Genomic DNA, 144,179 nt, shown 5'->3' on the forward strand with positions numbered 1-144,179 from the left:
TGAATGGAAACAGTAGAATGTGTTAGAAGACGTCTGAGTAATCAGCATCATTTCATTTGATATCGACAAATAGAGGTAGAGATTTTTTTTTCTCCTTTTCCTCTTTCTCCTCCCTCTTTCATCCTCCTGCTCTCTCTTCTTCTTCTTGTAATGATTAATACTATTGACTCCTTTTGAGTTTACCATCAGCTAAAATCCTGAATGTTTCCACTCACATTATGCCTGAGCCATATCACCCTAGTCTTTCTGTGTGGGAATACTTTGTATTCTCAATCTTTTATGAGTTTATGTTGTGTGTATTTTACGTTTTGAAAAAGAGTTGAAGTAACTGAAGTAATTAGACCAGAGAAGAGAAAACTCCAGAAACGGATAAAAGTCGTCTCCTCACATTTGAAGATCCATCATGGGGAAGAGAGCTCTATTTTCTCTTTTTGTGGCTGATCTTACTAGTGGGTGGGACTTCAGGGATGTAGAGTTCAACTCCATGCCAAGAAAAGCCTCTGGAAGTTGATTTGAGAAAAGGCAAGCTGCATTTTTCAAAGCTGCATTTGGATCTCCAGGAATCTGTTGGAGAGATGGGGAAGTCTTGGGCAAAATACAGACTCCAGGGCCCCATCATGGACTTTGTGAGTAGGGGCAGGCATCTGTATTATAATAGGCTCCCAAAGAAATCCTGTGCATACTGAGAGTTTTAGGGAAAAGAGTTAATCATCTCTTCTTTGAGAGTCCTTTGCATCTTGGGAGCCTTTGTCCCTCGAAGGGGGAGTCAGAGAACATTCATTTTCTTTAAAGTGTGAGGAACCTGATGACTGTGGGTGTCATCATAGGGTGATCATAGTATTTACCACTCAAACCAGAACACTTTTGAGAAGGAAGAAAGTGCTGAAAGTAACCATGTGTTTTTTGAAATATTTATTTAATGACTGATAGTTTCATTATGTTGATGAACCCATAAAAGTTATATTCAAGAATTGTTTAAAAATAGTTTTTCCCAAAACGTGTAATAACATAACTGCGTACAATAAACTTTAATACTTTATATTGAAAAGTAAACATTAAAAAATATCAGAATCCTTATTCACCTCTTTAATCAGTTCCTTAAAACACATATATCTCGTATACCACGGTACTGTATTTGTTCTGAAGCAAGTGGGATTTTTTTTCTTATATGATCTTGTTATGTTGAACCAAAAGTTACCTGAATTTTTCTTCAAAATTACATTTTATGGCTAATAAATTTGAGATGAACCTTCAATTAACCTTTCTGTAGACCATATTGTGTTGCAGACTGTACTTTCTCTAGCATACTAATAGGATCGGAACACATTCTAAGTGGATGATATTCTCAATTCTAATGCAGTTTCAAGGGTATTCTTGCTTCCATTCCTTTCCTCAAAAAGTATTTTTACAAGGCAAAGCTTGTCAAATTAGTTGTCTCTACTGTGCCATGTTTATATTTTGCAAAAACTTATTTCTCAACTTTACCCTAGTCTGGTACAACGGAAGATAGGAAGGAACTCTATAAAAAAATTCTCTCGGGGCGCCTGGGTGGCGCAGTCGATTAAGCGTCCGACTTCAGCCAGGTCACGATCTCGCGGTCCGTGAGTTCGAGCCCCGCGTCAGGCTCTGGGCTGATGGCTCGGAGTCTGGAGCCTGTTTCCGATTCTGTGTCTCCCTCTCTCTCTGCCCCTCCCCCGTTCATGCTCTGTCTCTCTCTGTCCCAAAAATAAATAAAAAACGTTGAAAAAAAAGATTAAAAAAAAAATTCTCTCTACAGAGATACTCCAAAATGTAGTTCTAGAACTGCATATTTAAATCTTACACATCATTCGAGCTGCCATTATTTAATTTGTTCAGTTCTTCCCTTGCCCTTGTGGGTACAAATTTTAGCGTCTTGCTGTTTTTAAACCTCATTACCAATAATCCCAATTTGCTGAAATTCTAGAAAACTGAAGTTTGATCATCTGCTCACTGAAGATGTTGATAACAACTTCTCCAAAACGGATTTAGAAGGATATGGCCCAAATCTAGAAGGCTTATTTATAAAGAGTTCAACACCATCATAGGACACTTAGATTGATTTACAAATTATTTTCTCAAAGGCTCATATTTTTCTAAAATCCTACTTATGGCAGCCAGCAAAAAGAGAAACCACGCATTGCTTGGTATTCAAAATCAGACTTTTCACAAAAAGTGTGTGGTTCAGTTATTCCAAGTACTATATACGTTATGCTATTTATAAACTCCTTAGCCATTGCTTATTTTGACAACTTGAGTACCATGTTGCACCACACTTAATTCCAAGCACATTTCTACTCCATCAGTGTTTTTTCGCAAAAATGGGGTTTTACCATGGTACTGTGCTCCATCAAAATTTGTACTTATATCGGTATGCAAGGATAACTTTATCTGTCGTTTGAACTCTCTAGGAACTGAATTTACAGCAGCAGTGACTCATTTAGCGGAGTTTATCATGGCATCTCACCCTGGTAATGTCAGGTGTTTACCTTCAACAGAATGAAATCCCAAATGCTTTACTGGTACCGTGAATTAAAAAAAAAAAGAATTGGGGTGCCTGGGTCGGTTGAGCAAGTGACTTCAGCTCAGGTCATGATCTCACGGTCCGTGAGTTCGAGACCCGTGTCGGGCTCTGTGCTGACAGCTCAGAGCCTGGAGCCTGCTTCCGATTCTGTGTCTCCCTCTCTCTGCCCCTCCCCTGCTCATGCTCTGTCTGTCTCTATGTCAGAAATAAATAAACTTTAAAAAAAAAGGAATCATTATTGAAAATGACTGTTTTCCAGTTTGTAGCTTCTGATTACATTTCTGTAAAAGTGACGTCATTTAATTCACTTGAAACGCTCTTCTGCCAGGGGAGCCAGCACATTAACAGCTGTCTTTACTTTTTCTATGTGCCCAAGAACAATAGAATGAAATTGATACAGTAAGTTGATTAATAAATAGAATACAGAGACATTAATAAATTAATAATAAATAATTACTAGAATAAAACTGTAGAGCAACGTTTAATTGATCTAGATGAAAGTCTTGCTTTCCTGCATATTTTCCACAGCTGCGCGTGTCAGGTCATTGTGTTCCCGCACAGTCTTTGGGAGCTGACACCGACACTTGAGCAGATGTGCGTCTTCTGGTTTTTGTGGGATCAGCGATAGCATGTGACTCCTCTAGTAGAGGGTAAGTGTCGATCAACCTTTTGGAATTTACAGGTTTGTCACGGACTTTCTCATGAATAGAGTATTTGGTTTTCCATCAAACAGTCCTTTTCCTCTTTTTAACCCGTTAATGCCCAAACATTCGTTGCCAATTTTTTTTTTTTTAATTTTTTTTTAACGTTTTATTTTATTTTTGAGACAGAGAGAGACAGAGCATGAACAGGGGAGGGTCAGAGAGAGGGAGACACAGAATCTGAAACAGGCTCCAGGCTCTGAGCTGTCAGCACAGAGCCCGACGTGGGGCTCGAACTCACGGACCGTGAGATCATGACCTGAGCCGAAGTTGGCCGCTTAACCGACTGAGCCACCCAGGCGCCCCTCGTTGCCAATTTTTAAAGTGCCACCGCGTAACCACACAATTTAATAGTTGTAGATTCATCCTGCATGCCGTTAATGTTAAAACCACTGTAGGAAGAGTATTTGGATTTGTTTCCATATGCTATGTGATGGGACTGCTCAGTGCCCATTACCCATGTTTCATATACATCTAGACTAAGATTTCCCTGGTTTTCCACTGCACCCAATGGTGACCTGCTGACTTCGGGTAGCTCTCACGTTAAGACGGCAGAGGCAGCTGCACCAAATCTCCTCTCATCATTATCCCAGATGGATGAGAGCTCTTCCCAGCTGCTGGTGTTCTGTCACTTTCTTTGGTAAGTGAGCACCCCACAAGCCATCCTGGAAGGGGAGGTGTTACATTGGGTTGCGGGTTGAATTACTCAGAAGAAGATGCCGAGAGGAAGTTTGGGGTCTATTTTGGGGATCAAAAGGAAAGGGGAAGAGCGGGATTGGGTAGAGGAAGATGTCCAGATGTCATACAGGCTTGACAAAGCCTAGGCTAAACTAGCTGGGAACTCTGGAGTAAGGGTAACCCCTCGGAGGTGTTCGCGTTTGGCCAAAGAGCTGGACTTACACACACCCGCTTCTTACTCGGTCACCAGGTGTGGGCTGTCCTGGAAGGTGTGTGAACTTCGATGGGGCCACTCTCTGAAGCTGAGGCTGACCCTGAAGAGGCTGACAGAGGCCGTCTGTTCACTGTGCTGCCCACACCTGGCCAGCAAGTTCCACCTTAAAGAAGCACCTCGACATCAGATAGTCTGCCATACATCGTGTCTAGACAAGATTGGAAAAAATGAGATTGGTTACCTCCGGGCATCCTCTGATCTAACCAGAGTAAGAACTCCATTCACTACATAAGTGTCTCGTGTGCTACCAGACGTGTAGAAAGCCGGTCATTGCCGTGAGCTGCTTGGAAAGTCAACTCTGAGATGGAGATGAGCATCCAGGAGTTTGTTGGGGCGTGTTCTTGGGACCACCCACTCTGGGAGGGGAGCGAGGGAGGTGGCCTGGGCAGAAGGAGAAGCTGGCCTGTGAGGGGGGCCTCAACACAAGCCAACCCAAGCTGCCGTGGGGAGCCTCAAAGCCGGGCCAGGCCTTTCTACCTCTCCGTAAACAAGTCATTGAACCTGGGCACCCTGGGAAGAGGACATGACCATGTTGAGATGCCACTTTTCATCTGAAGCAAGTCTGAGGAGGGCTGGTGGCTGGGGCTTTCTCCGGAAGCCCTCCTGGAAGCTTCAGGAAAAATCCTGATGGGTCTCTGAGGGGTACCTCACAGCATCCCCACTGGAAGCGGACTGAGCCTGTCCCGGCTAACTTAGGCCACTGCTACCGTTGCCGCTGCTGCTGCCACCCCTGCTGTTACTTAAAAATTCCTGAACAAATGCTGAAAAGAGGTCACGCCTGAGACAGCAGCTATACACGCGGCTGTCCCTGAGCAAATCAGGAGGCAGCCACCCTGTCTGTAGCAGAGTTCAAGGCACGATTTCCAGGAGAAAGGACGACTTAACGTTTACCAGCCTTGAAAGGTAAGGTGCCAGTTCAGAAATCTTGAATTTGCACTTGTGTTTCACTTAAATGCAAAAGGATTTAAGTCGATTATTTCATGTTTGTCTAGAGCGTGATGGTGCTTTTTTTAATTTTGCAGCATTTGCTTCCATTTTCAGCAGCCCCCTTTCTGATCCTCGTGTCTACTGCCCTGTCCTGATCACTCAGTAGAACCCACCACTGGCCAGGGCTGCGTGGCTGCAGGTTCCAGCATGCCCAGTGCCTGCACTGTTGGCCCCCGCTCTGCCCGTGGCCTTGCTCTCCCTTAGGCTGTGAGCAGAGCATTTTTTCACAGCTGCCATAAGATGTAGACACTTATCCCCACCGATGCTTTCAAAGAGCCCAGGGACCCCAGGCCGCTCCAAATGAGATGCTTCTGCCAAAAGAACGCAGTGAGAGTGGCTCTGGCTACCAGAGGGAGGCTGGAGCATTTCCTTTCGTGATGAGCTCAAAGCAGGGTCGAGAGGAGGTTAAAATACCTTTTGTTAGCTCTCAGTCATTGTCATGGCTGCCACACAGTGTTGTGGAATCATGAGGGAGGAAGACAGAGCAGAAGGAGTTTGGGACTCAGATGTCAGCAGGCGTGGGTCCCAGCCCCTCTCAGCCCCTGATATTCTGGTTCTCCCTGGACGGATAAGGTCTTATTCACCCTACACGCGTTGCCTAGGAAAGTGTCAGGTTCACGGTGGGCGCTCTTAAGCGTGTGCCTTTGTTTTCAGGGTTTTCCACCCCCGGACACAGCTTGTGTAAAGAAAGAATAGGTGTGGGGAAAAAAAGCTAAGGAGTTCTGGATTTCCATTCATGATGCACATTCTCTACCCCCACCCAAAGCACAATACCTTCCCTTGACATTGCGTCTTGCAGCCCGCTGAAAAGATGTCTCCCAACCTCATACATCTGCCGGAGGGAAATGCTTCTTTGGAATTGCTGGACACACATGTGTTCCCCCTCAGAGCACACTTTATGTCCGGGAGAATAGAGTTCTGTGATTATTCAGACCGAAATACTGCTTCACCGTTCTCTCTTCTTGTTATCCTACTAGATACATGCCTACTAGATACATGCCCAGCCTTTCCTTCTGTTCTACATGTATTTGTGCTGCATTTTGTGTAATTTCTTCAAATATATTTGGAGTTTACTAATTTTCTCTCGAGCTGGTTCTCATCTACTATAACCTATTCATTGAGTTTTTTTTTAATTTTTTTTTAATGTTTATTTATTTTTGACACAGAGAGCATGAACAGGGGAGGGTCAGAGAGAGAGGGAGACACAGAATCTGAAGCAGTCTCCAGGCTCTGAGCTGTCAGCACAGAGCCCGACGCGGGGCTCGAACTCACGGACCGTGAGATCATGACCTGAGCCGAAGTCGGACACTTAACCGACTGAGCCACCCAGGTGCCCCTTCATTGAGTTTTTAAATTGTAATAAACACTTTTCTGAAATACAACAGCTTATTAAAATAGAGACTTGTCCCTAATACCTTTTATTGTGGTTAAAAAACACATGCCATGAATTCTATACTCTTAGCAAATTTTTAAGTGCATAGCACTATGTTGTCAGCTGTATGCACAGTGTTGTACAGAAAATGTCCAAGAACTTTTTCGTCTTGCGTGATTGAGACTCTATAGCCATTGAACAGCAGTTCCTCATTTCTCCCTCTTACAACCACTGGCAGCCATCATTCTACTCTGCTTGCATGAGTTTGACTACTTTTGATACCTCCGATAAATGGAATCATGTGGTATTTGTCCTTCTTTGCCAGGCTTATCTCACATTATGAGACAATTATGTCCTCAAAGTTGATCCATGCTGTAGCATATGACAGGATTTCTTTCTTTTTAAAAGCTGAATAATACTCCATTGTTTGTATATACCACATTTTCTTTATCCATTCATCTGTTTATGGACACCAAGGTTGTTTCCATTTCTGGTGAGTAATGCTTTATGAACATGGAAGTGCGCGTATCTCTTTGAGATCCTGACTTCAATTCTTTTGGATAAATATCCTGAACTAGGATTGCTGGGTCATACAGTAGTTCTATTTTTAATATTTTGCGGACCCTCCATACTGTTTTCTGTAGCAGCTGCACTATTTTATATTCCCTCTAACAGCACGTAGGCGTTCCAATTTCTCCACATCCTCACCAGTGCTTGTTATTTTTTGTCGTTTTGTTTTTTGAGAATTGCCATCTTAATAGGCGTGAAGTGCTCGCTCATTGTGGTTTTGACTTGTGCTTCCCTGATGAATCGTGATGTTGAGAATCTTTTCATGTATATGTTGACCCTCTGTATGTCTTTTGTAGAAAAAAGCCTATTCAGATACTTTGCCCATTTTTATAATTGGGTTATTGTCTTTTTTGCTAGAGTTGTAGGAGTTCCTTATGTATTTTGGATATTAACCCCTTACCGTATATATGGTTTGTAAATATTTTCTTCCATTCCATGGGTTGCCTTTTTACTCTGTTGGCGGTTTCCTTTGCTTGTTTGTGTAGTTTCACTTGTCTGTTTTTCCTTTTGTTGCCTTATCTAAGAAATCATTGCGGATCCCATGTTACAAAGCTTTCCTCTATGTTTTCACCCAGGAGTTTTATAGTTTCAGGTCTTACAGTTAAGTCTAATCCATTTTGAGTTGATTTTTGTGTATGGTGTGGGGTAAGAATCCAACTTTGCTCTTTTGTATATGGATATCCAGTTTTCCCAGCACCATTGGTTGAAGAGACTCTCCTTCCCCATCATATAGTAGCGACACCCTGTCAAAGATCATTTGGCCATATATGTGTGGGTTTATTTCTGGGCTCTTCTGGCCCCTTGGTCTCTATGTCTGTCTGGATGCCAGTACCACTCTGTTTCGATTTCCATAGCTTTGTAATATGTTTTGAAGTCAGGAAGTATGAGGCCTCTAGCTCTGTTTTGTAGATTGTTCTGGAATAACTATTTTTTTAAGGTTTAAAGATAATATGTGTTTTTGTCTTTAACTTGTCTCCTTTTTTCCTAGTTCTTGGCTCTTCCGTTTTAGTTTTAGTTCTTATTGTATAATCTTTTTCACACTGTCTTGTCAACTACCCTAGAACATGTGGTGTTAAATCCAGTGGTCATGTCTGATATTCTCTTTCCAGTAATTTCATTTCTTGTGTGTTTTGTAATTTTTTATTGCAAATTCCTTTTAAACTGGGGTTGTTTTTCCCATGTAAGGGACATACTCCCTTGTGGCTCAATTTTGCATTTACTTTTCTTGGACTTCTTGGGGTCCCTTGTACTAGAGTAGGTTTGGTAACATTCTCTTGGTTTGCATCTATTATATTCTTTGGGCATTGTAATTTCTGATACCATATCTGGTGTGGGGTTTTAATTTCATGGAAGATTTTATTTGTTTTCTACTTAGATTCCCAGCAATTTGTAAGGTTTTTCTTTCCGTTTCCTGAGCTGATGGGTAGGGTTTTTCTAAGCCTCTTTCTGAAGAGAAGGAAGTCCTTTCCAGAACTTTACTCTGTGCAGGATTCTTATTTTTTCAGCTTCCTGCCTCACACTGCCCCCGGGGCATTATCTCCTTTTCTCAGTGCAAGGTAAAGCCTCTGCCTTTAGCTTCCTGGTGGACTGTGCATACCTGTGCTCCTGTGGGCTCTTCTTTCATCAGTTGTCAGAATTACCAGTCTGGTTTCGGGTTCTTTTTCCTGGGTTTCCCTCTCCTCCTTGCTCTCTCCTTTCCTGTTCTCCCCACTTCCCTTCTTCATCTGAGTTGATAATGTATTCTATACAATTGCTCAATGCTTTTACGTAGCATTGCTGTGTTTTCAACAGGATCAGTAGTATGTGTTTGTGGTGGTAATGGTGATGGAAGGATGCAGATGACTTCAGTTTATGTTGCCCAAGGATCTTGGGTGATGTTTTGAAAATGAAATAAATCTTGTCTCTCTCCAGATTAAAGTCTGCTGATGACTTGCTATTGCATTTAGATAAATAAACTCCAAACTCCTGATTTTGGCTGAAAATATCCCATAGGAGTCGATTCCTATTTTTCTTTGCAACCAGAGCTCATGGTACATTCCTGCCCCCGCCCCCAAACCCCGACTCCCCTTAGTCAAAGCAGCCTTCCTTCTTGCCTTAGTGTCATTGTTCCTTCTACCTGGAATGGCTGGTCCCTAGGTCTTTGCATGGACATCTCCATCTCGACATCCAGATGGAAGAATTGCCACCTTCCTAAAAAGGCTTTCCTTGTTGCCTGTCAAAAGTAGGCTCTCACTCCCTCCTCTCATGTCCACTTATTTCATAGTCTTAATGACACTTATCACTTTGTTAATCCGTATCAGTTTATGTTTTTTGCTTAGTTACTGTTTATTTTGGAGGCCGGCTGTCAGGGATTGCTGATGGAGGAGGAAAGAAATAATCGAGGATGAATCCTGGATCTGGGGCTTGAGCAAGTGAGCAGACTTCTGTAAGAGAAATAGTGTGAAATGGAAATCAAGAGTTCTCTTTTCATGTTTGTGATTCCTTATATTTGTGATTCCTAGTCTTCATCCCTAATGGATAAATCAAGTGGGAAGTTAGATATAAAAGTCTGGAACTCAAGCAGAAGTCAGAGATGAAGATAAGCATTTGGGCATCATCAGGATATAGATAATATTTAAAGCCATATGGCTAAATGGTAGTACCCAGGGTAAGAGTGAAGTGTCCTCAGAAAAGAGAAGGTGGTCCGGTCAAAGCTTCAAGGTTATACCATTGAACCAATAAATGCAAACAAGGGAGGGTCTTTTGATAAAGTAAACAGCATGGTCAAAACTTTGTCTAATTAGCTTAACTCAGAAGTTTGATGCATGGAACCACCAATGATGGCCACTATAGATTTTCAGAGGAGGAGAAATAAACTTCATGGAGTCCCCGTCCAATGTGACTTAACCTCCTCAAACAAATGTGCATAAGGATTTCATGAATATGTTCTTTCACCCTTTTTCATAAGGATTGGTGTGTGTGGGGGGGGAGTCTGTCAGAGATGACACGTGGATATTGTCCAAAACAAAGTTGTGTTAGAAATCTCTGGGCAGCTTCATCTTCTCAGTATCCCCAAAGGCTGCTGAGAATGGACCAGAAGAGCATTTTCTTCCCTCATTTTGGGGAGACTAAGTTACGCATTTGAGCAACTTATTTGTACTTTAGAGGAACAGGACGATATTGCTGAATTCCTTCAGAAAATTTGGTCCAAGGTGGGAATAATGCTCTGATGTTTTGAGATGTGTGATAAGGTTGAAGAATCGCCAACCATAGTCCTGGTAATAGAATGAACAGTCTCTCTGTCTGTTCCGACTTCCTTGAGCTACAGATCACCGTCTCGCTTTTAAATCTAAGTTACTTACTGCTCTCATTGTCTTCTGGACTTATTTAGGCTATAAAAGGTTTGCCTAGAGATATGGATGGTTTATGCAGATGGTGTGGTTACCACTCTGCAATATATCCATGCCTTTGCTTTACGATTTCAGTCAAAACAAAATTAAAGGCTCATAATCACCCTTGTTCAGGAAGCACTGAGGAATATTTTAAAGTTCACATTTTCATTGATCTTTCATCAAGAATAGGAATAAAGTTCCAAATGAGATGCATTTTCTATAATGCATGTGGCGCCCTGTCCTGAAATAGCTATTGTTTTTGTCATTGTGATTTGCCGGCCACACAGTTGGATATTAAACAATAAAAAATAAGTTTTTGTACGTGACATTTCGCTTTTGGGTAACTAGCAACCTCAACTCCCAGGCATTAAGATTAGTATATTCATCTCCACAGGTGTCCAGAAATGAAATGAAAGGTCACCTAAAGCAGTAGACACACTTCATTGCTATTACACCCCAAACTTCCTCCAGTAAAATATTTTATTAAAATTAAATGAAAAACCAAAACCTGCACAGTGGTTGTTCAGACAGCTTTAATGGGCTTCAGGAGGGAGTGCACTCCCAACCATTCTGTGGTGGATATTTTATTATGTGCAAGAATATTATACTGTTCTTTCCTCATCTTTTTGGCTGTGTGTTGAATCAATTAAATTGCAGCTTATAAATTTCGGCTTAAAATCTCTGAGAAAATAGCTTTTGTTTCTATTTATAGATGCAGTATGTACTTCCTGAAGATGGTTTCTCTCGCGCTGAATCATTCTCTTCTTTCTCCTCATTTGGTTGTTCATTTAGCAAATACTCATTTATGTGCTGAGTTACTGTGTGTGTTCTGAAGGTGACAGTTGTGAGCAAGGTAATCAAAGTCCCTAGACCCTTATGGAGTTTATAATTTAGCCAAGTAGACAGGTGTAGCACCAAAAACAACGGTAACAGCTATAACTTGTTCTGCTTATTAAATGTTTACTATTTGCCAGATCCTGTCCTAGGTGAGTTCATGTATTACCTCATTTAGTTATGACAATACAGTGTGGGAAGACCTATGAGCTAGGTTCCATTATTATGCCCATGGTATGGAAGAGGAAGCAGAGACACGGGGAAATGTTAAGTAACTTGCCCAAGGCCACACAGCTCAAAGTGGCACTGACAATACAAGGTGACCAGTGTTGTGATGGGGGTACGTTCAGAATATTGTGAAAGCCTGGATTAGAGGCTCCTGACTTGATGTCTTAGACTTCTTCTTGGGCTGCCATAACTAAAGTACCATAGACTAGGGGGCTTAAACAACAGACCTCTATTTTCTTATAGTTCTGGAGTCTGGCAAGTCCAAGATCAAAGTTAGTCTGGGTTCCATTTCCAGCGAGGGCTTTCTTTCTGGCTTGCAGATGGCTGCTTTCTCATTGTGTCCTCACATAGCAGAGAGGAAATAGGTCAGCTCCCTGGCGTCTCATAAAGACACTGTTCCTATAATGAGGGCCCCCTCCTCATGACCTCATCTAAACCCAGTTACCTCCCAAAGGCTCTATCTCCAAATACAATCACATTGAAGGTTAAGGCTTCAACAGTAGAATTTTGAGGGTGGACATAATTTAGTCGACAGCAGCTGGTTTTAGAAATTTTTCAGGTCAAGGATTATAGATTCCTTTCCAGATCAGAAATAATATTTAATAGCTATTAATGAGACAACTTAATATATATATCTGCTAGATCCCAGTGGCATCATAATGGGTTACTGTATGACCTTTAGCTTTTTAACGCCATTAAGCCTTGGTTTTCCCATCTGAAAGTTGGGAGGAGAGTTATGTTGCTGTCACACTTATGTATATACAGCACTTATGTATATATGGTGTGCATTTCTATATGGCGTTGTTTATGTGAACGGTGAGGTGTGCACGTATGTGTGTGGCTGGGGCCAAGCAATCTTTTTTTTTTTTTTTTGGCACTTTCAAATGTACAGCACTTTTAAAAATAAAGTAGATGTATATTATCTCATGAGATCATCGCAGGTGAGCTGTTACTTTTATTCTCATTTTTCCATGTGTAGAAAGTAAGGCCAAGAGGCCCAGTTTCTTTTCCAAGGTCATGCAGTGTGTACGAACCAAGGTAAGGTGTCAACAATAGACCTCTGATGCCTGGGTCAGTGCTACCCCTCTGCCTCACGGCTTCCTGGTGCTGATGCACATTCTGACTGCCACTTGCTTTGAAAAAGATGTTCGTTCTCTTCTGTATGCTCAGCGGACATTTCCTTTTGGTTCCTTGCCATCCATGACTGTGTCACAGTGGTGAGTGTTTCAGTGCATTTTTGAAGCATTGATTTCCAGCCAGGCCCCATCCCAAACACCTGACCACACACCCACTTCTGTTTGCTTCACTTCACTTCACTGCGCGCTGCTATGGGAGCTCCTCGTTTGTTCTCGCCCAGTTTACATGCAGCTTTCAGAGTTTTATGGTGGCCATGAGGCCCCAGTGCGAGGACAACAGCTTCAGAAAGGTGAGCAGGTCGCGCTCTTTCATTTATATCATTTCATATAAATCTATACATTGGATCATAGCATCATGCCTTTTTTTAAGCGAAATATTTTTCTTTATCTGCCCTTTCCTACTCTTTCCCAACCCATATCAGCCTCTACACCCAGCTAGTCCATGTTTATAATCTAACTTGTGCTCAAATAATTCTCAGTGCTCATCTTATGAAGTCACATGTAAACGTACATATATGTGTGTTTATATATACACACATATGTTTATATACATGTATGTGTTTACATATGTGTTTGTTTATATATGTTTGTATTTATATAACATATATATGTATATATATATATTACAGAACAGGTCATCGTTTTGTAAATAACCCCAAAATGGGTTCTTTATTATGATTGTTATGTGTACTTTACTTCATCTCGCTCTTTTCACTCAACAAGAAAGCATGAAAATTGCTCCAGGTCAACTGTCAGAGTTCTAATTTGTTCTTTTATTCTTTATTTTAAAGATGGATTCTTTATTTTAAAGAATAAAAGATGGAGAAAATAACATGATGAATCCCCACTGCCCATCACCTGGCTTCAACAATTATTGGTGCTTTATTTTTATTTCATATATTCCACCTAACTTTAAAATATTTTCATTTTTTGCTGGAATATTTTTTTTTTAAATTTTTTTTTTTAACGTTTATTTATTTTTGAGACAGAGAGCATGAACAGGGGAGGGTCAGAGAAAGAGGGAGACACAGAATCTGAAACAGGCTCCAGGCTCTGAGCTGTCAGCACAGAACCCGACGCGGGGCTCAAACCCACGGACCGCGAGATCATGACCTGAGCCGAAGTCGGACGCTTAACCGACTGAGCCACCCAGGCGCCCCTACTGGAATATTTTTAAGCAAACCTAGGCTTTATGTTATTTTTATCAGATAAATACTTTAATATGAATCACTAATGGAGGTGTTTAAAAAAACATAACCATAATAACCATTATCACTTAAAGCCAAATTTATAATAGTTCTTTATGGTTAAATCCCCCTGATTTCCTCAAAAATGTCTTTTTTTTAATGGTCAGTTTGTTTGAGGATTCAGAGCCAGACATTGCATTTTCATGATACGGCTTATAAATCTCTTTTAAATTTACAACTTTTCCCTTCCTCTCTCCCTTTAATGCCTCTATTATTGAGGAAACCAGGTTAATTCCCTTGTAGCATTTCCCATCTTCTAGATTTGGCTTCCTGTATCCTTAAAATGTGATTTAATACCTTTTTCTACCCTGTGTTTCCTTTAGGTGCTTGAATATAAAGGATTGACTAGATCCATGTTCCATTTTTTTGGCAAGAACACTGAATAGCAGGTGTTGCATACTGCCTGCTGCATCACATTAGGAAAAACAGAAAGTGGCTGGGCCTAGTTTAAGTGAGGCTGAAATTGATCAGCTGTTTCAGGTGTGGTCAGCTTTATTTCTCCCATACAAACTTCCCGAGAACCCAATTTTGTGAGGACTAAAGGAAAATGACACTTCTTCAGGTGGATAGACATTTTCTCCTCTGCTTCCTGGAGTTGATTTTTAACCATTTGAGAGGCTGATACCCTTTCCTCCTTGCCTCTCGTGGTTGGAGAAGAGGCCGATCATCAGACAGTGGGCAATGGAGGAAACAAAATTTATTGAGAGCTCTCGGCTCTGTGAGTAGCAATACCATTCCTGGCTGGTTACAAAGTTCCCCAGATACGCTGTGCTATATAACCCTGATTTTCTAGTTCATTGTAAATTCACAACACTACCCTAACTCTGCCAACTGGCCCTCTTTTCAGTATCTACATAAAAAAGAAAGCTCCTGGTAACACTCTTAATGCTTTTGATAATACTTATTGACTTTACAGAAAAACTTTTATTATAGCATAATATACATTACAGAAAAGTACATATAAGTGTACAGCTTGATGCATTTCTACACACCGAACACACTCATATAACCAGCATTTGGATCAATAAATAATACATCATAAGCACCCCAGAAGCCTCTTTATGCTCCTTGGAGTATCTCCCCTTTTACCTGCAAGGATAACTATTATCCTGCTCCCTAAAAGCATAGATTAATTTTGCCTGGCTTTGCACTTACATAAATGGAATTGTAGAGTATATATACTTTTGCATCTGGGTTATTTCTGTCAACATTTGTGGCATTCAGCCGTTTGAATATATGCAATTGTAGATTGTTCATTCTCATTGTCATATGGGATTCTGTTGTGTGTTTCTACCTACCAGAGAGATTTTTGGTTATGGTGTATGCGGTATGTTCTTTATTAGATAACGCCAAGTAGTTGTCCAAAGCAGTTGTACCAAATCACACACCCACCGGCAGATGGGACACATTTGATAGTTTCTATCTTTTCTCATTTATAAGGACATAATTTTCAGTTGAAAGAAGATTCCCAGAGTAGAAAAGACTTTCTAATACCAGCCTCCAGGTTCTGTTTGAGTGTAGCGATACAAATGGGGCAGGTTAGACTGGGCCTCTAACAACATCCTCCTTTATTTCACTGATGATAGAGGATGAATGGGTCAGATGGATACACATAGCCCTTGCTTATCAGCAAGGAGAAGAAGCTTATGGGCTTAGTGATTTAAGAGCAGCCAACTTTATTATCATATAAGTTTTATGACAAAAATAAAGACAGTAAAAAAAATTCAACATTATGGAACTATAACACAGTAATATTTTTTGAGTTCCCTCATCCACAAACATATATGAATTTTATATGGTTACAGTCATAATCTAGATATAATTTTATATTATGCTTTTTTGAAAAGATACTATATTTGAATCACATTCTCCTGTTGTTTCAATGTTTATTCATTATATGTTTAGACCATTTCTGAAGTTTTGCTATTCTCTACAGGTCTGAAGAACATACCTTTATGAGCTTACCTCTTCTTCTTTTTTTTTTAATTGATTATTTTTTAACTTTATTTATTTTGAGAGAGAGAGAGAGAGAGAATATCTTAAGCAGGCTCTGTGCTGTCAGTGTGGAACCTGATACAGGGCTAGAACTCAGAAACTATGAGATCATGACCTGAGCCAAAATCAAGAGTTGGATGCTTAACCTGCTAAGCCACTCAGGCACCCATAGGCTAAGTTCTTAAGAGTAGGATTACTAAGTAGAAAATTGTGTTTTTTTGACTCTTGATTTATCATGCATTTTTCTTTGCAAGGCTTTCCACCGTCTATACCAGTGGAATCCAGCCTTCTTGGAAACCACAAAAGCTTAGTTTTATTTATAAGCAACAAAAACTTTGTTAGATTCATAAATAAATAAAATATATAGCATATTGTAAAAAAGGAAATTACTTGTATTTTGAAGATTTAAAACTCTTTTTCTTGGCATTATTTATGCCAAATGAATAAGCAATCCAACTTTCTACTATTAGGCCAATAGATAAACAAATGTGGTACATCCATATAATGGAATACTGTTTAACAATTAAAAGGAAGGAATCACCGATACGTGTGGCAGGATGGATGAATCACAAATAATTATGCTGAGTGAGAGAAGCCATACAAAAAAAGAGTACATACTTCATGAGTCTGTTATATAGAACTCTATAAAATGCAAACTAATGATGGTGACAAAAAGCGGATCAGTGGTTGCCTGGGGACATGAGGTGGGGTGGAGAAGGGCAAGAAGAAAAGGTTACACAGGAGCACATGGGAACTTTTGAGGGTGATGGGTATGTATATTATCTTGATTGTGGTTATAGTTTCATGGGAATATACATATGTCAAAACTTATTAAATTTGTACACTGTAAATATGTGTGGTTTATCGCATATCAATTATACCTCAGTTAAACTGTTTCTTGCCCAATATTTCCAGCTGTTTGAAGCTCAAAAGCTTGATTTATCCACGTTGCCATGAGGAGCATCAGTTGCAGTTAATTCATTATTATTATGCAGTAGTGTGGGTTTAAGGGACACAAACCCATTACACTACATGATGATGATAATTAATAGCGATTCATGCCCTGATTTTGGGTCCCCCCCCCAAAAGATATGTTCAGTCCTAACCCCCAGTACTTATGAATGTGATGTTATTTGGAAACAAGAACTTTGCTGATGTGGCTGAGTTTAGATGAGGTCCTACTGGACGAGGGTGAGCCCTAAATCTAATGATTGGTATTTTTATCAGAGGAGAGGTTACACAAACAGATACACAGAGAGAATGCGATGTGTAGATGGAAACGGGCAGAGATTAGAGTGATATAGCTCTGAGCCAAGCCCCCCTTGTTTCTGTCTGCTCTGTCCCGAAGGCAATTATGCTGCTGTCGTGTCTTTATATTAACATATGCACTCAGTGGACATCAGAGTATCGTCCATGGGTGCTTGGTTAATCCCGAGTCTCTTCCGTGGGGTCTGGGAGGTCAAACCGACCTTCAGTTTTGCTTCTTTCGCTGTGCTGACATTCGCAGTGATAGTACAAAAGCACGGGTAGGTGAAACTGCTGACGTCTTAGCACGGATCAAGGCCGTGCTGCACCAGGAGACACTGTGTTCTTCATCCACTTGCACTGGCAGAAAACAACAAAGAAAGAGTTTCATTTAAGAATGACCTTGGTGAAGCAGCCAAATTATTTATTTTGTTAAATCTTAATTCTTCACTGCATGTCTTTTCCCTGCATTGTGTGTGATGACATGGGAGTACAAAAAAGTCCTCCTGTTACATGCAAAAGTACAAAAAACAAACAAACCAACAACAAAACCAAAAAGCACTTTGCGTAGTTGAGTTGTGAGCCGAACCAGCAGCTTTTCCCAAGAACACCATTTTTATTTGATAGACGCTGGTTATTCAGAATGTCCAGACTTGGATTTTTGGCAGAAATGCCCTTCCATGCTCAGAGATTATTCCATCAGAGACAACAGTCTTAGAGATAATGCTTTCTTTACTGAGAATGGCATTTCCTGTAAAAGCCTAAGCACAGGTAAGGCCCAGGGAATGCTAGGGATTTGCTTAAGGACACGTAGCAAAAAGTAGCAGCAGGCTTAGAAACCAGCCTCCCTGACTTCCAGCCCACTTCCCTCCCCATTCCACTAAACGAGACAGGTGGCTTTCCATATTTCATGCACCCTCACCTTGAGACAGAGTTAATGCTGCAAAAGAAAGAAATGCCAGGTGGAAAAACTGACAAGTCAGATATTACACAGCCACTTAATTTTTATTTTGTAATCTTCACAATCGGAGCAACCAAGTAGAATACATAAAGAAGACACTAAAACGTGGCATAATAAAATTCATTTGACCAGGAATATGGGCTTCCATGTTTTTGTCTCCAGCTCATTTTTTTTTTCTCATTTTTAATGTCCGCTGTGTTTTGGGTCCAGTGCTCACTTTGGCAAAGGCTACATTTAGCTGCAAATTGAGACATGGTGTGTAGCTGCTATGATTAAGGAATTCAGAATCTTTATCCAATATTAGGCCTTGAGGGTAGAGAGAAATGCTGAGGAAAAAAAAAAAGATTTCAACCTTGCCATGGACAGATGAATGCCTGAAATAAATATTAACTGTTATTTCTGCAAACTTTCCCACTGTTTTATATACTTCATTTCCCCCCATTTGTGAGTCTACAACGTATTCTGGCAACATTATGGGTTTCTACTCATGATGAGTCTTCTCAGCATGGGCTGGGTCAGTGTTTGTAGCTCAGCTGGCCGGTGCCAGAGTGGAGAGCTTGTCTGATTTGATTCCACCCCAGGCACTGAAGGATTTTCAAGATTTTCCTCTTAATATTTGGCTTTACTTGATAATCCTAGGGCATGCTGGGAAGTCTCAGCAAGAGGAAAAAATTAGTAACCACAGGGAGGCCTGTTTGGAGGGTTGTGGGTAAGTATGAAAGCCTATGAGTGTGACTACTAATGACTCTTGAATGTTCTGCTTTTCACAAGATTTTCCTTCAACAAAAAGCGTGTAGGCTTGTGAGGACAGAGGGCTTTTAGAAAACTCAGCCATCCCTAGAACGACAAATGTATGATTGAGTCATTTCCCAAGAGAGAAGCCACTAGTCGGTAAGGTATGTAGAGCCATATGGTTTAGCATGCAATTTAGAATTTCAAAAGCAGGAGTTGGCAAAAGGTTGCACGAGATGTTAGCCTCACGTTTTTATCATTATTTTTCTTTTTTGTTGAGTGCTGACATTGCCCTTGGCATATGCAGGATAGAAGGCATGCTATCTGCCTCTGATCAACATTGGAGAAAGTGCCCAGTTCAGAAACAGGCTTTGCAGCTGAGAACGTGATCCCGAAGGCTTAAAGGTTGTGTGTGTGTGTGTGTGTGTGTGTGTGTGTGTGTGTGGTGGGGGTACACAAACCAGTTTCTCATGTGTTATCTTTAGTTTGTTTTTTCCTGTTTTTTGTTTTTGTTTTTGTTTTTATACAGCCACTAAGAATTTCTGTCTTGGAAATGCTTGATAGGCTAGAATCTCCTTTTGTCTGGATGCTCCAGATGTCAGGTGGCCCTATGGAGGAGGTGTGGTAGGGCTGACGGTTTTACACTGCGCAGTGGAGGAGGGAATATTACTGACTGGATGACAAGGCTCTGAGGGAGTCTGTATTTAGAACTAGATTTTTCTGATCAGACAGCAGTTGTGCGAGGCATCTGACAGTGGCTGATCTTGACACGGAGGGGATCCAATCAGAGGTGGTCTGTGCACAGCATGTCCCCTAGAAATACAAGCAGCCTTTCCCCATGACCTTGTACACACAGAGATAACATAGCACGCCAGCCAGGATGACTCGGTGGCACTCCATCTGCTGAAAATAACTTCACCTTAATTTAATCGAGTTCAGTTCACTTTATAAGGTTCCTACTAAAACACATGCACGAGGCTTAGACATAATTAATTCTTGTGACTTAGATATAATTAGCCTCATTTTAAGTTGTAGGAAACTGAGGATTAGAGAGGATAAGTGTCTTATCCAAGTTCATACAACTGGTTCTCACCACATATCTTCATTTTGATAAGACGCACGGCTTTCCTTTCTGTGACAAAAATTCAGTCTCATGCCCTGATTAGTGAGTCTATGACTTCTTTTTTTTAAAGACTTAATTTTTTCAGAGCACTTCTAAGTGCACAGCAAAATTGAGAAGAAAGTATAGAGATTTCCCATATATACCCTCCCTCCTATGCATGGTCTCCCCCGTTGTCAACACCCCCATCCAGAGTGGCACATTTGTTACCATCAGTGAAAGTATACGGACACATCATAATCACTTCAAGTCCATAGTTCACATTGGAGTTCACTCTTGGTGTTATGCATTCTGTGGGTTTGGACAAGTATATAATGAATAAGTATCCATCATTATAGTATCATATAGAGTATATTTCATATAGAGTATTGCCCTAAAAATCCTCTGTGCTCTGCCCATTCATCTCTGTCTACTCCTACTTCTGGCAACCACTGATCATTTTACTGTCTCCATAGTAAGACTTTCCCAGAATGTCATATAGTTGAAATCACACGGTATGTAGCCTTTTCAGATTAGCTACATTTGATTAGTAATCTGCATTTAAGACCCCTCCACATCTTTTTTATGTCAATGAACAAATATGTCTATAATTAAATATTAATACAATAATTTCATAGAGTCTTACATTGCATGAATGTTTCAAGGGTGAGTATCCCCAAATGGAGAGTCTGTTAGAAGCTGTATTGCTTTTTCTTTTTTTAAAGTTTGTATTTAAATTCCAGTTATTTAATATACAGTGTAATATTAGTTTCATGTGTGGAATGTAGTGATTCAACACTTCCATATAACACGTGGTGCATATCACAACAAGTTTACTTCTTTTTTTCTTTTTTAAAATAATTTATTTTTTAATTTACATCCTTTATTGTATGTATGTGTGTATATGTATATGTATGTGTATACATACATACATATACATATACATATACACACACACACACCACATCTTCCTTATCCATTCATCCATTGATGGACATTTGGGCTCTTTCCATACTTTAGCTATTGTTGATAGTGCTGCTATAAACATTGGGGTACATGTGCCCCAGGTACATGTAACCCAGGATACAGTATACCTGTATCCCTTAGATAAATACTTAGTAGTGCAATTTCTGGGTCATAGGATAGTTTAATTTTTTGAGGAACCTCCATACTGTTCTCCAGAGTGGCTTCACCAGTTTGCATTCCCACCCGCAGTGCCAAAGAGATCCTCTTTTTCTGCATCGTCGCCAACATCTGTCATTGCCTGAGAATGCTAGCCATTCTGACAGGTGTGAGGTGGTATCTCATTATGGTTTTGATTTGTATTTCCCTGATGATGAGTGATGTTGAGCATTTTCTCATATGTTGGTTGGCCATCTGGATGTCTTCTTTGGAGAAGTGTCTATTCATGTCTTTTGCCCATTTCTTCCCTGGATTATTTGTTTTTTTGGTGTTGAGTTTGATAAGTTTTTTATAGATTTTGGATACTAACCCTTTATCTCATACGTTGTTGGCAAATATCTTCTCCCATTCCGTCAGTTGCCTTTTAGTTTTGCTGATTGTTTCCTTCACTGTGCAGAGCTTTTTTTTTTGATGAGGTCCCAGTAGTTTCATTTTTGCTTTTGTTTCCCTTGCCTCTGGAGACGTGTTGAGTACGAAGTTGCTGAGGGAAAGATCAAAGAGGTTTTTGCCTGCTTTCTCCTCGAGGATTTTAATGGCTTCCTGTCTTACATTTAGGTCTTTCATCCATTTTGAGTTTATTTTTGTGTATGGTGTAAGAAAGTGGCCCAGGTTCATTTTTCTGCATGTTGCTGTCCAGTTTTCCCAGCACCACTTGCTGAAGAGACTGTCTTTATTCCATTGGATATTCTTTCCTGCTTTGTCAAAGATGAGTTGGCCATACATTTGTGGGTCTATTTCTGGGATCTCTATTCTGTTCCATTGATCTGTTTGTTTTTGTGCTAGTACCATACTGTCTTGATGATTACAGCTTTATAATATAGCTTGAAGTCTGGGATTGTGATGTCTCCAACTTTGGTTTGCTTTTTCAAGATTACTTTAGCTATTCAGGGTCTTTTCTGGTTCCATACAAATTTTAGTATTGTTTGTCCTAGCTCTGTGAAGAATACTAGTATTATTTTGATAGGGATTGCATTAAATATGTAGATTGCTTTGGGTAGTATTGACATTTTAACAATATTTGTTCTTCCTATCCAGGAGCATGGAATATTTTTGAATTTTTTTTATCTTCTTCAATTTCTTTCATAAGCTTTCTATGGTTTTCAGTGTATAGATTTTTCACCTCTTTGATTAGATTTATTCCTAGGTATTTTGTGACTTTTGCTGCAATTGTAAATGAGATTGATTCCTTGATTTCTTTTTCTATTGCTTCATTATTGGTGTGTAGGAATACAACCAATTTCTGTGCATTGATTTTATATCCTGCAACTTTGCTGAATTCATGGATCAGTTCTAGCAGTTTTTTTGTGAAATCTTTTGGGTTTTCCATATTGAGTATCATGTCATCTGCGAAGAGTGAAAGTTTGACCTCCTTCTGGCTGATTTGGATACCTTTTATTTCTTTGTGTTGTCTGATTGCTGAGGCTAAGGTTTCCAATACTATGTTGAATAACAGTGGCGAGAGTGGGTATCCCTTTCTTGTCTCCTGACATTTGGGGGAAAGCTCTCAGTTTTTCCCCATTGAGGATGGTATTAGCAGTGGGTCTTCCATATTTGGCTTTTATGATCTTAAGGTATGATCCTTCTATCCCTACTTTCTTGAGGATTTGTATCAAGAAAGGATTCTGTATTTTGTCAAATGCTTTTTCTGCATCTATTGAGAGGATCATGTGGTTCTTGTCCTTTCTTTCATTGATGTGATGTATCACATTGATTGTTTTGCAGATATTTAACCTCCCTGCATCCCAGGTATAAATTCCACTTGGTCATGGCGAATAACTTTTTTAATGTATTGTTGGATCCGGTTGGCTAGTATTTGTTGAGGAGTTTTGCATCTGTGTTCATCAGGAAAATTGGTCTATAGTTCTCTTTTTTAGTGGGGTTTTTGTCTGGTTTTGGAATCAAGATAATGCTTCATAGAGTTTGGAAGTTTTCCTTCCATTTCTATTTTTTTGGAACAGCTTCAAGAGAATAGGCGTTAACTCTTCTTTAAATGGTTGGTAAAATTCCTGTGGAAAGACATCTGTCCCTGAACTCTTGTTTTTTGAGAGATTTTTGATTACTAATTCGATTTCCTCACTGGTTATGGGTCTGTTCAAATTTTCTATTTCTTCCTGTTTTGGTAGTGTATATGTTTCTAGGAATTTGTCCATTTCTTCCAGATTGCCCATTTTATTGGTGTATAATTGCTTGTAATATTCTCTTGTTATTGTTGTATTTCTGCTGTGTTGGTTGTGATCTCTCCTCTTTAAATCTTACTTTTGTTTATTAGGGTCCTTCCCTTTTCTTTTTGATCAAACTGGCTAGGGGTTTATCAATTTTGTTCATTCTTTCAAAGAGCCAGCTTCTGATTTCTTGATTTCTTCTACTGTTTTTTTGGTTTTTTTTTTGTTTCGATACATTGATTTCTGCTTTAATCTTTATTATTTCCTGTCTTCCGCTGGTTTGGGGTTTGTTTGCTGTTCTTTTTCCAGCTCTTTAAGGTATAAGGTTAGGTTGTGTATCTGAGACCTTTCTTCCTTCTTTAGGAAGGCCCAGATTGCTATATACTTCCCTCTTATGACCACCTTTACTGTCTCCCAGAGGTTTTGGGCTATGGTCTTACCATTTTCATTGGCTTCCATGTGCTTTTTAATTTCATTTTTAACTTCTTGGTTAGACCACTCATTCTTTAGTAGGATGGTCTTTAGTCTTGTGGTTGATTTTGAATTTCATAGCATTGTGGTCTGGAAATATGCATGGTATGATCTTGATCTTTTTGTACTCGCTGAGGGCTGCTTTGTGTCCCAGTATGTGATCTATTCTGGAGAATGTTCTAAAGGCACTGGAGAAGAATGTGTATTCTGCTGCTTTAGTTGAAATGTTCTGAATATATCTGTTAAGTCCATCCTGTCCAGTGTGTCATTCAAAGCCACTGTTTCTGTTTAGGTGATCTGCCCATTGCTGTAAGTGGGGTGTCGAAGTCCCCTACTATGATGGTATTATTAATGAGAAGTCCCCTACTATGATGGTATTATTAATGAGTTTCTTTATGTTTGTGATTAATTAATTAATTTGGGACTGCCACATTTGGAGCATAAATGTTTACAATTGTTAGGTCTTCTTGGTGGATAGACCCCTTAATTATGATATAATGCCCTTCTTTATCTCTTGTTACAGTCTTTACTTGAAAGTCTAGATTGTCTGATACAAGTATGGCTACTCCAGCTTCCTTTTGGTGACCATTAGCATGATAGATGGTTCTCCATCCCTTTACTTCCAATCTGGAGGTGTCTTTAGGTCTAAAGTGGGTCTCAACAGCATATAGATGGATCTTGTTTTCTTATCCATTCTGTTTCCATACGTTTTTTGATTGGATCATTTAGTCCATTGATGTTTAGGGTGAGTACTTAAAGATATGAATTTATTGCCATTATGTTTCCTGTCGAGTTGGGAGTTGCTGGTTGTATTCTCTGGTCCTTTCTAGTCTTTGTAGGTTTTGGTCTTTGTGTGTGTGTGTGTGTGTGTGTGTGTGTGTGTGTGTGTGTGTGTGTGTGTGTGTTTTCTCCCCTCAGAGAGTCCCCCTTAAAATTTCTTGCAGGGTTAGCGGTTTAGTGGTCACGAACTCCTTTAATTTTTGTTTGGGAAACTTTAAATCTCTCCTTCTATTTTGAATGACAGCCTTGCTGGGTAAAGAAATCTTGGCTGCATATTTTTCTGATTCAGCACATTGAATATATCCTGCCACTCCTTTCTGGCCTGCCAGGTTTCTGTGGATAGGCCTGCTCTGAACCTGATCTGTCTTCCCTTGTAGGTTAAAGACTGTTTTTCCCTTGCTGCTCTCATGATTCTTTCCTTGACTGAGTATTTTGTGAATTTGCCAATGATATGCCTTGTTGATGTTGGGCTTTTATTGAATCTAATGGGAGTCCCCTGTGCTTCCTGGATTTTGATGTCCGTGTCTTTCCCCAGGTTAGGAAAGTTTTCCTCTATGATTTTCCCTCATAACCCTTTTACCCCTTTTTCTCTCTCTTCATATTCTGGGGCCCCTATGATTCTGATGTTGTTCCTTTTTAATGTCACTGATTTCTCTAATTCTTAAACCATGCTGTTTTGCCTTAGTCTCCCTCTTTTTTTCTGCTTTATTGTTCTCCATGAGTTTGTCCTATCACTGATTCGCTGCTCTGCCCTATCCATCCTTGTCACTGCAGCATCCATGGAGATTGCAGCTCAGTTATAGCATGTTTTATTTCATCTTGATTAGCTTTTACTTCTTTTATCTCCACAGAAAGGGATTCTGATCTGTTTTCAACCCCAGCTAGTATTCTTATTATTGTGATTCCAAATTCTGGTTTAGACATCTTGCTTGTATTTGTCTTAAGTCCCTGGCTGTCATCTCTTCCTGTTCTTTCTTTTGGGGTCAATTCCTTCATTTCATATTTTTGAAGGATGAAAAGGGATTAATAAGGTAAAAAAAATTAAAATTAAAAAATTAAAAACAACAAAAAAATCAAATAAATGATGCTAGATCCTAGGTGCATTTTGGTTTGGTGGTTGAGAGGAACTTGATAGATTGGAGAAAAAAGGGAAAGATATGAGAAAAAAAAAAAAGAAAAAGAGAAAAAGATACAAAAGAGAAAAAGGAAAATGTTTGAAAATTTGAAAAAATGTATACAATAAAATAGAATAAAATGAAATGATGAAAGTGAAATAGAAGTAAAAAATTTACAAAAATGTGAAGATATAGTAGAAAATTATTAAAAATCTTTTTAATAAAAGTGGGAAATAAAAATAATTTTTTTCTCTTTCTATATTTAAAAATAAGAAAAGAAAAAAAAAATTGAATAGATGGACTAGCAAACAGACTGAAATACGATTGAAATTACATCAATTTCCCCCAGACGTCTGTGCACCATTTTATAGTCTGTAAACTAAGCAGGCAGAGAGACATGTAGTGTTCCTGTAGAGCGAGGTTGCCCCAGATGGGCGGGGCTTAGTGTAACAGCTCCCTTCTCCACTAGGTGGCCCTGCTTAACTTACTGAGGTGGATTGTTGTGGTGCGTGTAGGTGTGAATGTGCATGCATGGGAGGGATGAAAATGGTGTCACCCAGCTACCCAGTCTCTAGTTTGGGAACTCGGTTCTCCCCAACCAGCAATCGCACACCCCTCCTTTGTCTCTGGCTTCCATTCACTCCCTGCTTTTACATTGTCTGTGACCAAGCCATCAGGTTGCAAGATGGCACCTCCCTCCTGAATTTTATCTCAGATGTGGCTGGGATTTTTTTCCTAGTCCCTCACTTCTGAGGGACTGAGGCTTTGACCCACTCAGACCCTCTGGGGAGAGTCTCACTGAGCAATGGTCAGGTGCCGGCTGAACCCAGGAACATTCGTAGGACTGTGCTACTGACGATGCTCAGAGACTGTGGCTGGGTGCCAGCCTGGCCCAGAAAAATTTCCGCTCTCATGTAGCAGCATCGTTTCAGGGATTATGGTAAATCACAACATACATCGGACACCAGGCTTCCTGCTTAATGTCCTTTTTCCAGTACCAGCGAATGTGGTTGTTCTCCAGGGTCTGCTGGGACCTTTGCCTGTGGGGTGGCTGCACAGCCTCTACCAAATATCCTCCCAGCAAGGGAACTGCCTCTCCCCCTGTAGCCTGAGGACCCCTTGGTCCTCGCTCTCTGCTCCTGGGGATTTGCCCTTCCCACCAGAGCTCTGCCCAGTATCAAGCTGCAGAGTTTCAGACTTGAAAAAATTGTTCAATGTTTATTTTTGAGAGAGAGTGACAGAGTGTGAGTAGGGAAGGAACAGAGACAGAGGCAGACACAGAATTCAAAGCAGGCTCCACGCTCTGAGCTGTCAGCACAGATCCCCACACAGGGCTCAAACCCACGAACTGTGAGATCATGACCTGGGCTGAAGTTGGATGCCCAACCAACGGAGCCACCCAGGCGCCTCTGTTTATAGAGTCTTAATGGAATTTAAACCCTCTGCTTTCTCCTTTCTCCCTTTTAGGTTCAGTCCCTTGTATACTCTTTCTTTTCTCTCCAGCTTTCAGGCAGGGGGGAAGCTTTCCTGTACTCTCCCCCCATCTCCATCCTCTCTCCGCAAGCAAAAACAGCTCCCTCTGCTGCTTCTCTTTCCCCCAGTTCACTTCTCCACACTGAGTACCTGCTGAGTTCTCTGGTTTAGGTTGTGCCGATTGTTGTGTTAATCCTCAAATCAGTTATCTAGGTGTGCAGGATGGTTTAGTGTTGATCTGGCTGTATTTCATGGATGAGAGATGCAAAAAAAACCTTCCATGCTGTTCCACCACCTTGGCTCCCACTCAACAAGTACACTTCTTAGCCCTCATCACCTATTTAACCCATCCCCTCACCCACTTCCCTTCTGGTAACCACCAGTTTGTTCTCTGTAGTTAAGAGTCTGTTTCTTGGTTTGCCTCTCTCTCTCTTTTATTTTACCCTTTGCTCATTTGTTTTGTTTTTTAAATCCACATATAAGTAAAATCATATGTATTTGTCTTTCTCTGACTGATTTGTTTCCCTCTGCACTATACTCTCTAGCTCCATCCATGTCATTGCAAATGGCAAGATATGATTCTCTTTTATGGATTAGTAGTATTCCACTGTATACATATATCACATCTTCTTATCCATTCATCAATTGATGGACTCTTGGGCTGTTTCCATAATGTGGCTATTGTAGATAATGCTGCTATAAACATTGAGGTGCAGCATGGAGGTTTCTCAAAAGGTTAAAAATAGAACTACCCTGTGATCCATCCATTGTACTACTAGGTGTTTACCCGAAGAATGCAGAAATCCTCCATGTCTTTTAATGGCTTGATAACTCGTTTCTTTTTAGCACTGAATAGTATTCCATTGCCTGGATGAACCACAGTTTACTTACCCATTCACCTACTGAAGAACATCTTGGTTGATTCCAAGTTTGGGCAACTATGAATAAAGCTGCTATAAATATCTGTGTGCAGGTTTTTGTATGGGCGTAAGTTTTCAACTTCTTTGGGGAAATACCAAGGAATGCAATTGCTGTGTTTTATGGTAAGAGTATGTTTAGTTTAGCAAGAAACTGCAAACTGTCTTCTAAGGTGGCTGTACCATTTTGTATTCCTATATACACATATGTGTGTGTGTGTATATATATGTATATACATATATGTAGGTATGTATATGTGTGTGTACACACACATACATGTAATATGTATATATATTCATATAATATATATGACATAATATGCATTTATAGAATTTATATGTGTTATACAGAATATATATATATGTATATACACACACACACACACACACACACACATAAAGGTATGTATATCTTTTTTTGGTAGAAATTGGCTCATGTGATTCTCAGAGGCTGGCAAATCCAAAACTTGTAGGGCAGGCCAGCAGGCTGGAATCTCAGAAGCTAATATTGTACTCTTGGGTATGAAGTCTTTAGGGCAGTCTTGGCATGCTGGAAACTTAGGCAGGATACACATGTTACAGTGTTGAGGCACACTTCTTCTCTGGAAAACCTCAGTTTCTGCTCTGAAGGCCTTCAACTGATTGAGTGAGGCTCACCCATATTATTGAGGGTAATCTCCTTTACTTAAAGTCAGCAGATTATAGATGTTAATTGTGTATACAAAACAACTTCACAGCAATATCTCAACCACTGTTTGACCAGTCAACTGGTCACCAGACCCTAGCCAAGTTGACACATAAAACTTAACCATCACGCCTGTGTGTGTGTGTGTGTGTGTGTGTGTGTGTGTGTTTGTGTTTAATTGTAACAGAGATAACCGTTAACTTGGTGGACCACATGTGCAAGATTTCTCTAGAAGTCTCTTGGAGTCTCAGCCTAAAACCAGTTCGACACTCCTAACAAATTTGTAAGGACCTAATCCTTTTTCTGCTTAAAAGAATTAGAGTGGTTTCTGTTATTTGCAACGGAACCTCATTGCTATTCTAGCAAAGTCTTGATGAGAGTATGAGAAAGAAACTCTATAGGCTAAGTATATTCATGAGGATAGATGCAAAAGTAGCATCTAAAATGTTAGCACTTGAGGGGCACCTGGGTGGCTCAGTCAGTAAAGCATCCGACTTCAGCTCAGGTCACGATCTCATGGTCCTTGAGTTTGAGCCCCACTTTGGGCTTTGTACTGACAGTTCAGAGCCTGGAGCCTACTTCGGATTCTGTGTCTCCCTCTCTCTGTCTCTTCCCCTCTTATGCTCTCTTTTTCTCTCTCAAAAATAAATAAACATTAAGAAAAAAAATTAAAATGTTAGCAATTGAATTCAGGAATCCATCAAAAAGCTAATGTATCATCAAGCTGGGTTTACATCAGAAAAGCAAAGTTCAGCATTAGAGAAATAGTGAGTTTATTTTGCTAAATTAACAGATGTAGTATTAAAGATATAAAATCATTTGATAAAATGCTATTAAGGGAACTAGAGATAGACATGAATTTCTTTAACCTGATAAAGTATATCTGAAATACCAAACATCAGACATGAAATAACAGTAAATTCAATGCTAAGCACAAAACCTTTCCTTTAAAAAGAGTAGCAGGACAAGGATACCCACTATGACCGTGTAGGTGCAATGTTGTAGTAAACATTTCAGAAATAGTACTCATAAGGAAGAAGAAATAATCATTGTAAAGATTGTGAAGGCAGGAACAAAATTTTGTTATTTGTGGTTGAAATTAATCATAGAAAACTCCATAAAATATAGAGACAAATATCAGAATTAGTAAGAGTTCAACAGGTTGCTGGATGAAGTTCAGTATATAAAAGTCTATTTCTTTAGTAGCACCAGCAACAGACCTTAACATTTAAAAAATACACTTAACATAATGTGTAGGGGTAAGGAAAAAAAAATAAAGACCATTAAGGAGAAATTTACAACAATTTTATTGAAAAAGCCTAAAGATTGTGATAAATGAAGCTGTATACCGTATTTTAGCATAAGAAGGTTCAATATTATAAAGGTATTAGTTCTCACCAAGTTGATCTACATTTTTTTTTATTTAAAAAAAATTTTTTTTTAACATTTATTTATTTTTGAGACAGAGACAGAGCATGAACGGGGGAGGGTCAGAGAGAGGGAGACACAGAATCTGAAACAGGCTCCAGGCTCTGAGCTGTCAGCACAGAGCCTGACGCGGGGCTCAAACTCACCGCGAGATCATGACCTGAGCTGAAGTCGGCCGCTTAACCAACTGAGCCACCCAGGTGCCCCTGATCTACATTGTTAAAAGAAATTCCAGTCAAAATCCCAACAAGACTTTTTATGGAATTTTTGAAGTGTATTTTAAAATTTATACGAACAGAGGTAAAAATAGCCCAGATGCTCAGATGTTCCTGAAGAAGGAGGTGGTGGGTGGTGTGGGGGGTGAAGTGGGGTGAGGAAGGAGGCCAGACAACTTGCAAACATTAAAAACTATGGTAATTATACCAGCAGATATTAGTATATATTGATAGATATAGAATCAATGAAACAACAGCTCAGAAACAGACATATATATTGAAATCTGATACATGGCAGAAAGCACAGTGGATATGGAAAAATAGAAAATTGATTCCTACATCACAGGATATACAAAATCAATTCTAAATGTAATAAATATGTACATATGATAGACAAAACTTCCAAATATTTTCTAAGGAAATACAGAACAGGCTTATACCTTCAGCTGAAAAATATTTGTTGAAGAAAATATAAAAGGAAGAAACCGATTTAGGAATTAGTTGCTTATTAAATATTTGGTAGAACTTGCATATAAAACTGTCTGTCCTTGGAGTTTCTTTATGAAAAAAGTTCAGATGGACCCATGCCTTTATTGGTTATGGGTATATTCAAGTTTTTTATTTTTTTTCTTGAGTAAGTTTTGACAATTTAACTGTCTCAGGGAATTTGTTGATTTTTCCTATATCTTCAAATTTATTGACAAAAAAACTATAATCTTAAAGAAATCTTGTTAGTCTCTGCTGAATTTGTAATTATGACTTAATTTTATTCCTCATAATGTACCTTTTCTATTTTTTCTTGATCAATATTGCTAAAATTGGTCAAATTTACTACTCAGTTAAAAGAATTCTTTTGTTCAGTTAATCCTCTCTGTTAATATCTTCATTTCCTATTTTATTCCTGTTTCATCTTATCTTTACTATTTAATTTTCCTTTTTTCTTTGTTTTTAGTATTTTTAAAAAAATACTAAATTTTTTTTTTAATTCCTTAGGTTGGACACTTTATTTATATTCACCCTTTTTCTCTAATAAAAGCATTCATGGCTGTGTTACTTCGATTTTTTTTTTAAAAATCCCTTATGTTGGACTCTTTATTTATATTCACCCTTTCTTTTTCTCTAATAAAAGCATTTATGGCTGTGTTACTTCGATTACTTTTTTTTCATTTTGTTCTTGGTTTTGTTTGTTTATTGTACTTCAGGTATAGTTAACATACAGTCTTGTGTCAATTTTAGGTGTTCAATGCAGTAATTCAATAATTCATACATTACACAGTGCTCATCACGATAAGTGTACTCTTTTTTTTTTTTTTTTTTTCAACATTTATTTATTTTTGGGACAGAGAGAGACAGAGCATGAACGGGGGAGGGGCAGAGAGAGAGGGAGACACAGAATCGGAAACAGGCTCCAGGCTCTGAGCCATCAGCCCAGAGCCTGACGCGGGGCTCGAACTCACGGACCGCGAGATCGTGACCTGGCTGAAGTTGGACGCCCAACCGACTGCGCCACCCAGGCGCCCCACGATAAGTGTACTCTTAATCCCCTTCACCTATTTCACCCATTCCCCCACCCACCTCTTCTCTGGCAACCACCAGTTCGTTCTCTATAGTTAGGATTCTGTCCTTTCGTTTGTCTCTTTTTTTCTTTGTTTGCTTGTTTTGTTTCTTAAAGTCCATATATGAGTGAAATCTTACAACATTTGTCTTTCTCTGACTGACTTATTTCGCTTAGCATTATATTCTCTAGCTCCATCCATCCATGTCATCGCAAATGGCAAGATTTCATTTTCTTTTAGGGCTAAGTAATGTTCCATTGTGTGTGTGTGCGCGTGTGTGTGCGTGTGTGTGTGTACCTATGTATATATATATACATATACGTGTATATACGTGTATATACATGTATACATATACGTATATATATATAGGTACACACACACGCGCACACAAATATATATTGTTTGTTACAATAAAAGTGGTTAAACCCAGGGTCATTTTTTATATTAGTCATGGTATTGAACTTACGATAAAATGAAAGTTTTTACAAAACCACAATTTGGAACAGAAATATATATATACATATACATACACACGTACACACACACTCACACACCACATCTTCTTTATCCATTCATCTGTCAGTGGACACTTGGGCTGCTTCCATAATTGGGGTATTGTAAATAATACTGATATAAATATAGGGGTGCGTATATCTTTTCAAATTAGTGTTTCTGTATTCTTTGGGCAAATACCCATTAGTGGAATTACTGGATCATAAAGTAATTCTATTTTTAATTTTTGGAGGAACCTCCGTACTGTTTTCCACAGTGGCTGTACCAATTTGCGTTCCCGCCAAAAGTGCATGAGAGTTCCTTTACAGCCACATCTTTGCCAACACTTGTTTCCTGTGTTGTTGGTTTTAGCCACTCCGACAGGTGTGAGGTGATGTCTCATTGTGGTTTTGATTTGCATTTCCCTGATGATGAGTGATATTGAGAATCTTTTCATGTGTTTGTTAGCCATCTGTATGTCTTTGGAGAAATGTGTGTTCATATCTTCTGCCCATTTTAAATTTGTTTACTTGTTTTTTTGTGTGCTGAATTGTATAAGCTTTTTATATATTTTTGATACTAAGCCTTTACTGAATATGTCATTTGCAAGTATCTTCTCCCATTCAGTAGGTTGACTTTTTGTTTTGTTGACGGTTTCCTTTGCTCTGCAAAAGCTTTTCTTTAATTTTATTTTTTTTTTACTTTTTTTTTTTATTTTGGTGTAGTCCCAGTAGTTTATTTTTGTTTTTGTTTCCCTTGCCTTAAGAGACCTATCTAGAAAAATGTTGCTATGGCTGATGTCAGAGAAATTATTGCCTGTGTCTCTCTTCTAGGATTTTTAAGGTTTTAGTTCTCACATTTAGGTCCTTAATCCATTTTTTTGGTTTATTTTGTGTATGGTGTAAGCCAGGGTCCAGTTTCATCTTTTGCATGTAGCTGTCCAGTTTTCCCAACAGCATGTATTGAAGACACTGTCTTTTTCCCATTGCATATCCTTGCCTCCTTTGTTGAAGATTAATTGACCATATAATTGTGGGTTCATTTCTGGGCTCTCTATTCTGTTCTCTTGTCCTATGTGTCTGTTTTTGTGCCAGCACCCTACTGTTTTGATTACTGCAGCTTTGTAGTATATCTTGAAATCTGGGGTTGCAATACTGATGGTGTTAGTCTTTTTCAAGATTCCTTGGCTATTCGAGGTCTTTTGTGGTTCCATACAAATTTTAGGATTATTTGTTTTAACTTCAATTACCTTTTTAAATGCATTCCTCAGATTTTGCGCTGTAATGTTTCTGTTATTTTTCCAAATGTTTTGTATGATTTCTCCATTGAGCCATGAATTATTTAGTAGTGTATTTTTAACTTTCTAGGGGTGCCAGGGTGGCTTAGTTGGTTAAGCATCCAACTTTGCCTCAGGTCATGATCTTGCTGTTTGTGAGTTTGAGCCCCACATCGGGCTCTGTGCTGACAGCTCAAAACCTGGAACCTGCTTTGGATTCTGTGTCTCCATTTCTCTCTGCCCCTTCTTCACTCATGCTCTGTCTCTCTCTTTCTCTCTCTCTCTCTCTTTCAAAAATGAATAAATATTAAAAACATTTTTCTAAAGTAGCATATTTTTAGCTTTCTAAATATATGGGCCTGAAAAAATCCTCCTCTCACTGATTTGTAATTTAGTATTATTGAGATCAGAGAATGCAGATTATTATAGGATTCTCTGAAATTTATTGAGACTCCTTATGAGGGCCAGTTTTTATAGACAGTCCATGTATACTTGAATAGAATGTTTATTCTCTAATTATATTCTATGTACATTAATGTTAATGTATGGAATATTAATTGTGTTCTTCAAATATTCTATTTTCTGATTCTTTGTTTACTTGGTCTTTAAATTACTGAGAGAAGTGTGTTAAAACCTTTCACTATGATGATGGTTGCTTTATCAATTTTTCCTTTTCATTCTATAGCTTTTTGTTGTATATATTTGAAGGTATTTTATTGTGGTTTATAGAGTTTTAGTATTTTTACGTGTTTCTACATTTTTTTAAATATGTAGAAGCCCTCTCCACTAGTGCAATAATCTTTTCCTCTTAAAGATGATCTTTTGTCTGATATTATTGTAACTATACCAGAATTCTTTGGGTTGTATTAACCAATACGTGCTTAATACATAATTTTTCTACATTTTTAATTTTTCTGTGGTTTGTGTTTAGATGTTCCTTTTGCAAATTTCATTTTAGATGTGACTATTTAAAAAACATATAGTTCAACATTCTTTGTCTTTTAGTTGGGCAGTTGAGTCCATTTACATACATGTGGATCCATCTCTTCTAACTTCTTTTGTGAGTTCTGTTGGTCAGACTTCTTTTGTGCAGTAAGAAGTTTGAGCTTTCCCCCTTATGTAATTGGAAATTGTCAAGTGTTTATTGAGTGCAGTTTAATACACATACACAGACACACACCCCGTAGGAAGCAGGTTACTTTTACCTTCATTTCACACCCGAGCCAGATGAGTTAATTGTGTGGCTTTAGCTTACAAAACTATTATGAGATTAAATTTGAACCACGATCTGAAATTGGACCCCAAATCCACTATCCTTTCATGCTTCCATCTTGTCTCCAGGATAGAGAGGTTCTGTCAACCACAGTGGAGCTACAGATGGCAGAAAAGATCAAAGGACGATGAGGACTCTCAGGAGAAGCTGATAAGGTATGTTGAGCTCAGAACTTTTATTGTCCCTAATTTTTAAAAGGAGGTTGAATAGAATTTTGAAAGTGAATGACGTTTTGCTTTGTTCTTGTTTCTTTGATGAGATTTACTCATCAGAAAGTGATGATGTTTGCTACAATAAGAGTGATATTTAAACCCAGTGTCATTTTTTTTAATTAGTCATGGTATTTCACTTACAAAATGAAAGTTTTATAAAATTATAATTTGTAACAGAAGTACATGGTGATTTTGTCCATTTTCTTGATAAGTGGAGAGAATGAAGATTATTGTTGAACAAGTCTGACAATGACAATAACCCCAAGTCCATTTCAATGGTTCAAAAAGAGATCAAAAGGAATTTCTCTCTTTTAAATTATTGTTTTACTGTTGAATAATTTACTTGGAAAAAATTTCTTGAGAAGTTTCTTAGGGTCACTGAAGCTACTTTTGATAACAAATTTAGGATTTGAGAGGAAGCAATGGCCTGGGAAAATAAAACTTTGATCAGTAATTGTCTAAAATCATAGAGATTGTATGATTAGGGTGTTAGGAAGAAATTGGAGCTATTTTGGGGGAATTAAAGAATCTATAAAATGCAAACAGCCTGATTTTCTTTATGGATTCTATGAAATTTCAAGGTAATTGTTTTTTCTATATTAGGTCATAGCACAGCTTTCTAGACCCAGTTTCAGGTCCCCTTGTCCAAATTGTAACCTCCCCACGCCCCCCACAGTGGTGTGGAGTTGTGGTAAGAGCTCTAAGTAGCTTGAAAATACTGTGGGAATCACATTGAAGCTGGCTTCAGGATCCTAGTTTTGCAGGACTAGGTCACTAATAAGCTGCAAAATCCATTTTCAAATGAAATATACTTATTCTAAAAGAAAAGGCCTTTCAAATGAGCAAAATGCAATTCTAGGTCTTAAATCGGGGCATTAACAAAGGCTGAACTTCACTTTGATTTACTTAAAAAACAAATCACCAAAACAGGGTGCTGGCTGGTTTTACCCCTTTTCCTCTGTGGTAGGATCACTTCTACTTTGTTTTAGTATGGGACATGCGGGTGGTCTATGAGATGTACCGATAGTTAAAAGATAATTCTTTGGGCATTTCACTGGTTTCCTCACTTCTGTTCTTGTTCTATACAATTTATGCACATATTGCTATTGAAATATTTTTTTACAGCCAGTTGAAATTTATGGATAAAGTACTACCTTTACAGCTTGGGTTAAAAGCCATTCCTTGTCTAATCCCAACCCGCCATTCTGATCTCACCTTCAATCCTTTATCACCACCTCTAGATGTGTGCACATGCGCGTGCACGCGCACACACACACACACACACACACACAGTTTTAACCACAACATTGTACTTGCCCTTCTCTTTGCATATGCTGTTCACACTGCCTGAAATACTCATGACCCTCCTGCCATTGTAATCCCAGATTAAATATCACTTCCTCTTTGAAGCTATACTGAACCTGCCTTTCATAGTCGCTCCCTACTCCGAGCTCCCAAAGCATACTATAAACTCATCATTTTATGGAATTCGCCAATCATAGTCTAGTAATCCATAAGCTACAAGACATTGCCCACAAACAATAGCTGCATAGGGATTGGCTTTGCTCTTCCAGTTTGGTACCATTGCTCTTGTAACTTCTTACCTTGCTCCTCTTATATGCTCTGGGGTGAAAAAAGAATAGACTTGCTGGTAGTACCTCTTGGACTTAAGTAAATAACGGAAAATGTAGAAGAGGCTGGTACTAAGAAATGACAGCAAGGAAGCAGGGGGATTTCTGTCACCCCAGGGTGGTCTATCCAGACCGACTATGCTCAAGTGGCCATCCCTATCTGGAGGATGCATGCAAAATAGGCAGAAGCCAATCAGAGATTACCAGTAGAAGGAACACATTCTGCTTAAATCTAAGAAAAACTAGGATTAGATTAAGGATGTGGAAAAAATAATAACCCTCCCCAAGTGTTGAAATTTCTGTAAAACTCACCATTAGTCATATGTTGTTTTAATATAATGATTAGAAATATAAGTACATGTTTATGCTGAGGTATTAACAAACACTAGTTCAGCTTTTACTTATAATCTAGAAAAGTGTAATAAGCTGCTAACCACAGTGTTAGAAAGATGGGCTTATTCAAAGCTATAGACTAGGTTGGTAATACTAGTTACGAGTTGCCATTTATTCAGTGCCTGTTAAATCTCAAGCCCCGTGAGGGAGGCGTCACTATATTTTACTTTGACGTATTTTATTTGACTTAATCCACACAAGATACTTGTAGGCTAGGTACAGTCATCCCAACTTTATAGAGTGGACAACTGATGTCCCAAGAGGTCGAATAATTTGCTCAATGTCACCCACTTTGTGAGTGGAGTCCGAATTTGAATTCCAGTCTTTCTGCCTCCAAAGCACATGCTCTTCCTGTCATACAAGGCTGCCTCACAAAGTAAGTTTCGAAGAAAGAAACATCTACGAAGAAAGACGGAGCTTCTCAAAAACTGTACCTGCAAACTCCCATCTGTACTCAATAGCAAACAATTCCATTAGTTAAGAGAAATGTATTTCAGAAAGCAGTTTGGCACATGAAAAATGTGCCTACCATACACAATGACTACAAAAATACTTGAAATAAATGATCAGATGTAGTTATCTCTTGAGGCTTTTCCATCACTGTGCAGCCCAACCTCGTGAGATCAGGCTGAGGACACCATGTAAAAGTTGTGACCCATGGCCCTGTTGGTCCGTGGCCCTGGCCCCCACTCAGTCTTCTCTCTGCTTCTCTAGACTTCCTATTTTCCAACCCTGCGTCTGGTCACAGCATTCCATGCTGTCTTCCTCACTTTATTCTCTGTCTTACACAGGGTTCTATCTCTTCTGGGCACAGCCGCAGTGATTCCCTTGGCAAAGCTCTGGTTCTGGTTTGGTAGTGTAGATCCAGATGGACACTTTGTCAGATGCCCCTATGGTGGTGTTTATCCAGGAGTGGTTTGAAGATCACTTCTATACAGGTTACATTGGAGGAGCCTTGAAGAATATCTGAGTTGACTGAATCAGGACCTCTGGGGAGTAGGTCCTACAATCTGCACTTTAATAGGCTTTCTCGTTGATTCTCTCTTTTTTTTTTAATGCTTTATTTTGAGACAGAGGGCACACCACGTGGGGTAGGGGCAGAGAGAGAGAGAGAGAGAGAGAAAGAGAGAGAGAAAATCCCAAGCAGGCTCTGCACTGTTGCACTGTTGGTGCAGAGCCTGACGCAGGGCTCGAACTTATGGCCATGCAATCATGACCTAAGCCGAAATCAAGAGTCGGATGCTTAACCGACGGAGCCACCCAGGCGCCCCTCATTCATTCCTTTGTGACCAATATTTTACAAGTACTGCCCTCCATTTCATGTGATCCCTGGGCATCCCTACCCTTTCTGTCATCTTTTGCAGGGACTCCCACATGTGACAGCTCACTGGTCTGACCTGAATATACTATTGTTTTGTTCCATTAGTGTGTTTAACTGAGGGTGATCTATATTGCTTGGGCCTTTTAGAAAATCACATACTGGGAGTGACTGTCTGCCCTTTGCAATCACAAATGTAATTTTCTCTCTACTTCACATATAACCTGACTTTCCCCAAAGCCTCATCTGTTTGTGGGTACAAATAAAGCCACTTAATGGTTATAACCCAAATTTCACTGACTCATGCCTGTGCCTACATAATACAAAACCACAGTTCCCTGCATAATTCTCCCCCGGTATTTCTGGGAGGTCTTGGAAGGTGCCTCGCAGGTGCTCTCAGTCCTGCTTCTCTGCACTGTGCTGCTGGTTGATGTGTGTTGCTTTTGGAGTCATTTAGACTGTGCCTCCCCATGGCTCCAAGGCTGGTGGCCTCCCTGAAGATGCTGATCTGCATGACCAGGACCAGGTGCGCTCTCTCTCTCTCTCTCCCTCTTTCTCTCTCTCTCTCTCTCCCTCTCCCTGTGCTCTTATAGCCACAAGCCCTCAGGGAGCTGAGAGCCGTGCTGTGTTCCCAGGCCTCCTGATGGGGATGAATCCATTCTGTGCTGGACACAGAAGTGAGGAGGATACTGTTTGCTCTGATTCTGTGGGTTTTTTTTTTTCCCAACACTCTTACTTTTCTGGATCCCCAGGGTCCCTTATGGAACTATTTCATTTAATTTGTGCGTGCAGCTTCCCCTTGCCGCCCCCCACCCCCAACATCCCAAATAAACACTAGCCTGTATATCCATCCACTTGTCCTGGATGCCCACAAGAAAACCACATACCCCCAACAAAACCTCTGTGAAAAATCTACTCCTTACAGACACTTCCACCCATGTCTGGATCTCGGAAGCTCCTTTCAACTTAGGTTGGGACTCGTCCTCTCCTGACCCATGGCCACATGTGACACATTCCTGAATCCAGTGAACCTGGCTTGAGAGCTACTAAAGGGCCTCCCTGGGGAAGATGTTTTAAAATTTCGAATGTAAGAGAGGCTGTCAGAGTGAGAGAGCCCAGACAGTACTGATCCTGAAAGTGTACTTATTTTTCCTTTAAAAGAGGACATCTGATCTCTAATTGAAGAAGATGAAAGCAAAAAGAGAAGCAGAGAATTGAACCACATGCAGGATTCAGCATTCTAAATGGTACACATTCTCCCCTACCTTCCTCCTCCTTTACCATAGAGTGCCAGCTGTCACCAGAAGCTGTTTCCAAACCAATTACCGTTCCTTTATCAGAAAGGAGGATAAAATCTTCACAAAGGAACAGATGACTGGATGCCATTGGTTCTTCTGACTCTGGAACTGCTTTAGAAAGGAAGTTGCATCTTTGCAGAATTATTATTATCAATCAGCCTTTATTGCTTCAGCTTTCTTTATTGCATTCTAACACACAAAGTAATGAAAACATATAATAAAGAGAATAAAACACGTAATGCATCACTGTGCAGATATTGCAATCATAGCAAATCCAATGTAAATGCCCTACAGGGAATACTTGAGCCTTCCAATACATTGCTAACAGTTTGCATGATACTACATCACATTATTTATCTACTAAACCTGTCATGCTCTGCTAAATATTGTGCCAGCATCAACCCCAAATAGTACTACTCCTTCCCATCCTCCAAACGGAAGGCATATTTCTTTGCTGTCACTGGTTTTAATGTTTGCAAAGAGTAGCTCCAGCTCCTGAATAATTAATGCATAACGATTACTAAGCCACGGGTAGTTTACTATTCTAGCCCCTCTGGTCTTTGCAATGTTGCTTGCTTTAATATGCACTTCGAATTGGAACCAAGAGGTAGTAAAAGTCATTAAGACGGCATGAAGCTAAGTCAATAATGATTTACAGAGTTTGGATGCATTCCTGGGTTTTTCATTCTTGGCTCTCAAGCCCCATCTGCTGCTCATGTTCTGACTTGGTCTCCCTTTTGCAAATGCTTCTCTGATGACAGGGTTTCCGCTCTGTTTATACTTACTTAAAAGAGTCAGCTCTCAAGAGTTCAGGTCAAGTATACACTTCCTTTGTGGTAGTTCCAACTCTGGAAGAATAATAGCAGTGACTCAATACATTTGGAATACTTCTGCCAGATAGATGCATGTCAAGAAACATCATGATCTCAAATGGTATGGGTGCCTAGTAAATGATGATAATACTTGCAAGGGTGATTCACCCTATAGAAAGGTGTTAAAAGCTAAGTAGGAGGACTTTAAAAAGGAGGACGAACTTTTTCATGGTGTGATGGCAGAGTACTAATGTGGAGACTAACTCTTCTATGTGCTGCTTGTGGTTTCTACTCAAAGATGTTGCTATATATCAACTGAGACTTTAATAATTCCTGTGTGGAGTAAGCTGTTTCCTCCCACAGGGCAAAGATTGGTCACTTTAGTGGACTTGCCTTTGAGCAGGAATGATCCAGTGCTTCAGGAGTATCTAATGAGAAGGTGTGACTATGGCAGGGTAAATGCCTCTTGGGTAGACATTGGAAAGAGAACTTGTTGCTTCTAGAAGGCCAGTGACTCAAAGCTTGTTCTCCTTCATGCTCGGTCTGTGGCTAAACATATATACTATAGAAATTTGGACAAAATATTTGTGAGATAGTGCTGAAGAAAAGAATGTTGTAAACACTATGCCATATTAACCAAATGGAGGGCTGCTTACAGCTTGTTTGCTCAGTGTTTTCCTTTTATAGCATATTATGCCATTTCTCTTTCTTTTAGAGTTCCTCAAATCTCCCCAGCAAATGAAAAATGTTTAGAAATAAATATATACATGCTTTGAGTCTGGTTCTGTAGATTACAAAAAATCTCTGAATTCTCTTATGATAGGGATATATTGTTAATTCTTTGAGGTGGTTTGGAAAATGTCTTTGACTTTTAAATGGACCCTGGTGATCTACATGTTAGCTTAAGTCTGAAAGGTCAAGCTTGCTATTTCCTCCTCACCCAGCCGACCAAGCCTTCTGTACTATAATTGGTGCTTTGCCCTTTCGAGTTCTTAAATTGTTGCTAGGTCTAGCACTAGGTTAAATGGATGGGACCCTTATTATTGGTAGAGCAAAGAGAAGTGAGGCTAAGTGTATAAATTGCTCCATGAATGCACTGGTTTGCCAACAAACCACTTGTTAGAGAAGAATGAGGTAGAAGAGAGATCTGCAGGATGACCTAAAAGACCCCACAGTAGGGTGTATGAATAAATCACAGATTGAATATCAAAATCTCTGAGTACTTTGGAGAAATAGAAGACACTACAAATTAGCATCGCTTTCCGTAACAGATTCCCAGCAGAAGAACCCCAATGAGCCAGGTTTCTCCACCCCTGATAATGTGCAATAGGACCATTGAATGCATTCGTGGTCTAATTGGTTGGTTGCTGATTGCCTTAGTGAAAGGGGTGGGAGTGACAGGACTCGGGGAATCCCAGGGGAGACTGCAAAATGCTTTGATTTGGTCCTAGGGACTCTCCTTACCCCATTGCCCTATCCTTCCAGATATCAGGGCCCCATCTTCCTTTCCATGTGTTTGTGGTTACTTGTGTGAGTGACCCAAGCCATGGAAATTGGGGGGCGGTGACTGTCCCTATCAGGTGGGTTGAATGGAAGTGTACAAAGGTCAAATGAGCATCAGTCTCGCTTATCATTTGGTGGGTAACGCCCAGACTGTTGGGGTCTGAACCCTGGCTGTGCTGCCATGAAGCTCTTGGGCGGCAGATCTGAGTAGCTTCTCAGTGGTCCTCCATTCCTGTCCATGAGATCTATCCTCCTGCCATCTCACCAGCCATGAAATTATTTTCTGCACTGAATGACATGGGGGTACCAAAGGTCCTATTGTTCCAAATTTGTACCATCTTTTACCTGCACTTCAGCTTGTCAAACATAAGTAATGTATTTGACTCCATTGTTCTCTCTCCTCTGCTTTCCTATTCCTAAGGTCGTGAGTAATTCATAATGTATCACTGGAGTTGGGGGAAACACCTTGTGGAACATATGAAGGAATTCCAAAGAGGGAGAAGGTTGGGGGGAGGAGGTTGAATCTGATTAAAAGTTACAAAAATATTATCCTGCCATACTTATGCTTAGGTATGCAAATCATTTAAAGTGTATGGGATCTCAAGTAAGTAATTTAACCTCCGTGTGCCTCCATTTTTCCATTTTTCACAGCTATAACAATTGCATGTAATTCTTAATGTTGGGAATATTGGAAGATATAATGCATATAAAGTACTTTATGTAAGTACTGGGCATGTCACATAAAGATACGTCCAATGTGAAGGAGTAAGCCATCTTTACCACTCTGGAAAGTTGAAAAGCTAATATAGCTTCCTAAAGCTCCTCGCCATAGCCAGGGATTGGGTCGTGTTCTCAGCATCCCTGGCCATGTGAAATAGGGAAACGGATTTGGGATTTAAAATCAGAGGACCTGAGAACAAACTGAGGGTTGATGGGGGGTGGGAGGAAGGGGAAAGTGGGTGATGGGCATTGAGGAGGGCACCTGTTGGGACGAACACTGGGTGTTGTATGGAAACCAATTTGACAATAAATTTCATATAAAAAAAAATAAAATCACAGGGCCTGGATTTGAATGCTGGGTGAACCTCTTACTATTTGACTTTAGGCCTGTTCCTCAAGGCAGTAGTTTCCTGTGCAAAACAAATCGCCACACACCCTGTGACTTAAGATAACAGAACTTTAGTCTTCTATAGTTCTGGAAGCTAGAAGTCCAAAATCAGTTCCACTGGCCCCAGATCAGGGTGTCCGCTGGGCTGTACTCCTCTGAAGGCTCTGGGGGACAGTCCATTCCTTGTCTCTTCTAGCTTCTGGGGGCTGCTAGTACTTCTCGGTTTGTGGCTGCGTCACACCAATCTCTGCCTCCGTGGTCATGTTGCTTCCTCATGTGTGTTTGTGAAATCTCCCTCTGCTTCCATTTTATAAGGACCCTTTGCGTTTAGGGCTCGCTTGATAATCCAGGATAATCTCTCCATCTCAGAATCTTTAGTGTAATCCCATCTGCGAAGATCCTTTCTCCTTAGAAGGTAACTTTTATAGGTGCCAGCAATTAGGGCATGATATTCTTGAAAGGTCATTATTCTGCCTGTTACCCCTGACTTCTCTTAGTCTTAGGTTTTTTGTTTTTTGTTTTTTGTTTTTTTCACCTCTAAAATGGGAATAATAGTACCAAACTCACAGGTCATTGTGAGGATTAATCCAGTAACCCATGAAAATGCCTTATTAATGCTAATGCCTTAGACAGTAGTTGCTGAGAGATCTTCAAATATCCATTTGAACTTTCCCAGCTGCAATATGCATCCTGCATTCCTATGGCAAGATACAGTATGCAGCCTGTGTTTTCTGAAATGGTGTTAGGATTGTACGAAGTTGAAAACCATAGGAAGTTGCCAGTTTTTGCTCAGTTCAAACATTATAGGCCTGCTCTTTGCTGGACGCTCTTCTGAAGATGAGAATGACAGGGATGAAAAGCCGTGATCTTGAAGAATTCTGTTCTTGATCTATTCCATTTGGGGTGCACAGACACACAAATTTGGGGACACAATGGTGGGTGGCCTGGCAGCATGGTGTTGGAGTGCTGGGGTATGGGCGGGCATGGAGGGGGCGGGCTGCTCATCTTCATGGGGGGTGGGTAGCACTGGAAGAAGTTCCCCTGGTCTGCAGGTCCGACCTGCCTCAGTGGCTTTGTAGTTGCAAGTAGAACAGATCGTCCCTATGCCCTTTGGCTCCTGAATTTGGGGATGAAATAAACAACAATATTGTAGAATGAGATAAAAACACAGACTTTGCTGTTTGTTCTCCAAAACTCGAAAGTCATGAAGACCTGTATCGGGGGGATGCTTTCGATTTAGCACAAAGAGCCCAGGAAGACTCTTAGTCCTTTTCTCCCGCTTCCGAATTTAAACATGCCTGAATCTTTAATAATCAAACCAAATAAATTATGAAATAGCCAGTGACAGCTGGTTGGTTTAATGGAGCTGGCCCTGGAAATAGATTTGTAATTCTGTCGTGTTGATGGGAGAGAAGATGTTGATCAGCATGTTCCTAATTCATTACCATACTAGCGAGGCCTGCTGCCTCGCGATTTCCTATCAGGTTCCTTGTTGAGCCTGCAGTGGAGGTGGATGTGGGAATGTGTCATTCATACCTGTTGGGAGTAAATGTTGTTTTCTTTTCTAAATGTATTGTTTTAGCACTCTAAGTAATTATTATATGAGAGGTAACAATTGTACTTCCAGTTTCAGAGGACTGATAATTTATGGGGATCCTATTTGGAGAGACAGGGCATATTTATCAAAAGATAACAATTCCCAGTGGCATATTCCAAAGTAACAAATGAATGGCTCAGACAAGGAGTTTTAAAGACATTTGGAAGAGCATGGTGTTTGGGCAAGACTCCACTGAAGAGGTGGGCCCAGAGCTGAGCTTTCAAGTGTTGGCAGTTAGGAAGGAGGCATTTAGGAAAGGAGTCTGGAGACATAGGAAGGATGGCACCAGAAAGAGACATAGACAGGAATGTGCTGATGTGCTCTGGGGACAGAATTTATATCCTTGTTGATGAAGTAGTATGATTAGAGCCAGATAAATATAAAATAAATTTGAATAGAGAATTCAGTCCACATTCATTCATTCGTTGATTTATTCATTCATTCGTTGATTTATTCATTCATCGGTATATTAAGAGTACACCGTGTGCTGGCCTTGACCCTGAGGTAAAGAAACTTGTATTTTATCATGTTGGCAAAGAGAAACTAAGAAGGCTTTTTTTTTTTTTTTTTTTGAACGTTGGAGGAAAGGAAGATCATGTAAGATCATGAAGTAAACTACAAATCATGATTTGAGAAAGTTAATTTGGCTGCCTTGTGTAGAGTGAATTGGACTGGAGAGATCTTGAGAATGGAGAGATGAGCTAGGGAACCATTGCAGCCAAGGGACTTGGATAAGAGAGGTAGCAGAAGGAATGGATGCAGGAGATACTATTGGAGGAAAAGTGGTTGTTCTTCTGTTTCCATAACACTTTGTAGGATGTGTTGTTTGCTTACCTGTCTGTTTCCCCACCAGACTGTGAGCACTTCAAAGACAAAGACCACACCCAATGTCTTGTGTCTCCACAGCCCCAGGCTCTGGGCCCGGCACACTGTAAGTCCTCACCAGGGGTCTGTTGACTTTCTAGTTATCAAAAATGGATTGGATGTGAGAGGTGAGGAGAAAGAAGAGTCAGAGAAGGCTCAAGATCTCAAACCCGGGAACAGGGGAGGGTTGGTTACTCATTATCAACAGGATAAGAGATGGTCACTGCAAAATTGCTACTTAGACATGTTCTGCTGCTCTCACTGGTCAGGCATTTGTGACACTGAAGTGACAGTGAGACACTAGGACTGACTTCAGTTTCTAGTTTACATTTTATTTTATTTTATTTTAGTTTAGTTTATCTTAGTTTATCTTATTTTTTAAGTTTAATTATTTTTGAGAGAGAGAGAGACAGAGACAGAGAGACAGAGAGAGAATGAGTGGGAGAGGGCCAGGGAGAGGGAGACACAGAATCCAAAGCAGACTCCAGCTCTGAACTGTCAGTACAGAGCCTGATGAGGGGCTGGAACTCCTGAAACCATGAGATCAAGGCCATGAGCTAAAGTTGGGCACTTAACCAACTTAGCCACCCAAGTGCCCCTCTAGGTTGCATTTTAGAAGAGAAACAAAGGGGCAAGGTTCTAAGAGTTATTTTGAAATCTTAGGTAGGAGGGGGACAGGGAGGAAGTACAGTTTGTAAAAGCATATTCTTTCCTTTCTGGTTTTCTGCTCGGGGACAATATAAGATATAGAAAGGGTCTTAAATATTTGCTTATAAATGGAGGAATGAATTTCTAGTGATTCATATGCTTTGATAAGAAGTCCAGTCAGACTCTTTTCCTAACACCCTTAAAATCATACCTCACAGATCTGGACCATCCTCTTGGAAAGTGGCTTGGCAGACAGGCATAGGAGCAATATTTTACCCCAGTTTTAAGTTTTTACATACAAAAAAAATGAATAGCTTGGTGCCCATTGTGAATAATTCAGTCAGGTAATTCAAACAACAAAGACATATATGGAACAGAAAGTTAAAGTCTCCTTCATAGCCCTCCATCTAATCTTTTCATTAGAACTAGCTATTGATAAAAGTCTGGTTTGGTTTTTTTCTCACATATTTTAATCGTCCACACAGGCCTGGAGAGATTTTATAATACATAAGTGAGGTCAGACTATACATATTTGTTTTAGGATATCTTTTTTCTTTTAACATCTATGATCTCTGATATCCATGCATGTAAATCAGCCTTGTGCCTTTAACAGTTGTATAGTATCCCATTGTGAAAATGACAGTTGACATTATTTAGGCATTTGTTGTAAGTCAGCATCTGTGCTAAGCATTTAATATGATAATCCCATTTATCATTATGCCAGTCCTAAAGGGTAGATATTTTTATTATCTTCATTTTGGAGATGAGGAAAATAAGAGAGTGGGTAGGTTTCCCAAGACCACAGAGTTAGCAAGTATCAGAGATAAAACTTTATTTCAGGTAATCTGATTTCAGCATTTTTATTCTATCCTGCCCTTTTATGGATCTACCATAATTTATTTAATCACCATTAATGGGCACTTACTATGTTTCCATTTTTTTCAATTCATTCATTTATTCATTGAACAAATATTTTTTGAGTGCCCACGACCTACCACACATTAGTTTAGGCACTAGGGATTCAATAGTGAACAAACTAAACAAAAATTCCTGCCCTTGTGGAGTCTACTGGAGAAGATAGACAAGCTAAGTAGGTAAATATATATAATGAAGAAAGAAAACAATATAGCAGTGAGGAGAGATATGAACTGTTGTGGGTAGAGAGTTGGAATTTTAGAGAGTGTTCAGTTAAGGCCTTTTTGAGAAGATAATATTTGAGCAAAGACCTAAAGGAAGCAGGAGCTCCAGTCTTGTCTCTGTCTGGGGGAAGAACATTCAAGGCAGAGGGAACAGGAACAGGAACAGGATGAACAAAGGCTCTGAGAAACAGCAAGGAAGCCAGTGTGGCTGGAGTGGAGTGAACAAGGGGAATAGCGGTAGAAGACAATGTTAAGGAGGAAAAGGTGTCAGAATACGTAGTTCTTCTAGGTCTTCTGGTACAGAGTTTGGCTTTAACACTGGGTGAGTTGGAAAGGTATTGAAATTTTTAGCAGAGAAGGGACAGAATTTCACATTTTAACATCATCAAACTATTGCATATAGACTGAGGGAGATAAAGGCAGACACAGGGGTTCTTGCCGTTATCTAGGCAAGAGAAAATGGCGGCTTGGATGATGCTGGCAGGGATGAAGTGGTTGAATTCTGGGAGCATTTTGAAAGTAGAGCCAATGGGATCAGATGTAGCATGTGAGCATAAAAGAATCAAGGATGACTCCATTGTTCTGTTCTTGAGCAATGGATATATTAAATGCGAAAAATCTGTTAAAGGTCCACAAGGAGATAGTAAGTAGAGTGTTGCATATGGGGTTCTGGAATTCATAGGAGAAGTCCAGACTGCGTTATAAATTTAAGGTTGTCAGCATTTACAGATGATGTTTAAGGATAGGTGCCCAAGTAAAATCACTTAGGGAGTAAGAGAAGATAGAGATGTGGGGCAAGAATGAAGCCCTGGGTCACGCCAACTTTATAAAAAGGCTGAAATCAACATTCTTATACATATTCTTTGCATCTACATGACGTTATTTCTTCCAAGATTTTTCTGTTGATGGATCAAAGGACATTTTTTCTTTTTTAAATTTGGTGGTTGCGCATAAACTGGCCTCTGTATCAATCTGTATTTTCAGTTGGAAGCAACAGAAGACCTACGACCTTCAGCAAATAGTTTTCTAATACATTTCCTTCCACTAAGGAAATGTCAGAGTCAGTACTGACTAGAAGCTGGAGTAGTGGGCTTCAAAAATGAATGAAAACCAAAGAAATTCTATGGGCTGGGCAGCAAGAGAGATTTCATCAAGATGGTGCCGCAGCCGCTGTCGACCCTGCAGACAGATGTGCCGAAGGTGGCTTTGACCGTCGCACCATTGGCACTGCTGCTGCCATCACTGAATGAAATTGAACCTGGCCACTGTAAATCGGAAGTCAGCAACTCCGGTCCCTTGGTCAAATCCAGCTGTGTGCGTGTTTTCATAAGTAAGGTTTTACTGGAATAAGCGCCGTCTACTTATTTACATATTGCTTATGGCTGCTTTCATCCTACACTGGCAGAGTTGAGTCATAGCAATTGAAAATCTATGCAACACTAAGCCAAAATTACTTACTGTCTGGCCCTTGGCAGAAGGTTGCTGACCTGTGCTGTAAATGAAGTTCAGCAGTCTGTATTAGTTTGCCGTGGCTGCCATAACAAGGTATCACAGACTGGGTGGCTTAGCAAATTTATTTTCTCACAGTTCTGGGGGTTAGAAGTCCAAGACCTAGGTGTCAACAGGAGTGTGGTTTTCTGAGGCTTCTCTCTTTGACTTGTAGATGGCTGCCGTCTCACTATGTACTCACATGATCCTTCCTCTACGTATGTCTGCGTCCTAATTTTCTCTTCTTAGGAGGACACTATTTATATTCGATTATGAACCACTTCCAATGACCTCTTTTTAACTTAACTACCTCTTTAAAGACCCTACCTCCAAATGTAGTTACATTCTGAGGTACTATTGTGGCAAGCACTTTGTTTCAAAACTTTTTGGCTGCTTCTTGATTCCCCACTCAAATGAATATTCGAGCGTTCATATTAAATTCTGTTTGTAATACTGTCTGAGGTTTTTATTAGGATTGCATTGAATATACAGAATGGGAGGAATAGGTGCCGTCATCATATTGAATTGTCTCTGTGAGGAGCACTGTATGTCTCTTAATCAAGAATTCTTTTATATCTCTTAGTAAGGTTTTATCTTTTTTAATATGGGTTTATATACTTTTTGTATATGTTCATTTCTGAGTATTTTACAGTACTTGTGGCTATTATGTGTGTGATATTTCCATTTCATTTTCTAATTAGTTGTTGCTTCTATACGGGAAAACTACTGATTTTTGTAGGTTTATCTTTCATTTGGATACTCTACTGACTTTCTGACTTCTAATTAAGCTGTCGGTTTTCTAGTTGAAAATAATATTAACTGCAAATAAGACAGTTTAGTCTCTTCATTACACACACATACTCACGTACTTATATATTACATGTACATAAATATGAAGATGAGAGGTACAAAAGGAAAGAAAGAACTTATTTCTTTTTATCTTTTTGCATTGACTTGGGCTGTGTAATATTAATTTTTTCCATTGTGGAAAAATACATGTTGTCTCCAAATAGTCTTGTATCTTTCTTCCCTTTCATACTTCAGAGAAATAAAGACAGGGAGGAACAAATATAAAAACATGAAATGCCTACCTTTGAGCATGTTGCTATTTGCAGTTCTGGAAAGCAATAAAAATTGACACAGAAAACCAGGCAACGAATGCCCCATCTAGATGTGTGATAGGTTAGTGTTTATTATGGTCTAGATCAGGACTGTCTAGTAGGCATTTAAGATACATTCACATAAAATAGTCCATCCTTTGCTAGAACACACAAAATGAGTGGATACACTTCAAATGAATTGTTGCTGATTGAAGGAGGAAGCGCAATGGGAATGAGGAATGAGCATTCAGGGGGAATAAATAAATAAGAAAAATTTTGAAAGACTGCAAAAAAGAAAGAATAGGAGTAGTCTCCCAACAGCTGTGCCAACTCCTGCAGATGTTTAGTTAACATAATCCTTCACAAGCTTGGGATGTACAAATGCAAAGCTAAGTTTCCCGAATACCTGTCAAAACTGAATTGTTCCTTAGTTAATTGAAGTCATCAGAGAATTACTGCTTTGTGGTTTCGGTAACTTCTTCGGGGCGGGGGGCGGGTAGCTGAATTATAAATATCAGAGAGCAATAGAATAAGGAGTCAAGGGATGTCTTCACTCCCAAGATAATGCGGCTGATACCTCTTTGCCCATATGTTCTCTCCACCAGCCATTTCTTTCTGACATCCGTGAGCCACGATGGCTCTCTGTTTTGAGAAAGATGATATACTATTGGCAAAATCTTTCCTAGAGTATCTTCTAGGTCGGGTTTACAATTTAAATGGAAGTGGAGGAAAGAGCTCTGTGTTGCGAGTTTGCCGTGAGGAAGCCAAGAGGTTTTTTGTTGTTTTTTTTTTCATTGTTGTATTCCTTTCAACAACCTGCACTGTTTTTAATCATTCCTCATAGTGTTCTAGGCAGGTGTAACTGTCAGATAGCAAAAGATGAACTCAACAGGGTACAATCATAAAATAGCTTTATGTTTCCTCCCATGGCCCTTTCAAACCAATTCAGTGTGCTTGTTTAAGTCCCAGAGATTTTCTGGGAACTCTTAGATTATAAAAAGTCCCCAGTCGCTTCAAGTCACAAGAATAGTCTCAGTTCAGCAATTTAAGGATGCAGCCCAGTTTAATAATAAAAATCTGAACTTCAATTGAAGTTTGATATTCTCCTGTCCCCCAGCTTTATACTGCTTCTTTGAGCTGGGAATCTAAGACTAGGAGAGGTGAACAATATCAATTTCTATCCATTCCAGTTATATGTGCCTTATCTTCATGCACACCCCTTCACTCTACCCCACTTAGCTGACTGCCTCCACCACGGTTGAAGTTGGGGGCAGGAGAAAGAAGTGAAGGAAAGAAAAGTTCTTCCTTCATTGAAAAAGATGTTATCTGGTATTGCAGATAATTTCTATGCAATTTCTACTTTTACAGATCATAGGGAAATAAATTCTTCCAAAGATTTTTTTTTTTTATGAAGTGAACATAACATTGTCTCCAAATACTGGAAAAGTTTACCAAAAAATAAATTTACAAATTTTCCTTTTCAATAGTAAGACAATTATCCTAAATAAAAAAAAAAAATGAAGCAGCATTCAATAGCTTTAGAAGATACTACAGCATGACCATGTGAAATGTATTTGAGTGATATGCAGCTGGTTTGGCATAAGAACATGCATCATAATATATCAAAGTACATAGATGTACATTGGTGAAATACTATAATAATATAGATAACCAAACAGGCAGTTGATAAAATTTGGCTGGCTTGCTTTCTTGCTTTCTTGCTTTCTTGCTTTCTTTCTATCTATCTATCTATCTATCTATCTATCCGTATTCAAATTAGTCAACATACAGTGTCCTCTTGGCTTCAGGAGTAGAACCCAGTGATTCATCTCTTACATATGACACCCAGTGTTCCTCCCCAAAAGTGCCCTCCTTAATGCCTATCACCATTTAACCCATCCCCACCCACCCACCTCCCCTCTGGCAATCCTCTGTTTGTTCTCTGTATTTAAGAGTCTCTTATGGTTTGCTTCCCTCTCTGTTTTTATCGTATTTTTTCTTCCCTTCCCCTATGTTCATCTGTTGTGTTTCTCGAATTACACATATGAGTAAAGTTATGTGGTATATTGATTTAAAAATTCAATTAAGTAAGCATATGTAGATCCCTCTTTAGCATGATTATAAAAAATACCCATCTCCATCAACAAAATAGTTTCATACCTAGTGGAAAAACTCTAGAAACATTTGCACGGAAGTCATAAATAAGAAAAGAATGTCCGTTAACACCGCTGTTATTTAACATTGTTTAGACTGAGGTACTAGATGTTGTAAACAGGCAAGAGAAATCCACATTTGAAATGAAGAAGTAAAATCTTTGCATATGATGTGAGTTATAAACCTCTGAAACCAAAAATCAAATGAAAAACTAAACAATAAAGTTAAATTGAGGGAGATGACTACTACAAAATTAATATAAATAAGCAACTTCTGTATGATTAACCACCAATTAGATAATAATGGAAGACCCCATCTCAAATCACAGTACCACACTGTGCAGAGCCAGACTGCAAAACCAAGGAGCACATGCTCAGTGTTTCATCACATCTGTGAATTGCAACAAACATGTGGCATGCCTTAAAGTGTAAAATAAATAAATAAAACAAAATTGCAATAAAAAGATGCATTTCCTAGAATGAATGCAAGAAGAAATGTACAATGTCTATACAAAGAAAACTTCTTAAGACCCTGAAAAGCCATGAAAATGATCACTTTAACAAATGAAAAGGTATACAATATCCTTGGAGAGGAAAATGCTATCTCATAAACATAATTTGTCAAGTGAAATGATGTATGAGGTGCAATTCCAATGAAATTCTGTTAGGGAATCATTGATGGACAAGCTTATGTTTCTCTACATGAATGTTATTCTTTAATATTTAATTTTAATTTTTAATCTCTCATGTTAGACATTTCTTTGGTATTTTACATGGTTAATGATTGTTTAAATTCAGTCGTGTGCTTAGGAAGTTTTTTGCCAATATTTCTTTGGTATAATAAAATTTTCATCTAGGATCATGTTCTTTCTTCCTAAGTATAATCTTCAGAATTCCCTTTATTGAGAGTTTGTTGGTAGAAAATTCCCTCCCTCTTTCTTTCTCTCTCTCCCTTTCTCTTTCTTTCAATTTTGGGATCCTGGAAATGATCTATTTTGGTTGTTTTAATGTTTGCTTAGCTAGGTACAGTATTTGGCTACTGGATTTTTTTCTTGGTTCTTTGATGGTATTACCTGATTATCTTCTGATTTCCATTTTGCTGTCGAGAATTCACTGGTCAGACTAATTGTTGCTCTTACATAGATGATTTGTATTTTCTGTGATTACTTTTTCAAATGTTCCCTTTGTCTTTAACAATCTGTACTTTTACTCTGATGAGTCTAGCTATAGATATCTTTTTTCCTGTCTTGTGTAGGACTAGTTATCTTTCCTGAATTTAAGAATCCATATCTTTCATTAGTTCTAGAAAGTTCCCATCCATCATTTCTTCAACTATTGCCTCTTTCAAAGTCTTTTTGCTTCTTTTCAAATGTCAATTATATCTTTTGTAGACATTTTTTCAATCTATCTTCCATGTCGCTAATGTTTTTTCTCTTCCCTATTTCTCTCTTTTTCTCAATGTGCTACATTCTAAAAAATTTTCAATTCTATATCAAGGACCTTATTTACCTCTAATAAGCTGTGTCTGCTCTACTCTTTGGGCTGCTATTGGCTTTTTAAATTTCAGTGGTTATAATTCTGGGTGGAGATATATTTGGCTATTTTTCAAATCTTTCTTTTCAATAACATGTAATTATTAGCTTGTGTTTTTATTTAGTTTAAATCTCCTTAAATATTTTAAACACATGTATTATATATTCTTTATACATTCTTCATTTTTCTATTATATGAAACAGGCAGAGGTCTAACAGAACTATTATTTATGCTTACCCTTATTTGTGGTGGCTTATTTCCTCATATTTAGTAGATCTTAGTCTGTGAAAATCCAAAGAGGTCCAGTTTGAGGGAACTTCGGCATTGCCTACCTGTGACCATTTAAAATTAATTGTCTCCATGCTTCTTTCTTCCTTCCCCCCATTCACTTATCCTCCAGTTTGCTAATTCTTTCTCAAAATGTGTAATCTTCAGTTCAACCTATGCTGAGTTAATTTCAGCTGTTACATTTTTTGGATTCTAGAATTCTCATTTTTAAAAATATTTCAGTTCTTTGCTGAAATTCTCAATCTTATTTTTATTTTCTTGAACACATTAGGTACAATTATTTTAAAGTATCTGTCTGGTAACTATTTTATTATTCCCTATAGATCTGTTTATATTACATATTATTTCCCCTTAACTTTGTTCACATTATCTTTGTGTGTGACTGCTAATTTTTGATGGAGTCCTAATCTTTACTTATGAAAAAAATATAGAAATAATGTGAGGCCCAGAATAATTTTATCTTCCTCCAGAGAGGATCCACATTAGTTTCTGATAAGAGACCAAGGGCTCTAGCCATCCCACACTACCTTGATTCAATTTCAGGGATTGAGGTGGCTCAACATTGGGCATCAGTCCCTGTAAGGTCCAGTGTATTCATAAGTCACTTTACTCTTAGGGTACATTCCTTTTGTGACTATACAAGTCCTTCGTCTTTGTTAATCCCTGGACTCTAATGATTGTCTCCTTACTCCCCAAGGCTGTTGGAAACTGGTTATCTTCTCAGCTACATCTTTCAATAGTAACAGATACCCCTAGAAGGAAAGCAACTTTAGAGGTGCGTCTCACTTAGTGGGTTTTTCTATTTTCCACAGATCTGGTCCTCTAATTCCTCATGGCTTTGTTTGTTCTCAGAATACTTCAAGTATATATTTGTTGTATGTTTCCAACTTTTCCAGTTGTCCTCAGTGGAAGGGTTGATTCTAATGACATACTCTACCATTATCAGAAGGAGAAGGTTTTTATTTTTCTTCTGGTAAAAAATCTTTTCCGGATTTTGCACCAGTTCTCCATCAATATTAGTGGCCATCTGATATTGCTAGTCTGTTTTGTCTGCTTATGTCTGGCTACTGTTTCCCTTAAGTGCATAGTTTTCGATGTATAATATATATTATTATTCCCTCAGCAGTTGAGTCATATTGTGAGCTTCTTTGTGGAGCTTACAACCAGTAAAAAGGTAGTGGAAGGCCCAGCAGTGCTACTCTCATCAGTTAATGAATCAACAGTAAACAAACTGGAGAAAATCTTTAACCCTCTGCTGAAGCTTGGAGAGAAAGCTGGTTACCGCCAGATCTCTGATCACAGTCATAAAGATGGAGAACTATTTTTGAAAGATTTCCCATCTAGTTCCACTGGGATTAGAAAGATACAACTCCCTGGGCAAATAGGTAGTGACTTTCCCCAAAAGGATTCACAGGCCTCTAGCAGCTAAGCTACCTCAGAGAACCATGAAATCTCAGACTTAGATCCTGATGTGAAAGAGAAGTAAGTCCTTGACTCCATGGTTATCTCCTTAGCTCTTGGCAGGCCCCTAAAGAGGTGGAGTTTATCACTACCTTTTTGCCCTGACTCCCTGGGAGAATCCTCGGCCTCAGTGGAAAAGTCTTCTGAAGTCCTTTCTTCTCAGAGTCCTCCTCTCCTTGTGAGTCTACTTTTATGAAGAACACTGGTCTGTGTTCTTTGAGAAGAATATGGCTGTGGTGGTGGTGGTGGTGGTGAGGAGGAGGACGACAATAGCTGGAACCATTTATTGAGCACTTTTTTAAAGTTTATTTTATTTTTGAGAGAGAGAGAGAGAGCGAGTGAGCACGTGCGTGCAGGGAAGAGCAGAGAGAGGACCCCAAGAAGGCTCCACACTGCCAGCACAGAGCCTGATGCAGGGCTCGATCTCATGAACTGTGAGATGAAGACCTGAGCCGAAATCAAGAGTCAGACCCTTAACTGAATGAGCCACCCAGAAGTCCTATTGAGCACTTCTTAAATGATAGCCACATCACCATATGCTTTGGGTGTGCTGATTTCTTTAACCTCCTTTAAGAAAATCATATGCAAATGTTTCGTTTCCCTTTACAACTGCAAATTGAAGCTTAGAAAGATGAGCCACTTGCCTATGGCTCATGTAGTTAGTAAGAAACAATGCTAGTATTTTAACATGCAAAAGACTCCTCTTTTTATAACTCTGGTACATTTTCTAAATGAAAATTCCCTACATGTGCTGTGATAAATAATTCTTGGGGGGGGGGGACATTTTTTTAAAATATAATTTATTATTAAATAATTCTTAACATATACTTATTTTTGTAATAGTCTTGTAAGGACATTTGTAAAATGTATTACAGATAAACACATTTAGTATTATATATTATACTTAGCTACTTCAAGAGTCAAAGTCTAAAATGCAAGATAATCTTAAAAATTTGGCATCTGTTATTGCAAAGCTTTTGATTTCTTCTCTCCTACTACCTAGCTGTAGAAACATGGGAAAATTGCATTATATTTCTATTGGTCTGTTTCTCAACTGTATAATGAAAGGGCTATCTTAAATTATCTCTGACTCCTTGAGATCAAAGACTTTTTACCTTCTTAAAAATATCAAATGACTTTTAAAAACAATTTAAGAAAGTTATTTTGTAAACTCTTTAGTCAAATAGAACTTCCCCCTTTATTTTTCAATCAGATGGTCATATTTTGCAGGTATATGTTTTGCTTTAAACAATATATAAATTTTCTTTTTTTTAAAATTTTTTTTTAACGTTTATTTATTTTTGAGACAGAGAGAGAGCATGAACACGAGAGGGTCAGAGAGAGGGAGACACAGAATCTGAAACAGGCTCCAGGCTCTGAGCGGTCAGCACAGAGCCCGAGGCGGGGCTCGAACTCATGGACCGCGAGATCATGACCTGAGCCGAAGTCGGCCGGTTAACCGACTGAGCTACCCAGGTGCCCCCGTAAATTTTCTTAAATAGATAAAGGTAGATTTTAGATGTTGGAAAAATGTGTGTGGCAGACACTATTAGCAGCTGTTTCTTCTCTCCGTTCTATCTCATTAATAGAAGCCAATTTATGTAATTTATAATTGAAATATAATTGACATAAAACACTATAAGTTTAAGATGTATATAGTGTGTTGATCTGATACATTTGTATGTCACAATATGATTACTACCATAGTGATAGCTAATAGCTCCATCATATCATATAATTATCCTTTGTGTGTGTGTGTGTGTGGTGAGAATATAAGATCTAGTCTGCTAGTAACTTCCAAGCATATAATACAGCATTGTTAACTATAACCACAATGCTGTGCATTAGATCCCCAGAATTTAATCATCTTCTAACTGCAAGTTTCTACAATTTGGCCACCATTTCCCCCATTCCTCTATCCACCAGCCCCTAGTAACCACCATTTTACTCTCTGCTAATAGAAACTAATTTAGTTCAGCATGGCAACATGCCCAGCTGTAAATTCTAGCTTCATCGTCACACATGGAAAGGATGAACATGTGGCACAGTACTACTGGCCAATGAAATATAAAGTATAACATTGTAATAACTTTATATGGTGACAGATGGTAACTAGACTTACCACTGGGGTCATTTTGAACCGCGTAAAAATACGGGACCACTTTGATGAGTACCTGAAACTAACAGGATAGTATATGTCAATTATACTTCAATCAAAAAACTAATAAAAACTAAAGTTGCCCATCTCCAGTCAATGCATACATACGTACATACATAAAGTGACAGTTTCTGGAAAGTGTTTGCTTTCCTGATTTAGACACCTCCTCTTCTTCATTGCCCTTTCTTCTTTCCTCCTACCTGGATGGCCAACAAAAGGCTTATAGAAGCAGCAGCCGTCTTGCAACCGGCTATAGATGAAAGCCACGTGCTAAGGGTGGCAGGGTGGAAAGAAACTTGGTCCTTGATGGCCCTGGTGACAGTCTGAACGGTCTACCTCCAAAATTTCCTGTTACATGAGTGAATAAAGCACCATATTTTAAATCACCAACAGTACGGTTTTGCTGCCAAATGAGTTCATAGCTGGTAGAGCAGGTATTGATTCTAGTCTACACTAAAATAGTAGAATGAGATATAAGGCACACATTCCCTTTTGTTCTCAATCAAATTTAATCTGTTGTGAGTGTCCACCTACTTGGTTGGTGGGAAATTCATCCTCAGTCATTTTTGTGGTTCCTGTCCTGTCTTCTCAAGAACGCCAGACTTATGAGGTCCTTACACACACACACACACACAACCAGGGAAAATGCCACATCTTCAGTCCACAGTGGCTGTATTCACGGAACATTTATTTACCTATTTTCCAGGAACCGTATGAAGAAAGAGAATACACAATGAAAATGCCTATAGCTATGAATGTGCTGTTTGGCACTCAGCTCCAAGCAGACGGGGACATGTACCATGCCCAAGATTTGCCTATGAGATTTTTAGCGCCTGGTCTCCTGACCAAGATACAGGGTCCTGGGTTCAGGTGTCCTTCAGTCTACCATTAAGGCACTACCTGATCTCCCCTACTGGGGGAAATGTGTGAAACCCTATCCCTATATTTGATCTTAGGACTCTAAACCTTCTTAGGGTCCAAAAGCTTCTGCTTTGTCCAATTTGAACATTCCCCTCTGCAGAAGGGACCTGACTTAATTTTCACGATAATAGCAAACACTTTTGTGCTCTCCTGGTCATACAGATGAGGAAACTGAGGCGCCAAGGCTAACGTCACCCAGCTAATAAGTAGCAGAGGCAGAATATGGATGCAGAGAGCCTCATTTTCATCCCTGCCCCTAATGATGTATTGTGCTACTCTCTGCTTATCACACAAAGGCTTCTCACTTCTGGTTACGCTTACCTCACTTTTCTTCTGGGTAAACATGTCCCAACTGTTAGAAACACAATGCTGATCTTCTTTTCCTGGGTGTGATGAGGGAAGAGGTGTTAACTCTCAATACTTTTCTTAATAACTCACTCTGTAATATAGCCAATGAAAAACAATATGTTGCTTTAAAACTGCATTAATTGAAGCTCCTTGTGTCTTAGTGTTTTCATAAGTTGGAGATAGTCATTCAACTACAACTTTGCTTCTATATTTTACCTCATTACAATTCAGTGATAGGGTAAAGAAGGATTGTCCAAGAAGGTGTTGGAAATCTTCAAGAAAAAAAAATGATATTATAACTAGAAAATTGATACAACAGCAGGTACCATACTGGTAAAATGAATTTTTGCTTTGGTATCCCTAGATGCTCCCTATTCAATTCTTACTAAAATGTATTTCAGTCTAGAAGAAAATAGGGACCCTGACAACTGTTATTAATGCTCGTTGCCTTTTAATTGAAGCACACTCTTGGAAAATGTCGTATGTATCCGGGGAAATTTAATGCATTCAGCGTAAGAATAAATCTCTTTTTTGAGTGAGTTACATCCAGGGATTTTTTTTTTTTTCACTTTTCAGTCATTCCACAATCTCTCTGGTTTATCAACTCCTTTTTCTTTGCTAAGCGGTGATGGTAATGCATACATTTGCCTTTTCCAGTAAATCATCCTTTTATAATTTGGCTTTCTTTCAATCTCAGATTCCCATCAGAAGGGTTTTACCTCGAGGCATATTGCAACCAATTTCCCTCGTAATTAATGCCATATCTGCCTCAGAGTCCATTTCAAGTCCCAAATGAAAATTGATGAGGCAGCCAACCATGATAATCAGATCACATACCACTGATTAAACTATCAGTCTAGTTTCCAGACTATCACCTTATAGTGCTGCATCATAGCCAGAGGGGGAGTTTTCTGGTCTTTTGCAATGTATATTGCTCATAGTAAGTGTCCATAAATTGCCATTAGCAGACGAAGAGAGGGATTTTATATGACCCCTATCAAATTCTACCAGAAAGACTAATGATCAAAGAGGTTTGTGTTACAGGGACTGAGACGCCACGGCATATGAAAAAAAAAAAAAAGCTGTCTAGACTTGATAAAACGAGCCACAGACTGTGACAAAAATCTCCTGGAAAAGAAAAACTACTCGCGTAGGTGTTTTCTCTCATCCAGGTGGAATGTGGATGGTTGAGCTGCATTATTGCCCAGGGAACATGGTGACAAAATCTTCCATCCACCAGCCTTCAACTCCAGACCTTAGGGTGGGAGTGGGATTAGAGGTTGGTGTCTGAGATGACTCTTCACCAAATGGTCAGAGCAAGATTAACTCATTCTCTCGTTCATTCGATTCATATATTCACTCGCTCACTCAGTGGTTTTCAGGCATCAGGAGAAGCACGGGGTCACGTAATGAAAAAGATACTGGGTCTGTTCTGGTGGAGCTGATACACTACGGGTGGGTGAAGGGGGACAAGTGAGTAACCAGACCGTTCAATGCAGAAGGGTTAAATGCTAAAGGGGAAGTAAGCATGAAGTACTAGTCAAGTATACAGCTATGTGTGTGTGAGAAGTTCCTGGAAGGGAGCCCTAGAGCCCTCCGTAGATGGGGATAGTTAGGGATTGTTAGCCGGGTAAAGAATAGGGGCAGGGCAGGGCATTCAAGGTAGTGGAAACAATTTGAGTCAAGTGTGGGATGGACTGAGAGTATGACTTGTTTGGTAGCTTCGAAAAGCTAACCACAGCTGGAACAAAGGTATGAGAAGGGTTTTGTGGAGAAAAAAAGACTAGAGGAAGGCTGGCAGATGTTCTGCCCTGAAAAATTCCATTGACTATCACAGGGAGCAGGGTGGATATTGGAGCAGTTATGAAAACATATATGTATGTGAATATACATGCATAAATTTACCTATAAATGCATTACTTATTTAATCAGTAGAGTATGGTTTTTGTTTGGGTACCACTTTGAAATGTTTTTAAGCAAGTCATTTAAAAAAAATTCAGGACCACTGTAGATAGGAACCCTACCCCTAAGAGACTCTTTGACACTCTCAAGCAGATACTTTATGTCCCAATTTGAGTGACCTGACTCCGGTTTATCTCACTAATATCCATAGCTACTCCCAAAGTAATGGCCAGTGTCTTCTGAGATAAGAAATTCCAGAGCTTTTTCCTATTATAGAACAACCTGCATCGGTGGGGACCTAAATCACATTGACTTACTGAATTAAAAAGGTTGACCTGTCCACTTCTCAAAGGCTCAGCTACCCTGTGCAATTTTCTGGCTGCCTGTGACCACTGAGTAGCACAGTGTACAGAAGGCTGTCATGGCAGTCAAGGGGAGGGAACCATGTGGCCTGCTTGGCAGGTATGTCCTACAGCATCAGAGGACACTCAAATAAGGACCCAGGTTCAAAAAAATAAGTTGACAACAAAAATACGCAATGAACAAATGGCTTAGTCCTATTGGCTATGCTTGCGCTTTTTTTTTTTTTAAAGCTGATTTGTTCTTATAATTTATTTTAGGCAACAAACATCTTGTCTCAAAAATGATAAGCTAATTTGATAGCTGTTATAACTCTGAAAACAAACTGATGATGATGGTGATGACGATGATGGTAGGAGTTATTCGTACAGTAACATGCCCAAGACAAATCCCAGGGGAGCAACAGAAACAAAATCAAATGGAGAGATTTGTCTTTGCCCAAGTTCCTCTGAACTGGAAACTTCTAAAGGTGTTTTGTGTGGCACACTGCACTGTTTGCAATTTTTAGCTTTTAAACTTCAGGCACATCAAAGTGTTGGAAGAGATTCAAAGAAAGATAATAAAATTCTTCTGAGGCTGCCTTACAGAACTGGGCTAACTGCCTGAGAGAACAGTGCTGTTGAATCAGCCCTTGCTGAGGAAGCTGCCACACTGGGCCGCTGAGACCCCTCCGTCTCATCCAAAGGACAAGGGCTTAGACCATTATTCATTGCCTGGCCCGCCTTGGGGTGGCTTGCACACCTTAGAAGAACAAGGGCAGCAGGCTTTCAGAGCGTGGGGCCATGCTGTGTGGTTTCCTCAGAGAGGGTTAACCGTATGTTTGCCGTGGAGTTCTCCGCTTCCTTCCTTCCTATTTAGCCCTCAAACAGTAATAAGGGGGAAGTCTTAGGATCTAGTTCCTGATCCGAGAATAGATACATGAATGCCGTGGTTGCTTCAGAGCAATGTGCACCTGCCCAGACACACTGGATTCCAGACCACCTGCCATTAGTTTTACATTGTAAAGAAGTTTCCTTAGTTCCGTTCTTGAGAGCAAGTCTCAGTACAGGATGGGGGTAAAGGCCCTGACACAAGGTTTGGCCCTTCACACAGATAAAGTGAAAGTGAAGGAGAGGCAGATGTGAAGGGAACCTAGGTTCACCGAGTTTCCACTGTGTGCCAGGCACTGAGCTAAAAGTCCTGTGCATATTCTTTAATTCAGTCCTCACTGGTGTCCCACGCCTTGCCCTTTAGTAACCTTTTGCTGTCTCATACCATGAAGGTGATATGCTTAAGGCCACCCAGAGAATAAATGGTGGGGCTTAGGTCACACCTGAATCTGTCTGGCTCCTAAGCCCGTGCTGTTTGCATTATGCCACATTTCAAGGACATAGACTATAGGGGTGAGGACTCTTATGGGAACAAACAAAAAAGACGTATCTGTGCTCAATATCCAAAAAAAGAAGTACTAAACCTTCTCCGACGGCCCCTGATTTACTTGCTTATTTTTAAACAGAGAATAATGACCAGAAAAATGAGCAAACAGAAACTTCTGTGTTTTCTACTTCATGCCTATTTTTCTTAAATAATCTCAGTTACTAGGAAAGGATCTATTTAAAAACCTTATTCTAGCTAGTTTGTGACCCAGGACAGATTGTGAAGAAGTTTCTGGATTTCCATGTTTCTACATTTTGTTCATTAGATCGTATGGATATTGTATAATTTTGTGATTGTCAACTCTTAATAAAAATGAACTTGTCATCTAAAGGAGCCCTTTAATGTACCCCAAAATAGATTTCAGGGACCAACTGTCAGTCTCAGTAAATCCCTGCCTTCTTCCATTTTTAACAGGGAACCAAAGGAACTTACAGTGAATTTGTTCAAACATGAGTAAGATCCGTAGACTCAATATTCCCATCAGGAATCACAGATACTTCAGTTGCCCATGTTAGTTTCCTACATTTCTTCATACTGCACCACCTAAAAAATTTAGGATTGGAGCACATAGAGATAGAGGCAAAGGACAGAGGATGTCAAGTCCCTCAGGTACTTGAGGTTAGGATTCTTTCTTAACCCCTTGCTATGATCCCCTATGCAGAGAAATGCCATAGTAGAGATAAACTGGGGAGTTTCTCCATGGATTACACAGCCACAGTTACATACATATCAGCGTCTCTGAACCAACCAGAACAATGGCAAACTAGGAAGTAAAAGGAGGTAAGAGATAATGACACAAAGACTAAACAATAAAGTGGATGAGTCAGTTAGCCACGCAGAAGAAAAGGGTACAGCCGTAGGCTGGCAAAGGTTATAATTATCAAGCTCTGTGAATGTCAAGTACTGGGAGAGCAGAGCTAGGGGAGAGAATGGCAGAGGGCAAGGTTAAGGTGGGAGTGACATGGACAAGGGAAAGGGAAATGAGGCCAACTAATTAGGGATGAATCACAAGAAGCAGAATCTGACAACAGAGAGCAGAGATCAGGAGGAGCAAGAATGCAGCAAAATAAGAAAAAGAATGAATTGTATGTGAATATTGAGTTCAGGCGAAAAGCAGACTTATAAATCCCCATGGCTCCTGAGTTGGCATCACTGGATTATAGCAAGGAGTCTATGTAACTGATGCTTAGAATGATCAGGCTGGGCCATCGAGAACATTTTAAAATAGGAGTGTCTTATGGACGACTGCAGAGACGTATAATACATTTTGGAGGGATTTTAATGTAGTCGGATTTCAGTTTTATCAGTGAATGCATAAACATTTAGCTATTTGGAAGTATAACCAGTTCCCAACCATCCTGGGTAAACTAAAGCCTAGCCAAAGAGATCACTTGCCACATTTCCGAAGGCACAGAAATGGAAAGGAAATGGAGTCCTGTTGCTAGATCTTCTGGTGCCTGGGGAAGAGTGGAGGCAGCGTGGAATTGCAAGGCTTGGGAAACCTCTTAGGGAGCGTGCCAGGCTACTTTAGCAATAACATTCCAGCAGGGCGCTACAGGAACTTGCACTGGGAGGAGGCTTGCCAGTGGAGTAAGGCAACTTAGGCACTTACCTCTGATGCAGAATTTGAGGCGGCACCAAAAACCTCTGGTAATCAAGATAATATTTTGACAGATTGTTTTTACAGATCGAAATTAGTGCAAAAACAATCCATGACGAACAAACTGTCAAACTTTTAAAGACAGAATCAGCAGGGACACTGAAAACATCCAGGAGAGGCTGGATGAACTGGAGAGATGCTTAGGAGGAAGGACAGGTGGTTGATGCAGTGTGCTGAAAGAGCGAGACAGGAGAGTCAGGGACAGAGCCCAGCTTTATGACTCATGTGGCATGTCAGTCCCCGACTTAGGGGATTCAGAGAAGGAGGACATTTGGGGGAGGATGATGATAAGTTCCGCTAGGGCTTTGTCACATGTGAGGTGTACATGAGCTATCAAATGGAGGAAATTCCGCCAATGCCTGGAAATATGAGCTGGTACTTGGCAGAGAAATCTGAGCTGGCTATAGAGAGAGAGGCTCACATGTAGATGCTACTAGAAGCCAGTGTATAGGTGAGCCTGCCCAGGGAGCAAGTACACAGACAGAAGAAACAGATGAATGCGCTGAATATAATAATAAAAAGTAATAGTAAGTAACATTTATTGAGCTTTACTATGTGCTTACCACTCTCCTGAGTTGTTTACAAGCAATATCTAATCAAATCCTCACAAGGACTCTAAAAGATCTATGCTATTATTCTCATTTTACTGATGAGGAAATGGATGTTTAGAGAGGTTAAGTAAGCCAGGATTTGAGCTCGGCAAGCAAATGGCCAAGCCAAGATTTAAACTCGGGAGGTCTGAAGGAAAGAGGGGGGGCAACCTGAAGAGAAGAGCAAGGGCCAGAATTTGAATGCTGGCTTTGTGGTTTACGGGCTGTGTGATCCTGGCCAGCGCTCATCCTCCTGCCGTCTCTGTTTCTTTGTCTGTAAAACGGGGGTAGCAAAGGCTACCTCCTAGGGTTAATAGGAAGATGAGAGAGGGCGTATTAAGTGTCTGGGTGTGCAGCACGAGCTAGCTAACTAGGGCAATCATGAGGAACACACGAGGGTCATGGCAAACATTTAAGGGGCCTTAGAGAAGAGGAGATAGAAGAAAATATAATGGAGAGGGAGAAGCAGAGCCGGGAGAGAAGCAGTCCAAGGGAGGGAGCATACCAGTGTTTGGTTGGTTTGCCAGCCATTGATGCCCTTAGCAGAAGCGGTAAGTTGAGTGAGGTGGTTGGGGGCGGGGGGGTGGGGGGCTCATTAAGTGATGCTGAGGAAGGAGAGCTAATGAATGTGGACAATCCTTCCTGAAAGTGTGGCCCTGAAGGGAAGGGAAAGGCAAGATGTTGCTTGAGGAAGACACAGTGGTCAGGAAGAGTACTCTCCCACCCCCTATACATCTGAGGATGGGGGAGAAATTGGACCGTTTTCCTCCCTGAGAGGAGAAGTCATGGAAAGTGAAAGAAAACATCAGGCCTAAAAATAGTGATGACTTTCTACTTAAACTTGAACAGTAGTTGAATGTATTCAAAAGTGCTTTTATAGCCAATGTGATATGGAGTCTTTAGAGCAATCCTGTGGAGTAGATAAGGTGGTTAGATTCCCCGATTTATAGATGTTGAAATGAAGACTCAAAAGATAAGAGATAAAGGGTTGTCAATGTGAGAAGATTAAGAGACTCCCTCCTCACCCCAGCTGGTGTGCAGAATGGAGGTAATGGACCGATTCTCTAGGATAGCCATGAGAGGGGCCATGTTCCAACAGAGGGCTACTAGCAAGAGGGGTATGCTCCCCGGAGGCAAAAATGCACGGGAGGAAGTGAGTGAGACACAAGAGACCCATGGCTAGCCCCCACACAAAGTCTAAACCATGAGAGAGAGATCTGAAAAAGACTGTAAAGTTTAACTTTGCATTAAGAATATACTAAGATCCTTTTGGAATTGTCTTAAGACATTGAGAAAAGATTGGAATTGTTTGCAGTGGATTTTTTCTCTGGAGCCCTGGGCACATGGGGCATGGCAATATTTTCTTTTGTGCAAAAGAAGAAAGAACAAAGGTAGAAAGAAGAGGAAGTAAGTGGAAAGATAAGGGTTTTAGGAAAGGTTGAGGTTTCAGAGAAAGACAGAATTTAGAGAAAGTGGTTGAAAATGAATAAAGCTGGGCTGAGGTCATATTCTGGGAAAGAAAATCTACACTGCATTTGAAAGAAAAACAAGACCTGGAGAGAAGCTGGGGGGAATGGGATATTGGTCTGGGTGCTAGTGACAAACTGAAAGTGGTATGACACAGGTGTGCTGTTTCGAAGGGACACATGCTCCCCCATGTTTATAGCAGCACTATCAACAACAGCCAAAGTATGGAAAGAGCCCAAATGTCCATCGAGGGATGAATGGATAAAGAAGATGTGGTATATATATACGATGGAGTATTACTCGGTAATCAAAAAGAATGAAATCTTGCCATTTGCACCAACGTGGATGGAACTTGCCATTTGCAGCTAAGTGAAATTAGTAAGAGAAAGACAAAAATCCTATTACTTCATTCATATGAGGATGTTAAGAGACGGAACAGATGAACACAAGGGAAGGGAAGCAAAAATAATATAAAAACAAGGAGGGGGACAAAACAGAAGAGACTCATAAATATGGAGAACAAACTGAGGGTTATGGGAGGGGGTGTTGGAGGGGGGATGGGCTAAATGGGTAAGGGATATTAAGGAATCTACTCCTGAAATCATTGTTGCACTCTATGCTAACTAATTTGAAGGCAGTCTGGGAGGCTAGAGGTGCTCTATGAGTTTGAAAAGGGGGCCCAGGTTCCTTATGTCTTATTGCTTCCACAGGTGCTGTCCTTATCTGTATGACCAAAGTTGGCCCTCTACATCCATATTTCAACCCAGTGGAGGGGGGAAAGAGGAAGTGAGAGCTCTGAGTTTTCTTTGAAGAACAAAAGCTCTGAATTGTGCACACCACTCTATTTACATTCCGTTCATCAGAGCGTTGTCAGATGGCCGTATGTAGCCGCACGGGAGGTTGGGCAATATGGTCTCTAGGTGGGCAGTCCTGTGCCCAGCCCGAACTCAGGGGAGCGTGTTACCGAAGGAAAGAAGAGAGGACTGTAAACTGAGAACAACTAGTCTCTGCGCTCACAGTCAGACACCATAGTTAGATAATCGGAAGATTCCAGTAAATAAGCTTGAGTAGGTTATGCAGAGTGTGAGTGCTAATCTGAGTTCAGATTGCGGGAGTGAGGTGTGTCGGTTTTGGGGAGAAGTAAGACAGTAGTAAAGTGTGGAGGGATGATGTGTGTTTTGGGCGTGACTGAGATTGTACTAAGCGGGACACACTCCTAGGTCCATGACTCTCGTTTATAAATATGCCTCTAGTTTAGGAGTCGGCAAACGTTTTCTGTAAAGGGACCAAGTAGTCAATATTTTAGCCTTTGTGGGCCATACGGTCTTTGTCAAATCTATTCAGCTCGGCTGTTGGAGCATGAAAGCAGCCTAAACAATATAAGCAAACAGGTTGTTTCCCAGTAAAGTGTTATTTATAAAAACAGGCTGTGGGCCAGATTTGACCTGTGGCCATAGTTTGCCGACCTCTAGTCTGTTGCTCTGAAAGTACAGTCCTCTGAACCTACAGTATAACCCTATCAAGAATAACAATTTCATCTACATTCACTAATACATTTATTTAACTGGGTGTGTTCTATGCGAGGCTCTGGGATATGAAAGAATGTGAGACACAGTGCCTTAACACATAGGCAAGTTATTGTCTAAAGAAATATACACGGAAATAATTGCAAAACACCACGGTAACTTCTTTCTTTCTTCCTTCCTTTTGTTTTTCTTTTTAATTTTTTTTTTTTTTCAACGTTTTTTATTTATTTTTGGGACAGAGAGAGACAGAGCACGAACGGGGGAGGGGCAGAGAGAGAGGGAGACACAGAATCGGAAACAGGCTCCAGGCTCCAAGCCATCAGCCCAGAGCCTGACGCGGGGCTCGAACTCACGGACCGCGAGATCGTGACCTGGCTGAAGTCGGACGCTCAACCGACTGCGCCACCCAGGCGCCCTTGTTTTTCTTTTTAACTGAAGTATAATTAACATAGAGTGTTCATTAGTTTCAGGTATATAGTATAATGATTCAACAACTCTATACATTATCCAGTGCTCATCAAGAGGAACGATCCCCTTTATTTCACTCCTCTGCACACCCACTTCTCCTCTGGCAACTACCAATTTGTTCTCTGTCTTTTTAAGAGTCTGTTTTTATTTGTCTCTTTTTTTTCTTTGTACATTTGTTTTGCTTCTTAAGTTCCATGTATGAGTGAAATCACACACCGGTAATTTCTGTAATAGATGCGTGGGTCAGAATCAGTAGGAACACGAGGGAAGGCATGCCAAAGTTTGCCTGGAGGTCAGAAAAGCCTTCTCAAAGGCAAGGCCCAAGCTGGAGCCGGAGGGGGAAGGGAAGAATCCGTGCCTCACCCAACAGAGAAGGGAATTTCAGAGCGCGTGCGTTGTGTGTGCAAGCGCGCATATGCGTGGGGGTGGGGGGTGGACAGTATGTGGACAAAAATGGAAAATGAGAGAGTCTGGCATGTTTGCAGCACTCCCAACATTTGAGGAACAGAGAGATAAATGCTTAGAAGTCAGGTTATAAAAGGCCATTTATAAGTTGTTCCAAGGAATTTCATTTTATGTTGTAGGTCATGGGGAGCCATCGAGACTGCAAATGAGCTGGGCAGTGACAGTAGCAGATCTGTTAGAGAGCTCCCTCCTGCAGGAGCATGTGCCACGGAGGGGCGGGGACGAGACAAGAGCAAGGAAAACCAGTAACTGTTATCAATGATCGTATGCTTGGGGGAGGGGAAGGAGGGCCTGAAATGAGTTGCCAGGGGTGGGAAGAGAAGGAAATAATGGACTCGAGAGACTTTTGATATGAATTATTGGCTTACTGGAAGCAAATTGTGTAGGGAGAAGGAAGAATCCGGTGTGACACCCAGAATTCTGACTTGGGTAACCAAGTACATGGTAGCACTTATCAAGACAGTAGGGATTACAGAAGGACTGGGTTTGGGGGCGATTTGATATGTTTCTGGTATGGATTTGACATGGCTGGGAAAATCCAGGTGGAGTCTACTGGGCAAATGGGTGTTTATGTCTGTTCCTTGGGAGAGCATCTGGACCAGAACTACAGATGTAATCAATTAAGATGCCTCGGTTTTAGGGGGTGATTACACCCCGTTACCTTCTGGAAAACACCATTGCAAGGCCAAAATGGACAAATGTAGAAGTCAGGGGGAATTCAAAATGTGGGTACAAGACATAAAATCAAACCAGAATCTGCCTGTACTAACAGTAGACTTCAGACTCTGCACTGAAATTCCCTATGACCAATACAAAGAATGAGGCCATTGCTTAAGTCACGGTATCTATAGGACAATCAATTGTTTAGTGGGAGCCAGTTGGTCTTGGTACTGAAATTTAAGTTTCCCAGGTGATATGGTGAGCAACTTCTTCAACAGCATCTTTTTATTTATATAAAAAATAAAATCACTTCACTGGGTTCTTTCTTCTCTGGCTCTCAAAGGTTACATTAAAGCAAAGTTGTACAAGAAAGTTGTTCTCAACTCACCTGTCATCTTCATAAAGTCCCTAGATCAGGAACTCTCTGAGGGTTGTGCTGGAGAGAGTTCTGAACCAGGAGGAACCTATATGACATTCTCGTTGTTAGGGTGGGCAACACCAAGTAAATGAGGGCCTTACAGCCTGTTGTCTTAAAAAAGACAGATTTCTTCTCTTATTTCAGTGGATTTTGTTTAATTATCCTTTTATATACATTTAAGAGATTTCTCCAAAGGAGGTCAACATTTTAGTGCAGGTATTTTTAAGGTCACTAGGTTTAGGCCAAAAAAGCTTTCTTCTGTTCAGGATGTTACAAATAGGTCAGCAGAATGCTGTCACCATGAGCCATTAGGGGAACATGGGAACGACTTGTACTGGACTGTTATTATCCAGGAGTCTTTTGCGCCTCTAAAAAAGGTCAGCTGAGTAAACGTGGAGTCTGAAATAGAAGAGGAGCAGATTATCTAAATTAGGACATATGTTTGTCAGTTTTCTTCTCAAAAGAGCGTCTCTCAACAGCATGCTTCATCATCTTGACTCTCCAGGTTTTAGTCTTTACATTTAAGAATCAGATCCCTTACGTACACTGTGAGAACATCCTTAGTGCACTGCAGTGATCTACATTTATTTATAATTATCCTTCAAACTTTTATGACTGGGAGATGCTGGGAATTGAGTTGGTGGAAGGAACAAAGGCGTTAGAGGGATATGTGCAGAAAATGATGCCGAGAGAGAGAGGCACATAGACATAACAGAGATTTATTCCACTCACACCTGGCTTAGCTTCCCAGGATCTTTCCTCATAAACTTTTTGTTTCAACTTATGTAAAAAAATTCTAAACATAAATGAATAGGTAGTATTACAAGTTGTTATGAGCAAACACTTAAATAACCACCACGTAGACCAAGTAATAAGAAGATATTGACAGAATTCCAGAAGCATCCCCTATTACCCACATGGCCCTGTCTGTCACCAAGTCTTCCATCCCATAGTAGTCATGCCCATCAATGTTATGGTAGTCACTATGCATCCCTAAAATACTAGCTTTTGATATAAATAGAATCATAACACATAAATATTTTTGCCTGGCTTCTTTCACTCAATGTTATGTTTTTATAATTCACCCATGGTGGTGTGTGTTATAATTCACTCATTTCCTTTCTTTTTTTAAAAACATTTTTAGTGTTTATTTATTATTGACAGAGAGAGAGAGAGAGAGAGAGAGAGAGAGAGAGAGACAGTATGAGTGGGGGAGGGGCAGAGAGAGAGGGAGACACAGAATCAGAAGCAGGCTCCAGGCTGTGAGCTGTCAGCACAGAGCCCGACACGGGGCTCGAACTCACAGTCAGTGAGATCATGACCTGAGCCGAAGTCGGATGCTCAACTGACTGAGCCACCCAGGCGCCCCATATAATTGACTCATTTTCATTGCTGTGGAATAGTCTACTGTCCGAATTAACCCCAATTGCTTATCTATTGTATTATTGATGGAATTTGGATTTTTTCCAGTTTGGAGCTCTCCCCACCCCTCTACTCCCAATTTATCCAATCACTCTTACTGCTCTTCTCTTGTCGTATAGATTCCAAAATATACCAGGATTGGAAATTGGAGATGATGAGACTTTACCTGCTGATAGCCATTATAATCTTTGTCTGGAAAATGATCTTCAAAAACCCATTTGACCACACTTAATCTTTGATTAAGTGAGCTATTTAAAGGTGCCCAGTAAATGACAAAACACTAAAAATACTGAGTATTGGTTGTTCTGTTACCATAATTATTATATTTCTAAAACCAATTTAGTTAGCTAACATTAATATACACGCCGTCAGGCATTGTGTGTTACCTCCCAAAGCTCTTCAGAATAGGAACTGTTATTATTGCCGTTTTACAGATGGTGAGACTGAGACACAGAGGAGCAGCCCCTTACGTGCTTCCACACATCTGTTACGTGAGGTATCCAGAATTCAACCTTGATGACCAAACTCCATAACCGTGCTCTCAACGATTGCACTAAGTACTTTAAAGGCAAACATGGGGAGCAGAACGTATACTTCTGCCCAGGTTCTGTTTCAAGATCATGTGACACTTAGTTCTGATGACAAATAATCCTGCCAATGCAGCCACAATAACCCGTGTTAAGGCAGAAGAAAGATTTGTAGGTGAGCTCCCCTGCAGCTTGTGGGGACTCTTCATTTTGTTCTCGCACTGGAGTGGGTCCTGCAGAGGTAGAGGGGCTCTGGCAGTGACCTCACTGAGCACTCCCACAGGAGCCGACCCTGCAGTCCACAGCCACACTTCCCTGGCACCTGTGGAGAAGGTCGCCTTGGGCTTGGTCACAGCCCAGTTAGGTAGTCAGGGTCACAAGGCTGCGAGGTGAACAGCAAAGACAGCCTAGGGAGAGGCGTTTCATTCCATACAGAATCTTCAGGGTCTGCCACAGGACCTGTCTCCTCACCAGCAGTCAAAAAATGTCTGGTGAAGGAGCTAGAAGGAAAAGCTATAAGCTGGTTTGACTGGCTTTATGAAACTGCATCCCTCTGCTGTTAGAATGATTCAAATGCCATGCGTAACAAAGCTCTGATTCCCGTGCTTTCCTCCTCTTTGGAACCATTTTAGTCTTCAGAACCTGCTGTAAGCACGCTCGTCAACACAACTGCACATGCATGGGGCTCCTGCCAAAGTGTGTATTTGTGGCGACACAGATTCAGTTGTGACTGTGTGGCGTTAACTTCCTACATCCGAAAGCAGGGGCAGTCAATTAAAACCCTGATTTATTTACACATCCCCTCTCTTTCTTTCAATTGAATATCTTGTTCAGAAGAATTCTATTAATATGATTTATCACAATAAACAGCATGGTTCCTGCTTTAATTGATTCATCTTTTTCTCCATCTAAAATGTTTCCTATATCTCTATTCTGCATCAACTTTTAGTGTCCTTTTCACAACCCCCCGCCCCCGCTCCATATCTTCACTGACTTTGATCATTTCTACAGAGTCTAGATTTTTTATATAGTCTACATCTTAAATCACTCATTTTCTCATTTTTAAAGTGCTGATTATAATCATCCCTTAAATTTACTGAAATTAGCATGAGTTTTTAAACCATTAGTCAAAAAAGAAGAGGCTTTTTTAAAAGAAACTCCCTGCTGTTCTTTGTGGATGAAACAGTTGACATTTTGTTAAGAGATTTTTATCTGACTTTAATTCTGTAGCTTTAATGTATTCTTCACAGTTATAAATGGAACGGTTTGTCCTAAATGGAAGTGTATCTATATAAGCATAGTTATATCCAGTCTTTAAAATGGATCATTTCATTTCACACATGCCATAGAATCTTGAATTTCACCTTTACTCATCTCAATTTCTTTACTAAAAACGACTCTGTTGCTCCAAATTCCTATATCAATGGATTGGATATATCAAATTGTAGTAGTAATTGTTCGTAAGTACATATTTTATAACATGTACTAATGGAATAATAAAATATATTGCAATAACAATATGCTCTGCCTGATAGAATTTCATCATGGGACTCCATTAACGCATTCGGCTGGTATCAGCTTTTGAAAACGCCTTCCGTTGTGGTGCAAGGAAAATGCTCTGTATAACAGTGAATGGTGAAAATGGGATTCAAATAGGAATTTCTAGGAAGGCTGAGCAGAATGAAAAAATACAGAAACATGAATGGATGCTGACCACGCAGTTTTGATATTGCTTGAAACTGGATTGATCCTGTGGATCCCTGTGCTCTCATCACACCCCAGCCTTTCACCCCTTACAGGTCAGGGGCTACCCTCATGCCTGAATGACACTGCTTTGCTCAGGTCACCAAAGGGTTCCTAATTGGCATTCCCAGTGGCCACATGTTAGCCTTCATCTTCGTGAGGCAGCCATTAGCCCTTCCTTTTTCTAATTTCCCTCTTCCCTGGACTTGGCTCTCCTACCTCCCTGAAAAATCCCTTTCAAGCACACTGGTCTGTAGGGCTCCATGCCTCACAGCCTTTCTGGTCCCTGGGTTCCATCTCTGCTCTTCTCCCCTGGGGATCTCCCCTCCTCTTGCCTCTGCACCACCCCCAGGGCTGACTTTTCACCCCCCTGCCAATACCTGCAGAATGCAGAGACCTGAAGTTCAACTTGTCCAAAACCAGACAATAATTCACTGTCCCTCAGATCAGCTCTCCTGGGGCTGTTGGCCCTGTGCTTCTCCCCCAGGTCTCCCAGTGGTCCTTTTGGTCTGTTCTGTCACACCCAGCCTGAGTCCCGGTTCTTCTGCCACCAGATCGTTTGGTTTTTCTCCCTGTATTTCATTCCTGGCTTTGGTCCTCCTTATTTTCTGCTACTGGAAAATGAGGACAGATGCCGGAGTCGTTTCCCTGATTCTTTCCTCATCTTCTCGGATTCATCCTGCTCAGTATTGGAAATCAGTTCTCAGGCCAAGCGCCTACTAAAAACACCACCAGTGATTCCCTACTGTTTACCAATTAAAGTTTATTGAAGTGTCTCCATGACCAAGCTGTAATTTCTTCCCAGAGTTATTTTCCAGCACAAAATATATATTCTCTCTGCACTGCCACCAAATTTAATTGCTTGTAAACATTACAGTTAATAAATATTATTTCCAGTAGCTCTCAGGTACTGTAAATGAATAAATGACATAAGAAGGATGACTTAATATTGCCCTCTCACCATGAGATAGTTAATCATAAAATTATAACTTTGAAATAATATGTAAAGTCTAAAAACTTTTTTTTACTTGTTTCAGTCATGTAGATTGCCTTCAGAATTGCACTAAAGACGAAAATCATTTTCTTTTTTTGTGTATGCGCTTCTCCTCTTTCATAGGAAGGAAGCTGATACCTTGAGTTTTAACACCTGACCTTTTCTTACCAAAATTAAAGCTCGTTTAACTTACATAGATTATACATAGACTTTTTCGATCTTAATTAACTCTTGGTCTGGTTTCATGTGTTTCTTGACCACCATTTCCATGATCTTGGTCACAATCCATTTGACGTATCTCTCAGCAAAAAGCTGGCCCTTCAGTTAGGAAATGGAGGCACATTTTGCACCTTTTCCCAGCCTTTAGCACACCATCTGACCTCTCGGCAGCTATCCCTCCCTCTCTCTACAACCCCTTCCTTTCCAACCTTGTGCCTCAAACAGAACCCTGGACTTATGGGACTTTGCCTTCTGATCTTCCTTATTTACATAAATATACAATGCAGCACATACTGTAATCACTTATAGAATTTAAATAGGTAATATATTTACAGTGGTATTTATTTATTTATTTTTTCTCCTTCAACAAAGCCGGGCTTCTGAAATGCCACTGGCTTTCTATGATACTTTGTCAAGACATCTTGATCATGTTTCTGGGCTCATTATATTATTTTCAAGGTGGAAGGTGTCTTTCTCTAGAACCCTCTGTAAACAGGTACTCATTTCCCCTCAGAGAACCACGCCCCATGGGCCTGGAGGATGCTGGAACTCACACCATATAGCTGAATGTTTGGCTTAGTTACAATTGGGTAAAGCCTCTGACCGTGCTCCTAAGCTGTGATTTCCAATAGCTACGGGGATTTCCTCTACTTCTGACCTGACTGGACCTGTTGTGTAACTGGTACAGTATGGTAGCCCTAATGGGGAGAAAAATGAGCGACAGTTCTCTGGAGGCAGACAAGGGATTGATTTCGAACATAGGGATTGATTACATTTCAGGCAACAGGACTGTAATTTAAGGGGTAAGGCAGAGTCAATGAGGCCAATATAATGGTTTCCTCTACAAGCACTGATGCAATTAGCAACTCATTTTAATTGAAAAGGTGCAGGAACTCTTGGCCCTGTTCCTATGGCCTTCGTCACAATAGGAAATGGGAGGGAAAACCAAGTCAGGATTCGCTTTGGTGGAATGGTAATGCATATTTCATAATACCAAATCTAGGAACCATAAATCATTTTAGTAGAAAGTACTGTTATAATATGCCATTGGTCTGGCTTTGAATGAGAATAATTGGCATTTTATTTATGTGATTTATTGAAGGTTAGTATGGAGAATCTTTCTCTATCCCAAAAGCCACTCTTATCATGCAGTCCTTGGTCCTAAATCTTTGCCAGACTTGCCAAACAGAAATTCAGTTTATTAAGGCTAAAGCCTTCTGGCTATTGAAGTCCCTTCTTACCTGCTATCATACTTTAGTAAACATAAGTAGCACCTAGAATGCTACCTCTCTGATTCTGATTCACTGGGTCAAAGATGGGAGCCAGGAACTTATATTTTCCTTAAGCATCCTAAGTGAGTCTGGTATATGAATTGTATTTTGATAAATAGTGCTCTACATCTAGAGATAACATTTAAGTAGGTAATTATTAAATGTCTCAGGCTTATCTGAAATCAATTTTTCCTTAACAGCATGCTGGAATATTGGAACACAAATCAGCTAAGTTTCAAGAGAGGGTCATGGCAAGAAAAAAGTATGCAGCACAGGGCAGTAGTTCGAGAAAACATGCTCAGACTGGGTGTCTAGGCAGGGAGCCCTGTCAGAAGCTAGCATAAAGGTACTGAGTGCATGTGGAAGGCAGCAGGGTGAAGACTAAAGTTGGATTGGTCTCTGGGGGGCAATTGTCTGGGATTCACTCTTGGGGTCATGTAAGATTAAGTGTTTCTGGGGTGCCTGGGTGGTTCCGTCAGTTAAACGGCCACCTCTTGATTTTGGCTCAGGTCAGGATCTCAAGGTTTGTGAGATCGAGCCATGCGTCCGGCTTCGTGCTCGCAGCGGGGAGGAGATTCCTTGGGATTCTCTGTCTCTCTCTGCCCCTCCAACCCCTCAAAATGAATAAATAAACTTTTTATTTGTTTTTATTTTTATTTTTATTAGAGAGTGTTTCCTTCTATTTTGCACCCTAGGTACCTCACTCACCTCACCCTAGTGCTGGCTTTGGTAGATAGCTTCTGCAATGGCTGCCAGTGGTCCCACCTTGTGGTATTCATGCCCTTGTGTAATCTGCTACTCTTGTGTGTGGACTGAACCTAGTGACTTGTTTCTAATGAGTAGAATATAGCAAAGGTGATGGGATGTCACTTCCAAGAGTAGGTTATAAAAGACTGTGACTTCCATGTTCTACCCCCTCTCATGCTCTTTTGTTTTTTAACTCTGATGAAACGTGTTGCCATTTGTGATTTATTGTAGCTTATTGCCATTTCTGCCTTATTGAGAGACCTATGTGACAGGGAACTGAGGGGAGCCTCTAGACCATAGCCAGTGGATCCTTCCCTGGTTGAATCTTGACGTAAGACCACAACCTCAGCTGACACCTTGACTGTAATCTTTGGGAGAACCTGAACCAGAAGCCCCAACTAAGTCTTGCCCAGATTCCTGACCACAGAAACTGAGAGAGTAAATCTTGTTGAAGTCACTGTGTTTTAGTATGATTGTTTTTATTCAGTAGTAACTAATACAGTGCATAAAGATTGTGGTGGTGGTGGAGTGTTGGTTGCTGAACCTGAAGAGCAACATAAACAAGGAAAAGAGAGAAGGTACTGAGGACACACTGAACCCAGTATCGTGTGTTTAAGCAGTTTGAACCAGGGATAGTTCTTCCTACAGGGGTTGCTTCCTTTTCTTCTTCCTCACCTCCTCCAAGTCTTTGCTGCCCTAAAAAATAGCTGGACAGTTGCTTAATCAACGTTGACTGCTAAACGTTGAGATTTCTTCTATCGAATCTCCAAGATTATTGCCGTCACCACCTCCTTGTCTATCATGAACTCCTTCCCTGAAATTTGCTATGGTTCCTAATAAGGAGGTCTGTACTTAACAGTGATAGATAATATCTTCATCCAGCAGCCACAGCCGCTAGAATATAAAAAAAGTAAAATGTCTGACATTGCAAGGATGTGGCGCAACGTGAACTTTTATAATTGCTAGTGGGAATGCAAAATGGGATGATCACTTGGGAAAACACTCTGACAGTAGTGTATAGAGTTAAATCTAAATCTACCATACGACCCAGTAATCATACTTCTGGATATCTATCCAAGAGAAATAAAAACTTATGTGTACATGAAAGCTCATATTAATTTTTTTTTTTTGAGAGAGAGAGAGAGAAAGAAAGAGTGCAAGCAGGGGAGGGGCAGAGAGAGAGGGAGACAGAATCCAAAGCAGGTTCCGGGCTCTGAGCTGTCAGCACAGAGCCCGATGTGGGACTCGAACCCACCAACCATGGGATCATGACCTGAGCCGAAGTCAGATGCTTAACTGACTGAGCCACCCAGGCGCCCCTATATTAAAATATTTATAGCAGTTTTATTTGTAATAGTCCAAAGCTAGAAACAATCCAAATGTTCATCAACTAGTGAATAGATAAGCAGACTGTGGTGTTTCAGATTATCCTCTGTTCCCCTTTGTCTGTCTTTCTCAGGATTCTCTCAATGAGCGCCTTTCATCTAGCTCCATAATCGGTCATATTCCTCATAGGCCTTTGGGGTGGGGCTCAACTGGGAGGGCATTATTTTCTCAGAAGGGAGAGCCAGCAAGTGGGACCTTCTCCACTGACTTAGATTTGTCCTTTTTTTTTATGGGCCTGTGACATTCACTTACCAATTAGCTCTTAGAAGCCTCTATTGGAAACAAGGTGCTTCTGAGATTTTTGACGCAAGGGATGCTGCTCAGAATCCTAAGTGGCCTCCTTAATATTCTGCATCACTAGCAAAGGCTTACACAGCAAATATTCATGCCCATCAAAAAAAAAAAAAAAGTCTAAGATAAAAGTGCATGCATAACATAACACTTAGAGTTGTTGAATCACTATGTTGTACACCTGAAACTAATGTAACGTTGTGCGTCAACCATACTTCAATTTTAAAAAGTGCATGCAAGAAGTTCATCGGGATAAAAGGCCCATTTTGGAAGCAGTGGGAAAGCTAGTATAGGTCAAGTTAAATCTATCACGTACTTCAGTCCCTTAAGAGGGCTACTCTATAGCTCATTATAGTTTCATTTATTTTTCTTCTTTTAAGCCTATCTAATGATTCTTAACTTAGAACTGGAAAGCTACATAGAGTACATGAGTCAGGGCCAGGATTTGCAGAGGTCAAGAAACTTCTTTATTCTTTACGAATGGTTGCAGAGAGAACATAATCATCATCATCGATGAGATTATTTTTTTCTTTCTTCTAATGGTACAGCATCTTCCTTCCAGATCACTGTCAGCCTTTCCCTCGTCAGACAAGTCTATAATTCCATCTCAAGCAACTCCTTTTACAGGCATGACAAAGTCATTGGCTGATTTAAATGAGGGAGGGGGGTTGAACATTTAGCATAAAGATGAAGTAAAGGCATTTTTAAATTTTTTACTTTATGTGAGCACTGGTGTCTAACTTTCCACATAGAAAAAAAAAATCACTAGTGATGAAAATAACAATTAAATGTAACGCATATAACACTGTACCACTGTATGTTGTTTTGATTCATTGTTATCTCCTTTTTGTTTTTGTTTTGTTTTGTTTTGCTTATTTGTCTGGTCTTGGGTGCTCGCTTAAAACCAGTGAGGCCACGGAAAGCTTAGACTTGAGACCAGTTCTTTGGGGGCTCTTTCTTGTTCTGCTGAGAGTGTTTCTTCAGCTGCCAGGAAAAGATGTGTGCACGAATTCTTTTGCCTGTGTCATGATCAACTCCAGCTCCGTAGATGAACCCAGCTGTGGCAAGGTGATAAGTCCAAGTTTCAAGATGACACAAAGGGATTGAGTCAGGCAAGACCCAGAAGATTTGGGGCCAAATTAAATGTTACTGCTCGATGGGAAAGAAGAGAGGAAGGAGGATATGGAAATACACAGCCCAGTTTCTGCTGAGATGATAGGCTCTGGAAACCCACCCCGTGTGCTCACTGTTAACTCAGTACTGGTTTGTGTATTTTCCGAATCTGCAGTGGGTGGCTTCAGCAGTCACCCAGGGACCGGGCACCCGGCGCCCTGTGATGACTTTTCCCTTTCACGGTTCTTGGGATTTCTCTGGAAGGTTCTAATTCAAAGGCAGCTTTTATTTGGAAAGCTTCAGAAGTCATTTCACTCTACACATTATATGAGGAGTAAAAGGCTTGTTTACGTTTAGCTCCACTGCTCTTAAACCCTTCTACTTGTTCTTGCTGGTAAAATTTATGTGAGTGGGAGAGAGATTATTCCTAGGTATGGGGTTTGTGTTAGAAGTTACTTTTTTTTCCCATTCTCATTCACCAAATAGGTACTGAGCACCCACTAGATGTCGGGGTACATGGGCAAAGCACCTGTTTCAGAGCGTGTGCAAAACCTCAGTTTCTGAGGTAGCCAAGCCCTGCACTTTTAGCCCTGCGTTGAACCACAGGTAGTGCTGACGGCCCTGTTCTTGTCATGGCTGAAGGCTTCTGGGAGATGGATCTTTGGGGAGCTACCTTAGCTGAGGCTCTCTTGGTTGAATCTCTAAGCACAGCAGCACAAGCCAAAGCTTCCTGTTGAGTAATGTGGCCTAAGGGGAGAGAAATGAGAGAAAGTTCAAAGTCAACAATCTTACAAAACAAATAAGCAAACAACCTTGCGAATGTTTATGAATCCATAAAATTTCCTCTACTCTGCACGGTAGAAACCATTGTGTTTAACACACCCAGGTTGTAGGATCTTTGAAGACAGGCAGTGTACTTCTCTTCTTTTGCATTGCTCATTCAGTTAAGTTAAAAAATACATGGTCATTGATCAACATGACAAATCAGTTGGGGAGGGACTTGGGCCATGAGTCATCTGAGCCTGACCTGCATATCTTCATTTTCAAAATTTTCCTCAAGCCAGAAACTGATATATTGAATCTCTGTCAGTGTTTTTAGAGTGTAGGCTGCAGACCACCCACGACACAATCATCAGGCTGAGGCCACATTTAATAACGCTTTTTGAAAATTCAGATTTCTGGCTCTATGCCAAAGACTTTCCTAATCAGAAACTCAGAGAGTTAGGTCTGGAAATCTGCATTTTGATAGCTCACGCAGGTAGATCTTATGCGCACTAAACACTGAATGTCTCTGCTCGGTTTCCTTGGCCTCTATGCAATTTTACTCTACGAACAAAGCTAGTAGATGATGCTTCTGCAAGACTTCAGGCAATTCTGAGCAGGCTGCATCGAGCTCTGCCACTTACCGGTCACATGATCCTGGCCAAGTGATTTAACTTATTCACCTCTCAATTTTCTTTTCTGCAAAACGTGGGTTATAAAAGCACCTACCTTTGGATGGAGGTGACTGAGTTTCAAGTAAGACAACATTTGCAAAGTGCTCAGAACTGTCCCTGGCAGATAGGAAGGCCTGATAACAGATACCTATTGTTACTGTTCTTGTTATTCAACCATTTGCAAAAACCGTGTCTTTTATGCAAACGCAGGAACAACAATATCAGGTTGATGTGCTAATGTTAAGTGAGCTGCTTAGAAAAAGAAAGCTCTTCCAGTGACAGAGGCCAGCTGGAGACCGAAGACATTTGCTAGAAGAAAAGAGACTCAACGACAGTCACATCTTTCACAAGGTTGCTTAAAGTCTGTGAAGATCTTTTGCAACCATCATTTCATTTGTGCTTCATAAAATCCCATGAGGTTGCTAGAAGAAGAGAGATGTCAGAGCATGGGCGTGAAAATGCATGATCTGTGCAGGCGATGGCCCTGATATTCACTCTACGACTTGAGCAAGTTGTATAACGTGTCTGAGCTGCAGTTCCCCACTGCTGTGAACTGGGGAGAAAATGTATAATATATAATATTACATATTATACGTGTAGAGCTCCTAGCACAAGGTCTCTAGCGTGGGAAATGCTCACGAAATGTAACTGTTATTGTTGTGAGTAAACCAAGCCTCTGAATTCGCACATCCAGCAAGCGGCTGACCTGTGGTTTGAGCCTAGACCATCTGCCTAAGCCCATTGCCATCTCGACTAGATCAAGTGCCTGTAAATCTCAGACAGTTGTTGACATTTTATGGCAATCCATACTCTGATTTCTTGAAGCCCTCTTAATTTACCCATAAAGCCTTGCTTAGTATTGTCAGGGATAATCATTTTTAAACATGGCCTGCCAGCCATGTTATAAAATAGCACACTGGCAGAGGAGGCCATTCTACTTGAATTATTTATCTGGAAACTTGACTTCCGGCTGCAGCACACGAGTCCCTCCCTAAGGTGCCTGGTTTGGGTCAGGTAGTTAAAACTCACCAAGCAGCTGCTGGTGCCGAAGGCTGTGAATATAGCGGTTCTGCAGGGCCTCCCACTGGGGCCTGGAATTGTAAATCCTCATGATGCTGTAAAAATAGCGCTGCTGCCCTTGGGTTAGGTCCTGTCGGAGCAGAGCAGGTGATTTTGATGAGTTGGTGGAATTCTCTAGGACTACGAGTGTGATGTATTCAAAGCTGACTTCTTTTGGAAATAAGATATATATATGTATACATACATATGTATGTATAACAATTTTATGTATATGTGTGTGTGTATATATACAAATTGTGTGTATATATATATATGTATGTATACACACACACGTATATATATATACACACACATACATACATGTAACAGTTGGAAAACAACAATTGGGTAGTTTCTTCCCCTAGTTTATTTAAACAACTTCCACTGGCCTGTGTGATAGTAAAAATGGATAAGCAAACATTCTAGGTTAAGTAAGTAGGTCAAGGTATTGGGCTGAGAGAGATCTAAGGATTTCCAACATCTTATAATTTTATTTATCTATTATGATCCTTGTTGGAGAAGGTAAGCCATGAGAATCTACACAGGGCCTGACATAGACCCGGCTTCTGAATGGGGTCAAGAGAACTTCCCACCAAGAGTTGTCGGTAAGCAGGGGAGATAGCTGGATGAGTGGATGGGTAATGTGATAAAGGTTCAGCATTATTAGTTAAAAGGTGCTATGAAAACAGAGGAGGAAAATAAACTCTGTGCAAGGCTTTCTAAATGAGTTGACCAAAACATCGGAGTCTTAGGGTGAGGAGAAATTCCCCCAAAGAACCAGAATACTGGTTCTCAAAGGGCATTGGCATCACCTGGGAATTTGTTAGAAATGCAAATTCTCAGGCTCCACCCTAGATCTACAGAAGCCTAAACTCTGGGGAGTGGGACCCAGAACTCTGGGTTTTAACAAGCCCTCTGGGTGATTCTGACACAAGCACACTAAAATTTGAGAACCACTGTGCTGGAAGAAAAAGAAAGGCTAATTAGTGGGAGAAAGTGGGTACAGATTTCCAATGGGGCACGAAATATCTGGATATATTGGGAAGCAGACTTTTTTTTTTTTTCTTCAAGCAAAATATAGAGTCTGAGCTGGGAAAGGCTTAGAGGTAGGCAGGGGAAGGTCATAAGAGCCTTATAGATGTAATGTTCCGACTCAAATCTTAAAAGTAATACTTAAAAAAAGTTTAAAGATTATCTTTTATATGAGGAGCCATTGAAGGTCTTTATTTAGGTCCGTGATTCTCAAAGGGAGTGATTTTGACCATTGAGGACATTTGACAATGTGTAAAGACATTTTTGGTTGTCATAAATGGTGAAAGGGAGGATGTATGGTACTGGCAGTCAGTAGGTAGGAGCCAGGAGTGCTGCTGAACATCCCACAGTGCATGAGACAGCCGCCCAGTCCCTCGTAACAAAGAATTATCCAACCCCAAATGTCATCCTTTCATGTGACCAGATTTTGCAGCTGGCCCTGCTGTGGAGAATGAGCTTCTGGGAAGACAGACCATTGGTAGGGAGAGCATTTAGAAGGCTGACCTCTAGGGCAAGCAAGGAGCAAGAAGGGCTGGGACTACAGTTTCTATTATATACCTCATCTATCATCAATGCTTATCGTATGTAGATGGGGAGACTGAGATAGTGGCATCGGCATTCTAGAAAAATCAAAGAACAAGAAGTTCACCGTAGGCTAAAAAATTCAAAACAATGACAGAATTTTCAAACCAAGTTGTTAACCATTGTAATGAAAACTAAATTTAAGTTAATCAAATGTAAAAGTAAAGTGACTTTCATCTGTTAGAAATTTGGTGTGGAGGCGTGCCTGGGTAGCTCAGTGGGTTAAGAGTCTGACTCTTGATTTCAGCTGAGGCCACGATGTCACCCTTCATGAGTTCGAGCCCTGCAATGAGCTCTGTGCCAACAACAGTGCTGAATTCTCTCTCCCTCTCTCTGCCCCTCCCCTGCTCGCTCTCTCTCTCTCTCTCTCTCTCTCTCTCAAAAATAAGTAAATAAACTTAAAAAAAAATGGTATGGAGTTGAAGCCTGTGTGTCAAATTTATTTTCTGGTGTCTAGAGACCTTAAGCTTGATATTGAAAATGTGTCCAGAGTGAAGGTAGCAAAGCCAAGTATTTCTCAATTTGAGACATCATTTCAACTTTACAGTTTGTGAATTAGATGTTTTAAAAGATAATATCTTTGAAGAAGATAATCGATTCTTAATTAAGCTTTTTCAAATGACAGACAATAATATAATATGAAAATAGCAAGCCAGTTTCAAAAGCAAAGCTCCAAAGGGCAATGGGAATAATCATTATAGAAGATAAAATCTTAGCAGTTATTGTTTTATTTCATGGCGGGGGGGGGGGGGGGCGGAATGCTATGTCCTTTCCTTAGCAGGGATCTGAGCTTCCTAAATAACAGTCCTAATATTCTTACCCTATTGCTTATCCTTCCTTGAGGCGATGGAAGAGAACTTAACTTTTGCAAAAAGTATTTATGAGAATGGCTTTAAATAACTTTGACTGAAAGGCACTAACATCGTTCTCTAGCAGGGAGCCATAACATGGTTGCTTCCCGCCACCGATTAGTGCTTTCGCAATGAAGACAAGACTGTCCACAGAGCTCCTAAAATGGGCTGGGTATAGGATCGGATCATCCAAGGGCTCATTTATTTACCACACAGGCCGTCAACATGCACTGAGGGCCTATGTCAGGCACGATGTTACCTAATACTGGGTAAACAAAGACATGAGAAAAAGTTCTCAAGCTTTGAAGAAGAGACCTACAAATTTTCTCCATTAGCGAATGATATGCTATACCTTCAGTAAAGAAGTCTCCAAGGCAGAGGAAGGGACGCGAATGCAAGGAATCCGTGGAACATTCCCAAGTTTTTGCTGTCTTTTCCGTTTTTCTCCCATTCTTTATCCTGTGCCTCCAGGGAACAACAAAGCATAGCATGAAATTGCATTTTGTTCAGTCTATTTTGGGACCTAAGTAAATAAGTAAGCAAGTAAGTAAATAAAGAAGCAAATAAATAGATGTTATTTATGTCAAGGGATACAAAGTTTTCTCACATGTTTCCAAGTAATTGGATCTCACCAGACTGTTCAGTTCTGTACTTTTCCCTATTCCCACCTGCTATTTATGGAAGGACTTTTCTTTCTGCTTCATCTTATGTGTGCAACATGTAGACTGGGGAACCACTCCCTGTCACAAGTTATTTCTTATAGTTTTAAATAATAGTTATTACCTTATCTGACTTTAAAAGCGGTATATGTCATTTTTGAAAATTTATCCACGATCTAACTGTCCATAACTGTTGGTGGCATTTGATTGATTTCCTTTTATTCTTTCTTTTCTGTGTACATTTTGTATGGTTTTAGAAAAGGGGGATGATACTCTATATGTTGTGCACTTTCCCAGCTCATTGAATATCCCTTAAAAAAGCCTGTAATTTTTAGTGGCAGTATAGTATTCCTTTACATTTTTCTCCGTTTCTTGCACATTTTGCAGTTTTATGGCACTGCACTGTCCAAGAAACTATTAAACTTAGCTGTATTTCTTGCCAATTGCCTGACAAAATGAAGGAGACGCAAAAAAGACTATGAGTAAGTCTTTTTTTTTTTCCTTTCCATATTGTTTAAGGTTTGGAATCTGAGATGTGTACAATAATAAAAAAATTAATAATCAAGGAGTAATAGACATATTAGAATAGGGTCGCCAAGGCATGGAGTGAGAACTCTTAAGTGTTGTCTCCTCTGCTCATACCTTTGCCCTTGCCAACACCTACCCCCATCGGGTTGTTTGATTCACTGAGATCATGGCTATAGAAAGCTCTCCTTCATGCCAGTTCCTTCTCTCTCTTCTCTCCTTTATTATATGCTCATGCACATGCATACATAAAAGCACCCACATGTACACACGCTGAAGAAGTATTTCAACATGTGATAAATCTCTGCTTCTGAATTCATGAAGCTGAGGCTCAGATCTTCCTGAAGAGAAATTTATTAGGAAAACATCAGCCAACATCTCTGTGTGTCTTGTTTCCACGATATAAACTTATAAATTAAACTATAAATATTGTACTTAATACTGCCTTCCCTCAATGTGCACTTCAGAAACCACACTAACCAAGATAACTCTTAATATTCTCTGTGATAAAAGTTGACACTCTATCCTGTACTTAGATCTTCTCAGTATCCCTCCTCCCATTTTCCAGATCTGCAGAGCAGAGCATAAATATTCTTCAAAGCTAGAAAGATTTCTTCTTTCCTCAACTAGCATAAGGAAATGACTGACGATCTTTCTTGTGGCAACAATTCATGGGTGTTTTCTTGGGCTATTGCTAAGGAAATCCATCTTACCTAGTCAAGTGGACTATACTTGATAAAGCTTGACTAGAATGCTTGGAAAATTCAAGGAGGGAAAATCTACCAAATAACTTCTGTCTGAAACAAAAAGATTTGCTTCAAAGACTTACCCTGTATTATAAACTTCCCTCTTTTAAAAGCTGCTACTCCTATTCAGTGTAGTCTGCTTGCAAGGTCTGTTTCTTCATGGGATGGTGGCAGTCGAAATTCAGTCTGTTGATAAGCTGATATCTAGGCAACGTCATGTGATGAAACAAGGAGCTGGGGGCGGGGGGGGTGACATATTTGGCTGCATGCCTTTCCCTGCTTCTGGGCAACAATCGACTGCACAATTTATCTTTTTCCTTTGAAATTTTGTGTCTAATCAAGTGTCAACTTCTAAATCTACTACATCTGCATTATATGCAGACATGAGAAAGGAAAGTACATGGAGACAGAGAGGCTGAATATTAAAGGTCAAGAAATCCACCAGGGCAATGGGCCATTATATATTTCCCAGATTTGGAGTCAGTCCCCTCACCCACATTGTTCAGAATGAGGAAGAAACAGTTCCTAGATATAGACCTATGGGCTTGAATTTTACTGTGGTAACCTATGGAATTGTTCAAGACAGTACTCCTTTCTTAATTTTTGGAGGAGTAAGATATTCTCATTTTGGATCTTGGTTAGAGGCTGCGTATGATGATAATAAACCTGTGGCACAAGGATCTTGCCCACACTGATGTCATCAGCATAAGCCTCGCATTTTAACCTGACTCATGACAGTAATCTTACCCCTCCCTCTGGAGTAGCATTATTACTACAGACTTCCTTTTTTCCTTCTGAATCCTTCGTCTGAATGCCAGATTATCTGTAAAAATGAATAATTCCTAGGGAAAATGGAAGAAGAAATACCAAAAGAAAACCGCAAATTCAAAATTCTTAAGTATCTAAAGGGAGTATCTCATCAAGATGAGAGTGATGAATTGTGTAGCTTACAGAAGAAGGAAAGAACTCACCAGACACAGAAAGTCCGCATTTTCTTCAATAATTTAAGTTATTGAAGACTGGGGAATAAACATCGCAGACACAGGAGTCTATAAAAGCCTGTGGATACCACAAACCTCTCATTGGATCTGAGAGTTTGGTGATTCTCTACTGAGAGATAAAGAACAATTGAATGCAGAGTTGACATTGCCAATTGAATCTTCCTTGAATGTTTTCCCAGCATATGATGAAATGCCTTCCAGGGTATACCACATCTGCTGACTGTTACACACACGGGCTGATTCATAGCAGTGTGCATCAGTCCCTGCACCGCCAGGAAAACAGAAACAGATCTAGGTGTTTGACAAAGAGCTTAATGTAAGGAATCTGTTTCAAAAGTACTGGAGGGGCGCCTGGGTGGCTCAGTTGGTTAAGCGTCTGACTTTGGCTCAGGTCATGATCAGGTTCGTGGGTTTGAGCCCCATGCCCGGCTCTGTGCTGACAGCTCAGAGCCTGGGGCCTGCTTCGGATTCTGTGTCTCCCTCTCTCTCTGCCCCTCCCCTATTCACACTCTGTCTCTCTCAAAAATAAATTAACATTAAAAAAAAAAAAAGTATTGGAGTGGGTTAGAGGAGCAAAATAAGAAAGGCCCGCTCATGCAATGATAGGCAATTCCACTCCACCACTAACACACCTAGAGCTGGAGGACAAAAGGGAAAATGATTTTCCCCAGAGTCCATAAACACTGTGCCATCCAGGCTGTTTCCGTTGGAACACCGCCTGAGTAGCACCTCAGTACCTGGCACTCAACCAGTGCCCTTGCTTCCCTGCTCTGTCCCAAATGCTGATGTTACAGTGGCTATCACCCCCACCACTGCCCCTGCTGCTACTGTCCCTGACATGGTTGCTGATGCTTCCACTGCCACAGACGCAAGCAGAAGCCATGAAAGCAGTTTCTCCTTTCCTCTCACCTTCCATTTTCTGTCCCCCATTGGATGCCAGCTGGTAAGGGACTCTGCAAAATGCATTTTGCAGTCTTCCCACTGCCATGATAAAGAGAAGGGTATAGAACGGTAACTGCAAAGCTGGGAGATGTTGACATGAGCCAACACGTGGGGATACCATCAGCGAAAATCTAAGAGGTACCTCTTGTTTCTGTGATGTCAGGTGGGAGGCTCAAGAACTTAGATGTACAGTCAATGCTTGCCTATTACCACTAAGGTTTGTAATTTTTAAAGAAAAAAAAAATACCTAGCTCTGTACATAGTGTCAAGGAATGAAACAGGAGGTTTTGGTCAGTAATTTAACATTTAAGAATGATGAAACCATGCGTATCATCAATTTTGATCAAAGAAATTATTTTTCCAAAGACTAGACTTTTCAAAAAGAATTAAAGTTGACTACAAAAAAAAAAAAAAGAATAAAAACACTTAAAATCTAATTACTATAAGGAATACAGTGTTGACTATTGGTAGAAAATATGCATGCTCTCTCAGAGCTGAAACATTGGTAAAACAATGGAGTAAGACAGTGGTATATCTATATAACCGTCCTTAGAACATGTGTTTTCATAGAATAATAGAATAATAAAGTGTTTTCATAGAATAGTAGGGTAAATATGATCTCATGGTCATTACCAAGTGAGGAAGGAAGAGGGACCCATGATTAGAATCCAAGATGAGGTTAATTCAAAGAATCCTAATCAAAGAATCCAATCCTAATCCTAATTCAAAGAATCCAATCTTCTAGAACAAGAGGCAAAGCTTAACTCTATTTCATTGAGATAGGTATTTCCCTGGAAAACCATGAACCCAAGGAGAAATTATCTGTTCATATATTTCTGCTTTTGCTCCTTTCCATCATTTCCAGGATCCTCTTAGCTGCAGAGCTCTCCAGGGAAATAGTTATGCTAGGCACAGGCACAGATATCCTCCTTGTGCTACCCCAAGCCCTCAGAGGGCCTCAGTGCACCATCATGAAATGAAGGGACTGTCCCTGTCCCCATTCAGAGCTGCTGTATATCACCTGGACTTTTGGATGTTTCTACACAAGAGTCTTACACAGACTTTGTTAGACTCTCTTTCTCGTAGGACTACATAGCCCGTTGGGTGTAATCTTGCTTGGTGGGGGTTGGAATGGGTGTCAATTATTCCTCTACTATCTTGTTTTTCTTCCCTCTGATCTCTTCGCAGAAAATTCCCACTTCTCCAAAACTCAAAACCAAAGCTCTCACACATACCAACACCTTAGGGGGGTCTGGTCTCAAAAACTAGAACCCTTAAAAGTCCCAGTTTGGTCTATAAAAGCCACTTTCAATGAGTAATAACTACTTTGAACACTTAAATGCAGTGATTATCAGGAAATGAAAAGCTGGATATGGTCATATATGTGCTAAGGACTTTGGGAAAACAGATTCAAAAAGTACTGAAAAAATCTAAAATAGAATATAACTCAAGAACAAAATGGTCTGTGGATTTAATTTTGACTCTATAATCCCAAATAAATGCTATGGAACGAAGAGGTATGATGTCAAAAGAAACTAGAACAGGTGTCCTGGGAGCTTGTAGATAATTCTAGATTCCAGACCTTGATTTTTTTTTTTAATTGTAAGAATTTGCAAGAAACTCTTTTTCATTAGGGACTAGCAATGGTCCTCTAAAAATAGACATAGTTATGACATAGTTATTAAGCAGGAGAACCAGGATTCAAACCCATGGTTACCTGCGGTCTATGGTTTCTCCCCTTGGCCTTTGGAAATAAAAGGGAATTTGAGCAACACACGCATTGCTATAATAGGAAACTCTGTCTCCTTGGGTGTGTTCTGTTCCCATCTGCAATATTGCTTTGTTGAATAAGGGGAGGCTTCAGATTCACAAAGTCTTATGGTCATAATTCTGGAGCAGGATATTAGTCTTAGGATACCAAGTCATCCATCTTCTAATCAGTCTCCTGGGAAGGTTTCACACAAGCAGGCCATTCCCATCAGTTCTCAAACCTGCCTAGGCGTTTCTGCATTCACAGCACTTAGAGGTTTAAAGCTTAGGTCCTTGTCCGTGAAAACACTTTCCAGATGTATTCTAATTTTCTAAAAAGTGGACTGAATAAAAATACCATCTACTGCTTGGCAACAGATTGGCAAAACAACTTTATAAACATTTAAAAGATCAGTACTGACAGCTATGTTTTCAAGCAATGTCATTGCTTTTTGTTGTTGTTCTTGTTAACAGGGAGACGGTTCTGGGACTCTTAGATGTTGTAGACCTGGTATTTCTGCCGTTGACAAGGTGCCTTGTGCAACCTTCATGGACAGATAAGTACAATTTGAAACCTGTTAAAAATTTTATACTCAAGTGTGCTAATTAATGAGTTCATGACAATCTGGATGGGTTTTTGGTGGCACGCTCTGATCTGTTCCACAGTTTCACCAGCTTATTAAGTTCTCAGATGATGAAGATCTAGGTGGGATGGAAAACATGGCAGATGGCAGATGACGAAAAGATCTCGACAAGTTAAAGTGATGGACTGCATCTAATAGGACGAAATGCAGTAGTAATAAAAACAATATTCTGCATCAGAGTTTCATTTCTAATTGGACAAATACAGAAAGAAAATGTGATGCTTAGTAGCAGTTCAGGCACAGGAGTTAATGCATCATGAGTTAATGAGGCCGCCGGAGGGATTCATGAGTGTGTATCAACAGAAGTATATTATCTAAAACAAGGCAGAGACTGGGACTGCCCTGGTGTGCTTTTTGTGCTTCAGTGTGTGCAGACAAGGGACATAGGCAAACTGGGCCGTGTGGCTAAACTAGAGGTGCTTCGTCATAGGATAAGCTGACACATGCATTAAGAGCTATTGAATCTGGAAAAGGCCTATGGCACAAGGGGGCGCGGTGGGCAATAATGCGTCACAAAGTATTTGAAGGGATCACGCGTTTGAGATTAGACTTACTTTGTAAGTCTTACCCCAAAAAGAAAAAAATTAGGATCCGTAACTAGAAGCCTGCCAGGATATAAATTTCTGGTGTAAGAAACCACCTCAGGAGAGAATGAGCTCCCCATTCCAGATGTCTTAAAAATAAACTCCCTTGATGAAAACGCTGTAAAGGGTATTTACACATTATACTGGGTCGCTGACACTATAATTCTATAATTCCAAAGGCCATATATGAGCCAGAACATCCCAGCTCCCCCATTGCCTGCCTGGCCCTTCCTGATACAGTCCATCCTTCTTTCCATAAGCTTCAACGTTCTGTGCTTTGACTGAAGCCACAAATTTGGCCAGTTCTTATGTAACGGTGGCTCACTGTGTACCATTCCAGGCACCTTTGTAACATTAACCCATGTAAGCCTCATAACATACTGTGAGGCATTCATGATGACTAGCTCCCTTTGGCTTCTGAGGAAATGGAGTGGAAGAGAGGTTACCTAACCTGCCCATGTTCCCACGGCCAGGAAGTGGCAGAACTGGCACCTGAGCTCAGGCATGTATCTCTCCTTCTTAGAGACCTGGGCTACCCACAGCGAATCTCCTCTGGGCAGAAGCGCCCTGAGAGGTAATCTTTGGCTTGGAATTGACACACTCTAGTTCTGAGACGTTCCAAGTCCAAAGTCAATGGGGCAGGAAGGGATACTCTTCTCTAGGAGGTCATGGGAAGGAGTGAATGTTTACTTAAAGGTAATTTGATCTTCCATGAAAGGACTGGATTTAGGCCAACTCCTAGCCCGGGGGCAGGGCTGACTTTCCCAGAAGCTAAAGGATATTTATCCAATGTCAGATGTGGAAGGCTGTTATCCAGGAAGAAAGAGTAAATGGCTTTTAAATGGGGAAGAAACAGTGTCAACAGTGTCTGCCTTGATCTGAAAGGAATTTTTGTAGTTCTATCCACATCTTAAACTATTAGGTAAAAGATGTAGAGTGTCTAAGTAGATAATTATCTTTTTCTGTTTCATACCTCCAGGGACAGGGACAAAGATGAGGAAAGGAACTACCATTTATTATATGTCTAATAAATGCCACAAACTGTGCTAGGAACTTAATAATAACATGATTATTATAATTTTATAGTTGTATGGATAATAATAAAGATAATTGTTACTATTATTATTTTATAGTTGTATGGAGGAAAAAATTGAGGCTTTGGGAAGTTACTTGACAATTTATATTATCATACAAGGGGGACCCAAGATTTACACCCAGGTTTGCCTGGCACTAGGGCTTTATTCTTTCTATTGTACTATGTTGCCTTTACCACATTTTGTTCTATTTATTTAAGAGCTATTTCTAGAACATTCTACGCGGAGTCTCCTGGAAGAAAATTATCCTCAAACAGGATAGTCCTTTATATGTATGAAATCAATCATTGTCTAAGTCATTGCCTCTCCAGGTTAAAAATAGTTTCTTTAACAATTCCTTTTATTATATGTGTAAGCTTATGGTAGTTCCATTTTTCAGAAGGTCCCCAGGTAGTCCGATGTGGAAGAAGAACTCTTAACCAAAACAATCAGGACTAATAGCTGGCTCATTACTCTTGTCATAAGCCTATGTAATATTTAATTAAAGCATGCCATTCCAATAACAAGAGCAATAACACAAACGGGTTTGGGAATGTACCCACACTGGTAAGTACACAGTACAACTGGGAGTGCCATTAGAAAATCAGGGGATGCTACAAAAATATGATCAGAGATCTTCCACAAAAATGTGTTTCTTGGAATCTCTGTTAATGACTGTGGAAAATTCCTTGCAGCCCAGATCGCAGGTGTAGTAGACTGAAATCCATTTTGTGGAGAATTCCCCATCAGGCTTGTTACTGTTTCCCTTCTTTCCCACTTTTGCTGGGTCTTCTGCCTTTGTATCTTTTGTTTTGGTCCTTTAACCCTTTATCAGTTATGCGATATGCAGTATGAACCCCAGAGAAGAGAAGCTGCATGCAACACAGCCTTCCCCCCTGCCACCTCGCAGGTAATAAGAGAGGGCTTTCCATCCTGTCTTCTCTTTCTTGTGTTACCGCCTTCAAATCTAGTGATCCAGTTCTAAACACCTCACCTGGTGAAGCCGATGTCTCATCTTACAGCTGTTGCTCCTCCTTCTTTCCAGCACCCCTCCTCAATCGTGGACACAGCTCTCAAAACTCTAGCCCGCCTCTCCTGGTGTTGGAGATTGGACTTTGTGGCCATCATCTGCAGCCCTTTCGAAACCCCACGGCTAATATTGTCATCTGCGGTGTGGCGGCTTGTTCACAGTTGTGAGCTGTGCTCCCTGATTATTTTGAGCTCAAATTAGGGACAGTAAAACCCTGAGGTTAAAATCTCAGATGCTTTTAGCAGAAAAACCTGAGTTTTGCAGGATGATTCTATAATATTCTGCCTGTGTACCTTTGGACAGGTTTCTCAACCTCTCAAAACTTTGGCTTCCTCATCTGGAGGAAGCCTATTTGAGCAGTTCCTGCATACTTAAGGGTTGCTCTGAGCATGAAATGAGCCAATAATGCTTGAGATGCAGCAAGCGCTCGATCCACGGGAAACTTGTGTGTTGCCTCTGTGTCATGCGTGAGTCTAAGAAGTTTACATATATTATCTTGTTTAATCCTCACATAAACCCCACAAGCTAAGTACTATTAAGTCCTATTTGATAGACGAGAAATCTGAGGCACAAAGAATCTTAACAGCTCAGTCGTTTATACAAGCTATTAAGTGGAAGTGCCAGGATCTAAACTCAGGTGGGCTGGTTCCAGACTGTGCCCGGCTGACCACTATGCCATGCTGCCTCTGCACTGGTGGCTCTTACTGTCTACATTACTGCTTATACCTGCATCACCTCGACAGAGGGAGGAATGGAAAAAGACTGACCCTTCCTTTTTTGCATGAGGTCATCCTTCCTGCTTTCTTTTGCCACCAATGTACGCTCCCCTTTTGTGCTTCCTGTACAGAAAATCCATTTGTAGCCCCTTCCCTCTGCCTTGCCACTTGGGCCCAGCACCCTTCTTCATCTTCACCACACTAGGACACCTGATAAGGCAGAAATTCACAAGTTTCTAGGTCATAGCTAGTTAGAGCCAGTCTCCATGTGCTTTCCTTAAAAAAATATATATATATATGTATATATATATTATAATATGTTATAATATATATTATATATATTATGTATTATATATAAATAAATATATATAATATATAAATATATTTAAATATATATAATATATAAATACATTTATACATTTATATATTATATATATTTATATATTATAATACATATTATATATTATAATATATATTATATATATTGTATATTATATATATTATATATTGTATATATATTTATTTAAATTCAAGTTAGTTAACAGTGTAGTATTGGTTTCAGGAGCAGAGCCCAGTGATTCATCACTCACATATAACACCCAGTGCTCCTCCCAGCAGTGTCCTCCTTAATGCCCGTCACCCATTTAGCCCATCCTGTCACCCAACACCCCTTCAGCAAGCCTCAGTTTGTTCTCTATATTTAAGAGACTCTTATGGTTGCCTCCCTCTCTGTTTTTATCTTATTTTTCCTTCCCTTCCCCTGTGTTCATCTGTTGGGTTTCTTAAATTCCACATGAGTGAAATCATATGATATCTGTCTTTATCTGACTGACTTATTTCACTTAGCATAAAACCCTCCAGTTCCATCCACGTTGCTGCAAATGGCCAGATTTCATTCTTTCTCATTGCCAAGTAGTATTCCATTGTATATATAAACCACATCTTCTTTATCCATTCATCAGTTGCTGGCCAGTTAGGCTCTTTCCTGCTATAAACATTGGGGTACAAGTGCCCCTATGCATCAGCACTCTTGTATCCCTTGGGTAAATTCCTAGTAGTGCTATCGCTGGGTCATAGGGTTGCTCTATTTTTAATTTTTTGAGGAACCTCCACACTGTTTTACAGAGTGGCTGCTCCCGTTTGCATTCCCACCAACCGTGCAAAAGTGTTCCCCTTTCTCTGCATCCCCACCAACATCTGTTGTTTCCTGAGTTGTTAATTTTAGCTATTCTGACAGGTGTGAGGTGGTATCTCATTGTGATTTTGATTTGTATTTCCCTGATTGATGAGTGGTGCTTTAAACCTCCCCTATAACTCTAACTGGGCTCTTATGGACTACCTTGGCTTGTCAATGGCCTTTCAAAACATTTCCCTTGAGCCAGACACCATGTAAGTGACCAGAGCCAACCCTGATGAGCCTACTTACTTCCTATGATCTAGATGTTGTGCTCCTCTTTAAACTTCCCTAGAGAGTGTTGATACCCTTAGAAGCCACATGTGGGTTAGCATGTGGCATCATATTAAATTTATAATCAACTATCAAAGATAACTTTCCAAGGATGGTCATCCTCTTCCTATAATAATAAAATTGATAGTTTGTTATTTTTAACCCTAATAAATCTTAGTAATTTTACACTTGCATTCAATCCTGTCAAACTAATTTTGACTTTGCATTATGTTGTCTTTTATAGTAGTTACTGCCAAATGTTTGCATAATCTGAAAATCATGTGTCCGTGATGTTGGTTCTTAGCAAAATCTAGACTTTAATAGCAAACACCTAATTTATGAGCATTTACAAAATAAGACAATGGCCACTCAGAGCCAGTGAGTGATCACCAGGACCAGGTCATGTTGTGCTAACCTCATTTCCTTTTGGTTAGGGTCGTTACTTAATTAGAGCAAAGCCATACACAAATTGTGTTGTGACTTCCACAAAGTCCTTGACAAAATCTCGGATTATGTTGCTATGAGTAAGAAAGTGAGCTGTGATCTTTAGGTTGGTACATGCTAGGGGAATTCATAGTTCAATGAACTACTGAGTCCAAGAATCCAAAAAATACTTATGAATGACTTTAGGTCAGCCCAGATGATGTCTCTATTGTAGCATGTAACAACTTAGTGCTGGGCCTTGTTTTACTCAATTTAGGTATGGAAAACGTGCGCCATACTATGCATGTATGATGTGTAGTCCATTCTTACTCCCATTTGAAAATTAGGATACTTCTAAAATTTCTCCTACATTTTCTGTTTTCCAAGAGTGCCTATAGTGTTTCTGAAGTTGATCAAAAGTGCCTTTAGTGCCTGGAACACCAGACAGCTGGGTCTGGCGTTGTGAGCACATACAAAATGCATGTTCTGAATTGTAATTCCCTCTTTATATCATTGGCTCAGTCCTACCAGTCAAGTTTTAATTTTCTTTTTCTTATTGGGCAAGGCAGGAGCAAAATTGGAGTGGAATAATTTTGCTGTCATCTGTTGAATTGTACTCAACATTCCCTAACCCTCTGTGTGCTCATCTTGTTCTTATTCTTGCCTCTTATTGTTTCTTTTTTAAAAAAAATTTTTTTTTAGAGAGTACACAAGCAGGGGAGAGGAGCAAAGGGAGAGGGAGGGAAGTAGGTAGGGGAGAGAGAGAGAGAAAGAATGAATCCCAAGCAGGCTCCACTCTCAATGCAGAGCCTTATGTGGGGCTCGATCCCACAACCCTAGCATCATGACCTGAACCGAAATCAAGAGTAGGACACTCAACCAACCGAGCCACACCGGTGCCCTGCCTCTTATTGTTTAAAAATCACTTTCTGTTGTTCTGACACTTTTTTCAAGTTTTAGCTCATCCTAGAATTTTGCCTGTCTGGCACCATTTTTACAGGTCTGGGATATTTATTTAACAAATTTATAAAGCAAACATCTAATGGAGCAAGAAAGACGATAAGCTTCATAAACAGGTGAATTATGTCATGGGTTATAAGATGAGCGTAGTGGAAAATGCAAAGGAAAGCAGAGATGCGGAATTCTGGGTTGGGGGATGAGTTGCAATTTTAAACAAATTGGCCAAGGTTGCTCAGTGAACCAACATCCTTTAAGCAAAGACTTGAAGGAGGTGAGCAGTCAGTTAACCTTTGTGATTGAAATTTATTACAATTAATTTCATTTAATCCCTTGCTTACACAAAAGCTCGTATGTTCTGAATCAGTTGTAGAAAAGGAGCATTACGTTTATTACCCCTCCAATTTTCCATGAACGCTTCTCCCCACCTCTCTCACCTTCTTTCAGTCAGGGACTAAGATCGACAGACTAATGCTATGTCCCAATTCTTCATTTCAGCTGTCAACAAATGCTTTCTTGACACATAGTAAACACTTAGCAAATATTTATTAAGTGAATGAATAAAGAGTAAAAGCCACTCGCTAATTATAAAAGGTGGCAACTAAGAGCTAATTTTGAAGCCTCTAGGAATATATTCCCTTGAATGGGATCCTCTGAAGATACAAGGTAGGTGGTGGATTTGTAGTTTGGGGCTGGAGGCCTTTCTATGCAGTTCCTTGAGGAATGCCTTTAGTGACGTGGGCGTAGAAGCTCGCTCCACGAGCTTCCCGTGAACTTGGGAACTGTACACTCAGACATTGATCCTGTGAGAACAGGAAGTGGGAAAATCACCCACGAGGTATTTTTCCATTTAGTTTTTAATCTTCTGAGTGAGCTTTGCTGCGACTCACCACAAGACAAACATCCAGCAGTGTTTTTCCCAGGGTCCCACATCTTGGGCGGGCTGAATGCAAAAGGCGCTTGCCAGAAGTCCCTGCACTGAGTGTGCTGTTTGTAAGGAAAGAAAACAGGAATTCACAAACCAAGGAGTTCTGAAACACAGTGTAGGAAAACGGTCTGGGATAGAACTTTTTCTTTGGTTTGAAATATGCAAACTATGGAAATCTAATTTATCTCATATTCTGCGAACATAGATAATGAGTGAAAGAAACCTAAAAGATGGGTAACCATCTAACTTATTGTCCCAACTGGGACACTTTGGGGAGTGAAAGGGTCTCTGTTAATCGCTACACTTGGAAAACAGGCATAAGCCAAGGTTTGACTTTCTTAGGCAAACCAGAATATGTGGTAATGCTAGAAGAAAAGTGCTGTGAAAAAGAATGTACAGAGAAGTGTAGGTAAAATGTGATACCCCCTGCTGCTCATTTTACCTTTGACATTGCCATCCCTATCATAGAGTCACCAAATCATAGGATTTGGGGGCACAAATTGTGGTTACAGATCATACACCCTTCTACTCAAAAGATGGTCCATGGCTAGCAGCATTGGCATCATCTGGAAGAAATACAAATCTCAGGCCCCACTCCAGACCTATTGAATCAGAATCTGTGTTCTCATAAGATCCTCAGGTGATTTGTGTGAGGGTTAAAATTTGAGAAGCACTGACTTAAGCCATTTAACAAATGAAGAAGCTGAGGCTCAGAGAGGAACAAGGGTTCATCTAAGTTCACTATATCCAGGATATCATCTCCTGGCTCCTAAGGCTAGCTTTCCTTCCATGTGCAGTGGTTCTCTTCTATCAGACCTAAAAATTCCTGAGGCTAGCAAAAGTGGAGCTGAATTCTCGTCCTGGAGTCACCTCAGGGTCAGCAAAGTCACTGCATGCAGTCTGTTCATTGGTAAAATGAGAAAAATTGACGATTTTGCCCACTAGGTTTCCCTTCAAGTTCTAAAGTTCCATAATTTTATGAATTGTGGGGCATCTCGGAAGCCTGAAGCTAAATGAGAAGAGTCCCCCAAAACATGGTGGAGGACAGGTGTCTTGATTAATGCTTTTCATGAGGAAGACATGTTGTTTTTAATGAGAAACAGGAAGGACCTTCCAGGACCTGGAATGGCAGATGCAACTGTTGATCCTAGGAAAAAGTTTTGGGGGACAATGGATAAAGACGGCATGGGATGTTTAAGAAAGGGAAAAAAAAAATATCAGGCAGCTTTAAGCATGTCCCTAGTAAATTTAGACCATGGCATACAAAATAGCCTGTAAGTTAACAAAACTTTTCCTTAATTGGAGGTCATATATTCACTGCTTCTGAGACTTTCCCTTGCAACCTTGGGCATCTGTCTACGGGCAATGAGATAGTTAATTTCAAGTGTCAACTTGGCTGGGGTTTGGTGCCCAGTAATTTAGTCAAATACTAGTGTAGATATTGCTATGAAGGTATTTTTTAGAAGTGATTAACATTTACAGTCAGTAGACTTTAAGCAAAGCAGATTATCCTCCATGATGTTGGTGGGCTCTTCCAATCAGCTGAAAGCCTTACAAAGGCTGAGGTTTCCTGAAGAAGGAATTTTGCCTCAAGACTGCAGTATAGAAACCTTGCCTGAGTTTTCAGACCCTGTGGGTTTGGGACTCAAGAATGCAACATCAACTGTTAGCCAAATTTCCAGCCTGTCAGCCTGCCCTACCAATTTCAGACCTGCCAGCACCCATAATTGCTTGAACCTGTTCCTTAAAATCCGTCTGTCTTTCTCTCTCTCTCTCTCTCTCTCTCTCTCTCTCTCTCTCTCTCTCTGTACACACACACTCGGTTCTGCTCCTCTGGAGAACCCTGTCTAATGTAGGCAGGGTTCACAGATCAGTTCTTATTTAAAGAGAAGTTAAGTGACAGACAGACTTTGGGTGATCTATTGATAAATGTGAAAAGTAGAAAAGTCTTTGTTCTGAAGTTCTGCCTGAAGAAGGCAGGGTTTATTTCTGGCTCACTGATTTATCCTTAATATCTATCTCTGTGCCTGGCACAGAGACAGCAGAGGCTCTCAATAAATGTTTGTGAGGGAACTCACATGAGACTAATACTCGTCTGGGAATTTTGAAGGCTTGGGAGAGGGAAATGGAATACCTTGGTATCCATATGCCATAATGATTAAGAACATAGAGTTCATTGCAAGGTCTAATCCCAGCTCTGCCGTTGGTAGCCGTATGACCTTGGGAAAGCTACTTAAACTCTCTTAATCTCAGTTTATCTATACAAAAAAAAATGGGTATAATAATGTGCCTGCCACAAAGGGTTTATGTGGGGCTTCTGTGATTTAATTCCAATAAAATACTCCAAACAGTGCCTGGTATCCAGTTAGCACAACAGAAGTGTTAGCTGTTATGACTATTATCTTCTCACATTCAACAAAGAACACTCATTGTCTGCAACTGTACTACCTGCTGGATTAAAAAAAGAAAAAAAAAAGCAAGACAAAATGACAGCCTTGGAGGAAATCAATCAGACAAAATGACTAAATGCAATGTGATGAATGTACAAAAGCCTTATGTAAAGTGTTTGGGAACACAGACAGCAGCTGATTATCTAAACCACGTAGCCCATGAGGCCTTTATGAAGGAGGGAAAAATTTAAGCTAAATCTTGAAAAATGAATAAGAGTTCACAAGACAAAGAAGTTGGGAAGGACATTTCTCATGGAAGAGACAGCACATAGAAAAGCATAAAGGCGTGGTTTGGGAAGTGATGAGTTCTGTGTTGAGGAGAAACATCCAGAAAGAAATATTCAGTAGGAAAATGGCAAGAGGGTCTAGAGCTCAGAAGGAGGTAGAGGCTGAAGGAATGAATCTGGAAGTTACGATGTCAGCAAATTTGTTCCAGCAGTTGTGAGCCGTGTGCAAGAATGAGCATGTGGGTGAGAAAATTCAGAGATCTCCAAGGATCATGGTGTTTAAGGAGTAGTGGGGATGTGATATACTTGAAACAGAATTAGAGAGGTAGCAAGGAGACCCAGAAGAGAAGAGTACCACAGAAGCTGAGAAAGAACATTCCAAGAATGAAGGAATGCTGATCTTCTCTCTGTCACTATGGATTTGCTTTCCATATAAGTGGAATAATACGTAGTCTTGTGTCTGGCTTCCTTCGCTTAGCATAATGTTCTGAAGTTTCATCTATGTTGTAGCAGTACTTTATTCCTTTTTTTGTGGCTGAATAATTTCCCAAAGCCACATTTTGTTTATCCATTCACCAGTTAATGGTCATTACTGTTGTTTCCACTTTGTCTATTATGAATAACGCTGCTATGAATATTCATGTACAAATTTTTGTGTGAACATATGTTCTTAATTCTCCTGGGTCCAGCAATTGGAGATTAGCTAAATAATATAATAAATTACTATGTAACCATCAAAAAGAAGAATATAGAGTTGTATATGTTCATATGGACAGAATCATTAAATGAAAATACAAGGTACAATGTGTATTGAATAAACCCTTTTTTATATTATAGACAAACAAATGAATAAATATGCAAAAAAAAGAATGAGGAGATGCTAGAAGGAAAGTGATTGTTTCAAGTCGTATCTTGTCCCTAATACAGACCTTGCCAACATGCAGATGTTTTTAGAACATTCAGAAAGAGATGCACCAATGTGCTTATGTTAAGAAGAAAACAACAGACAAAAAACCCTCACTAATTACATAGCTTCAAGGTAATCTTATTTCACCTCTTTGGTAAGGTTTCCATGAATGTGCAATTAAGATAATTGCCAGTAACTGTGTGAATTTAGTCAAAGCAGGAAGTATGCTGTTCTAGAACTTGTGTGGGTGCAATTAAAAAATAAAAAAGGAAAACATCTGTTAATGCTCTTGAAGAACTTCCAGTGCTTTCAGTCCTAAGTTATCACCCCCCAAATTTCCACTAATCCTGGCTTTGTCCCCACACAGCCATCTATTCCCATTTACCTACTTTCCTTTTGTTTTGCGGAAATCTTTCCCAAACAAATGCTTCTCTAATCTGTTATATTGGTGGCCTCCAATGAAGCTTGCTTCCAGGGTTCACACCTTGGGGGGGTACTCTCCCCTGGAATCTGGATTGGCCTGTGACTCACAATACCAATAAAATGTGGCCAATAAAATGTGGCCACCGTGAAAGTGACAATGAGCCAGTTCTGTGCCTAACCCTTAAGAATGTCTGACAGCTTCTACTTTTGGGCTCTCCAGAGCCCTAAGCCACCATGTAAGAAGTCTGGGAGCTCTGCTGGAGAGACCACCTGGAGAAGCCACGGAGAGAGGTCATGCAAAGAGAGAGACGTCCTGAGATCCCAGCTATCCAGCATCCTTCTAGACCTAGTGACTCAGTGTAGCCAAGCAGCCACTGAAAGGACCAACAGGGGAGCTGCCCAGCTGAACCCTGCCCAGTTACCGAATCCTGGGCAAAAAAAAAAAACCTTAAGCCAGAAGTTTCGGGATGATTTTCTATGCAGCAGTAAGTGACCAAAAGGAATAACTGGTCTTGTTTAGGGAGAGGCGTAAGGAATTTTGAAGGGATGTAAATAACCTTACCCTGATGGGTTCAGGACCAACTTCTTCATGTTGCAAGTGGGTCCTTCCCTAATCAGCCCTTTCATATCACTGGGAGAGAGACGGAGATGGTTAAAAGCCAGGTGAAGCAAGAGCTTGAAGGGAATTCAACTCCTTCCGCCCACACTTTTTTCATCAAAGCAGCATCCCTTTTTCCATTAAAGCTGTAGATCTCAAGTTTTTCTCACCATCTGCTGTTTTCATGTGTGTGCCTGCTGAGGATACTCAAGTACATGTTCATTCCCTGGAAAATCCCCTTACCTACCTTTCCAGCTTGACTATTCCCCTGGAACCTACTGTCCTACGGGTGTTCCCTCTCGTCTTCTTTTTACCTTCTCCATCCCGTGGACCGTCACAGTCCCTGTGTCTCTTGGACGCTGGTTCTCGAAGCGTGCACGATGGGCCGGCAGCACCAGCAGCTCCTGGGAATTTATTAGAAATGCAGTTTTAGATTCTACCTCAGACCTACTGAAGCAGAAACTCTGGAGACAGGGCTTGTGATGTTTTAACAAGCCCTCTCGGTGATTTCTAATGTACACCAGCGTTTGAAAGCTACAGGCCTAGAGCACAGGTCAGCAAACTTTTTCTGTAAAGTGCCAGAGAGGAAATAATTCAGACTTGGCGAGCCTTATGGTCTCTGTTGCGGCCATTCAGCTCTGCTATTATAACATGAAAGCGGCCACAGACAGTACGTAAACGAATGAGCACAACTGTGTTCTAATAAAATCTTACTTATGGGTGCTGATATTCGAGTTTCATACAGTTTTCATGTCTCACAAAATATTGTTATTCTTTTAATGTTTTTCAAAACTGTTTAAAAAAGTGAAAATTAATCCTAGCTCAAAAAAGCAGGCAGTAGACTCAGTATGGCCCACAAGCCTGAGTTTGCAAACACTTGCCTTAGAACATCTCTGGTTTGCTCTTACTCAGGATGCCTTTGGCTGAGGCATCTACCTTTAGTTCAGCAATCTTTTCTTTCTGAGGCCCCCCGGGGTGATTACTTCCACACTCTAGGCCATTGATCTTCTCTGAAGCCATGTCTTAAGGAAATGGCTCCAACTGGGCCTTGGGATCGAAGAAGAGGTCTGTGTATGGCCCTCAGCCAGGGCCTTCCTTCTCCATGAGAACTTACTCAACCTCAGGTCAGCCTTAATGGGGGTGGATTCGGGCCACTCTGCTCCCAACAGACTGACGGTATAGTCCATGCTGAGCTGGGCCCCCCACCGACCCCAGTAAACCAGAAATAGGGAGTAGAGATGACCTCTCCAGAGCCATTCCAGGCAGGGATGATCTTGGACCAGGCCACATCCCTCTAGGTACTCCCCTCTAGACCTGTGCTCCCAGGACTGAGTGCTCCCAGGCCTGAGTGCTGGAATCACAGTCGTTTGTTTAGTGCCACTCCAAATCACATCTTCCGAGTGGGCTAGGGAACGAGAAAAATGTGTATCTTGGCACGGTTGAGAGAAAGCACACAGGGAACCGTGGGCTGGGAAGGGAATGAGCATTACAGTCTTCTAATTTAAAATTTTTTTTTTTAATGTTTATTTTTGAGAGAGAGAGACAGACAGACAGGGTGTGAGCTGGGGAGGGGCAGAGAGAGGAGGAGACACAGAATCCGAAGCAGGCTCCAGGCTCTGAGCTTCCAGCACACAGCCCGATGCGGGGTTCAAACTCACAAACCGTGAGATCATGACCTGAGCCGAAGTCACTCAACCGACTGAGCCACCCAGGCGCCCCAGCAGTCTTCTAACTTTAAAAGAAAAAATAATAACACCGAGTCCTGCTGCTCCCTGGAATACGACGTCATTCGTCTCCCCTTCTCTTGCCCATCCCCCTACCCCCCCCCCCCACCACCCAGGGAAAGCACAGATACCGTAACAGCAACCGGTATTTATTTTCCCATGCTGCACCCAGTCACACGCGCTTGCAGCCATTACACAGCTTCCTCCATCTCTGCCACTGCTCTGGGATTTGTAGTGCTTCCAGACTCCGGTGCTAAATGGCAAGCAGATGGAAATTTTTTTTTTTTTTTTTTTTTTGTACCATTAACAGAGGCAAACCATTTCAGGGCCCCTCGTTTCTGGCAAAGCTGTTGTTGTTGTTGTTGTTACGGACGTAAAGCAGAAAGGTGATGACTTGGTGAACTTCTTTTCCTGCTTCAGAATCAGAACAGAATCCCTCTCCTGAAAAAGATCAGGAACACAGTGCGTGTATCATTGTATACAAGGTTTTCCAGATGGAGCTCAGTGGGAGCCCTTCACTGGGGTCCAGGGCTGCAGCCTGAGCAAAAGAGTGGCTCCCTACCCAGAGACCGCATCACGCTGCACGGGAGAGAAGTGGGGATGGGGGGCTGGAATGACGGGGACCGTGTCCTCCTTAGCAGTGACCATGAATGGGGCACTCCGCACAAGAGATGATGAAATAGAGGCACGGAGAGATCAGGTAGCTCATCAAGGTCACCCAGTGAAGTGGCCAGAACCGATGGCAGGTCCAGGTGTATTTGGTTCCATGTTCCTTCAACCACTCCACGGCTCCCCCCCAGCACCCACTAGTCCTAATTAGCCCTTATCCTAATACTAGTACTTCAGGGTGCCACGCGCCACATGTTGTTCTAAGCACCCCACATAATTAACTCGTTTAGTCCTCATCATTGTATAGTAGACACCATTATTATCCAAATTGACCTGAGAGGCGGCTGAAGTGCAAAGTTAGCAAGTAGCTCAGTCACCATCTGAACCCAAGCCCACTGGCTTTAGACACTTGCTCTCAACCACTGCACTACGAGGCTTGGGAATGAGACAGAAGGCTAGAATCCTTGGTTAGCTGTGTGATCTTGGGCAAGCTATGTAATATCTCTAACCCCAGCTCTTTTATTTGTAACATGGGCTCAACAGGGTGTTAGCAGCAACAAGTAAGTGAACTGTCCCCTAATAGCCTACTTGCCAGGCAAGTAGCAGATGCTTTGATAAGTGGATGCTGTTATTTATTATTACAGAATCCATCCAGGCTAAAGAGAGAGAACCACGGACTTATAAATCTTTTTTAGCGATGTTTTTCTATGGAAGAAATACGTGTACACTATAGAGAATGCAGACGAGAATGAAGAAGGCAGCAGCCTCAAAATTCCAGCAGTATAAGATTAACTATATGCTTTTAATATATATCCTTCTGATGTTCTTCGATGCATATATATGCAGTTATTCTTAGAAGGTTGAGATTATACTCTACATTATGCGGTACACTAAATTGTGTATTATGACCGTATTTCTACATCATTAGATCTTCTTCTACAGTGTCATTTTGAAAAAAAAAAAAAAGATACAGTTTGCACTGAATGGTGACACTATAATTTTTCCTCTCAGTTCTTTATTGTTGGGTATTCGGGTGGCTTGCAGTTACCCCCTATTTTTTATAATAAGTAAGGCTTTGATGAAAATTCTTAAGTGTAAGAACACAGCCTTTCACAGCATTTGGTACTTAAGGGTCCCATTTGAGACCTGCATTTGAGTCCCTTTCTGGCTACGTATTTGCCACGTAACCTTAACAAGTTATTTGCCCTTTTTGAGGTTCAGTTTTTCCACTGGTGATCGAAGACAGCAACGCTTACAATGTCTTAGTAACCACCTCACAAAATGACTGTAAGGATTAAATTGAGAGACTCGGCATAGACCCCCAGTGTGTACCTGTCAGGTCAAATGATATGCGTATTTCTGAGATGCAGGATAAAATTGCTCTATTACTTTCCAGAAAGGTTGAGCTATTTTTATCCCTGCCAGGAGTGTAAGACAGTACCCGTTTCCTTAGAAACTTGATAACGTTGAATATTAACATAAAAAAAAAAAAAAACTCTGCTAATTTGATTGGCAAAGAACATTTCAGTGCTGTTTTAATTTACATTTCTGATCATGTGGATTTTTTTTAAATGTTAATTTTTTGAATGTTTATTTATTTTTGAGAGAAAGAGACAGAGTGTGAGTGGGGGGAGGACCAGAGAGAGAGACAGAATCTGAGGCAGGCTCCAGGCTCTGAGCTGTCAGCACAGAGCCCAACATGGGGCTCGAACTTATGAACTGTGAGACCTTGCCCTGAGCTGAAGTCAGACGCTCAACTGACTGAGCCATCCAGGCACCCCTGATCATGTGGATTTTTAAATAAATGTGTACCTATGTGAGTCCCGTGGTTCTACTGCCTGAGGAAAGAGAATGCCGAGAGTGACCAGAAATACTCAAAATGAAGGATGGCAAGGAGTTCTAAGATATGCAGCTGAAGGGGAGAGGCCAGTCTTGGAAGAATAACACTTCGTACACATATAAACTGTGCCTCCAGAGACCTGGCCTCCTATCAGTCTCTTTACATGGGGTTTTCTGGGAATTCGAGGCCCCCCAAATCCAACACCGGGGTTCTTGAGTCTCCGTTGGAGGGCGGACGAGGGAGATGAATCTGTTCTTCCCAAATGATTTGCCGCAAGCCTCCTAACCTGGCCCTGCTTCCTGTATGGCAGGGGCATCAGCTCCCACAGCCTCTGTTTCTGGTGCCCTTGCCTCCCATGGCCACAGGCATGGGGTGAAGAAGCAGCAGGACAGGTCTCTCATCTGCTTGATGATGCGATTCCTCTGGAAACTGTCGAGGAGAAAAGGCAAGCCAACTTTTGTCAATTAAGGAGCAGAAAAACTCTGGGAGTGAGTCCTTGGCTCTTTTTCATGACTTTATTCCAGCTCAGAGGAAAATAAATAAGCAGGGTATGGAAACAGGGCTGAACCTAGCCTTTATGAATCTATGTCACCAGACTTCTAGGATGTCACCCACACCCACACACGAACGTCAGTGAAAGATACATTCAATTCTGCCAAGCTCATCTACTGATTTATTTATTGCCTGAGGTCTTTTTCAGTGCACTTCTTACTCTGACCCAGAACCAGAACTACACTGATTCAGTCAGTCATGCCTGATGCCCGCTTCCAAGATCACTCTCCCCTACATTACCGGTGGACAGGCCCCAGTATCCTCTTAGTCTCCCAGGACATCCCGGCACTCTCAAAACACCACCTTTTGGCAGAGGAAGCCAATAAACTCCCTTTAAGTGACAGATTCCCCTTCCTTGCTTTTCTCCATTGTCCCCAAGGAAAAATCTTGTGCCACCTGTTGCCCCAAGGTTTCCTCTGACCAGTTTCTCAGGTCTTTGACCTCATTTGTCCCATTTGTTTGTCTTGCCACCTTCCTGTTCACCTCCAACAGCCTGTCTACCCTTAGGCCTTTCCGATTTTACCTCCCAAACATCAAGTCTCCTCATCTCTGATCATCAGCACTCTCACCTTCTGTCAGGCTGCCATCATTGCTCCCCAGGACTCGTGAAACTTTGGTTTCCACATTGTTAGTCTCCTCTTCAATTCGTTCTTCCCACCATGCTGGGAGATCTTAAAGTACCTCCCATTGGGTTCCCGTTGCTTTTAGGAAAGTTGCGAGGCTTCCACACTAGTCCCCGTGCACATCTTTAGCTTCATCTCACAGCCCTTATTCCCTTGGCGTCTGCCACCCTGACCGTGGCCATCTTTCAGTTTCTTGGACCATCCCTGTGCCCTCCTGCCTCTGCATCCTTCAGATCTCTACCCAAAAGTCACTTCCTCTCAAATGTTCTTCCTCACCTCCGTGACCAAGTCAAACCCCACACGTGTTCTTAGCCCTCCGTGTCATTTGTCTGGCATGGGTTCTTTCACAATTCATAAATTTACATTTTGTGTAATTATTTAACTTATAGCCAATTAGACTCTAAAATAGGTGAAGGAAGCATGGTGTTCTTACTACTATATTTCAAGCACACGTTTGGCATATAGTAAATAATCAGTAGATGTTTTAATTAAAATAATGAACGAAGAAATGGTTTAACAAGGACCGGGTAGTTTTCTCAAGAAATGCTAAGATTTTTCCTCAGAAATAGAACACACCCACCTATGTATGTAGGAATCTTCTTGGTTTTGTCACATTTAGGTAACATGACCAAGGAGGCATTTATCTTTGGGGTTCTATGAATAGGGAAAAGCACCACAGTTTCTATTCTTTTGTGCCAATTTTGTACATTATTATAATGATTTAGTGTGGGCATGGTTTAGGATAATATAATAAATGTGTTTAATTAATTTACTTCTTCTCCAATACCTCCTACCCTTAACTCACCCAACCAGCCCTTGTCACAGATTTATGCGGGGACCATTTCAGCACTACAGAGACAGGCTCTATCTTGCTGCCCCCATCATCGATCACTAGAAAGGTGTTTCTGTCTTTGTCATTACTTTGATGGTTCTCAGGAGTATTGGTCAGGTAGTCCGTAGAATGCCCCTCAATTTGTGTTTGTCTGATGTTTTCTTTATTTTTTTTTTAATGTTTATTTTATTTGAGAGAGAGAGAGAGAGAGAGAATCCCAAGCACATTTCATGGGGATCAAACCCACGGACCATGAGATCATGACCTGAGCTGAAATTAAGAGTTGGACACTCAACCAACTGAGCCACCCAGTAGCCCCTTCTTTCTTTCTTTCTTTTTTTAAATTTAAATATATTTGACATATAGTAATGTGTAAGCTTAAGGTATACAATATATTGATTTGATATATATTGCAATATGATTGCCATTGCAGCTTTAGCTGGAGAAAGGTTATTCAGGAACCTCTCTAATATCTTTGCGACTTTCTAATAAATATAAAATCATATTAAAATACATTTTAGTTAAAATTAAAGATTTTTTTCATTTGTAATAATTCTTACCCATATACATAGGTAAGAATTGAGCATATGGATGTTTTAGAAACATGTGCTGTATTTCCTCCAAGCTTTCTGCTTGGAATATGATCCTTTCTCCATCCATGTATTCTAATCTTACTTAAATTTCTAGGTCCAGCTAAAGTTCTATAAGAATAATCATCCTCTTTCTAGAGTAAGTACCATGTGCCAAACAAAGTGCTGAGCATATGACATGTTATTTAATTTCATCCTTAGTACATGGTGGAGTGGGGATCATTTTCCCTGTTTTTAAAATTAGTGAGAGAACCAAAGCTTAGAGACTCTGAATAACTCATTAGCATCATCTAGCGTGCTCCAAAATCATACATTTAATCTCACTGTGCCCTGCTGCCTCCATTTATCCCAGGAAGCAATTCTTGGTCAATTTTAGTCTTAGTGACCCTCTCTTCTGAATTGCTGAAGTTCCTTCCGGCTGTGACACTCAACTCCAGATTTTATTACATTATGTGCTAATTTGTTGGGGCTCCCTGTAGACTCCCCTTGCCTCCCCATTTCTCCTCGTGCTCTGTACATTCTGCTGAGGTCCATCTACATCAGGCAAGCCCCCTTGATAGTTTGCTTACCCCCCACCGTGGATGGAGAAGTGGAAAAAATGGAGCAGGAGTTCATTGGGGGAACAATCTCCATGAGAAGGATGGCCGAGGGCACATCCTATAACAAATGGGGTGCCCAGTGAGGCAGTCAAGCCTTTGGAAGTATTATGATAGTTTTGTTCACATTTGCACATGTCCCAAGCAAGCTGAATAATCATAAAAGGAAGTGTTGCATCCACGGGAAAGGCAAGCAATAGGCTCCTTTGAAAATAAACAACATGCATCTTATCGATGGGATGGCATTTGGCAAAATAGAAAAACATATGCTGTGGTGGTGAGTGTTAAAATAACAAACCACAGCCCAAACCAAGCATAACAAACCAAGCAGCTTGGTTTCTCTTAATTACAAGTTGTTACAGCTCTTTTCCTTTCTCGATCCTAATTGTCTCACAGACTTGTATGAGGAGGCTCTTCAGCCTGTATTTACATCATCACCCATGCACCATCACATTGTCTTGCTAACCAGTTTTCCTTGCACATGCTTGCTGGGCTTGGTTTGTTTTGTGTTTTTAATTGTATGTCCCACTGCTTAACTAACTTTTTCTTCAGATTCAATCCAAATTCCTAGCTGTGCTTCTGGTCATGAAGCTGCCCTCTCTCAAATCCTTTAGGTTGCAATCATCAGGCTAACTTGCTTTCCCTCTCAGGCACTGTGAATGAGACTTACTCCTCTGAGTCCATTTTCGGAAAAGCAGGTCAAAGTCATCAAGAATAGACTTCCTGAGTGGTGACTTTCTGTCTCGCCATTCATCACTTCCTCGTGAACAATGGGAAAATAAATTTCATGTGACTCTAGGCAGGTATCAAGCCAGATCCTCTGTTGAGTCCTGGGAGGATATAGGCAATTTTATGGAACTGGAAAAAAAAGAAATTTTCCATTTTTCAACCCTGAGATTTCTCCTTTCATTTTAAAATCGCAATTGCTTCCACTTTTATCATTTCAGTAAATCCTAGGAAATGATTCTGAGGAGTTTATTTGTGTAGTTTGAAGACGGAAGAGTGCTCCAGTGAGTAAGGGACAGAAAGGGGTGTTCCTAGTCCAACAGCAGGTGCAGTCTTTTCTCAGAAGTAACTCCTACCCTGTGAGTTGGATTTATTAAACCAGAGGTTATGGCATAGGAAAAAGTAATGAGCCATGTGGACCCGTTAGTTCTAAATTGCTTTCACCTAATTGTGACTCAGCTCCACAGGATGAAAAATCATCTGGCTACAGCCCATAATCAAGAGATATTCACACTACAAAAGAAAGTCTCTAAAGGGTGACCCCGGACTTGACTTGTAATTATTTCCAAAAGGCGTTTGAAAGCTCTGGCAGAGATTTTGACTTAAAATTAGTTGAAGGGAAGGAAAAATTCTTCCTCTACCCTTCAAGGTCTTCCAGCTGGACTAAGAAATTTACGTGAGACAGATGAACAGGAATAAAAACTCAAGTTTTTATTATGTGCACATGGAGCCCCAATAATGAAACTGAGACCTAAAGAAATTACCAAAGCAGACAGTTTTTATGCCTTTTGGACAAATAGACAACAGATCTGTGAGGAATTGATGAGACCAAAGTTAACATTGGGAGCTTTGATTGGTAAGGAATTCTAAACAGAATTTGGGCTGGGGTCGTAACTTAGAAAAAAGTAACAAGGGTTGTTTATGTAGCATTCTTGGTTTTAAATTTCCTATCTCTGGTAATAAGGATGTCTCTTTACTTCCTGGTACAGGGAGGGTACCTTTCACGTGGGAGGTTTATTTCCTGCCTACTGGAGGACAGAGGAAGATCTGAGTGTCCTTCTTGCACAGGCTGTCTCTTAAGTAACTTGTGTTTAAAATACTCAGTGTGACAAGGGGGCCCATTCTGGGGCAGCCTGTCCTTGGCCCCTACATAGTCTAATATCTTTTCTTGGTAGAATGGGCAACTGTCCTGCATCTTTGAGAAAGAGTGAACTGAGAACTAAGGTGGAATACACTGCCCTTGATTTGGCCTGTGGGATTTCAAACAGGACTGAGATTAACCTGCCGACATCCAGCTTCTACAGGGCAGCACAGCTATTTGCAGATGGAGATTGACAGCCTAACTGTGCCTATCTCCGTCAGAAGCCTGGCCCCTAGAACTGAGCCATCAACAGGAGCACCGCAATGTAGTCAGAACAGCTACTGAGCAAAGGAGCCTATATGTGTTCCCTCTGTGGAGAGAGAGAGAGACGCTGGCTCACAACACGGCCTTCTCAGCTACCTCCTTCTGGACAGAAAACAGCATCACCCAGTTCTTCAAGAATAAGCATAAAGCATGGGGCTGCTAAGTACAGGGGTGGGGCACCATGGACAAAATATGCCTGTTTTATTGTGCTTGAGAAGCCCATTCCAAGAAGAAATTCTGAATAGTTCAAATGTGACCCGGGCCAAAACCTAAGGATAAGGGGGAAAAGGAGCTATGCTAATTATGTTTCCAAACTCTACTCTGAAAATGTTGCCTTACTTGTCATCTAGGCTCAGCTTCATTCATTCGTTGATGCATTCACTCATTCATTCATTTGCTCATTCACGAGCCAGGGCCTGTGCAGAGCATGGGAGATAGAATGGTGAATGAGGCATGAGATACTCACAGGCTGAAGGGGGGGAGGGGGTGGGCGGGAGCAGCCTTGTTATCGAACCCACTGCCTCCTGAAGACTTCTTTTAAAATGACATCACAGCATTTGCTGTAGTTTTCTGGAAATAACTTGTTAACCAAATGAAGAAATGTTGCCGTACTTTGGAGAGTCAAGTTCAGTGGTGACACACCCTGAACAAGGGGCGTGCTAACAACTCACCCCAGTAGTTGAGGGGTACAGTCACTCAACTGAAGGCAACTGCTTTTGGGGAAGAATCTTGATAGAAATCTCTACAAGGTTAGTTCCTCGTATCGATGGCAGAGGGGGATGGTCTTCTGACCGAGTTTATTTCCAAAGGAATCCTAGGGGAATTCACCACAGCCCTTTGTGACTGGTGGGTGGATAAAAGAAGTAGAAAACCAGTCGGCAAGGCTACAGGTGCTCTTTCAAACCAAACAACAGGGTAGTTTGCACGTCTTGAATTTTCTCTCGCTGTGTTACAGGATGCAAAGTACATCCACATTGCCGAAACAAGGGGCATGAGAAGGCTGTCTATTTGATGCGTGTGTCTATTTAATGTAGGTGGCTCTGCTGGATGATGGAAGCCCAGAGGGGTGGAGAGAAGGAAGGGTAGATGTTTGTGATTATATCATAGTATCTTAAAATCAGTGTTTGATTAATGAGTTTTCTTGGTGAAAGCAATTTAACATGTTAGACCCATAAGAAGAGACCGCCAGCGATGTGATAAAACTAAGAAAAATTATAGCAGATGACACTCCTAGGGCAAGCCCTCCTCAAAATGCCACACTCTGTGCTTTTACAAAGTCCTCACCGAAGCACATGGCAAAAGACAAGCCTCCCATCCACAGTTGCTCTGAGTGGGAATGTGGGGCTGGAAGAAAATGGACAATGTTATGATTCTCTCAGTCATATTCTTCAATTACAGTATTGACTTCAACAGGCACCACGGTTTGTTTTAGTGTGGTTGAGGAAGATGGCAAGGCACAGCCGTCTCCTCTTACAAAAGGTTTCTGGAAGGTTACTGGTAATGACCTACCAGCTTCAAAGGGAGTCTGGGGAAGTGTAATTGAAGGAACTGGGTGAACTCTATGAGGGAGCTCAACCTTCCTTTCTTACAGCCCCTCACCACATGACTGCTCTAGGAACTATATAATCTTTCCCTCCCTTCCCTCTGAGAGGGAGATACGGGCAGCTTCTGTGAAGTAAACTCTGTGTTGTGAGGTTTGCTGTTGTGAAGTGTGCTCTGAAATGCGAAATGCCCTGGGCTTCATTTTTTGCTCATCTCACAGAAGTGCTTAAAAAATTCAGGTGAGATTCCTCCTGCATAGATGGTGACCTTTTGACCTTCTATCTCAGGGCTCACACCTTGACAGCGTCACCCAAAACCCCACCATGTACATGTCCTCATAGTCTCTGCTTTGATCACCTTCCCCAAGTACAGGCACACACAGCACTCCATGAGCAGCCCAGCCCCGAATCCAGGAGCGACAGTCACCCAAACCCATGCTAATGGTAGTGGGCCTCCTGGATGGCTTCAGAGAGCTCTGGACATGTTTTACTTGGGAAACCCTGGACCCCTCCTTCCCAGCTATGTGAGAAGAGAAACTTAAGAGGCTGAGAAAGTTAACTTCGTGCAGAACTTCTCTGGCCTCAAGATCCTTTTTCTCTCCGTGGTCTGAGTCTGTAGGTCCAGCAAAAGCCACAAAGAGCCATGAGCAGCCCCTGGGGAGCAAGCTGGATGGAGGAGATGAGAATATCATGAAGGACCTTTGCCCTGTCGAAAGATCTAAGATGTTCTTCAGTTTAGAGGCCACATCAGTTGCATTATCACCTTCCCCATATCAGGCAAAATGGGGTGTGACAATAGGGCAGCCTGCCTCATCTTTCCTCCAGACCCAGGAGAGTGTTTGGTCTTTGCCACCGACAAAGGAGATTAAGACCATTGGATTAACAGCTTTCAAAATTTAGGAGCCTTGGAAATTATTTAGTCTAGTGGTTTTCAAATGCTCTTTAGCTATGAAACCCTTTGTTTCAGGAAACCGTTGTGGAAGCACCTTACTAAAAACAGAGGAAGACAGACATGTTCTGACTGAAGCAGGAGCAGGGCAAATTCTGGACCCCGTCTCCTTAGACCCCAGCTCAGACCCTTTAGAGTTGCATGACCCAATATGGCAGCCACTCGCCACATGGAGCTATTTAAGTTTTTTTTTTTTTTTTTTTTTTTAAATTTTTTTTTTTTTTTTTTTTTTTCAACATTTTTTTATTTATTTTTGGGACAGAGAGAGACAGAGCATGAACGGGGGAGGGGCAGAAAGAGAGGGAGACACAGAATCGGAAACAGGCTCCAGGCTCCGAGCCATCAGCCCAGAGCCTGACGCGGGGCTCGAACTCACGGACCGCGAGATCGTGACCTGGCTGAAGTCGGACGCTTAACCGACTGCGCCACCCAGGCGCCCCAAAGTTTAAGTTAATTAAATAAAATTTAAAATTCAGTTTCTCAGTCACTCTAGCCACATGTCAAACACCCAACAGCCCCTAGGGATGAGTGACTACCAATTAGATAGCAGGGATGTACAACATTTCCATCATAGCAGAAAGTTCTATTGAATAGAAGTTCAATTGAACAGCTATGCTCTAGAGTCTAGGAGATCCCTAAGGAGACTCTGGAACTTCCTGGACCCTGAGAAACACAGGTAGAAAACCACTGGTCCTATCTAACACCTGAGCAAGAAGAAAAATGCAAAGAGGTGGTGTGGTTTGCCAGCCAGAGTCTTACCTCATAACTCCTACTCCATTTCTGTCTGTTCCCAACGTCTTACCCCACTAGTCTCTGTTGCCTCTCAGGATTCACCAACGCCTCCCCCAAGCCTTTTTCAGACATCCCTACTATTGAAAGAGAGGGCATTCAGGTCCCAGGCATCTCTCAGGTTTAGAAATGGATTTTAAATTTTATACATGTTCAGTCAGCTTTAGGCACTTAAATAGAGACATTTAAACTCACATCAGGCCCAAGCAGATGTGGAGGGAAATACTGTCAATTAGTGAGAGGCTAATTAATCTTTCTTTGCCACATGCACTCTGGCAAGATCTAGAAAGTGCTGTTTTGCTCAGAGCTGTGGGATCCTTTGCTATGGAAACAATGCATGATTATAATGTTGATTTCTTGACTTTGTTCAGAAGTTGGCAGAGGAGGGCAGATTGTGCCAGCAGTCACCCCTGCAGTTAGAAAGGAAAGGAATTAGAAAATAGAAAGATACTTTAATTAGTGAAGCTGGGTATTTTGGATTCTCTGCTTATCATAGAATAAGCATATTTTATTCTACGTAGCATCTTCCAATTCAGGTATTTCAAAGTGATTTCCTAATCACATTTTGTTATTTCTCAATCTAAGTATTATTATTATTATTATTATTTCATGACACAGAGGCTTGGATGAGGAAATGAGGCTTTTCAAGGGCAGAGGCATCCTACACAACATGGTAACTGGCTGTGCTTTTTGCAAGGACTCACAACTGGCCCGGTTTTTCTACATGTTTGATAACTTCTTTCTTCCTGTCCAAATCACCCTGTGGCTGCTACAGAGAGTCCTGTGCTTACTTACAGGGAGATGCCCTAAAGAGGGCCAAGCCAGAAATCAGCCAGCCAGCCAGAGGTCTCGGTAGCCATCTAAGTGTCCCGAAGTTAGGCAAGGTAAGCTTAGTGTCAGGCACTAAATTTGTACCCAGCACAAAGGTGCATCTATGCAAGTGAAGAGAACAGTTTCTAGTAATGGACACTGACTCCTGAACTCACATTTACAATATGGTGTGGTGTTTGTGATAGAAGAATTTACAGTGATGGCTGCTGTAAGCTTTAGCTCTCGTCACTACAATGAAACTGTTTTCTCTCATGTCAGGCTGCTAATCTGTTTGTGTTACTTCCTTGGCTTCTTTACCTGTCTCAATAATCTTCATTCATTCATCAAAGTTCAGTTGAGGTTGCTTTTATCTGTGAATCATCTCTGACCCCACTACCTTCCCGAATGATAGGCAGAGTTGGGTGCATTAGCTTCACTGTCCTTAGGGTAGCCCATACATTTCTCCATTCAATACACACATAGTTTTGAAATTATTTGTGTAGTTTCTATTACCCCTTTGGAATATGAGCTTACCCCCTCTGAGACCCAATTTCTTCATCTATAAAATGGATCAATTTTATACTTCTTCTATACTATACTTCTATACTTCTGTAAGAGTACAAAAGTTCTTAAATGAATGGTAACTAATATTATTATATGACTAGTTGGAAGGATGGATGAATGATATGGAGGATGTGACATATGAGTTGTGTCATAAAAAATGGAAATTGTCAGGTAGAGATGATATCTTAATTCTAGTAACATCCTCCGTAAAGTTCGCAGCGTATCTAAAATTGGGAACTAGTTTGTTGAAAGTCCATTGTTCACTTCACTAGAGTGCCTTGATTTTGTTTATTCATTCACTTATTTAAAAAGTTGGAGAGGACGGAAACCCTCTTGCACTGTTTGTAGGAATGCAAACTGGTGCAGCCACTGTGGAGAACGATATGGAGGTTCCTCAAAAAGTTAAAACTTACTCTCATAGAACTACCCTATGATCCAGTAATTGCACTCCTGGGTATTTATCCCCCAAATACAAAAACACTAATTCAAAAGGATACATGCACCCCTATATTTATAGCAGTATTATTTACAGTAGCCAAATTATGGAAGTAGGCCAAGTGTCCATCAATAGATGAATGAGTAATGAAGAGGTTTCATATATATATAAAGGAATATTATTCAGCTATAAAAAAGAATGCAATTCTGCCATTTGCAATGACATGGATGGAACTAGAGACTATAATGCTAAGCAAAATAAGTCAGTCAGAAAAAGACAAATACCATGTGATTTCACTCATATGTGGAATTTAAGAAAAAAATGAGCAAAGAAAAAGGAAACAGACAAACGAAGAAACAGACTCTTTTAAAAAAAATTTTAAGTGTATTTACTTATTTTGAGAGACAGAGAGAGAACACAAGTAGGGGAGGGGCAGAGAAAGAGAGAGAGAATTCCAGGCAGGCTCCACACCATCAGCAAAGAGCCTAATGTGGGGCTCCAACTCACGAACATGAGACCACGACCTGAGCCAAAACCAGGGGTTGGACGCTTAACTGACTGAGCCACCCAGGCACCCCCCTGCCGCCCAAGAAACAGACTCTTAACTACAGGGAACACCTGATGGTTACCAGACAGGAGGTGTAGGAGAGGGGTTAAATAAGTAATGGGGATTAAGCAGGGTACTTGTTGTGATGAGCACTGGGTGATGTATGGAAGTGTTGAATCACTATATTATACACCTGAAACTAATATACCACTATATGTTAACTATACTAGACTTAAAATAAAATTTTAAAAATAAAAATAAAATAAAATGTATCCTACATATACATATAGGATTTGGGGGAGTTTTTGACAAAGAAAGGACACACAACCCTCTCTGGAAGAGTTAAAAGTCAAAGATACAGGAAATAGTTAATCCTGTAGACATTTAACTCGTAAACACAAAGATGAAAAAATATATAAAGGATACATAAAGGACATATATGATGAATGCAATGGATGTTCAAAGGATGCAGATTTCATTCTGATTTTGATTGAGGAAATTTTCATGAAGGAGGTGTTTTGAATGGGCCTTTAAAGATAGGTACCATTTTGAAGGGGTTTTGGGAAGGGCTGTCCAGTAGTGATAGACTAGGGGCATAGGCCCAGAAGAACCATGGACAGGGCCGACTCAGGAGGCAGAAATAACTCCACCACCTAAGGAGAGATCTTACACTGAGGAATTGTAAGAACTAAGATGCATCCATTTATTCAACAAACAGTTACTGAATTCCTGTCACATGCCAGGCACTGTTCTAAGCATGGGAAGTATAATAATAAACAAGATAGATTCCCGATTACAAGGGAAGACTGTCAAAAATAATCCCCAAAAATGTCCACTGAATAAAAAGGAAGACTAGGTTGTTAGGCCAGATTTGACTTTTCTTATTGGACTATCAAGTGATTGCTGGACGATTGAAGGCAGGAAAGAGAATCATTATAATGGGCTATAAAGGTCAAGCCTTCTGAGCTTCCATGATGTAGCTACATGTCTCCATCTGGGAGAAGAAATGGGTCTGAAAGGGGAAGCCTTCCTATATGTCACATGGTTATTTTCAGGGACTCAATGTAACAACTCATTTAACAGATACTTATTTAGTGTGTACGGTGTGCCAACAGTGATTCACGCAGAGTCCTACTCTCCTGAAGCTATAGTCTGGTGAGGAAAGCCATAAAATAAATAAATAATCAAATGGATTATTTCAGTGTGGTAAGTGCTAAAAGAAAACAAGCAACATCACACAAATGAATGTAACTGGGGTTTGGAGGAAATAGGGGAAGTGCTAGTTTGAATAAGATAATCAAGGAGGGTCTCTCTGAGAAGATGGCATGTGAGCTCACATCTGAAGGTGAGAAGGTGCAGCCACATGAAAATCCAGAAAGAGAGCATTCCAGAGGCAAAGGCAACAAATGCATAGTGCTGAATGCTGGAATGAGTATTAGGAGCTAAGAGGGCAAGGGTCTAGCCAGCAAACTAGAGTATGTGGAATAAAATCTGTATTGTATTTTAACTCAGTGAGAAGATATTGAGAAGTTTTAGGAAAATGAAGTAAAGCACCCAGTCATGAAATTGTAGAGACTAGTAGTCCAAGAAAGAGGTGATAGATATTAGGCTGGGGTAGCAACAGTGGGGAGAGACAGAAGTGGGCAGATTTGAGATACATTTGAGAAGTGATGTCAAAATAGGGTTGAGGGAAGAATTCAGTTGACTCCTGGGTCTTGGGAGAGCCTTGGGAAGATGAGGCAATAAATGCATTTGTGGGCCGAATCCCAAATGGCTTAAGACATGTTGAGTTTGAAATGCTGTAAGACAGAGACATAGTATGTTAAGCAGGCAGCTAGCTACACAGGACAGGGGCTCAGGGGAAAGGTCAAGGATGACAATTGGAATTTGGGTTCCATGAGCATTGAAGGGCTATTCAAATCTATGGAATGGGTGAGATAAGTTAGGGAGAGAGTATAGATGGAGAAAAGAAGGTGGCCTAGGACCAGACCCTATACTACTTCAAGAATGAGAGGCTGAATAAAGGAGAAAGAGCCAGCAAAGAATCTGGTGATGAGTCTCTAGAATAGTAAGCAAAAACTCCAGAGAAGAAAGCACTTCAAGACAAAGGGAGTAACAACCACATTCAATGTTGAAAAGAAGCGATGGGAAGTAAGGGCAGAAAAGGGACTATTAGCTTTGGCAATTTGGGAGCCAGGGGTAAATCCCAGCAAGGGAAGTCTTGGGTGTGATGGTGGGGTACCATACCAGACACTTCCATGAAGTCTCAGCATTAGGAAAAGCCCTCCCACTGCAAAAGAGCTGGATAGAGCTTAGCACTGCAAACCTTGCACAAAAAACAAGAGAGAGATTCAGAAGCCAAAACACCCCAACAGGACACCAAAACAACAACTGACCTACTGACAAATCTAGAAAAGAAAACTAACACCTCTACAATTTGCAGAATAATGCAGACAGTTCGCTTGGCCTTGAGCCTGGACATGGGGAGAGGCGACGCACAGACCACGTCATGAGACACACGTCTTTAGTGGATGTCTTAGGAAAAAGACTGGCCTGCTTTCAATAAGGGGGGCGACAGGATATGGCTCCAGGTGGAAAGTTGAAAGGAGAAAATCCATCATCGCCGCCATCATCATCATCATCATCATCATCATCTTTTTTTTAACCATAGCCTTGCCTTCAAGTGGGCCTGAGGTTCAGATTTACATTATCTGCATCATCAGGGAATGCACAAGTCAAGAGCATTAAATCAAACTAATTCCAGGTTAGTAGCAACCTCTACTCAGAAACCTCAATTTCATAAATATGTTTAGAATTCTGCACATCGAAGTAAGAGAACTCGCATTGCTTTCAGGCACATCTGCAATAATTACAAAAATATAGCACATACTGGACCTTAAAGGAAATCTCAAAATTTTTAAGATTGTAAAATTGTAACTCAATCACAAAAGTAAATCAATTATATAAACAATTATGAAAATACATTTTGAATTTTAAAATGTATTTCTGTATAACTCAGATGTAACAGAATAAGTCATTACCGAAATATTAAAATAATGAGAATTTAACTTAAATGAAAATTCTGCTCTTCAAAGCTTGTGAAATGCAAGTAAAACAAAACTCTGAGGGAAAATTATAGTCTTGAATGCTAATATTAAAAAAAAAAAAAGAAATGGCTGGGGCACCTGGGTGGCTCAGTTGTTTGAGCGTCCGACTTCGGCTCAGGTCATGATCTTGCAGTTTGTGGGCCTGAGCTCAGCTCAGAGCCTGGATGGAGCCTGCTTCGAATTCTGTGTCCCCCCCCACCCCTCACTCTCTCTGCCCCTCCCATTCTCAAGCTCTGTCTCTGTTTCTCAATAATAAATAAACATTAACAAAAAATTAAAAAAAGAAATGGCTGGAAATGTCCAAGTTATTTTTAAAAAGAAAAAGAAATACAAAAAATGCCAGAAGGAGTGAGATGATGAGAATAAAAGAAAAACTAATGAAATTGAAAAAAAAAAAAACTATAGAGAAGACAAAACCAAAAGGTGATCCTATGGAACAATTAATAAAATTGACAAATCTCTGGAAAAATTAGTCAAAAGACTGTGCACATAATTACAAAGTACTAAGAATGAAAAAGGGGACATAGCTAAAAATGCAGCAGAGATAAAAATATATTAAATAAATACATTAAGAAAAATTATGAAGACTCATGTTAACATTTGAAAACGTAGATAAAAAAATTTCTAGAAACATATGGCTTACTCAAACTCGCTCATGAAATATTAAAATTCTGAACATCTATAGAATAACTACAAATTAAGTCAGTTAACAATATTTTATAAAGAAAGATTTAGGCGTGGACAGTTTTATAAGAATTATACCAAACTTTCAGGGGTGCCTGGGTGGCTCAGTTGGTTAAGCATCTGACTCTCGATTTCAGCCCAAGTCACCATCTCGGCTCAGGTCCTGATTCCACGGTTCATGAGTTTGAGCCCTGTATTAGGCTCGCACTGACAGTGTGGAGGCCGCTCGTGATTCATTTTCTTTCTCCCTCTCTCTCTTTTCTCTCTCTCCTCCTCTCCCCCTTCTCTCTCTGCCCCTCCCTATTTATGCTGTCTCTATATATGTCAAAATAAATAAATAAACTTAAAGGGTTATACCAAACTTTCAAGCAATAATTTATTCCAATATCATATAAATTATTTCTGATAATCAAGAAAGAAAAAAAGAACAACAACAAAAAAAAAAGTCCTTAGCAAATGTTTTGTCATAAATATAACCATGATATGAAAGCCCCCATAAAGACAATTAAAGACAGGAAAACTATTTATTCATGAACACAGACACAAAAAATCTTCTAAAAACTCAGCAACATATGAAAAAAATATCATCATCAATTTCGGTTCATCCCAGGAATACACCGTTCATTTTACATGTGAAAATCCATTAGCTTAATTCATTAGATTAACAGATTAAATGGTCATTTGAATAGTACTAAATAAACTTCAACCATATGTGGTCCCCCACCTCTCCAAAAACCTTTCACTAAGATGAAGAATAGAAATTCTTCTTAATAAAAGAAGCAATGAATTGCTGTTCCCTAATACCTGTGTTGGAGAGCAGAGAGCAAGGGAGAGAGACAGAGGGACTGTGTATCTGTTCATATATATGCATCCCGTGGAGTGACAGAGTAGGTAACAATGATTGCAATTGAGGAAGGCAACTGGAAATTTGAGGAACAGGGTGGAAGGGAGATTTTTTTCTGTTTACCTCTTTGTGCACTTAAAATCTTGATTTATGTACATGGATTACATACCCAAAATCAATGTTTAAAAAAACAAGGCTGAAGTTATAAAATATTACCAATCTGTCATCAGTGAAAAGCCAGTGTTATTTCAACAGCAGATAACTAGTGAGATACGAGTACTCCGAGGGTTCCTGTGGAACAAAGATACCAGGACATTTGGGAGATCATAAAACACTCCACATTAACTTTCTGTGTGTCCTGACTGAAACATATATATTCCCTAGAGGAAGGTAACAAAACAGCTTGAGGACTTAGAGACCAAAATGAAACAAAACAAAACAAAAAAACATCCTTCTTCTTATGTATGTAGTTTTCCTGGTAAAATACACTAGTGATCTAATTATCTAATAGAATACTCTGAGTACCCACCCACCATGTACTAAGCACTATGTTAGAGTGTGTGTGTGTGTGTGTGTGTGTGTGTGTGTGTGTGTGTGTGTGTGTGTGTGTGTGTTGGGGGGAAGGGGATGAGTCATAAAGGTGAGTAAGACATAGTCCCTGCTCTTAATGACCTTATCATCTACTTAGGAAGACAAGTCCAGCATACAAGAAACACTGTTTTTCTATCTGTAAATAATTCAATTTATGTATGTGGATCTACGACCACTTCTTTTATTTTTTTTAATTTTAATGAGCAAGTAATAAAAGACCATACAAGGTTTTTTTTTTTTTTTAATTTATATTTTATTATTTATTTATGTTTCAAGTTCCTTTTTAAATTTTAGTTAATATATAGCGTAATATTAGTTTCAGGAGTAGAATTTAGTGATTCATCACTTACATACAACACCTGGTGCTCCTAACAAGTGCATTTCTTAATCCCCATCACCTATTTAGCCCACCCCCTCCCACCTCCTCTCTAGCGACCCTCAGTTTATTCTCTATAGTTAAGAGTCTCTCTCTTTTTTTCCTTTCCCCTATGTTTATCTGTTTTGTTTCTTTTTTTTTTTGCTTTCATTTTTTTTTCAATATATGAAATTTATTGTCAAATTGGTTTCCATACAACACCCAGTGCTCATCCCAAAAGGTCCCCTCCTCAATACCCATCCCCCACCCTCCCCTCCCTCCCACCCCCCCCCGTCAACCCTCAGTGTTTTGTTTCTTAAACTGAAATCATAAAGTGAAATCATAAAGTAGTCTTTCTCTGACTTATTTTGCTTAGCATAATATAATCTAGCTCCATCCATGTTGTTGCAAATGGCAAGATTTCACTCTTTTTAAAAAATTTTGTTTATTTATTTTTGAGAGAGACAAGAGCATGAACAGGGAGGAGCAGAGAGATAGGGAGACAGAATCAGAAGCAGGCTCCAGGCTCTGAGCTGTCAGCACAGAGCCCGACATAGAGCTCGAACTCAACAAACCGCGAGATCATGACCTGTGCTGAAGTCAGACGCTTAACTGACTGAGCCATCTAGGCGCCCCAAGATTTCATTCTTTTTGATGGCTGAGTAATAGTCCATTGTACATATATACACCACATCTTTATCCATTCATCAGTCAGTGGACATTTGGGCTCTTTCCATAATTTGGCTATTGTTGATAATGCTGCTATAAACATTGGAATGCTTGTATCCCTTCAAATCAGTATTTTTGTATCCTTTGAGTAAATACCTAGTAGTGCAATCCCTGGATCATAGGGTAGCTCTATTTTTAACTTTTTGTGGAACCTCCATAGTGTTTTCCAGAGTGGCTGCACCAGTTTGCATTTGCACCAACAGTATAAGAGAGTTCCCCTTTCTCTGCATCCTTGCCAATGTCTGTTGTTTCTTATGTTGTTAATTTTAGCCATTCTGACAGGTGTGAGGTGGTATCTCATTGTGGTTTTGATTTGTATTCCCTGATGATGAGTGATGTTGAGCATCTTTCATGTGTCTATTAGCCATCTGGATGTCTTCTTTGGAAAAGTGTCTATTCAATGTCTTCTGCCCATTTCTTAACTGGATTATTTATTTTTTGGGTGTTGAGTTTGATAAGTTCTTCATAGATGTTGGATACTAACCCTTTATCAGATATGTTATTTGCAAATATCTTTTCCATTCTGAAGGTTGCCTTTAGGTTTGTTGATTGTTTCCTTGGCTGTGCACAAGCTTTTTATCTTCATGAGGTCCTAATAGTTCATTTTTGCTTTTGTTTCGCTTGCCTCTGAAGACATGTTCTAGTGAGAAGTTGCTATGACCTATGTCAAAGAGGTTGCTGCCTGTGTTCTCCTCCGGGATTTTGATAGTTTCCTGTCTCGCATTTAGATCTTTCATCCATTTTGAATTTATTTTTGTGTTTGGTGTCAGAAAGTCGTCCAGTTTCATTCTTCTGCATGCTTCTGTCCAGTTTTTTTCAACACCATTTGTTGAAGAGACTTTCTTTTTTTTCCATTGGATGTTCTTTCCTGCTTTGTTGAAGATTAGTTGACCAAAGAAAATACAGTTTTAAGAGCACTGAAATAGGAGGTTTCGGTCTAGTAGAATTGAACCAAAGGGAATGATGGGAGAAATCCTGTTCCTGAAGGAAAGCTGTTTCTGGACAGAGGGCTGGGAATTGTCTTACCTGGTGGGCCATCTTACAACTGTAGCTTTTCTGCTCTTTGCATGGAAGGATGCCTCTCCTTCTCTGCGTTAGGCATGGCTGACATTCCAGCCTTCCACTGGTATGCTCAAACAATATTGTTCAAGAGTGGAGAGTAGGAGTCAGTGTTGGAGAGTACCAATGTGTAAGTCAGAAGGGAGCATTTATGGTCATTTTATATTTTATTTTGAGGTGCTGAGTAAAGAACTCTTGGATGGACCTCTTTTCATTCAATGAGTTGAAAAGGAAAAATCTAGGGCTCTCAAGTAGACAGGCCTAGATCCCCACTGACCATTTCCATCTCCTATTAGCTATGGAACGTGGGCAACCCACTGAGCCTTCACTTGCTCACTAAGAAATGGGGAAAACTGGGGAAGACATGTGTGGGGCAGGCAGTATATGGGAAACCTCTGTTCCTCTCAATTCTGTTGTAAATCTAAAACTGTTCACAAAAAGTCTTTTAAAATGGGGAAAATAACTACTTTGCAGTATTATTGTTAAGATTTAGTGAGCTGCAGATAAAGGACTGATTAAATATCTAGCAAGTTAAAACCATTAATTTTAATTATTATTATAACTATAAACTGCCATTTTCTCCCCCAGGGCATGTCCGGGTCTGGAGGAGACATGCAAACCGTCCCCTCTGAGGGTCTCCTCATCCTCAGATCAGTACCAGACATCACACCTAGCTATAATCTTTTAAAGCTTAATCTGCATTTCCAATTCACATTAGTAATAATACTAACACCCACAACTGTTCTCTTTTGGTCACCTGCATCTGCCAGGCCCTGTGTGCAAGTAGTCTGCATAAATTAACACTACCAATAACCCTATAACATGGGGAAGATCCTTAAAACATTTTAGTCACAATTACTTATGATTTGTTTCATAGACAGCAAAACTTAAAACTTAAATGACTTGTTCTAAATCATCTCATAATCAAAACACATATCCAACATTCTTTTACATATCCAGCCATGTGCTGGGCATTGTACAAAAGAAATTGATGAGACAGCATTCCAGTTGTATAATTTACTACTTGAAGAAGCAAATTAATAGCATATATTACTGAAGACAGCCCCATACTTAAGGTCTACAACAGCTTAAGTCAATCTTGCAGAGAGAAGGAAGGAAAGGAAGGAAGGGAGGAAGGAAGGAAAGAAAGAAGGAGGGAAGGAATGGGGAGGAAGGAAGGTTGGGAGGGAGGAGGGAAGGAAAGGAGGCAGGGAAGAAGAGAGAAAGGGAGAGGGGAAGAAAAGAAAAAAGAAAAGAAAAAAAGAGGTGAAAGTAACAGGAATCTAATTGTAACAGTCAAATAACAAGACATCTTTCCTCCCAGGCCTCCTCCCTCATTTTCTACTCTCTATTTTTAGAACAAAGAAACAAATAAAACAAAACCTCCTATCAGAGATGTAGATGATATTGTTGATGTTGATTTGAATTCCAGGGATGTGCTGGTGGGTGGTTGTCTCAGGGGGATAGTGACTGACAGCAAGTTGCCAACAGACACAGGCAAAGAATACAAATTCTTTTCCTTAACTGGATACAAATGAGAATTTAGCTGCAGGAAGACTGCTGCACAGAGCAGGGGACCCACCACGAGCTCATGGTTGGAGATGCCGCTTCCCTAGCCCCTACATTTCCCGTATCAGGCCATGTAACCAGCGACACCACCTCAAGGGGCCGATGATTTGGTCAGGCCCTGCTAGACTGTATGCTGGACCTCCCCGGGTTGGGAGTGAGATGGGGGGTGTCTTTATGCCTTTCTGGCCGTTCTTGACAGTTGTGAGAGAGGAAAGTAGCAATGCTGTCCAGGCAAATTGCTCTTCAACTGTATCAATAACAAATTAGTATTCAATGTATCAGGGTAGGAATGCATTTTGCCCTAGGGATGCTGACATCCCCTTCTCATCAGTTTAGGAGCTAAAACCGTCCTGCACAGGGTTGGGTGAGGGACGCAGATTCCACCGAAGTGGTCAATCCAGGACTCTCTGAGATCTGACCATCCCAAGTAGGATCACAATTTGATTCTGCTTGAAGTTCAGTCCTCACTGGTAGGCTCAGCAATTTCCAGGACTGAACGATACAGTTGTACAAGTTGTGCACCGTACAACTCTACAAAACCTTCACTTTTTATGATGGCCCTGGATTCTGCTCAGATTCCTGTCCTTCTGCCGCCCCAGTGATCACTGAACAGTGATCACTGATGTTTAGGATAATAAATAACCAAAAGTACTGCAAGGTCTCAGTAATCAAAGAAGAATAAGATCTGCTTTCTATTTTATTCAGGTAGAAAATGGATAAATACAATAAATATCATGTTCTAAGATTTCAAAACAAGATATAAAAGAAAATCTCTACTTAATAAAAAAATTGATTCCACAAATTCCATTTACTTAGGATTTTGCAATATACAACTTATGTATCCTATTGTAATCACAGCAAAGAAAAATAGACTCTCTTTATCACCCTTTCCACAATGGAAAATCATTTTATGAAGTTTTCATTTCAGTAGGAGTTGACTTTTCAGTATCTAATATGTGAATCAAAAACCCATCAGTAGAAAGTGCATAGTGGTTTGGGAGGTTAATTTATAATTCAAGCCTATTCCCAGGTAATTCAGGAAGATATCAGTAACGATTGTACAGGAGACACAGAAAATTAATACATTTTAAGGAGAAATGTAGACAGGATTGAATTAAGAAGGATTCAGCTAGGCCTGTCTTCAGTTGGGGTAGAGTATAAACTCTCTCTCCAGATTGCCGTTAGATTAGCTGAAGCAGCAATGTCTTTGATTCCAAAATATAAGCGGTAATTAGCTCATACCCATTTATCTGAAAGCCTGCAGCGAAAACAGAGTTAAAGCCGCTTGCAGTTGGTGAAAGACTAGTGTTGAATTGGAATTACATTGTTTACTACAGCACTTTCCGATGAGCAGCGAAATTTCCACTTTCAGATTTCTCAAGCTCAGATAACACAAATGATTTCATATCAGTAGCTCTCACCCATTCTTCCCTCACAGAGAGCACTCTGGCTAAGCCAACCCCTCGCCCAGATGAGGAAAAGAGTCAAGGACTGAACACCTTGAGTGGGAGGAAATGACAATTGAACCAATTAGCCACGTTACAACCTCCTGCTAGTTTGAAGACAGGTTTTGTTCTAGCTTCTTTATGCTCAGAAATTTTTTACAAATGGTAATCATTATTCTATAATTACACGAAATGCCAGCTTGTGTGATCTCTCCTGAACCCTGTAAAGCTGCAAAGCAATTCATCTAGGCCATGATGAACTTTCTAAATTAGACACAATATACTGATTTACTGTGGATGCAGCTAAAACCCAGTGGGGGCAGCTGATTACTTATGGTTATAAATATTAACAAATGAGCAAGGAAGTTTTTGAATTTCCTCTCTCTCTCATTCGCAGCTGCGCGTGCGCACACACGCACACACACACACAGCCTCCTTTCATGAGCTAAATTGATGTTCAAGTATAATTTTCAAAATGATAAAATCATAACTCTTACAGAAATTTAACATGAGTCGATGATTTTATTTATCTCTTTATTTAAATGAGAATCAATAAGATGTTTCTAGAGAATTTGAAGATTGGGCAATGGGGAATGAGGAAATGAATTTGCTCACAGATGCAGAGCAGGTTAATATCCTGTAAGGAGATAATGTTTGGGGTAGCCTTCTCCATAGGTCAACAATCCTTTGTCCACTTACCAGATAAAATGTATTTATATTGCTATGGATAAGAATCACGTACACTGCACTCAATTTCCTACAACTTCATTCTCCCACTACAGAGTTACAAAATACTCAGTGGAAACTGGCCAGAGGCAGAATTTCTACAGAAACCAGCAATCCCTGAAGGTCAGGTAGACAATGCCCAGCACACCCAGGGTGCAAGACGCCCAGCAATCTCCTTTGCCATTTGAAAAATGTGGTCTTTTTTCTGACAGTTAACGTGCACTGATCTTTACTCCTATGTCAGAGGGAGAGAAAAGGTATCTGGAGAGAAATCAGGTAGATCATTCAAACCCACACAAAAGGGCTAAATGAGGCTAAGGCCAAGATTTCAGAAATTTAGAGCTAGAAGGGATTTTAGAGATCACCTAAGATGTTCATTTTGCGGGAAATAAGTCTGAGACTGCCTTCCTGGCAGTTGAAAGAAGATCTTAAACCACCTTGATCAGGTGCCTTAAGCTCTGTGGAGTTTGCCTCAGGAAACTCCTTTCTTCTTTGGTGTAAAGAATCTCCTTTTTCCTCCCTCATTCACACCCTGAACCACCCCAGAGAGGTTTCCTTTTTTATTCAGGAATAATCAGAGTTAAAAGACACAGAAAAAACATTTATCAGTGTAATATTGCTTTTCAATCATGTATGCGTGCTCTAAGCTTTTTTTAGCTGTTACATTTTTTAATTGAAGTATAATTAATACACAGTGTTATATTAGTTTCAGGTGTACAATATAATAATTCAACAATTCTATACATTGCTCAGTTCTCATCAAGATCAAAAAAGTTTTAATGGAAGGATAGGACATTTAAAATGGGACTGAAAGTGTATGTTAGTTCAAATAACTGATATGGAATACTATGGAAAATAGTCAACCTACTTTTATGTCCAAAAGGTTGATAACCTCTCAACCCCACAGAACTAGAGGATGATGGGGACCCCATTCCCCACTCTGTGTCCTCACTCTTTGGAATATCTGCTTGGTTGGGCAAGCTAATATTCTTTTGTATCCTAAACAGAGCCACCACTCCCCCAAACTGTTATGCGCAGAAAGAACAAAGTATCCCCCCAAATAAAACATCCCAGTTTTAGGTCTGCTTTTTTTTTTTTAATTTCAAAGAGTATACTTATATAATTCATCTTTTCCTAGGGCTTTGTATGCATAGCTCATTCAGATCAGGGGTAGAATCTACATGATCATACTCCCACACATTTAACATTGACCAAACACAAGATAGTGTTGCTCTGTGTCATTAGATATATGCTATCTAATTGGTAGATTAAAGATACTTATTAGTTAAAATTACATTGGTGCCAGTAGGAATAAATGGCTTCTCAAAATTTATAGTTCATAAAAAGTCAGATTCTGATTACTGTAATTATTTCTTTCAAAGTGTAAAGCATATGAATTTTTCACATTAATGAGATAAAAACAGAAAGGAAGCGGGACCAAAAAAAAAATGAATCTTATTTTTCACCTTGTCTTTGTCTTCGAGTGTTAGGCTAAATTGCTATTATTTCATTTTTGTCAAATTCAGTGCATCTCTGTCAACATTTTCAAGGCGTGGATGGAATGAACAAAGCTGCATTGTCACCCCCAAATTCAATTTAGAAATTTCATAGTGAGAAATATTTGCATGAATGTAGAGTTCTGAAGGAGCTAACAATACCTGTCATTTGGTTTCTTGGGCATTTTGCATGTTTTATTCCGAACACTTCCATTTTATCTGCACTCTCCACCTACATTATTACTATGTATAATCTATGTATACATATAATTACTATGTATACTATGTATAATTATTACATACATTATTACTATGTATAATCTCCATAGTAATTATTACAAGGAACAAAGAACTTGAGCCTGCCTCCTAGCTCTGAAAACAGCTTAGTTGTACCCCAAGCCTAAATGAGGCATGCAAAAAATGGAATCATTCCTAATGAAGAAGATATTCTGCCCCACTAGGGATAGATAAGCCATTTATTGCCCCAGAAGAAAGAATTTTGTTACAAATTTAGTTAATGATGCAAATAGATACACTTCACCTGTTAAAGGGAACTCGTCTATTATGAAGGGCGGTAAAACAAGGTTTTTTGTGTTGTTTTTGTTTGTTTTTGTTTGTTTTGGTCAAGTTTGTTTTGTTTGTTTTGGCTCATTTGTGAAGAAATGAGCCTTATTCAAAGATGACACAGATACAAAGTAGAGTATACAATGTGAACCTGTATTATTCCCGTGATAGAAATATCAGATACCAGACACAGAAGAGAGGAAAGCTTGGCATATTGGGAAACCAACACCACTATTTCCTCTTCTCCATCATATCTGAGATAATAAGAAATGCTGATCATGAGCCATCAGACTGACAATCATGCATAAATTGCTCTTGACTACTCAGCAGGGGCAAAGTGATGAAATTTTACAACACAAGATGGAAAGGTCTCCATCAGGACTCAGCGTGAGGTTGCTGGGGCAGCCTCCTGTTGCTTTTACTTCTCGTGGGGAAATCCTGTTTCCCTGAAACGTCCCTGGGCAAGCAACCTCAGTACCTTCTGAGCAGTCCAGCCTCGAGAGTAGTCACTTGGGGCTCAAACCCAGGATCAAGAGAGGCTTTCTGGCTCTCAGAACTGCCTTCTCCAGAGTATGTCCTTTGCCCACATGTGAAGAAGCATCAAAGCACATTGCCTGCCATCCGGAACTTATTGTTCAATGATTACATTTTGGTGCCAAAATTATGAATTCAAACTTCTTTTGCCTATTCTAACTTTTTTTTTGGGGGGGGGCGGGGTTCCCATCTTGAGGATATCCTGTGTGGGCTCTTTCTGAGGCAGAGAACAGAAATAGGCTCAGGGTACATTAGTTAATGAGATACATAGGGAAGTATAAAAACCTGGATGCTGTGTCAAAAGCATACAGCTAAGGGTCACAGAGGATTGGGACACACTTGTCACATGTAGCATATGACCCCAGCTCTGGTAGTTTGACAGTAGCTTGAGGGCCAGAATAGAAATTTTATTTCTCAACCAAGTTTATGTTTCAGTTCCTGCATCTACTTTTCCCTTCAACTGCTTCTTTTTGCTACTTTGGTATCAACTTCTTTTGCTCTCCTTTTCTCTGCTTTGTATGCTCTGTACTTAGGTCGCTGCTCATTCATGGCTTCTGCTCGCTGCCTTCATGCTCTACCTCTCTACGTCTGGATCACTCTGTATTCTACTGGCTATAAGCCCTCACTCAAACCCTCGCAAAGAGAACCTGCCCAAGGCCGCTAGTCCTGGGGCTGCAGGAGGGTGAGGGAGACGCTGGTCCTTGTCTCACGGAGTCCAAGAATGAAGTTGGCAGACAACAGAGTGAGCAAAACGATAGAGTTTATTAAGGGAAAGTATAAAGCTCTCAAGAGTGATAGGGGTCCCAACTGGGGATCCGCTGAAGATTTTTGTCCCTGACTTTTTATTGGGGCCTTATCAGAAAGTTTGTGAGACTTCACGCATGGCACCTAGACTGGATGGGTCCGGAACATGTGTATCTTCTCCACTTCTTCCCCAAACTCCGCTGCCATTGCTGCTTCCGCAGCCCCCCACTTGCAGCTGTAGCCTGCCTCCCTGAAGGTCCCTTATCTCTCCCTGCCTACTGTTGACCCTTTGCCTACACTCTTGTGCATATGGTGGGCCCTTATTGGCCAGAGGTCTTGCGCTAGGCACCCCGAGCGCCCCTGCCAGCTCACAGATGACAGCCACCTATCTCTGGTCTGGTCTGCTGTGACCACAATGACAGGGACACGCAAAAACATGATGACCTACAAGAAAGGAAACATGCAGAAGAGAGGATGGAGTGGGTCCTGCGTATGGACAGTGAGAAGAGGCCAATGAGATCTGCAGCTATAGGAATTCACAGTTCCGAATCTATGACTTCAAGATTTTGAAGCAGACAGGAAGCCAAGCCAGTTTGATGTGATATTTTTGAATCTGACTCTTCACCTACATATGAACTAGACACTGAAGGAGGAAAGAGCCTGGGGGCTATTGATTCCCTGCAGTAAGGAAATGGAAAAAAAGGCAAATAGAGTTTTTATTACTTTTCTCATGTGATGCAGGATAATATCAGTGTTCAAGTGTTTGATTCAACCAGCATTAATCTGATTGCCAACAATCTGCAGTACTCCTTTAAGAAGACAGGATATAGCCACAGAGTAGGGCCATAACTCTTGAAAATGTACCACTAAGGCCATCCCTACACTCACATATACTAAGGTTATCAGACAATTTCAATAAAAATCTATTAATAAAAATTGGTTGGCTAAAACTCTACATATATGTTATAGGACATTTATTAATCACTCTAATCAGATCTCATCTGTTACACTAAATTGTGCAGCTTTTGATCATTTTAAAAATTTCCCCCAAACTCATCTTTTACTTCTAAACAATGAAATGTGTATATCTTTTTAAAAGCTAGAAACTGAGAACAAACTGAGGGTTGATGGGGGGTGGGAGGGAGCGGAGGGTGGGTGATGGGTATTGAGGAGGGCACCTTTTGGGATGAGCACTGGGTGTTGTATGGCAACCAATTTGACAATAAACTTCATATATTGAAAAAAATAAAAAAATAAAAGCTAGAGGTCACATTACGTAGAATCCACACTCAGACTATCATATTCATTGATCAATAGATTACCCATGACACTATTTTTTTTTTTTCCTACACAGCCTTTTAGCATTGAAAGTGAAACAAAATTCTGACCTGGTTTCTAAAAATTTGTAGTGTAGTTTCTTTGCTGAAAACAAAACAAAACAAAACAAAACATTTCTACCTAGCAAGAGATATTGTTCCCTCATGGGAAGTAAAACATCATGTCCAAGGCACTGATTTCCTTATTTTAAAAAATGGAGAAAATTCTTCATTCCTGTTGACAGCATTCAGAATTGTATTATTTCATCAAAATAGAATGATATCTGAAAGAACACAATATACTGACTTTTCAAAAGGAAATCTGGTATCAAAAGGCAGCTCTGTGTCACTGCTATTAGAAGTAATTATCTTGAATATCAGAACTCTAAGAAATTGTTTTAAAATATAAATATAACCTATGTCCCCCAAACCTTATTATCACTTTCCTCAGGAACTCTGAACCTACTTGTATTGTTAAGTTTGTAACAAAAAGTAACGCTCTTTAAAAATTTATTTTCCTACTAGGAAGATGAAAGTTAGACAAATGCTGTTTAAGTCATGAGCATTATTAAATCATTAAAGAGGTTCAGCATTATTGCGTGCTTCTGCACTGTCAGCCTTCTAGACAATGAATGCTACTTGGAAATCAGACCTATAGTTTACAAGTGTAGTGGGTTGAATGATGGTCCCCGGAAGAGATGTGTCCATGTACCAATCTCCTGAACCTGTAAAGGTGACTTCATTTGGAAAGAGTAAGCAGATCATCTTAGATTATCCAAGTGTGTTCTAAATCCAATAACAAGTGTCCTTATAAGAGGCACACAGGGAAGAGACACAGAGAAGAGGAGAAAGCCATGGGAAGGTGGAGGTGGCCATTGGAGGGACGCAGCCACAAGCCAGGAAATGCAGACAGTCCCTGGAAGTTGGGAGAGGCAAGGAAAGAGGCACCTCTAAGAGCCTCTGGGGAGAGCGTGGCCCTGCTGCTGCCTCAATTTCAGATTTCTAGCCTAGAACTATGAAAAAAATGCTTTTCTGTTTTTTTAAACCACTCAGTTGAAAAAGCAGGAGAGCTTGCAAGCAGAGTACTTATGGGACCATGATGGCTGCTTCAAAAGTAAGCTCTCCAAGGCCTCAGTACGTGTTGCATTTTCTCCTCCAACTATCCCCCTCCAACTTCTTTGTTTGACTGTCTGCTACCTTCCCTTCAGAATTCCACTCAAAGCTCACTTCCTCTCTAAAACCTTCCACACCCAAGCCTGGCTTAGGTGTCCTGCCATGGGCTTCTGGAACAAATCCTAACTGCTTATCATGTCATATCGTATTTACAATGTAAGTTACTCATCTATCCATACCCCTGGACTTTACACTCACGGACCTACAATATTAACTTTGCATTTCCAGTATCTAGCACTGTCCCTGGACAAGGTAACCATTTAACAAATGTTCCTTGAATTATGGAATGAATGAATTCGGAAGTCTACTGTGCTGAAAGTTTTGGATTTATTACTCATGGTAGTATGATTTCAGCAAACAGAATTATGACCGGAGTACAAATAATGAAGTCTCCACACAAGTAGAGACATCCTACAGATGGGATATACTGACCTACCTTTATATAGGCTGTATGAAGTAGCATGTACCCCTAATTGGAAGTGCCCAAACAAGGGCCTGATATGAGAAACAGTGTTGATGTGACCCTCTGCATTATTCAGTTGGTGGAGTCAAGTATGCTCTAGGGACTTTTCTTGCTCTAAGATTTTTATCATTTTCCAGAGCCTGGAATTTCTGTAAAAGAACTAGTGCTAAGTGATTCCAGTGATCCAGTTCCATTGAATTCATTGAAGTGAAGCTTCGACCACTATCAATTACTGAATGTGTTCACTACTACTAGAATTACTTAGATGGGTAATGTTTCTATCAAGAAACATTAAGCATTACGGTAAAAATGTTCGTGACTCATGTAACAGACACAAAATGCTGTGGGTGTTCACAGGAGGAAGAGATCATATCTACTAGAAGAGAATCAAAGAAAACAGGATGAAGCAGGTGACTTTTGAGAAGGGTCTTGAGCAATAGCTAGTATTTTTAAAGAGTTTAGGAATAAAGCCTTTTTAATGGTTGTTTCCTGTTTCCTAGTTCTTTATTAAGATCCAGCTTGTATTTTATAAAATTTTTTATTGGGAGAGTTAGTCCTACATACTCCTCTTTAGTCATTTTAGCGGAATGACATTTGGCTTATGAATGGGCAATCATTCATTTGCTAAGAAGTAGGATATGGGGCAAGAACGTTCAGCCAGAAAGAAATCCTTCCGTATGGTCCATATACTCTGTAACTAACTCTTGAAATTCCAGCACTAAAGAGTCATTCCTTTGACTTATGTCAGTATAGTATGTACCCCCCCCCCACTTCCATTAGTAGGCTCCAAGTCCAGCCAAACATGGGACTTGAACTCGTAACCCTGAGATCAAGACCTGAGATGACATCAAGAGTCTAACACTTAACCAGCTGAGCCACCCAGACTCCCTGCCCCCTTTCCATTCTTAAGAGTTACAATTTTTATTTGTGCTATATTGATTTTTTCTTGATCAGTCTTACCAGAAAGTGTCTGTTGTTTTAATCTTTCCAGAGAAATGTTTTCACTTTGTTGGTCTTTCCTCTTTGTTTTTTCTTTGTCAATTTCTGCTCTTATTTTTAAAATCAATTTTAATCTATTTTCTTTGGTTTTATTCTTTTTTTGAATATAACTTCTAGATATGAGCACTTAGCTCGCTTATTTTCTGCATTCTTTTTTATGATATAAGCATTGTCTGTGGGAGAGTATCTGGAAAGAAGAGGCTGGAGGATGTTCAAGATGGTGTCCGTGTATCCTGCAATCTTCTTAGAAGGCTAGCCCAGCTGTTTGCAGAAGTGTTTGTTTGCCAGAATGTGCTAGTATGACTTTTCTGATCCTCTATCTATTTTCATTTTCAGGATTTAGACTCACACTCATATTCTCTTTAGGAAATATCCACATTTAATTAGCTGCCCAGAGGAAATTGTGTAGTTCCAATTACTGTCTCATATTCTGACAACAAGTTGCAGCAACCTGAAAGGCATGACATTAAATGTTTTCTCCAGAAGGTATACATTTTTTATCAAAAGCAAAACTTTCCAAGTGACATAAACATATTATTAAGTACTGGTGTTTCTTTAAATAAAAATTAAAGACTGGCGGAAACAAATGTAAATGATTACACATAACTCATTCTAAAAACCATTCTAGTTTACTGCTAGACATCATTGCTTAATCTAGATTTTGTGTTTTTATAGAAGTGAGGAAATGGAGATAAACTGTAATAAATATAGTGGCTCAGGTCATTTCATCTATCAATGTATTAATACTTTTATTCAGCAAAGAACAAACTGCTGAGCTAGGTACTAAGGAGATAGGAATAATTTATAAGAACCAATCTCTGTTTTGGGATATTTAGAATCCTGTACGGTAACTAAAACATCATCTGAAGTAAATACAACATAAATAAAAAAGTGACAAATGTCAAATGGGGATATGGGTATGTGCTCTGTGAGTTCACTGCTGAGAGTTGGCTCTGTCCTTTTTGGTTCTTATTATAATTTTTATCCAGTATCTAAGGTCTTTGGGGTCCTGGGAACATAATACTTGGTTCAGCTCTCTTGAATCTCTTCTCTTTTTCTAACACTGAGGAAAAAAAAGGCCTTCTTTTTATTTCAGAAACAACAGCACAAAGTTTGAAGAGCTTAAGCTATCACTTATGGTGGCTTATGAAATGAATAAGCCATGAATACTTCTCTGGAACGATCATAACCATTAGGAACTATAAACAAACAAAAAAACCAAATCAATAGTTTACGTCACAGTGAAATAATGCCTTGTTTCTTCTTTCTAGAAGAGACTGCACAAAACACTTCATTCTCTTTAATCTGCTCTAACCCCATCATATCCCATTGTTTATGATACTAACAGTAACGACAATGCAATATAGCATGCTCAGTGACTCATCAGCACCCGCCTTCCAGAAGCACTCAGCTTGCACATACACAATGAGTAATGGCTCACAGACACATTGCTTAATATCTGTAATCAGTTTTAGTCTGATGCGGTGCTCAAAATGCATTCTTCTTTTCCAATAAATGATAAATTATAAGGCTATTGCCTGGCAAAGAGAGAGTCATTTTTCCGCGGCCAAAGATTTATTTCCCAGCCAAGTTGTTTTTGAATCCTAGAATGTCACTTTCAGCTGTTTCCAATTCTCTAAACAAGTATCTGCCAATCACCCAGACATGTGAGAGGCAACGCTTGAGTGTGTAGTTATTTAATGGGAAGTGTTACCATCAGGACTGAAGAGATGGTCTGTCAAAATCTGAGAGGGTAGCAAGAAGAAATTGGGGAGGAGGTGAGAGGGGAAAACAAGGGAAGGAGGAGGAAAAAAAGTGACATAGACACAATGAACTAGAAAATTTCACAAGACATAAAACCTCACCAAAAAATTATGGTTTTTCAAATGAGGCTAAAGCCTTTGAAATATTCTTGGAAAAGGATTCCCTTAGCTACAGAAAAATTGTAAACAAGATTACAGAGACGCTAGTTAACCTATAGTAACAATTCTTTACGTCTTTTAGTAGTGTCTATTTATAAAAGCAAAGAGATTGCCTGTTTTCTTGTACACAAGAGCAGCGTTGCTGAGGCTTACTTGACAGTCCTTCATTAATCACCGATGTTTGTCACTCTACTAATTCCCAGAATTGAGTTTTTAAATGTTGCATAATTCAGGCTTCTCTTTACCAGATTGTTTTAAATTAGTGAAGGTATCTGTTAATGAGTGTAGGGCCAATATGCTAATAATTATTATTTCATAATTCTGAATTATTACTTTGCTTGGCACCTTGCTGATGAAGAGTAATAATATAGGTAGAATAAGGATGTCAGGATATTTACAGGGGCTGTGCAGGCGTTCTTAGCTTACAGACAGATGCCTAGACTGCAGGGTCACCGCAAATACCTGCTTTACTTAAGGTTCCATGAACCTGATACTCTCACAGATATGGTGGGGAGACTGCTTTCTCCTTCTGGAAATTTCTCCTCACTTGACTTCCAGTTTTATGGTCTTTGCATTTTTCTTCTTCCTGTATGATGACTACTTCATCGTCTCTTTCAATGGTTTCTCTTTATCTCTCTCATTTAATCAGTTTCCACTGGCCCTTTTCTCCACTTGTACATTTCCTCTTGGGTAATGGCATCATTTCCCATGTAACGGTGAGCCAGGTTATTTTATGGATCTGCTGGTAAATTTAAAATTTGTACTTCCTGATTTAACCTGGTTTCTGGACCTCAGACTGTATTTCCAACCAGACGTCTCTACTTGATGAGTTCTGCAGGCACCTAAAACTTGATATACTTAAACTGAACACATCAAGGGGCACCTGGGTGGCTCAGTCGGTTAAGCGTCCGACTTCAGCTCAGGTCACGATCTCATGGTCTGTGAGTTCGAGCCCCGCGTCGGGCTCTGGGCTGATGGCTCAGAGCCTGGAGCCTGCTTCTGATTCTGTGTCTCCCTCTCTCTCTGCCCCTTCCCCGTTCATGCTCTGTCTCTCTCTGTCTCAAAAATAAAATAAACGTTAAAAAAAAAAAATTTAAACTGAACACATCGACTCTTTCTGCTCCCAAACTTATTCCTCCTTTGTTCCTTAACTTGGATGACAATAGTCGCACTCATTACTTAAGCAAGGCACTCCTCCCACATCTTACCCGTTATCAACTAAATCAGGCCAATTTTATCTCCAGTTTCTTCTCCACTGATCATTCTTTTTACCTGTATCATAATTTGGACTACAGACTCTTTTTTTTTTTTTTTTTTTAATTTTTTTTTCAACATTTTTTATTTATTTTTGGGACAGAGAGAGACAGAGAGAGACAGAGCATGAACGGGGGAGGGGCAGAGAGAGAGGGAGACACAGAATCGGAAACAGGCTCCAGGCTCCGAGCCATCAGCCCAGAGCCTGACGCGGGGCTCGAACTCACGGACCGCGAGATCGTGACCTGGCTGAAGTCGGACGCTTAACCGACTGCGCCACCCAGGCGCCCCTGGACTACAGACTCTTTACGATGCATTTTGATCTCCCAAGAAATCATCCCGCTCTCACTCTACCACACAACTTGTGTTTTAAGCACAGCAGAGAATTCACCATTACTTAAGTATATTAATATGTTATGTCCTTCCAATAAGCTTGACCTTCTTTTCATGATTTACCCTCTGCCTGCCTGGAATGCCCTTTTGACTTACCCCTTGTAAAAATCATGTCAAGATTAAGACATGGGCTATGGAGTCAGAGCTGGGTTGATGCGACCATTCTGCTTATTAAACATGTGACACGCCACAAATAGGTTTATTCTATGTTTCAGTTTCTTTATCTGTAAAATGGGAAAAAACCGTGCATACCTCATACAACTTTTTTCAGACTTTCTAAAAAATTAAGACTTTGTTTCGGGTTTACAACAAAATTAAGGAGAAGGTACAGACATTTCCCATATACCCCCAATCCCCACACATGCATAGTCTCCACCTCTATCCACATCCTCCACCAGAATGGTACGTTTGTCAAAATTGACAAACCTACACTGACACATCATGATCACCCCAAGTCCATTGTTTACCTTACTGTTCATTCTTGGTGTTGTAAATTCTATGGGTTTAGACGCAGGTATAATGCCATGTATTCATCATTATGGTCATTAGACTTTCCATATGCTTGTTTACCATCTGTATATCTTCTTTGGTGAGAAGTCTGATAAGATCTTCAGCCCATTTTTAATGGGCTGTGTCTTATTGTTTCTTATTGTTTGTTTCCTATTGTTGAGTTTTAAAATGGTTCTTTGTATATTTTAGATAATAGCCCTTTACCAGACGTATCTTTTACAAATATTTTCTCCCAGGGTATAGCTTGTTTCTTTGTTCTCTTGATATTATCTTTTGCAGAGATTAGAAGTTTTTAATTTTAATGATGTTTGGCCTATCACTTCCTTGTTGCATGTACTGTGTCTTTGATGTTGTATTTAAAAAGTCACCACCATACCCAAGATCATTTAGATTTTCTCCTAATTTATCTTCTAGAATTTTTACCATTTTGCATTATACATTTAGCTCTGTGATAGATTTTGAGTTCATTTTTTTGAAGGATGTAAGGTCTATGTCTAGTTTTGTTTTTTGTTTTTTTGGTTTTTTGCATGTGGATGTCTAGTTGTTTTGGCACCATTTGTTGAAAAGACTATTGTGTTGCCTTTGCTCCTTTGTCAAAGATCAGGTGATTATATTTATCAGGTCTATTTTTGGACTGTCTATTCTGTTCCACTGATTTATTTGTCTAATCTTTGGCTCATAGCCCCGTATCTTGATTACTGATTATAGTAAGTCTTGAAGTCAGGTAGTGTCAATCTTACAACTTTGTTCTTCTTCCATATTGTGTTGGTTGTTGTGGTCTTTTGCCTCTTCATATAAACATTTGAATAAATTTTTCAATATCCACAAAATCACTAGCTGGGATTTGTTTTGGATTTCATTGAATCTTTAGGTCAAGCTGGGAAAAACTGACATCTTGGCAATATTGAGTCTTCCTATTCATGAACATGGAATATCTCCCCATTTATTTGGTTCTGCTTTGGTTACATTCATCAGAGTTGTATTTTTCCTCATATAGATCTTGTACATAGTTTGTTAGATTTAGACTTAGGTATTTTATTTTAGGGGGTGCTAATATAAATGATACTGTGTTTTTTATTACACATTCCACTTATTCGTTGCTGATATATAGCAAAGCGATTGACTTTTGTATATTAACCCTGCATCCTGAAAACTTCCTATAATTGCTTATTAGCTCCAGTAGTTTGTTTTGGTCACTTCTTTAGGGTTTTCTACATAAATAATCATGCTATCTGTGAACAAAGACAGTTTCAGTTTTATTTCTTCTTTCTCAATCATCATACCTTTTGTTTCCTTTCTCCTCTGACCACACTACTAGAACTGATGTTGGAGAGGAGTGGTGAGAGGAAACATTCTTACCTTGTACCTGGTTTTATTCATAAAACTTTAAGTTTCTCACCATTAAGTATGATGTTAGCTGTAGGATTTTTGTAGACATTCTTTATCAAGTTGAGGAAGTTATCCTCTATTCCTAGTTTACTAAAACTTTGTATCATGAATGGGTGTTGGATTTTGTCAAATGCCTGTTCTGTATATATTGATAAAATTTATGTGATTTTTCATTTTAGCTTGTTGATGTGATGGATTAGGTTAATTGATTTTTGAATGTTAAACCAGCTTGCATATGTGAGGTAGAACCTACTTGGTCATGATATATAATTCTCTATTACCTTGTTGTATTCAATTTGCTAATATATTGTTGATGATTTTTCTATCTGTGTTCCTGAGAGATATTGGTTTATAATGATCTTTTCTTATAATGTCTTTGGTTTTGGTATTAGGGTAATGCTGACCTGATAGAATGAATTAAGAAGCACTCCTTCTGCTTGTATTCTCTGAAAGAGATTGTACAGACTCGATATAATTTCTTCCTTAAATATTTGGCAGAATTCACCAGCCAACCCATCTGGTCCTGATGCTTTCTGTTTTGGAAGGTTATTGATTATTGGTTCAATTTCTTTCATAGATATAAGCGTATTCAGATTGTTTCTCTTTGTGTGAGTTTTGGCAGATTGTCTTTAGAGGAATTGGTCCATTTGATCTAAATTCTCTAATTTGTGGGCATGGAGCCATGTATAGTATTCCTTTATTTTCCTTTTAATATCCATAGAATCTCTAATGATGTCCCCTCTTTCATTTCTGATATTAGTAGTTTGTAATTTTCTTTATTTTTTCTTAGCCTGTTGAGAGGCTTATTAATTTTATTGATCTTTTCTAACAACCAGTTTTTGGCTTCATTGATTTTCTCTGTTAATTTCTTGTTTTCAATCTCATTGAATATCTGCTCTAATATTTATTGTTTCTTTATGTCTGCTTACTTTGAATCTAATTTGTTCTTCTTTTTCTAGTTTCCTAAGGTGGAAGCTTCAATGATGATTTTAAATCTTTCTTCTCTTCTAATATATATATATATTCAATACTATAAATTTCCCTGTAAGAAGAACTTTTACTTCATCCCACAAATTTTCATATATTGTGTTTTCATTTTCATTTAGTTAAAAATATTAATTTATCTTGAAAACTCTTCTTTGATCTGTGTGTTAATTAGCAATACGTTGTTTAATCTCCACATATTTCGAGATCTTCCAGTTATCTCTGTTAGATTTCTAATTTAATTCCATTGTTTTCTGGGAGCACATCTTATATGATTTTAATTCTTTAAATTTGTTAAACTATGTTCTGTGGCCCGAATGTGGTCTGTCTTAGTGAATCTTTTATTTGAGCTTGTCAATTATATCCAATTGATTGATGGTGTTATTGAGTTCAACTTTGTCCTTTCTGATTTTCTCCCTCCTGGATCTGTTTCCAATAGAGGTATGTTGAAGTCTTCAACTATAGAAAGAAAGGAAGAAAGAAAGAAAGAAAGAAAGAGAGAGAGAGAGAGAGAAAGGAAGGAAGGAAGGAAGGAAGGAAGAAAGGAAGGAAGGAAGGAAGAAAGAGGGAGGGAGGGAAGGAGGGGGAGAGGGAGGGAGGAAGAAAGGAAGGAAGAAAGAGAAAATCAGTTTGAAGGATGCCATATTATTAGCATGCTTAGTGTCCTTTATGATTAATTTGTTCAGAGAACTGCAGGCCTTGTTATAGCCCTAAGTAGAAACTAATAAGTAATAAAGCCACTTCTTTCCTTTCTTCTTTTTCTCTCCTATGTTCTCCCTGTGATGTTGATCATAACATGGCTACCTTCACACTAAAAGGGATTTAGGCACAAATAGAAGAAAACGTTTGACAAAAATATTGCTTTTTTAATATAGCATGTAGTGAGATATAAAACTACATTTTATCTGTTTCAAAGATTGAATTTCATCAGTTCATAGAACATGCTTCATTATACTGGTTAGTGATGCCTATTAAAAATAAGATTCCCAAATGCCGTGTCAGCTTGCATATTTCTGACAAAGTCGTCCAAAAATATTCCATTGCATGTTCCAATAAAAAGTGTTCAGTTTGGAGTGAAGTTTTAAGGATGATTGGACAGTCTACCCTTTTATTTATATTCCTCTCAAAATCGATCTCAAGCCATTTCAACAATGATTTGATTCAAGTGTTTCATTTTCAATAAATACTGAGTTGCTTGACAGCCACAACTGTATTTTACTTAACTCTTAATCTGCAGATTCTAGCAAATGCCTGGCACACAGTAGGTGTTCAATTCATTTTGACACATGAAGGAAATTTGCGTAATACTTTTGCGGTTGAATTAGAATTATTCTGCAGGAATTCTTCCCATGTGACCCACTGCTTGACGGCCACGCTATTCAACTAATGTGACAGACCTCACATCTTCCATTAAATGCAGAATGTGGGACAGAGCCACCCATCCGGGGCATATTAACAAAAGACTGGGTGGTGTTATGATTCCAGTGAGTGGTTAGTTGGATCGAGTTCTGTTCTCACATAAGGAGAAGAGATTTCACAATTCTCATAATTATCTGTGCTTTATTGCTCGTATTCACAGCTTTTTTGTTTTC

The 144,179-nt window shown here is 40.1% G+C and overlaps 1 protein-coding gene and 1 long non-coding RNA gene across 7 annotated transcripts; one reads left to right on the forward strand and one right to left on the reverse strand.

Annotated features, from left to right (window-relative positions):
* Positions 1–2,737: 2,737 nt before the first annotated feature.
* LOC122212903 lies at positions 2,738–92,061 on the forward strand. Of its 2 annotated transcripts, XR_006199363.1 has the most exons (5): positions 2,738–3,192; positions 3,722–3,883; positions 4,172–5,098; positions 35,066–35,152; positions 90,672–92,061. It is a non-coding gene; the product is annotated as an uncharacterized LOC122212903 (long non-coding RNA). The 2 variants fall into 2 exon arrangements; XR_006199362.1 differs by lacking the exon at positions 90,672–92,061 and having other exon boundaries at positions 35,066–35,193.
* FAM216B (family with sequence similarity 216 member B) lies at positions 78,745–102,965 on the reverse strand. 5 transcript variants are annotated; one of them, XM_042926833.1, is made up of 5 exons: positions 86,589–86,673; positions 84,928–85,040; positions 82,081–82,201; positions 80,289–80,362; positions 78,745–79,560 (listed from the first exon to the last, which is right to left on the reverse strand). In XM_042926833.1, the coding sequence occupies exons 2-5, from the start codon at positions 85,024–85,026 to the stop codon at positions 79,483–79,485; spliced, it is 372 nt and encodes a 123-aa protein (XP_042782767.1). In that variant the 5' UTR covers positions 85,027–85,040; positions 86,589–86,673; the 3' UTR covers positions 78,745–79,482. The 5 variants fall into 5 exon arrangements, with proteins under 5 accessions (XP_042782767.1, XP_042782717.1, XP_042782657.1 ...); XM_042926783.1 differs by having other exon boundaries at positions 80,145–80,362; XM_042926723.1 differs by lacking the exon at positions 86,589–86,673 and adding an exon at positions 102,919–102,965 and having other exon boundaries at positions 78,745–80,362; positions 84,928–85,034.
* Positions 102,966–144,179: the final 41,214 nt, after the last annotated feature.

This window comes from Panthera leo, chromosome A1 (assembly GCF_018350215.1).
Source record: "Panthera leo isolate Ple1 chromosome A1, P.leo_Ple1_pat1.1, whole genome shotgun sequence".
In the NCBI taxonomy this organism is placed as follows: Eukaryota; Metazoa; Chordata; class Mammalia; order Carnivora; family Felidae; genus Panthera; species Panthera leo.

Excerpts from the sequence above, each read along its gene's own strand:
- FAM216B (XM_042926723.1), bottom strand. The coding sequence starts at position 85,026 with ATGGGAGAAAAACGGAAAAGACAGCAAAAACTTGGGAATGTTCCACGG. Across the intron at positions 82,202-84,927 it reads TGGAGACTTCTTTACTGAAG|GACCTAACCCAAGGGCAGCA; the intron begins GTATAGCATATC and ends CTGCTCCGACAG. Across the intron at positions 80,363-82,080 it reads TCGGCACCAGCAGCTGCTTG|GCCACATTACTCAACAGGAA; the intron begins GTGAGTTTTAAC and ends CTCTCCCCTTAG.